The sequence below is a fragment of the Ranitomeya variabilis genome, chromosome 1, assembly GCF_051348905.1.
Source record: "Ranitomeya variabilis isolate aRanVar5 chromosome 1, aRanVar5.hap1, whole genome shotgun sequence".
Lineage (NCBI taxonomy): Eukaryota > Metazoa > Chordata > Amphibia > Anura > Dendrobatidae > Ranitomeya > Ranitomeya variabilis.
Genome location: NC_135232.1, coordinates 71,388,126 through 71,532,304, shown reverse-complemented (window position 1 = coordinate 71,532,304; position 144,179 = coordinate 71,388,126). Strand labels below are relative to the sequence as shown.

General features: G+C 45.9%; 1 protein-coding gene across 1 annotated transcript; it reads right to left on the bottom strand.

The window, feature by feature from the left end:
- Positions 1-37,049: 37,049 nt before the first annotated feature.
- On the bottom strand, positions 37,050-92,444 carry LOC143805628 (chondroitin sulfate proteoglycan 4-like). Its single transcript, XM_077285150.1, has 10 exons — positions 92,279-92,444; positions 74,155-74,318; positions 68,852-72,400; positions 65,307-65,777; positions 62,342-62,518; positions 48,661-48,859; positions 44,617-44,748; positions 43,058-43,230; positions 42,264-42,447; positions 37,050-42,178 (listed from the first exon to the last, which is right to left on the bottom strand). Exons 1-10 carry the CDS (start codon positions 92,352-92,354, stop codon positions 40,131-40,133), a joined length of 7,173 nt encoding a protein of 2,390 aa, XP_077141265.1. The 5' UTR covers positions 92,355-92,444; the 3' UTR covers positions 37,050-40,130.
- Between the last annotated feature and the right edge of the window lie 51,735 nt (positions 92,445-144,179).

Below are 144,179 nucleotides of genomic sequence, written 5' to 3'. Positions count from 1 at the left end.
ATCAAATCAGTGATGTGGGCGGGGTTATACAGAGCTCAACATTCAGATAACTGCTAGATCTGTAGCAGCTAAAAGTGAATTTATCAAAACTGAAACAAGAAACCCAAGAAGTAACGCATCAATGGAATCAGGGTCTCTGTCTGTTCATCATTCTGGTGAGTCACCCGCCAGGGCCGTGGGGTACTTGTACCGGGTCCTGCAGTTCACAGGGGGATGTCACGGTGGCTGCGACCTGGTCCATGGCCCTCGGCACTCATGTGAAAGGGGATGGTCTTTAAAGGGAATAAAGTTTATGTTCGTGACGCCACCTGTGGTATTCGGTCAGTGGGGACCGACGCTGCTTTAAGGGGTTCTCTGGGGTGATGTTATGGCAGCTAGATGGTATAACTTCCCACAGGTGAAGTGTATCCCCAGGGCTCCCGTGGTGTAGATGGAAGATGGTGAGGAGTGCAGTAAAGAATGAAGGCACAGGTTTGCAGTCTCTTTACCTGGTTTACTGAAGACTTCAGTATCCGCAGTCCAGAGCATCAGATCACAGGACAGACAGGGTCCGGCCAGCTTGAAGGCAAGTTAGGAGTCCCCTTACCCAGGTGGAAATCAAAAGCCTTCCTCTAGCGCCGTGGTGTTGTAGTTCCTTATGGCTTAAAACTCCACATAAGGTCCTCACAGTTGTTATCTCTATCTCTGTCCCCCGGGTAGGATAGGACATAACCTGTATGACTGGTGGCTTGAGGCTGTTTATAGGGACTCTAAAATGCCCCGGCCTCTGAGGGGTGCCACCGTGCCTCCTGGGTGTTAGGTCGGACAGGTAACGTAGAGTTCAGCTGTCCTGCCGGTCTCTGATGTAAGCAATAGAGGTCCTTACACCCTCGGTGTTCTGGCTACCGGTCTCTGCACCTCAGAAGGAGGCAGTCTGCTTGGGTCTGGTATTCTCTCCTGTGCTTAGCTCTCCTGCATGCTCTCTGCAATGTAATCGGCTTTCTTAATGTCTCTTTCCAGGAGCTGCTGCACTGTGGCGGCACAGCTCCGTAAAACTCTTCTACTGCCTCAGACTGATCCAGTCCGTCTCCTGACTAGACCTTCCTGGAACTGACTAACTTTCCCTACAGACTACCAGTTATATATATATGGGGAGTCACCTAGCAAGTAGGATCAAAAGCTCCCCCTGGTGGCCTGGAGTGTGAATGTGTTGCATGTTTGTGGTACCTGGTTGCAGTTATCCCTTCTTGCCTTCAAGCATAACATCACTCTCCCCGTGAGGAAAGCAATGCTACTGTGACGACCAGGACCCTGGGGCGCCACACTCGTCTTAGCAAAAACTTGGTGATTAATTCCTTTTAAAGAAGCACTCCCATACCCTTAATATATTGCAATCATCATATTATATAGCACTGTTTACTTACAATTGCTCTACCCAGCTAATTCTTCTGTTTTCCATTTGGTTTATGACATGACATCAGGGCCGGACTGGGACTAAAATTCAGCCCTGGCATTTGAAGTTACACAGGCCCACTTGTCACATGGTGACTGTATAATATCTTTGTACACTTGTAGGCAGGGCCTGTTTTAGGCAAAGTGGGGCCCTAGGTAAAGTTTAAAATGGGGCCCTGTCATGATCTCTGCAGGCAGAGATCATAGCAAGCCTATAGAGGGACAAGCTCTCGGAAGATGGAACTATACTGACCATGAACTAAGCCTGCCGCGCAACTAGAAATAGCCAGGTAGCATTTCCTATTTATTGCTAGATGCCCAGCTCTGGCCTAAGACCTAAATAGCTAGCAGAGGGAAATATAAGACCTGGCTCACCTCTAGAGAAATATTCCAAAGAAGACAGTAGCCCCCCACATATAATGACGGTGAGTTCAGATGAAACAACAAACGCAGCAGGAAAATAGTCTTAGCAAATTTGAGGTCCGCTTACTAGATAGCAGAAGACAGATAGTATACTTTCATGGTCAGCAGGAAAACACTAACAAAACACCATCCAGAGATTACCTTAAACTCTGGCATTAACTCATAACACCAGAGTAGCAATCCCTGATCAACGAGAGCTTTCCAGACACAGTAACAAAACTTCAGCTGTGAACTGGAACAAATAGGCAAAACGAAACATGGACAAAAGTCCAACTTATCTAGTAGTTGTCAGAAGCAGGAACAAGCACTGAGAGGCATCAGATAACATTGTTGACCGGCAAGAAACCACCAGAGAAATGAGCTTAAATAGCGACACCCACTACTGATGGAAACAGGTGAAACAGGAAAGAGGATGACAAGTCCAATTCCACAAGCGGCCACCGGGGGAGCCCAGAATCCAAATTCACAACAGTACCCCCCCCTCAAGGAGGGGGCACCGAACCCTCACCAGATCCACCAGGGCGACCAGGATGAGCCCTATGGAAGGCACGAACAAGATCAGAAGCATGAACATCAGATGCATTGACCCAAGAATTATCCTCCTGGCCGTAACCCTTCCAATTGACCAGATACTGGAGTCTCCGTCTGGAAACACGAGAGTCCAAAATTTTCTCCACAACGTACTCCAACTCACCCTCAACCAACACCGGAGCAGGAGGCTCAACTGAAGGTACAACAGGTACCTCATACCTGCGCAATAACGACCGATGAAAAACGTTATGAATGGAAAAGGACGCAGGGAGGTCCAAACGGAAAGAAACAGGATTAAGAATCTCCAATATTCTATAAGGGCCGATGAACCGAGGTTTAAACTTAGGAGAAGAGACCCTCATAGGGACAAAACGAGAAGACAACCACACCAAATCTCCAACACAAAGCCGAGAACCAACACGACGATGACGGTTGGCAAAACGCTGAGTCTTCTCCTGGGACAACTTCAAATTGTCCATAACCTGCCCCCAGATGTGATGCAATCTCTCCACCACCGCATCCACTCCAGGACAATCCGAGGATTCCACCTGACCGGAGGAAAATCGAGGGTGAAACCCCGAATTACAGAAAAACGGGGACACCAAGGTGGAAGAGCTGGCCCGATTATTGAGGGCGAACTCTGCCAATGGCAAAAAAGCAACCCAATCATCCTGGTCAGCAGAGACAAAACACCTCAGATATGTCTCCAGGGTCTGATTAGTCCGCTCGGTCTGGCCATTAGTCTGAGGGTGAAAAGCAGATGAAAAAGACAAATCTATGCCCATCCTAGCACAGAATGCCCGCCAAAATCTAGACACAAATTGGGTACCTCTGTCAGAAACAATATTCTCAGGAATACCGTGCAATCGGACAACATTCTGAAAAAACAGAGGAACCAACTCAGAAGAAGAAGGCAACTTGGGCAGAGGAACCAAATGGACCATTTTAGAGAAACGGTCACAGACCACCCAGATGACAGACATCTTCTGGGAAACAGGCAGATCTGAAATAAAATCCATCGAGATGTGTGTCCAAGGCCTCTTAGGAATAGGCAAGGGCAACAGCAGTCCGCTAGCCCGAGAACTACAAGACTTGGCCCGAGCACAAATGTCACATGACTGCACAAAGACTCGCACATCTCGTGACAGGGAAGGCCACCAGAAGGATCTTGCCACCAAATCCCTGGTACCAAAAATTCCGGGATGACCTGCCAATGCAGAAGAATGTACCTCAGAGATGACTCTACTGGTCCAATCATCCGGAACAAACAGTCTATCAGGCGGACAACGATCCGGTCTATCCGCCTGAAACTCTTGCAAGGACCGCCGCAGATCAGGAGAAACGGCCGACAAAATTACTCCCTCCCTAAGGATACCTGTGGGTTCAGCATTACCAGGAGAGTCCGGGTCAAAACTCCTAGAAAGGGCATCTGCCTTAACATTCTTAGAACCCGGTAGGTATGACACCACAAAATTAAAGCGAGAAAAAAATAAAGACCAGCGCGCCTGTCTAGGATTCAGGCGCCTGGCAGTCTCAAGATAAATCAAATTTTTGTGGTCAGTCAATACCACCACCCGATGCTTAGCCCCCTCTAGCCAATGGCGCCACTCCTCAAACGCCCACTTCATGGCCAAAAGCTCCCTATTCCCAACATCATAATTCCGCTCTGCGGGCGAAAATTTGCGAGAAAAGAAGGCACAAGGCCTAATGACGGAGCAGTCGGAACCTTTCTGCGACAACACTGCCCCAGCTCCGATCTCCGAAGCGTCAACCTCAACCTGAAAAGGCAGATTCACATCAGGCTGACGTAACACAGGGGCAGAGGCAAAACGGTGCTTAAGCTCCTGAAAGGCCTCTACAGCATGAGGGGACCAATTAGCAACATCAGCGCCATGTCTGGTCAAATCAGTCAGTGGTTTAACGACATCCGAAAAACCAGCAATAAATCGGCGGTAAAAGTTGGCAAAGCCCAAAAATCTCTGAAGACCCTTAAGAGAGGAGGGCTGAGTCCAGTCACAAATAGCTTGCACCTTGACGGGATCCATCTCAATGGAAGAGGGAGAAAAAATATACCCCAAAAAGGAAATTTTCTGGACCCCAAAAACGCACTTAGACCCCTTCACACATAAAGAATTAGACCGCAGAACCTGAAAAACTCTCCTGACCTGCTGGACATGAGAGTCCCAGTCATCAGAAAAAATCAGAATATCATCCAGATATATTATCATAAATTTATCCAGAAAATCGCGGAAAATATCATGCATAAAAGACTGGAAAACTGAAGGGGCATTAGAAAGACCAAAAGGCATGACCAAATACTCAAAGTGGCCCTCGGGCGTATTAAATGCGGTCTTCCACTCATCCCCCTGCCTGATCCGCACCAAATTATACGCCCCACGAAGATCAATTTTAGAGAACCACTTAGCACCCTCTATACGAGCAAACAAATCAGTAAGCAATGGCAATGGGTATTGGTACTTAACAGTGATCTTATTCAGAAGCCGATAATCAATACATGGTCTCAAAGAGCCGTCCTTTTTTGAGACAAAGAAAAACCCAGCTCCCAAGGGAGAAGAAGATGGACGAATATGTCCCTTTTCCAAAGACTCCTTTATATATTCCCGCATAGCAGCATGTTCCGGCACAGACAGATTAAACAAACGACCCTTTGGATATTTGCAACCCGGTATCAAATCTATGGCACAATCGCACTCACGGTGCGGAGGTAACGACCCAAGCTTGGGTTCGTCAAAGACGTCTTGATAATCTGAGAGGAACTCAGGGACTTCAGAGGGAATGGACGACGAAATAGAAACCAAAGGTAAGTCCCCATGAATACCCTTACATCCCCAGCTCAACACAGACATTGCTCTCCAGTCCAAGACTGGATTGTGAGACTGCAACCATGGCAATCCCAGCACCAAATCGTCATGTAAATTATACAGCACCAGGAAACGAATAATCTCCTGGTGATCCGGATTGATACGCATGGTTACTTGTGTCCAGTATTGTGGTTTATTATTAGCCAATGGGGTGGAGTCAATCCCCTTCAGAGGAATAAGAGTCTCCAAAGGCTCTAAATCAAAACCACAACGATTGGCAAAGGACCAATCCATAAGACTCAGAGCGGCGCCAGAGTCAACATAGGCGTCCGTGGCAATGGATGACAAAGAGCAAATCAGGGTTACAGACAAAATAAACCTAGACTGAATGGTGCCAATGGAAACAGACTTATCAAGCTTCTTTGTACGCCTAGAGCATGCTGATATAACATGAGTAGAATCCCCACAATAGAAGCACAATCCATTCTTCCGTCTAAAATTCTGTCGCTCGCTCCTGGACAGAATTCTATCACACTGCATACTTTCTGGCGTCTTTTCCATAGACACCGCCAGATGGTGCACCGGTTTGCGCTCCCGCAGACGCCTATCAATCTGAATAGCCATTGTCATGGACTCATTCAGACCTGCAGGCACAGGGAACCCCACCATAACATCCTTAACGGCATCAGAGAGACCTTCTCTGAAAGTTGCCGCCAAGGCGCACTCATTCCACTGAGTAAGCACAGACCATTTACGGAATTTTTGGCAGTAAACCTCAGCTTCGTCTTGCCCCTGAGATAGTGCCATCAAAGTTTTTTCTGCCTGAAGTTCCAAATGAGGTTCCTCATAAAGCAAGCCCAAGGCCAGAAAAAACGCATCCACATCGCGCAACGCAGGATCCCCTGCTGGCAATGAGAAGGCCCAATCTTGAGGGTCACCCCTGAGCAAGGAAATCACAATCCTAACCTGCTGAGCAGGGTCTCCAGCTGAACGAGACTTCAGGGACAAATAAAGCTTACAATTATTTCGGAAATTCTGGAAGCTAGCTCTATTCCCTGTGAAGAACTCCGGCAAAGGAATTCTCGGCTCAGATACTGGAGCATGTACCACAAAATCTTGTAAATTTTGTACTTTCGTGATGAGATTATTCAAACCCGCAGTTACACTCTGAAGATCCATTATTGTCAGGTGCACACAGAGCCATACAGAGATTAGGAGGAGAGAGAGAAAAAAGACTGCAGCAAGGCAAACTGGAGGAAAAAAAAAAAAAAACAATTCCAGCAGACTTCTTATAACTCTCCTTTCTCAACCTGGGTCTTTAACACTTTATGGGCCGGTCAAACTGTCATGATCTCTGCAGGCAGAGATCATAGCAAGCCTATAGAGGGACAAGCTCTCGGAAGATGGAACTATACTGACCATGAACTAAGCCTGCCGCGCAACTAGAAATAGCCAGGTAGCATTTCCTATTTATTGCTAGATGCCCAGCTCTGGCCTAAGACCTAAATAGCTAGCAGAGGGAAATATAAGACCTGGCTCACCTCTAGAGAAATATTCCAAAGAAGACAGTAGCCCCCCACATATAATGACGGTGAGTTCAGATGAAACAACAAACGCAGCAGGAAAATAGTCTTAGCAAATTTGAGGTCCGCTTACTAGATAGCAGAAGACAGATAGTATACTTTCATGGTCAGCAGGAAAACACTAACAAAACACCATCCAGAGATTACCTTAAACTCTGGCATTAACTCATAACACCAGAGTAGCAATCCCTGATCAACGAGAGCTTTCCAGACACAGTAACAAAACTTCAGCTGTGAACTGGAACAAATAGGCAAAACGAAACATGGACAAAAGTCCAACTTATCTAGTAGTTGTCAGAAGCAGGAACAAGCACTGAGAGGCATCAGATAACATTGTTGACCGGCAAGAAACCACCAGAGAAATGAGCTTAAATAGCGACACCCACTACTGATGGAAACAGGTGAAACAGGAAAGAGGATGACAAGTCCAATTCCACAAGCGGCCACCGGGGGAGCCCAGAATCCAAATTCACAACAGGGCCCCAAATGCTAACATATAGCACATCACACAAAAGCATTTCGGTTGTATTTACGTGCGCTGAGTTCAGGCCGCTAAATGAGTTTGATCGACAATACGGAAGTTGTTCAATGCTTGTTTCCCGGCCTCTTTCCACCAACTGAGGAATAATGATGGGACAGAACGATCACTAATAGATCACTAACAGATCACCATACAGTATCATGTTATAAGCAGCACATCTACAGTTTACACCGGCGATGTGCTGCTGAGAACAATGATTTTTGTTCCAGCAAAAACAATCTGAATATGCAGCAATTTACTTGTTTAGTAAAATACACCCCATAGTCCTCCATATATTATAATGTGCTCCACAGTCCTCCATATAGTATAATACACTTCCTATAGTCCTCCATATTAAAATACACTGCTCAGTCCTCCACATAGTATAATACACTCATCATAGTGCTCCATATAGTATAATGCACCGCCATAGTCATCCATGTACTACAATTCACTTCCCATAGTATAATGCACCCCATAGTTCTTCATATAGTATAACGTATTCCCCATAGTCCTCGATACCGTATAATGCAGCCCTCATATAGTATAATGCAGCCACCCCAGAGTATAATGCAGCCACCCCAGAGTATAATGTAACCCCCCATAGAATATAATACAGCCCACCTCCCCATAATATATAATGTAGCCCCCCATAGAATATAATGCAGCCCCCCATAGTACATAACACAGCCTCCCCCATAGTATATAATACAGCCTCCCCCATAGAATATAATATACCCCCACAATAGTATATAACACAGCCACATAGTACATAACATGGCCTCCCCCATAGAATATAATATACTCCCCATAGTATATAGCAAAGCCTGCATAGTAAATAGCACAAACCGTATAGTATATAGCACAGGCTGCATAATATAGCACAGCGCGTGTAGTAGATAACACAGCCCACACAGCAGTATACAGCACAGCCCACCCAGTAGTATACAGCACAGACCACGCAGTAGTATACAGCACAGACCACACAGTAGTATACAGCACAGCCCACGTAGAAGTATACAGCACAGACCAAACAGTAGTATACAGCACAGCCCACAGAGCACTATATACAGCACAGCCCACAGAGCACTATATACAGCACAGCCCTCAGAGCACTATATACAGCACAGCCCACAGAGCACTATATACAGCACAGCCCACAGAGCACTATATACAGCACAGCCCACAGAGCAATATATACAGCACAGCCCACAGAGTACTATATACAGCAAGGCCCACAGAGCAATATATACAGCACAGCCCACAGAGTACTATATATAGCACAGCCCACAGAGTACTATATACAGCACAGCCCACAGAGCACTATATACAGCACAGCCCACAGAGTACTATATACAGCACAGCCCACAGAGTACTATATACAGCACAGCCCACAGAGCACTATATACAGCACAGCCCACAGAGTACTATATACAGCACAGCCCACAGAGCACTATATACAGCACAGCCCACAGAGTAATATATACAGCACAGCCCACAGAGCACTATATACAGCACAGCCCACAGAGTACTATATATAGCACAGCCCACAGAGTACTATATACAGCACAGCCCACAGAGCACTATATACAGCACAGCCCACAGAGTACTATATACAGCACAGCCCACAGAGTACTATATACAGCACAGCCCACAGAGCACTATATACAGCACAGCCCACAGAGTACTATATACAGCACAGCCCACAGAGCACTATATACAGCACAGCCCACAGAGTAATATATACAGCACAGCCCACAGAGCACTATATACAGCACAGCCCACAGAGTACTATATACAGCACAGCCCACAGAGCACTATATATAGCACAGCCCACAGAGCAATATATACAGCACAGCCCACAGAGCAATATATACAGCACAGCCCACAGAGTACTATATATAGCACAGCCCACAGAGCAATATATACAGCACAGCCCAGAGTACTATATATAGCACAGCCCACAGAGTACTATCTACAGCACAGCCCACAGAGCAATATATACAGCACAGCCCACAGAGTACTATATACAGCACAGCCCACAGAGTACTATATATAGCACAGCCCACAGAGCAATATCTAAAGCACAGCCCACAGAGCAATATATACAGCACAGCCCACAGAGTAATATATACAGCACAGCCCAGAGTACTATATATAGAACAGCCCACAGAGTACTATATACAGCACAGCCCACAGAGCAATATATACAGCACAGCCCACAGAGTAATATATGTATATAGCACAGCCCACAGAGCAATATATACAGCACAGCCCACAGAGTAATATATACAGCACAGCAAACAGAGTAATATATACAGCACAGCCCACAGAGTACTATATACAGCACAGCCCACAGAGCAATATATACAGCACAGCGCACAGAGTACTATATACAGCACAGCCCACAGAGCAATATATACAGCACAGCCCACAGAGTAATATATACAGCACAGCAAACAGAGTAATATATACAGCACAGCCCACAGAGTAATATATACAGCACAACCCACAGAGTAATATATACAGCACAGCAGAGTAATATATACAGCACAGCCCACAGAGCAATATATACAGCACAGCCCACAGAGTACTATATACAGCACAGCCCACAGAGCAATATATACAGCACAGCACACAGAGTACTATATATAGCACAGCCCACAAATCAATATATACAGCACAGCCCACAGAGTAATATATACAGCACAGCCCACAGAGTACTATATACAGCACAGCCCACAGAGCAATATATACAGCACAGCCCACAGAGCAATATATACAGCACAGCCCACAGAGTAATATATACAGCACAGCCCACAGAGTAATATATACAGCACAGCCCACAGAGCACTTTATACAGCACAGCCCACAGAGTACTATATACAGCACAGCCCACAGAGTAATATATACAGCACAGCCCACAGAGCAATATATACAGCACAGCCCACAGAGTACTATATACAGCACAGAGCACAGCCCACATCTCTTCTCTTCCTCCACCCCCCCGAGAATGGCCCACAGTCCAGTAAAAAAAAACAAAAAACACTCTCCTCACCTCTCCTCTTGCCAGCGTTGCTTCCTGGTTTCTGCTCCTGTCTCAGCAGCTGCAGTATGCCCGGGACACAGCAGGTGTGCGATGATATGACGTCATCGCGCACCCGCAGTGTCAGAGGCAGAGCGGGGAATGATGAGAGAGGGAGCGTCTGTAGACGCTCTCTCCTCCATCATTGCAGTCAACTGTACCGGCGTCTATACGCCGGTATAGTTGAATGCGACGGCGAGGGGGGGAGGGAGGCGGATCTACTACTGGCACCGGCCCTTCTGGCATTTGCCAGAAGTGCCCGATGGCCAGTCCGGCCCTGCATGACATGATTAAAAACTGACTAGCTGAATGTTTCTAAGCTCTATGTAGTAACAAGAGGTCAATTTTCCTTGCATGACTCATCAATCACTGCAAAAGTCTCTTTCAGTGGATGAGGAGCAGAGCAGCTGGATCAGGAGGTGAAGAGGGGAACTAATTCTGCATGGACAAGAGATTTCCTATTACTACATAGACCTAATGGAAATGAGAAGAATTAGCTGGATAGCAGGGCAAAATGAACAATTGTGAGTACACAGTGCTATATAATATGATGAATGCAATACATTAAGAGTATAAAAACTTAGATGGGAGGAGGAAGAGGAGCTTCTTTAAATGCCAATGATTGGTTCAAAATAGAGCAGATTATGGCAGGACCATTGCTGTGTTAGCATGCAGAAAGAACTCTGCACTCTCATGTGATCCAATGTGATTATAAAGCGATCCACAGTACAGTGATGTTTTATCCTTCAACCTTCCTTAAACTCACGGATTATTTGATCTGTCGGGAAAGAACATAGTAGTTCTATAGACCATGCAGTTATCTACACTAAGGAGTTGCAATCAAGTTGCTGGTGATGAGAGTGAGCCTTGCTCTATGAGGGAGTCCATTACTCTGTCAGTGCCTAGGTGTACTGTGGGATCCTCCAGTACTCGGGTGGGCCTCTCTGCCTCTGCCGGGCCTCTCTGCCTCTGCCCTCACTAGTCCTAAAAAATAGAGAAGCCCACTAATGTAAGATTTATGGAGCTGTTATAAGATCACCTTACACTACTGCTTCATTATAGGAACATTCAGGGCAAAATGAATATACTGTGTAAGGCCAGTTACACTCATGCGTGCAACACGAACCATGTTGGATCAGGAGACCCGACCAGTCCGTCCGGTCTCCATACCTGAAATAATTGATTCATATATGCCCATGATGCAATTAGCTAAGGTCAGAAGACCAACGGGTTAGGTCAGGTTTTCCCTTTTGAGTACAGCCCATGTTTCACGGATCTACGAAAAAGGCCTTATACTGAGTCCAGACCATGCGGGAACTTACTCCTTGGTGTTTGTTGAATCCCTAAGTTGTGCCTTATTCACATTATACTCTGCAAGTAAAGCATAATGTATCAAATTTCAATTAAACTTTCTTTTAGGAACTAATGTGTACGAGAACTAATAGTTTTTCAAGTTTTTTTCCCCATTCTAGTCCTGCAATCCACCATTCTTTATAAATTAAATGTAACCTATATGTTGCCATTTATATAGTGTAGAGGTGAAGGAACTACAAAATGAACATGTATGAAAAAGAGATAGAAACATTTGAATGGGAAATATTAGGGTTTTTTTGGGTGGGGAGGAGATCATTTTTGCTTTTTTGTAAATTAAGTATTTAGATTTGTATATTGGCTGAACTACAGTCTAGATAGCTGTATGCATACCGTAAAAAGACAAAATTGAGACTGAATGCGTCAGGAAGCACTTGCCTTCCTGCTAGAACAATGTTGGGGTGGACGCGGGCCATCCTACTATTTTGGAAGTGGAGAGGCAAAGCATTACTCAGCAAAAAGAAGTTACAGAGAAGAGGTCTAAATTGTATGATTATTTTAAAAAGGCACAATTATAATTGAGTTAAAAACTACCATACAGTGCACAAATAGTATGGCAGTGAAAAATACCAACATGAAATACTAAAAAAACATATAATGTACAAAAAAAAGTACATAATAATAATAATAATACTAATAGTTCATGTAAATAATATGGGGTACTTAGTTGACACTATTTAGATAAAAAAAGGTTAAATCCATCCTACTGCAGAAAATTATACCCAATCAGGATGGACCTATCTCTTGTGTTAAGCCTTTCTATCTGCCAGCATGCCCCAATAGATGTGGGCAGAGCAGGGTCCAGGCCTGACTGTTTTGCACCTGCCCATGAAAATCTACAGTATAAAGACAAAATTCACTGCCCAGAAACGAGGAGCCATGCCCCTGTATATACAAAGTACAAAAAAAACTAACAGTAAAAACAAACAAATGAGCTGGAATAACTGTTGGTATAAGTGCACAATGTGGCGATTAATAAACACAACCTACAATAAAAACAAAAGCACACGGTTTCCTGCAAGGACTACATTGTGGTTGACATGGGCCATCCTACTGTTTTGGAAGTGGGGAGACAAAGCATCGCTCAGCAAAAATAAGAAAGAGAAGAATTAAAAATTGTATGATTATTTTATAAGGGCACAATTACAATTTTGTTAAAAACTATCACATAGTGCACAAATTGTACTGCAGAAATCTTTAACAGCGTTCAGCTTGGCCTTGAGCCATGGAGACTTGATGGATGATCGATCTGTAGGAAAACCGATCTTCTGCAAGCCCAAATTCATCCAACAGGGTCTTCTCTGCAATTATCTTGAGGGTATCAAGCCATCAGGTTGCTGGTCCTCCTCTTCGCCTTGGTCCTTCTATTCTGTCGACCATGATGTCCTTTTCCAGTGATTGCTCTCTTTGATGGATGTGTCCAAGGTTGGCAAGTGGTAGCTTGGTGATCCTTGCCTTGAGTGACATGTCTGGCTCAATTTGTTCTAAAATTGATTTGTTTGTTCTGCTATCCATGGTATTGATAATATCCTTCTTCAGCTCCACTTTCAAAGGCGTCGACTCTTCTTCAGTCTTGTTTCTTTATCGTCCAGGTTTCACATCCTTATGTTACCACAGAAAAGACCACACTTTGCTCGAGCCATGTCTTCGTCGCCAGTGAAATGTTCTTCGATTTGAAGACCTTGTCCAGTGACTTCTTTGTTGATTTGCACATAGATATTCTGTTGACTTCCAGTGTCGTCGCAGCATCTTGAGTGATCATTGATTTGAGTAGGTTGAAGTCCTTCACAACTTCCAGTGTGTTGCCCTCCATCTCAAATGTGCCCCTGTTGTACCTCACAGTAGTCAATATCTTTGTCTTCTTTGTGTTGAATAGCAGCCCCATGTTCGAGCTTTCCGTCTTGACACTCTGTAATAAGACCTTCATTCCATCTACACTTGTTGGTATCAATGCTGTATCGTCTGTGTATTTAAGATTGTTGAAGATCCATCAATTTTGATTCCTTGTTTTTCAGTAACATGGGCTGCACCAGGAGTAGTGGTAGAACCACTGGTCCGTGGTCCAGGGAGAGCCTGGAGTGGCATGACTAGGTGAGCACCTAACTCTTCACTGGAGCCTCTGATGGTGGGGTTAGACTTGGTTCCCGCTGGACACCAGGTGCTACTCCAGGATAGACCTTGGACGCACAGGAGCTGACCCCTAACATACAGGTAACTGGAATGGCCCAGTAGGAGAGTGCAGCATATACATGCAGACATGGCAGCAACACAAAAATCACAGATGCTGATGGGTACGACTGGTATACAGATAAGCACTGGCAGGTGCAGGCTGGTATGGTTGGTACACAGATAGACGCTAGCAGGTGCGGGCTGGTCCAGCTGGTATAGAGATAAGCACTGCCAGGTGTGACTGGTACAGCTGAAATGCAGGGAGATAAAGCAAGTATGGGCAGACAGTTACTGGACAGGTAGACTGACTGACGGGTACTGAGGACCTGATAACAAGCAAGCATGCAAGGGACTAACTTTACACATTACTCAGGCACATCCATTCAGGTGAAGGTGCCTTAAATAATAAGTGTCTCCCAGCCATTGGTTCGGGACACTTTAGGACGACGCGCATGGTCCATTTAAGAAGGAGGCAGCGCACACGTGCCCTAAGCACAGTGCCCTGTGATTTACGCACCAAGCGCAGACACCGGACAACAGCCGGAGCAGGAGAAGGAGGAAGTGTCGGACCGGAACCCCGACGGTGAGTCGGCGTCCCAGCCGGGGGAGGGGAGAAGCATGCAGAGATGCCAGTACTATACCAGCCTTCCTGAAAATAGCTTTTACATATGAATTGGAGAAATGGTGACAGCATGCAGCTTTGTCTAACTCCTCGCTCTACTTGAACAATCTGGTATCACCGTGTTCCGTTTGGACTGTTGCTTTTTGGTCGATGTAAAGGTTCCTATTGAGGCTGATCAGTTGGTTCGGCACAACCATATCATTCATGGTATTCTAAAGTTTCTGGTGACTAACACAGTCGAATGCTTTACTGTAGTCAATGAAGCAAAAATAGATCTCCTTGTTGTTGTTTTTTTGGCCTTTTCCATTATCCATCTAATGTTAGCAGTCAAAATACCAGCATGAAATACTAAAAATAAAAAAACACCATACAGCATTAAAAAAAATCCACTGATGATGAATAATACTACTACTAAATAGTGAGAAAATAATACTATATAAAAAGATAAGAAAACAAAAATAAAATCACGTGTAAATAAATAATATTGCTATATACAGCCTAAATTACAGCATTATACTGATATAAATATATAGAATATGCTGATGTGCTGGGACAGCGCTGGATATGGCATATACGGGTGATCAGGGGAATTTACGGGTGATCTGGGGCATTTACGGGTGATCATAAATCATTCCTGAGATCGCCTTTATATACATCACGTTCTGGAATATTCACGGAGCAGGAAGAGATTAACTTTGGCAGTGTAATTCTCTCCGGATGGCTCTGCCGCAGCTTTACTCTCCCGTTCCCTCTGTAAATGGATGGAATATGACACTACCCCGGGCCTTGCGCTAAATGGGGGAAAATTGTTGACATCATCATCTAAAAAGAAAAAAAAGCTGAATCATTAGAAGTGCAATGCAGAGCATATGTTAACTCTGGCTGCCACATCAACATTCAGGGCTGAGTAACACTGAGACGCTCCTGCAGCTCAGTCTCGGTTATTAACCCATTCGGCAACACTGAAGGCATCACATGCAGATCATTGGGCAACAGTCCCAGTAGGTCCCTCTGATTTTGATTATTTTTCCTTCTCACACTAACTTTTAAAATTTTTGGTCAATAGGGTTTTGTAGGGGCTATTTTATCTGGCACTGTTAGCCAAGTCGACGTGGTGATCAACTCTTCTCTGTGGGAGTGTATATGATGTCCATGACCCCTCGGCTAAAACCCCCCACATTCATATGAAAGGGGGATGGGGCCATACTTCGGGAACGGAGAGAAACAGGAGCAAAAGAATTCAGGGGAACAGACACATTTTCACCAGGTTATCAAAATTTACAAGTTTGTGGCAAGTGAAAAGTTCGGTTAAAACCAAAATTTGTCACATCCGGAAGGTGATTATTACCAAAGCAAATGTAAATCAGTGCAATAACCCGGATATTAGTGTGACTGCTGGCTCGTGTTCACATGGCATGGCCGCTTCTCTGACGCTGGTCGTGTGGGGCAGGAATCATGTTTTGAAAGCTCGAAATTCTTTCCCAAAACACCAGCGTTTTTCCCATATAAAGTCACTCTGTTCCTTGTACCAATGTACAAACAGCTTTATATGACCCAGATCCAGAAATAACCGCTGTGTATTCTCAAGTGACATTTCATACACTCACTCTGAATCCAGGGGTGACATCATTAAGAAGATGGAGACGCATGGATGACAGACTGGACTGGACTATGGCCTTCAGTCGTGCCATACAGGGAATGTATACACAGATGATAAGTAGTTCTTTTCTAAGATCACATTATGCTGCCAAGTTCTCTGACTACAGATATTGCATTGGCCATAGTCACAGTGTGAAGCAATATTCTAATAGGCTATACCAGTGACAGCGAAGCTTTTAGAGACCGATTGCCTAAGATGCAACCCAAAATCCACTTATTTATGGCAAAGTGCCAACATGGCAATTTAACCTGAATACTGAGGATTTAGTTCAGGAAAAAACAGCTCGTACAGAGAGCAGGCGGGGGCAGCAGAGAGAAGGCAGGGGCAGCGGAGAGGAGGTGGGGGCAGCAGAGAGGAGGCGGGGGCAGCAGAGAGGAGATGGGGGCAGCAGAGAGGAGATGGGGGCAGCAGAGAGGAGGCGGGGGCAGCAGAGAGGAGATGGCGGCAGCAGAGAGAAGGCAGGGGCAGCGGAGAGCAGGTGGGGCAGCAGAGAGGAGGTGGGGGCAGCAGAGAGGAGGTGGGGGCAGCGGAGAGCAGGCGGGGCAGCAGAGAGGAGGTGAGGGCAGCAGAGAGGAGGTGGGGCAGCAGAGAGCAGGCAGCGGGGCAGCAGAGAGCAGGCAGGGGGCAGCAGAGAGCAGGCGGGGCAGCAGAGAGCAGGCGGGGCAGCAGAGAGGTGGGGGTAGCAGAGAGGAGGTGGGGTAGCGGAGAGCAGGCGGGGGCAGCAGAGAGAAGGCAGGGGCAGCGGAGAGCAGGCGGGGCAGCAGAGAGGGCAGCAGAGAGCAGGTTGGGGCGGCAGAGAGCAGGCAGGGGCAGAAGAGAGCAGGCTGGGGCAGCAGAGAGAAGGCAGGGGCAGCAGAGAGTAGGCAGGGGGAGCAGAGAGAAGACAGGGGCAGCAGAAACCAGCCACAGACAGGAGCAGGGGTACCAGACTACAGATATAAAGGAATATGCTCCCTCACCTGGTATATGATATCCCCAGCCTGGTATACGCCCCTAATCCTTGTATATGCCACCCATCCTGGTATATGCCCCCCTCACCAATTCATGTATATGCTCCTCCAATCCATGTATATGCCCCCATCCTTGTATATGCTGTATATCCTTGTATATGTCCTCCATTCTGCCGGCGCCACTGTTGTTCAATGCATAGAAAAACACAATAAACACTCCTACTCCCTTTCCTTCTTCTCCCCCACTGTGCAACCTTCTGAAGCTGGCAGCTGATTTCAGCGTCCAAGCCACGAATGCACATGACGTCACTGCCATGCTCCCAGTAACGTGTATGCCGACGTCAGCTGCTGGCCTCTGATTGGTTCGTGCGCTGCAATACACTGCAGCTGGATGTGTTTCCAAAGATAGAGATCCAGCTGAAGTAGGGGCTGGCATCGTGTGCCCACAGGGAGGGCTCTGCGTGACACGCATGCTATGGGTTCGCCATCATTGGTCTATACTGTGCAGGTGACTAATCCTACATGTGAACAAAAAGTCCGCTAATTAGTGGGCGGTCACATGTAATGTAATTTAAATGGTTAACAAACTTTGCATAAGTTAGTAGTATAGGGGAATAAAAGAAACTTTCTAATATATTGTATCAGAGAAATATACTCCTTTCTACACTTATGAGCCATTTCTTCACCTCTCCTGCCTCCTCAATTCACCATACTGGCTGAAAAACAGCTCAAATCCATCTTGGCCAAAGAAAGACACATTGAACTGGTTAGTGATGTGTCACGTTATATTCTGTTGAGAGATGAGGAGCACTTGGCTCAACGAGACAGATTGTCCTGCAGTTTCATGCAACTGTCTTAATTAATTACAGTTATGGATTCACAGCCACACAGTTCAGTACTGCTGTATATTTTTTCCATACTCTGTGTACTGCAGAGACATGACAATATCCTACAAAAAACAAAGGAGAAATATGCCCTCAAAGAGTGAAGTGAGATGAGACAAGGTAGTATCAGTGAAATATAAAGTATTTTTTATTAACTCACTCACTTAAATAGTGCGGGTATAAATAACCCATAATACAATACAAGACGAGCATAAAAGGGGAAAGAACCAGACAACACATATGCTCAAAAAACTCTCATAGTAAAAAATGATAATGAATTGCACAGAGCACAAGAGAAGTAAGCAAATAAATCTCAAAAAGAGACAATTGCAAAGACCAACCAGGGATATAAACCAATCCTTGTGGAACAATGGCGTATGAACTAAAATGTAAAGTGCATTAAAGAAATAGTGCTTACCCATGTGGGAGAGAAAGGAGGTAATGAGCCGTGTATGCTGTAGCCCCGACGCGCGTTTTTGCATGATGGGCATCCTTGAGGGACACAGCCGTCCAGTGCATGTGGTCTACTAGACGGCAGAGCATCGCTCCATACATATCGTACATATTCTCTGGTCAAAAAACGACGAAGCCCCGCAGCTTACAGTGCACGCGCTGAGGAGATTCCTAAATCTCCAGTCACACAGAGTGACACAGAATGACAGTCTACAAATATCTGGAGGGATGTCACAGTGTAGAGGGATCATCCTGATTGTCATTTGCACATGGAAATATGAGATGTAATGGAATAAAACTGAAACGGAGAAGATACAGATTAGATATATAAAAAAAAACGTTTTGACAGTGAGGGTGATCAAGGAGTGGAACAGGCTGCCATGAGAGGTGGTGAGTTCTCCTTCAATGGAAATCTTCAACCAGAGGCTGGACAGACATCTGTCTGAGATGGTTTAGTGAATCCTGCATTGAGCAGGGGGTTGGACACAAAGACCCCGGAGGTCCCTTCCAACTCTAACATTCAATGATTCTTTGATTTGGATCGGAGATCCCCTTTATACATCATGCCCCCTATTCTAAGATGGGTGTTGATAGTATGGAAATGACAACATGAGGGCCTTTGTCTCTAGTATTGTGATGCCATCAGGGCGATTGTCAAGGAGATGCGCAGGTAGGCCGCCCTGTAAAATTATAGAGACGTCGTACCATAGTGATGATCAAAGGGTGGTGAACTGGTGATGTCACATGTGGCGGAGTGACAGGTGAACATTTCACCAGCTGTAAATCGCGTGCTGGCACCCACAGCTGCCTCCTCAGACCCCAGACTCCATTATATTAGTCCAGAGGAGTCGCAAAGAGGATTAGAAACTGAAAATAAAAACAGTCCAAATCAAACATGTGGAAGATAGACCTTATAATACTCCAGAGCGGTGATACACAGGGAAGCCCTCAGCTGCGCCACATGTGCATGTGACAGATTGATGCCACATTACCCCCATGACATCTGCTCCATATGTTATTCCCCTACAGACATTTACAAAATGAAAATCAGAGCAGTGATCCGGTACATGAGGACTGCAGTGCAATAGATTGGGCTCTACTAACATTGGCGCTATGCGCTTTCAGGGGTCTCAGTATTTTTTTGATGGCAGAAACAATGTAGACTGCAGTGATAGTCTTGCCATCAAAAACAGAATTGTTGACAGGACCTGCTCAAAGCTTATGTGGCCCTAGGGCGACAGAGTCTCAGTGTATCTCTCTTTGCTTTTGATTTTCCTATGCGCCTTCCAAGATCAAGAACAGTATTATTTTTTGGATGATGGACATGTAAGAGGAGGTGACGGTACTCCGAGTCCTGAAGAGCCACTGTGGGATGAATCATTAGTGCGGGAAGGCTGCCACCTGCTGGCTAGACTTAACCGTATGGAACCAACCGTCACAGGAAACGTTGCATGGGGGGACGAGTTCAAATGCCGCACCCGATCAGGTGCCTTTGATGATGAAATTCAAATATTATAGCCTTGCGCTTCAAACTGCAGAGTGATTTGGCACCATGAGAGAGAGGTGCAGATGTGGACCCGGGACGACGCTGAAGCAAGGTTGACCCCAAACATCGCCAAGTGAGATCCAAAGACCCGACTATGCCAGTCAAGAGCTCAGGACCAGATCCACGCTGGTCAAGATCCAGAGTCCAGAATACGCCAGTCAAGGTCCAAATGCCCAGTCCACAGCGGTTGTTCCAGAACTCAGACGTCAGCCAGAGCCCAGCCCTGTTTCCCCCGGGCCCAGGAGACACCTGCCATCGGTCAAGCACCGAAGATCTAAGAGGAAACGTCGACTGAAGGAGGATGCCTGCTGTGATAGAAGGGAGACACAAGTGAGCCAGACCATCGCTGGGCTAGGACAACAGGTGGGTTGGGGGTCGGCTGGGGCAATGTAGAAACATTGCTCCATTATAAACTTCGTTAGAACTTGCGGCCTAGCGGGAAAACCCGGTGACCCCAGCTACTAGGGCCATTGTGTCAAGAGGAGCCAGAGTAGTAGCTCACCCAGGAGTGAGTGTACCACCCATCAGAGAGACACCAGTATAATCCTTTAAGAGACTTGTTTGTTATTCTAATTGAACTTTAACATTTAGTGTATGTACTGTACTGTACAATCCACTTGTGTTTGTGCAGTTTTCTATTGTTTAACTGATTCCCATGTTCTGCAAGTCTTTGCCATACCAGAAGCAATAAAGTTTGCCAGTACAAAAAAAAAAGAGAGCATGGCCTGCACCTCCAAAAAAATCATACATTGATCTAATGCCGCTAGGCAAAACTGTATAAAAATGAACATGAGCTTCTTAGTTTAACATTCTGATCAGACTGTATGAAGCCCACTGCCACATCACGGCCAGACTCTCAGTGGGTCCTAACCTTTATTGCCTTAAAGGAGCGGCAGTGTGAGTTAACCACCATCACAGCAACAATGCACCAGCCGGACGGGGCGGCCCGATACCTCACAGCACCCATGCTTCAAGACTGAGTCCCCATGACTCCAGATCGCACCGCCTCACAAGCTCAAAATCACAGCAACAATGGCCCCACACACAGGGCCGGTTTTAGGCAAAGTGGGGCCCTAGGCAAAAGTTTAAAATGGGGCCCCAAATGCTAACATATTGCACCAACAGAAACATTTTGGTTGTAGCTACATGCGCTGATTTCAGGCCACTAAACGAGTGTGATCAACAATATTGAAGTCATTCGCCACTTGTTTCTAGCCTCTTTACACTGGCTGGGGAGAGAATGATCACTAGTAAATCAATCTGTCCCCATACAGTATCATCTTAGCAGAATATCTGCAGTTTTAACTGGGCGATGTGCTGATGAGAACAATGATTTTTGTTCCGGCATATACTGTACATACATACACCGTACATACACACAGATACACATACCGTACATACACAGACATACACCTTACATGCATACACACATACAGTTATATACACTGATAGTATACACATACCGTACATACATATACCATACATACACACAAATACACATACATACACCGTACGTACACACAGATACACATACATATACCATCATACATACACATACCGTACATGCACACAAATGCCGTACACATATACCGTACATACACACAGATACACACATATACCGTACATACACAGATACAGTTATATACATATAGTACACACATACCGTACATACATATAAAATACACCCAAATGCACATACCGTACATACATACATATACCGTACATGCATACACACACACATATACCGAACATATACACATACACGTACCGTACATACACACATACAGTATATACACATAGTATACACATACCGTACACACATATACATATACTGTATGTACATGCACATAAACATACATATATACCATATATCCATACAAATTTATTTCACATACACAGATACACACATACTGTACATGCATACACACACAGCCATACAACTATACCATATACATACACACATATACTGTACATACAGATACACACAGATAGAAACATACACATAGATACACACAGATGCGCACATACATATACAAGCATATACATACATACATACATACATACATACTAATCTTGTATAGGTGATCAGATGAGCCCTGCAGGTCAGTTCAGCTGGAGAAGGCTGCAGACCCCACTGTGGGGGATGGGGCACAGAGCAGACAGCACCTGATGATAAATTCCCAGTAAGGGAGGAAAAGACTCAAATTCAAAAAGTTCCATGACTAAAATTATAAAGAGATAAGTTATAAAGAGCACTATAACTGCACATTACGTTTCAGGTCACTTCACAGCATACATTTTGCTGCCGTGCTGCCCCTGCAGTGAGCTCCTCCCCCATCTCTTCTCTGTGAGGAGACGCTGCAGCCTGCTCTGAACAGAACAGTGGAGGGAGCAGAAGACCCCCTGTAATTCCTGCTCTTCCTCCACTGATGTCTCTATGTGCTGTGCAGCCGGGGCCCCTGACTGTAGGCGAGTACTCACGATTGGGACGCTCCATGCAGGGGGACAGACGGCAGCCAGTGAGCGCTCTCCTCAGTCTGGTCACTGTGAGGTAAGGAAAGCGTTCATTGGCCAGCGTCTTTCCCTGCATGACACGCCCCCTTTTTGATCTCCTGCACTTCGCGCCCCGCTCTCTCCCCGGCACTCGGTGTTCCATGATTACAGGAGGGGGTGAGAGGGGCCCGACCCTGCATGATACCGGGCCTGCCTGCAGGGGCCCCCCTCCACCTCTGGGCCCTGGAGAAGTGCCATCAACAGTATGTCTGCCCCTGGCTGGGGGCCCCTAGGGCAGCGGGGGCCCCAGGCAGCTGCCTAGTCTGCCTGCCCCTAACGCCGGCCCTGCCCACACAGCACCAACACCAAATGAAAAGAGCATTGAAAACTCACCTCCCTCAAGCTCTCAAATAAGAGCAAAAATAGGCTGGACCCCATTTTTGCAGTCTCCGGCTAATTTTAAATAACCTGTGCCAAATGGGAGGAGTGCTGTTCCAAGAAAGGGGTGCATTGTCCCTGAAGTGGTGGATAGATCACGACACCACTCCTTTAAGCAGACAAAAGTTAGGACCGAGTGAGAGGTTCCCTGTGACGTGACAGAGCGTTCATCCATCAAGTCGCCATGGCTCGAGATCGAGCTGAAGGCCATCTAATATATAAAGCTGAATATGAGTGTGTGTGTGTGTGAGTGTGTGTATGTACTGTATGTGTGTGTATGTCCGGGATTGGCATCTGCACCGTCGCAGCTACAGCCACAACATTTTGCACAGGTACACATCTGGACCCCGAGAGTGTCATAGGCTATGTTGTAAGGCAAAATTTTAACCCCACGTTTTCCAATTCACCAAACAATTTTGCCCCTATCTACATAATGGGGAAAAGGTGAAAGGAAAAGTGTTGGAGGCAAATTGACAGCTGCCTGATGTGAACAAGGGGGACCTAAAGACTGAGAGCGATGGCGCCAAAGAGTATATACCGTACAGATGCTAAGGTGGGGCCCCGACATGGGATACTCACCACACACGGGGATATGAACACACACACAAAACGCGCCACACACTACCACATGCTTGAACACATATACCACCCTCTGCACACATTTCATCACACATACACCAACCTTGCCACATAAGTCGAAACACAAAAGTCGCCACTCAAAACTCACCACGCGCAAAATTCGCCACATGCAAAACGAGGCTCACGCAAAACTCGCCACACGCAAAACTTGCACACGCAGAAAAATGTAATGCAAATGGCGTCCCCTCACCCTGACGCGCGTTTCGCCTCCTGCTTCTTCCGGAAGAAGCAGGAGGCGAAACGCGCTTCGGGGTGAGGGGACGCCATTAGCACAAGGTAATACCATCTCTTTATTTTTCTATGGATGTTATGGTCAGTTAGGTTGCTCCAGCGTGGTTGGTTTAGGATTTCCTATGACTATTGTTACTATATATTTAACCACTGTGTCAGTGATCTTGATACTGCCCCATGATGGGTATATGGGGACCTGTAACCGCCACACATTTTGGATAAATTAAGATATTGTGCGATTTACCGGTTACTATTATTCTGGAGTTGAATATACACTGATAATATCTAAGTATTACTGAGTATGGATCATTTATATTCTGCCTTGTCTTTTTTGGTGTCCCCCAACGGTAATTTTGGTTTTTTAATTGTGACATTTTAATAATATTAATAAACCATTTTTTTTTTTATATTGGGATCTCTTCGTTCTTCCCACAAAAACTTATGTGGGATTAGGTATATACTATATACAGGAGGAGATGACATACAGGTATATACTATATATAGGAGATGACATACAGGTATATACTATATACAGGAGGAGATGACACAGGTATATACTATATACAGGAGATGACATACATGTATATACTATATAAAAGAGGAGATGACACATAAGTATATACAGGAGGAGATGACATACAGCAGGTATATACTATATACAGGGGAGATGACATACAGGTATATACTATATACAGGAGATGACATACAGGTATATACTATATATAGGAGGAGATGACATACAGGTATTTACTATATACAGAAGAGAGGACTTACAAGTATATACTATATACAGGAGGAGATGACACATAGGTATATACAATATACAGGAGGAGATGACACACAGCAGATATATACTATTTACAGGGGAGATGACATACAGGTATATACTATATACAGGGGAGATGACATGCAGGTATATACTAAATACAGGAGATGACATACAGGTGTATAACCAAAAAAGACTTACATAGCAAATAGATCAATGGCTGCACTCAATTTTACTGTACTAAAGCAAGGAAATGTGCGATACATGAAATGTGAATAGCATAATGGCTTGTGAAATCTATGAAAAAACACGAGATGCTTAGCACAAGATTTGGCCAAAAATTGTGAGCCCATCCACTAAACGTCAAGGTAATCTCAGATCGGATGGGTACCTGACCTGTCTGCCTAGTGTCAACACTTACCTCTGGCTAATAACATGGTAAAGCCTGCATTTATAGGAAGGTCAGAACCAACTGTGCTTGGATATAATTAAAATCTAAGCATCTCATGTTTTTTTCATAGATTTCACAAGCCATTATGCTATTCACATTTCATGTATCGCACATTTCCTTGCGTTAGCACAGTAAAATTGAGTGCAGACATTTATCTATTTGCTATATGTCTTTTTTGGTTATGCACCTGTTCAGACTAGATTGCTGTTCACTCAGTTTTCCTATATTTACTATGTACTATTTTTTCTGACTTGAACGCCCCGCCCTTCACCATGCTGTGATTTTAATTACATCCAAACACAGTTGGTTCTGACCTTCCTATAAAAGCAGGCTTTACCATGTTATTAGCCAGAGTGTTCATACTAGGCGGACAGGTCAGGTACCCATCCGATCTGAGATTACCTTGACGTTTGGTGGATGGGCTCACAATTTTTGGCCAAATCTTGTGCTAAGCATCTCATGTGTTTTTTCACAGATTTCACAAGCCATTATGCTATTCACATTTCATGTATCGCACATTTCCTTGCTTTAGTACAGTAAAATTGAGTGCAGCCATTGATCTATTTGCTATACAGGTGTATACATATATAAGGGAGATGGCAAACATGTATACACTGAGGGGAAAATGAGAGGTGTGAGGTGAAAATGAAAAGGTGTGAGTGCAAAATGAGAGGAGTGAGGGAAAATAGTGGAGTGATCAGAAAATGACAGATGTGAGGTCGAAATGACAAGTGTTAGGGGGGAATGAGAGGAGTGAGGGGGGAATGAGAGAAGTGAGGTGCTATAACTAACCACAGATATTTACTATGCCCAGTCAACACCGGGCTCTTCAGCTAGTTAATAATAATAATGAGAGGTGTCAGAACTCGTTTTTTGTGGTAAGTTCTGAAGTTTTTATTGATACCATTTTGGAGTATGACTTTTTGATATCTGTTTTTATTCCAGTGACCACAAAACCTATTCAGCAATTTCAATTTTCTTTTCCTTTTGGTGTTTTATATGTGTTCCCATTTTTTTTTTTTATGTTTGTCATTGTGGGCGGTGTCTGGTGTTTACTAACTGTGACATTTTTGAGCAAATACGAGTATACTCGAGTCCTCCGCTGGAGTGATATTATGCAAGTCTGTACAAGATTGTGCAAATTTTGTGGCATTTTAGCCAAGTATACAATTTTTTTTTTGCTGGTTAAAGAGGCAAATAAGAGCAATTTTGATTTTACACAAAATTTATGAACCAGGTGCGCCAGTTTGAAGAATTTGGCAAAACAAAAAAAAAAAACAAACAGCACAAGACAAAAAAGGTGACAAGAAATGCAAATAATGAATCAGGCACATCGACTTTAACGTATTTATTAAATGAAACTAGATGGCAGCCCGATTCTAAAGAATCGGGAGTCTAGAATCCATATATACTTTATTTATTCAAATGTAAGAATAATTTGGTGGGCGGGGACCCTCGGCCTCCGATTTGGTTGGCGGGGCCCCACGGCCTCCGATTTGGTGGGCGGGGTCCCTCTGCCTCCGCTGTGGTGGGCGGGGCCGCTCGGCCTTCGATTTGGTGGGCGGGGCTCCTCGGCCTCCGATTTGGTTGGTGGGGCCCCTCGGCCTCCGATTTGGTAGGCGGGGCCCCTTATCCTCCGATTTGGTGGGCGGGGACCCTCGGCCTCCGATTTGGTGGGCGGGGCCCCTCGGCCTCCGATTTGGTGGGCGGGGCCCCTCGGCCTCCGATTTGGTTGGCGGGGCCCCTCGGCCTCCGATTTGGTGGGCAGGGACCCTCGGCCTCCGATTTGGTGGGCGGGGCCCATCGGCCTCCGATGTGGTGGGCGGGGCCCCTCGGCCTCCGATTTGGTGGGCGGGGACCCCCGGCCTCCGATTTGGTGGGCGGGGACCCTCGGCCTCCGATTTGGTGGGCGGGGACCCTCGGCCTCCGATTTGGTGGGCGGGGACCCTCGGCCTCCGACTTGGTTGGCGGGGACCCTCGGCCTCCGATTTGGTGGGCGGGGACCCTCGGCCTCCGATTTGGTAGGCGGGGCCCCTCAGCCTCCGATTTGGTGGGCGGGGACCCTCGGCCTCCGATTTGTTAGGCGGGGACCCTCGGCCTCCGATTTGGTGGGCGGGGACCCTCGGCCTCCGATTTGGTGGGCGGGGCCCCTCGGGCTCCGATTTGGTGGGCGGGGCCCCTCGGCCTCCGATGTGGTGGGCGGGGCCCCTCGGCCTCCGCTTTGGTGGGCGGGGCCAGGCCCCATGGCCTCCGCTTTGGTGGGCGGGGCCGCTCGGCTTTCGATTTGGTGGGCGGGGCTCCTCGGCCTCCGATTTGGTTGGCGAAGCCCCTCGGCCTCCGATTTGGTTGGTGGGGCCCCTCGGCCTCCAATTTGGTGGGCGGGGACCCTCGGCCTCCGATTTGGTGGGCGGGGACCCTCGGCCTCCGCTTTGGTGGGCGGGGCCCGTCGGCCTCCGCTTTGGTGGGCGGGGCCGGGCCCCTCGGCCTCCGATTTGGAGGGCGGGGACCCCCGGCCTCCGATTTGGTGGGCGGGGCCCCTCGGCCTCCGATTTGGTGGGCGGGGACCCTCGGCCTCCAATTTGGTGGGCGGGGACCCTCGGCCTCCGATTTGGTGGGCGGGGCCCCTCGGCCTCCGATTTGGTGGGCGGGGCCCCTCGGTCTCCGATTTGGTGGGCGGGGCCCCTCGGCCTACGATGTGGTGGTCGGGGCCCCTCGGCCTCCGCTTTGGTGGGCGGGGCCGGGCCCCTCGGCCTCCGCTTTGGTGGGCGGGGCCGCTCGGCCTTCGATTTGGTGGGCGGGGCTCCTCGGCCTCCGATTTGGTGGGCGGGGCCCCTCGGCCTCCGATTTGGTTGGCGGGGCCCCTCGGCCTCCGATTTGGTGTGTGCTCTGCCTGGGGCCACTGTGCTCTGCCTGGGGCCCCATATGCTGCCTGGGGCCCCTGTGCTCTGCCTGGGGCCCCATATGCTGCCTGGGGCCCCTGTGCTCTGCCTGGGGCCCCATATGCTGCCTGAGGCCCCTGTGCTCTGTTTGGGGCCCCTGTGCTCTGCCTGGGGCCCCTGTGCTCTGCCTGGAACCACTGTGCTCTGCCTGGGGCCCCATGTTCTGCCTGGGGCCACTGTGCTCTGCCTGGGGCCCCTGTGCTCTGCCTGGGACCACTGTGCTCTGCCTGGGGCCCCATATGCTGCCTGGGGCCCCTGTGCTCTGCCTGGGGCCACTGTGCTCTGCCTGGGGCCCCATATGCTGCCTGGGGCCACTGTGCTCTGCCTGGGGCCCCATATGCTGCCTGGGGCCCCTGTGCTCTGCCTGCGGCCCCATATGCTGCCTGGGGCCCCATGTTCTGCCTGGGGCCCCTGTGCTCTGCCTGGGGCCACTGTGCTCTGCCTGGGGCCCCATATGCTGCCTGGGGCCCCTGTGCTCTGCCTGGGGCCCCATATGCTGCCTGGGGCCCCTGTGCTCTGCCTGGGGCCCCATATGCTGCCTGGGGCCCCTGTGCTCTGCCTGGGGCCCCTGTGCTCTGCCTGGGGCCCCTGTGCTCTGCCTGGGGCCACTGTGCTCTGCCTGGGGCCCCATATGCTGCCTGGGGTCCCTGTGCTCTGCCTGGGGCCCCATATGCTGCCTGGGGCCCCTGTGCTCTGCCTGAGGCCACTGTGCTCTGCCTGGGGCCCCATAGGCTGCCTGGGGCCCCTGTGCTCTGCCTGGGACCACTGTGCTCTGCCTGGGGCCCCATATGCTGCCTGGGGCCCCTGTGCTCTGCCTGCGGCCCCATATGCTGCCTGGGGCCCCATGTTCTGCCTGGGGCCCCTGTGCTCTGCCTGGGGCCCCATATGCTGCCTGGGGCCCCTGTGCTCTGCCTGGGGCCCCATATGCTGCCTGGGGCCCCTGTGCTCTGCCTGGGGCCCCTGTGCTCTGCCTGGGGCCCCATATGCTGCCTGGGGCCCCTGTGCTCTGCCTGGGGCCCCTGTGCTCTGCCTGGGGCCCCTGTGCTCTGCCTGGGGCCACTGTGCTCTGCCTGGGGCCCCATATGCTGCCTGGGGTCCCTGTGCTCTGCCTGGGGCCCCATATGCTGCCTGGGGCCCCTGTGCTCTGCCTGAGGCCACTGTGCTCTGCCTGGGGCCCCATAGGCTGCCTGGGGCCCCTGTGCTCTGCCTGGGACCACTGTGCTCTGCCTGGGGCCCCATATGCTGCCTGGGGCCCCTGTGCTCTGCCTGGGGCCACTGTGCTCTGCCTGGGACCACTGTGCTCTGCCTGGGGCCCCATATGCTGCCTGGGGCCCCTGTGCTCTGCCTGGGGCCCCATATGCTGCCTGGGGCCACTGTGCTCTGCCTGGGGCCCCATATGCTGCCTGGGGCCCCTGTGCTCTGCCTGGGGCCCCATATGCTGCCTGGGGCCCCATGTTCTGCCTGGGGCCCCTGTGCTCTGCCTGGGGCCACTGTGCTCTGCCTGGGGCCCCATATGCTGCCTGGGGCCCCTGTGCTCTGCCTGGGGCCCCATATGCTGCCTGGGGCCCCTGTGCTCTGCCTGGGGCCCCTGTGCTCTGCCTGGGGCCCCATATGCTGCCTGGGGCCCCTGTGCTCTGCCTGGGGCCCCTGTGCTCTGCCTGGGGCCCCTGTGCTCTGCCTGGGGCCCCTGTGCTCTGCCTGGGGCCACTGTGCTCTGCCTGGGGCCCCATATGCTGCCTGGGGTCCCTGTGCTCTGCCTGGGGCCCCATATGCTGCCTGGGGCCCCTGTGCTCTGCCTGAGGCCACTGTGCTCTGCCTGGGGCCCCATAGGCTGCCTGGGGCCCCTGTGCTCTGCCTGGGACCATTGTGCTCTGCCTGGGGCCCCATATGCTGCCTGGGGCCCCTGTGCTCTGCCTGGGGCCACTGTGCTCTGCCTGGGGCCCCATATGCTGCCTGGGGCCCCTGTGCTCTGCCTGGGTGTAGGACACTGGTGACGTCACTTATCTCAGGACATTAGCTCCGGACATTAGCTCCGGACATTAGCTCCGGACAAAGCCACGGAAGTTGGCACAAATTGCAGGAAGTAGTATTCTAGGCAATTATATATTAGATTATACAAAATATTCAATGTATAATGAGTATTGTGCAACAGTAAAATCGTGAATCCAGCATATGTTCTTGGTTAATAAAGCGCTTTTTTCTTATGGAATAAATTCATTTTTTTATTTCCAGGAGGAACTTTGGGGTTAATTCTTGGCGGGTTTACCAAGGATCTGCAAATAGGGTCATTTTTCTGCCAGCACCACGACATGACAGGACGACATTCCTCCTGTAATTATACTTTACTCCGCTCACAATGAACTGATTCATAGAAGGCAGGATAGAAGAAAGTGTAAGTATTTGTTCCAGTTTTTCAGATTACAATAAATAATACCGCTACAATGCAACTTTTTAATATATTTTTTTTGTGTTGCCAGTGTTACATCCTCTGCTGGCTAAACACCTGTACAGACTTGAGGAGCGCTCAAAGCCGAGAGGTGAATACTCTTGTATCCAGTCTATACGGAGCCAAATCGTCCAGGCTCCAAACTAATACAATACAGTAATGTTCAAAATAATAGCAGTCCAATACGACTAACCAGAATAATCATGGTTTTTGGTATAAAGTATATCACAACTTGTCAATCAATTTACCAGTTGGTGCAGTAGATTCTAAAAAAACCACCAGACTCAGTATTAATGATCTGCAGTTTTTTGAGTCTGTGTATTAGAATAATTAATTGCAGTGGGGTGTGTTCAATATAATAGCAGTGTGGAGGTCAATTGGTAAGGTCAATCATTCTGTGACGAAAGAGGTGTGAATCAGGTGGCCATTATGAACCTGTCAGCAGTCTTGGTAGATATAAGCTACGGCCATCACCTTTCAGGGCTGGTATACAGTATTCTATAATGCTGTATATCTGCCCCCAACCCGACCTGCAGGAGAAGAAAAATAACTTATTACACTCAACTGCGGGGCGGTCTGGTCCGATGGGCTTCGCTCTTCTTGGTCGGGCGCCTCCCATCTTCTTACGATCCTTGCCCTCCTGCTTGCTTCGTGTGGATGACGCGTCCCTTCATCATCCACACAGTCTCCTCGGCACAGCGCTCCTGTGTAGGCGTACGTCTTTGTCGTGTCGAGGGCAGAGCAAAGTCCTGCAGTGCGCATGCGCCGGGGCTCTTTGACCTTTCCCGGCACTTGTGCAATGCAGTACTTTGCTCTGCTCTCGTCAGGGCAGAGACGTACTCCTGAGCAGGAGCGCGGTGCCGAGGAGACGTGTCATCCACACAAAGCAAGCAGGAGGACAGCATTGCAAGAAGAAGGGAGGCACCGGACCAAGAAGAGTGACACTTCTCGGACCGGACCGCCCCACTGCCCCGTGAGTATAATAAAAGTTATTTTTCTTATCTTGCAGGTCGGAATCGGGGCAGATATACAGCTTTATAGAATACTGTATATCAGCTCTGAAAGGTGATGGCCATATATCATATCGGCCAAACCTGGTGACAGGTTCCTATTGAGAGTGAAGCCAGGACTTGTTGCATTTCTCAGAGAAATATGGGTCGTTTTAGATATTGTTCAGAAGAACAGCGTACTTTGATTAAAAAGTTGATTGGACAGGGTAAAACTTATAAAGAAGTGTAGACAATAATAGGCTGTTCAGCTAAAATGATCTCCAATGCTTTAAAATGGAAAGCCAAACCAGAGAGATGTGGAGGAAAACCTAAGACTACCATTCGAATGGATGGAAGAATCACCAGAATGGCAAAGGCTCAGCCAATGATCAGCTCCAGGACGATCACAGACAGTCTCAGGTTACCTGTGAGGACTGTGACAGTTAGAAGACGCCTGTGTGATGCTAATCCACTGGTTTCTGGAGCAGTGAAAAAGTGTTCTGTGCATTGATGGATCACACTTCTCTGTCTGGCATCTGATGGACAAGTTTGGGTTTGGTGAACACCAGGAAAACATTACCCGCCTAACGGCATTGTGCCAGTTGTAAAGTTTGGTGGAACATAACGCTATGGGGTTGTTTTTCAGAGGTCAGCCTAGGCCCCTTAGCTCCAGTCAGTGGCATAATCGATAATAGTGGCAAACCAAGCTGCTGTTAAGGGGTCCAGCGTACAAGGTCCAGAAACACATAGTTGGTGGTGTTTGGTGTGGAAATACATGACACAGCCCTGAGCTTAGTCCCGTCCAACACCCTCTGGAACTAGAACCGAGATTGTGAGCCCAGCCATAGTAAGATGGGGCAGTGCATTACAGACACCAGTAATCGGAGGTGTGCTTGGATACCTAGGTGTTCACAGAGCATTTATTCTGGGCACTTAAAGGAGTTATCACAGCAGAATTACAATTTTACCAGTGTCTTGGTATAATAAATAATATCATACTAAACTATACTCACCTACCGACACATACCTGTACCTAACACAGGCCGCTCTGCAGTCTTAATTACACGCAAAGACGTCACCATTCAAGTAGCAGGACTGCGAGGGCCTGTGATTGGCTGCTGTGATCAGGTGACACATGGCTAACGACACTTGACCACGGCCGCGATCCTGGTGCTTAAATGGTGACCTCTCCCATCCCATGTCAATCTGGACTACTTGGAGGCCTGTGATTGGCCAAGGTAAGTGTCAATATTTTTTTTAATCTACCAAGCCACTGGTAAAATTTTGCCAGAACAAGGCCTTTAACATTGGGATTTGTTGCTGGAAATTTCGCTGCGCATCACAGCAGCAACGTAGATGAGATTTTAACATATTTCATCCATCCGATATCAAAATTCACAGTAGATTTTATATTTTGCTATTCATAGAGTGGAATCTGTAATAAAATCCACAAAAATATTTTGTTTTGTCTCACGTGTTTGTGTGCACTCCGGATGTTTTTGTTTATTTGTGACATTATCATTTTGGCATTTAAAGTTGTATATTTTGTGTTTTTTTTTACTTTATTTTCTTTTGAATATATATTAGTTTTAATTATCAGAATAAAATTTACTTTTTTTTTTTTTGCCAATAATGAAGTAGCATACTCATTTTCTTAATGATTTTGGATATAACAAATACATGTTTCTGTTTTAGGACTTTTGACTTATTTGTTGTTTTTAAATAACCATTATTTTTCTCTGACTGAAGTGGCGCTTGCTGTGATAATTGAATACCGGGCCTGATAGTTCTTAAAGGGGTTTTCCTGGAAAATAATATTGATTACTTATCCTCAGGAAAAGTGATCATCAATATCATGAGTGGGTGCTAACCAATCCACCAATCAGCTGTTCGATGGTCACATGGTGATCAGAACTAAACCACATACACTGTCTAGTGGCCGTTTTGGGTACTGCAGTTCAGCTCCTATTGGCCCATTAACAGGCGGTCATCATATGGGCCACTGGTATACAATGTTTGGGAAATGGCGCTTGATAATTCCTATAAGGTGGGACTTATATAAGTTTCAGTGACCAGTTCCTTTGATTAGTTATGATGGTTGCTGAATTATCATATATTCTTTAATATTGGACATAAGTAATTTATTTGTAAGGGTTAAGTCTTAAGAAAAGTAACCGAAATATAACCTGTCAGCACCGCCAGAATTTTTTTTTTTAAACTAGAGAAAACTTGGCAGTGTCCTTATTCAATTTTTTTTTTACTATCATGTGGTGTTGGTAACAGGAATATTAGTCTAGGATTTTGCTGCATCATGTGAGATCATAAAGGACAAACACTCTTTAGCGCCCTGGTGAACTTCCTTTCCTCGCAGCGGAGGTAGTTTATGCTGAGAGCAGCAATGATGGCAGACAGTGCGTGATTCACACACAAGTTACTAATAGGCGACAACTAAAAATGTCAAAAAGCTTAATATGAGCGCCACCTTGTGTTCACTGTTGGTAATGAAATACGTAGGAAACATTTTGCAGAAAAGGTGAAGCACCCCTCCACTTTCAAAAGTCAGTCAGCAGCATTCAAACTGTGATTAACAAATGGAAAATCAGGAACTCTGCAAAAACAAAACCATGGTCAGGTAGACCAACAAAAATTTTGTCCACAACTGCCAGGGAAATTGATCGGGATGCAAAGAAAAACCCAGAAATAACATCAGGTGAAATACTGGACTCTGAAAACTTTCGGTGTGGCTGTTTCAAGATGCACAATAAGGAGGCACTTAAAGAAAAATGGGCTGCATGGTCTAGTCGCCAGAAGAAAGGCATTACTGTCCAAATGCCACAAAGTATCTCGTCTACAATAATCAAAACAGAACAGAGACCAGCCTCAAAACTTCTGGAACAAGGTAATTTGGAGTGATGAGACCAAAATTGAAGTTTTTGGCCACAACCATAAATGTTACATTTGGAGAGAGGTCAACAAGGCCTATGATGAAAGGAATACCATTCCTACTGTAAAGCACGAAGGTGGATCGCTGATGTTTTGGGGATGTGTGAGCTACAAAGCCACATGAAACGTGGTCACAGTTGAAGGAAAGATGAATGCATCACGCTATCAGCAAATACTGGAGGCAAATTTGCACTCATCAGCCCGGAAGCTGCGCATGGGACGCACTTGGATGTTCCAACATGACAACGATCCAAAACACAAGGCCAAGTCGACCTGTCATTGGCTACAGCAGAACAAAGTGAGGGTTCTGGAGTGGCCATCTCAGTCTCCTGACCTCAATATCATTGAGCCACACTGGGGAGATCTCAAGTGCACAGTTCATGCTAAACAGCCCAGGAATTTACAGGAACTGGGGGCTTTTTGCCAAGAGAAGTGGGCAGCTTTACCATCTGAGAAAATACAGAACCTCATCCACAAATATCACAAAATATTTCAAGCTGTCATTGATGTTAGAGGGGGCAATACACAGTATTAAGAAATGGGGTATGTGAACTTTTGATCTGGGTCATTTGGATGTTTTGGGTTGTCATTATGATTTAAAAAGAGAAAACACAGTAGTTTGACAATAAATGGCTTCACACAACCACTAACCATGAGTGGAGAGAAAGTTTTGGTGTTATCATTCATATTCTCTGAAAAAAGGCCAAGAAAGCAAAAATTCTGCTGGGTTATGTAAATTTTTAAGCACAACTGTAACTATAGGATTAGTAATGGATAGGTGTCTCATAGATGCTTCTCCATTACTAATCCGTAGGCTTGATGTCACCTGACAATACAAAGGTGACATCAACCCCACAAATATGAACCCCACTTGCCACCGCTACAGGGCACATGAGAAGAGCCAGGCAAAGCGCCAGAATTGGCATATCTAATAGATGTTCTTTTTCTGGGCAGCTGCGGGCTGTTATTTTTAGGCTGGGGGGAGCAAATATCCATGGCCCCTTGCCAGCCTGAGAATTCCAGCCCCCAGCTGTCTGATTTAGCAAGGCTGGTTCTCAAAAATGGGGGAGGACCCTACGCCATTTTTTAAAGATTATTTATTTAAATAAATAAACAGCGTGGGGACCACTCTACTCTTGAGAACCAACCTTGCTGAGGCTGACAGCTGAGGGTTGCAGCCCTCAGCTGTGAGTTTTGCCTGGCTATCAAAAATATGGGGGAACCCATATTTTATTTACAGCGCAGGTGCCGGCTGATAAATACTCCCAACGACCGCCACCTGCTCTCGCTGTTATTAGTGGTAGCAGGCATTGGCTAATGGGAGCAGTAGTCCCATCAGCTGACACCAGTGATCACAGGTGAACTTTATACCTCCGATCACAGCTACGGGCTCACACTGCCTTTTGACATTGTGGAAACCATGGCTATCTGACCGGCGGTGATGATTTACTGCCAATCAGAAGTGGTGTTTGCCGAGCTGTCAGGCACACGACAGCATGGCAAACACTCGATGTTCGGGCCCCCCATTCAAGTGAATGGGGTCCGGGTTCAGACACTGTTCTCGTACCCAAATCTGAACTTTTTGTAACCGTTCGGCTGAACCCGAACATCCAGGTGTCCACCCATCTCTACTGGTATGTCTATTTTGTTGGAAAAATAAAACATTTATGGCTGTTAATAGAAGGTGAGGAAAAAAATTAAAAAGCAAAAATTAAAAACTGCTCATTCCTTACACAAACTGCATGAATAATTACATAGAACTTTTCAGGCCTGATGAGGCAAATGTATGTACTTTGAAAACCCAAATCAGAATGGCTGAATAACCCTAATACTAAAATCATGAGTGTACGAGTCCAGCTAAAGGAAGGGAGAGCTCATGAGTCTAAGTATATTCAGTGTCTGCTGCAGCTTGTACTAAGCAGTGTGAGATCTCAGTAAAAGCAGGGAGTAGAGATAGTGAGGAGCTGTCAATCAGGGTAAAGGTACAGAAATTCAGCAGCAGGAAGGAGTGACATTGAGTAGCTTTCAATCAGGCTGGGTGGCAGAGATTTATAGCATATGACAGTTTGACATCTATTTTCAAAGTCAGTACACTAGCCTCATCAGGTTTTTTAGATCTACAGTGTGTAATAACGCATGTCGCTTGTATTTTAAAGTCTGTTTTAAAGGGTTTTTCAACGTATACTTACGGAATTAGTTTAGTAACTAACCCCAAGCCGGATGTATCGATGTTACATGTGGTGACATCCGGCCCATTTTTGGGGTTTTATATGAAATTATATCCAATTTGCTTTTTTTTCCTGTTTGTTTGTGTAGTTTCCAATACACACAAAGGAAATAACATGTGTATAACAAAACATGTATAACTGCAAACATTTTCTGGGAGAAATACTTCCTTTTCTGGAACTAATTCAAGGGTGCCAACACTTTTGGCCATGACTGTATTTCTCATGACTGGCACATCGGATCTCTACAAAAAAATTGATAATTTTTATTGAAAGCCAAGGGAACATACTTCCTTATGTAAAAGTATACTGACTGGTTTAACTTCTACAGATAGACATATCTAGTCTATGTCTTGTTTTGTTCTCAGGAAAAGGCAACCACGTCTTGAATTAAAGTAAAACTTTAAGGCTGAAAGATCTGGAATGAGAGGAAACTGAATCAGAAAAAAAGGATTATAATTCAATGTATAAGAGATATAACCCGATACTGAATAAATACATATAATACAGACAAATAGACAGTAATACAAAAGAAACATTTCACGTGTAGTTTCAATACATTTCAAAACACAAAGACTGTGGCAAAAAATGATATTCAAAAAAGACAAAAACCATATAAATGGCACAATTATTCAGAGGACAACAAGAGAAAAAAACCATAAAAATCATACAATCAAGACTTTTGAGCACCGAAGTCTGCGGCTTTCCCCATAGCGATGGATAGCGATGTAATGAAATGTAACGCCATAAACCAGTGTTCTAGAAGAAAATTTTGGTAAAAAAACTTCTATATATAAAAAAGAAAATCAGTATTCTGCACATAAAACACAAAGGCTAAAGACAACTTTACACTGTGAATTTTAAATTGTTCTTTTGCTTCTCAGATGCAAAAATCAGGCATTTTTCCAAATATTAATTGTATATTTCATATTGATGCTGCTGTAGAGTCTATGTAACACCAGTACATAGCTGGCTGTCGGATTGCTCATGACAACTGACAGCAGAGTGTTCCTACCTGTGGTTGTCAATAGCAGCTCAATATGTGGAGAGGAAGATGGAAGAAAGAACGCAAGTGGTTACTGGGGGCAGAATACACAGCCTTTACTGTACCACAGGAAAAACATCTTGGGGATTTGGGGATCCTCTGCCATTCTTCCTTGCAGATCCTCTCCAGTTCCGTCAGGCTGGATGGTGAACGTTGGTGGACAGCCATTTTCAGGTCTCTCCAGAGACAGGGCAGCACGGTGGCTCAGTGGATAGCACTGCAGCCTTGCAGCACTGGGGTCCTGGGTTTCTTCCGGGTTCTCCGGTTTCCTCCCACATTCCGAAAAAACATACCGATAGAGATTCTAGATTGTGAGCCCTATCGGGGACAGAGATGATGATGTGTGCAAACTGTAAAGCGCTGCGGAATGTTAGCGCTATATAAAAATAAAGATTATTATTATTAGATGCTCAATTGGGTTTAGGTCAGGGCCAAGTCTGAGGTCCAGAGCACTCTGGAAGAGGTTTTCATCCAGGATATCTCTGTACTTGGCCGCATTCATGTTTCCTTCAATGACAAGTTGTTTCACTGTTGGGATTGTATTGGGCCGGTGATGAGCAGTGCCTGGTTTTCTCCACACATACCACTTAGAATTATCACCAAAAAGTTCTATCTACATCTTATCAGACCAGAGAATCTTCTTTCTCATAGTCTGGGAGTCCTTCATGTGTTTTTTAGCAAACTCTGTGCAGGCTTTCATATGTCTTGCACTGAGGAGAGGCTTCCATTGGGCAACTCTGCCATAAGGGCCTGACTGACGGAGGGCTGCAGTGATAGTTGACTTTGTGGAAATTTTTCCCATCTCTCTACTGCATCTCTGGAGCTCAGCCACAGTGATCTTGGGGTTCTTCTTTACCTCTCTCACCAAGGCTCTTCTCCCACGATTGCTCAGTTTGGCTGGACGGCCAGGTCTAGGAAGACATCTGGTGGCCCCAAACATATTCCATTTAAGGATTATAAAGGTCACTGTGTACTTAGGAACCTTGAGTACTGCAGAAATTCTGTTGTAACCTTGGCCAGATGTGTGCCTTGCCACAATTCTGTCTCTGAGCTCCTTGGCCAGTTCCTTTGACCTCATGATTCTCATTTGGTCTGACATGCACTGTGAGCTGTGAGGTCTTATATAGACAGGTGTGTGCCTTTCCAAATCAAGTCCTATCAGTTTAATTTAACACAGCTGGACTCCAATGAAGGAGTAGAACCATCTCAAGGAGGATCACAAGGAAATGGACAGCATGTGACTTAAATATGAGTGTCTGAGCACAGGGTCTGAATACTTATGACCATGTGATATTTCAGTTTTTCTTTTTTTTTAAATTTGCAAACATTTCTACATTTCTGTTTTTTTCAGTAAAGATAGGGTGCAGAGTGTACATTAATGAAAAAAAAAAAAGAACTTTTTTTTAAATTTACCAAATGGCTGCAATGAAACAAAGAGTGAAACATTTAAAGGGGTGTGAATACTTTCTGTAACCACTGTATGTACTAAGTGTGCATGTTTGCCTTTATTTTTCTTATTTTCAATGTAGCAAGGTCATATTTCTTTCCAGCCGCTACACCACTGCCTCCACTTTGTGTCAGTCATTGCTACAGAGTACAAAAATAATCTGATCACTCTAACCTACAAAGCCCTCCACAGTTCTGCACCACCCTACATATCCATCTACCACCCCCTACCTGTGCTCTCATCTGCTAGTCATCTAACATTCTCTATCATCCAAACCTCCCACTTTCATCTCCAGGACTTCTCTTGTGCTGCGCCAGTTCTCTAGATTGCACTACCCCAGACAATCAGGTTAAAATTTACAGTATCCAGCATTCTAAGCTTGGTCTAAAAACAAATCTCTTTTAGACTGGCTTATAATCTCACCTCATTAATCTAATTATTCCGTTTTCGCTTCCTAAATTCTCCTCGGAATCTGTTCTCATCTATCATCTGTTTCCACATCCCCCGTACACTCAGTAACACTATATAATTGGACATATACAGATACTGCCTAATGACTGGTTGATGCTGCTTCACTTGAATACCCCTACTTATTTTAAAGATGGCTGGACCATACTCTACAAGCACTTTTTACCTGTTGTGTCTTCTCCGTTTCCTCGTAGATTGTAAGCTTGTGAGTTGGGTCCTCACTCCTTTTTAATTGTTGAATATTGTGTTACTATGTAATACATGATATCGTCTGTATATGTCCCCTCTGGTTTTGTAAAGTGCTGCGGAATGTGTTGACTTTGCAATTGTACTTATTTTCAAAGGTTAGACAACCCCTTTATCTCCAAGGCATGCACTAATATATTTTTTCACTTCAAATGCTGTTTATAGCCTTTAAGAAATCACTATAACACTAAGTCTTCATAGTATAACAGAAGGCAAAATAAATAAATCGGTCATTACTTCGGAGGAAAACCAAAAATATACATATTTATAAAATATGTTTCCTACATAATAAACGTAGACCTAGGCACAGGTCTCTATACCCAGTACTGATTAGTTTTAAGGGTTGGATTAGTCTTCCGACAATGCTCAGTCATTTCAGGATCCATTTGTAGCCAAGAGTTCTGTTGAGTATTGACTCCCAAGGAGGGAGCGGAGTTTGTACGTAAGTGGTCATGTCTTGATGGCAGTAATGGGCTTACAGAGCAGTAGTCATTGCTTTTTTGCAGAAGGGTTACTGTCACTGTTGGTACAGTGACACTTCGCTCTGTATATGGGGAGGGCACCTGGGGCACCATGCTATAGGAATGACTTCTAACGTGTGGTGGAACCTTCTTCTTTGCCTTCCGTTTTCTAAGAAGGAACAAGACAATGAGGATGACGGCTAGTAGAATGAAGGCAAGTACAACCAGTGGAATAATAATAGAGAGAAGACTGGTTTGATTTAGTTCAGCTTTTGGAGTAATTGCCGTCAGCTTAAAGGTAGTATTATCTCTAACAGAAGGGGTGGTGAATCTTACTTCTGCAGATGGGATGGGTTCCTCAATTTTTTGGTTGCCCCAGCGATTGCGGTTACCAAATTTTTTGATAGGAACTTCTGTAAGGTTTTTATTTAGCCAATGATTTGTGGTCCGTCTTTCGTAACCCAAAGTGGTATAAAATGGACTGTAGGAAATGCCTGAAGAAGCTCCTGAAGCGGTGGTAGATTCGACCACCAGTGGTTCATAAGGGACAACAGAATATGTGAAATAACCCAAAGCAGATGGCACACCATGAGCTTTGAGCATGAAAACAAACGAATCATTCAACATTTCCTGGTCTGTGACGTTGGCGTCAATATATATTGATATACGTCCTGTATCAATGTCACTTTGACTGAACATCTCAGTATCTGCAGATAAAATTTTTGTGAGTGTTTTTATTTTTATTTTTCCATACATGGGTGGATTAAGTATTAGATATTCTGGATCACTGTTGGTAAGGTTTCCTAGTTCAGTTGCATCCAAATCCATGGTCTTTATAGTGTACACAAGGCCAGTGGGGATTTTCAGATCAGATCTAATAGTTACTAGCGGCTCCACTGTGATGTTGACTTCATGTCCGGTGAGGTTGGTTTCTGAAGTAAATATCGACACCTCAAACCTATCTTCAAACACTGTGAAATTGTCGATGTGGTAAGTCACTTTCCCCAAGTCTATATCGGCTTGGTCAAATGTCGTCACAGGTCTCCTGTCAAGCATGATGTTGCCAAATCTAGGAGGCTCTGATACTTGATAAGTAAAGCTCGTACTCTTTCCATCTGTTGATGCTGCCAGATTTCTATTAGAGAGGGTCAAAAAGGTTTTCCCTTGCAAAAGGATCAGATTGGTTTTATTAACCATTGTAATGGAGACTGGTATGATATCCAGGTTAAAGAGTTTATAAAGTGGTTTATGTTTCCCATCAGACACGCTGAAATAAAATACTCCTGAATGTGAACTTCCATCTTGTATAAACCACAAGTCACCATTATTGATATCTGCCTGTGTAAAAGCCTGGACGGAAGCATTGAGATTGTCAGATTTTGCCAAGTAGCCATTGTTTGGCAAACTGATAATGGTGTATTTTATATCTTCAGGAGGATTGTCCAGATCTTCAACGTTTAGGTTTTCGGGACCCAAGGCCATCATTTGTCCTTGCAGCACTATTAAATTTGGCCTCTTTGTCTTAAGCTCAGGCACTTGGTCGTTAACAGGAATAACAGTAATATTGAACCTCTCTTCTATCACGTCCATGTCCGGTTTCACTGCCGATTTGCTTTTTAAATTTAACCAGGTGGCAAAAGTGAAGTCATCGGTGGACGACTCTGCTCCATTGTGTACATATGTGACACCAAATTTACTGATGATGTATTGGGAGAAGTTTGGCTTCTCTTTTGTAATGTTCCTGTCTCCTACTACGATGACACCATGTTTTGGCAAAGAGGTCACCTGAAACCAGACTTCATAGAAGGGACGCTGGGATTCTGGCAATCTGGCTAAAAGATTTGAGCCATCTAACTTTGACTTGTCTAATTTCACGTTTCCTCCTTCCACAACAGAGGCACCTGGTAATAAAGGAAAATTCAATATATCAGTGATATCACATGAAAATTGTGCAAGTACAAGCCATTGTTCTTAAGGCCTGCTGACCTGTATTGGCAATAAGGCGAGTGGATCTACTGGGATCACTGATCTCATAGGAAACTCTGATAAGGAACACTTGCATTTCGAGAACAGCTGGAGGAGAGGACACGGAGAAGGTAAAGGTATCCTGCACACTCCACACCAAGGCTTCAGTGTCTGTGTGCTCATATACAATTTCTCCATCATTGATCTGCAAAAGGCAAAACCACACAGTGTCAAAATGTCAGCAACATATAGAGGCTTTAGATTCTATAGAAATGAAGCACTTTTCCTGGAGCAGATTTCCATTGAGAAACATCAAAGTGACATCCTGCAACAACATACACAGAGAAACCAGACTGATATAGCAGATGGATCCGACCGCAAGCCTCACTCATGGAGCTTCATTTCTGATGACACTAGCATACACGTTATCTATCATTTGAATATGGGATAACTTATTGATCGCTGGTGGTCTGATTGCTAGGACCCCCACGGCAGAGGTCAAGCATGCATACATTCTTTACGGAACTGTCCAAGATAGCCAAGTACTGCGCTCCTATAGAGAATGAAGGCAGCAGAGGAGCACATGCTCAACCTCTGCACCATTCAGACAGGACTGTCCAGATGGGATCGGAGGAGATTAGACCCCCAGTCATCAATAACCCCTGTACGATCAGTTTGTACTTCGCGTGATCTCAAACCTGTCTACACTGCACGCTAATGATGAGGGGTAAATGCCCAGCTAGCCTGCCAACAAATCATATGTACACAGTGTTGAAAATGACAGGGTGAAGGACGATACCATGCGCATTTCTCACCATCTGTTGTGTGAAGCTGGAGGCCTCTTCTGTAGTATTTTCTTGAACAATTCTTAAGATCTTCCCGTGCTTGGGAGAAGCAGTGATGTAAAAAATGATTGAACGGTTATGTAGATTATTCTTATCGTTGGTTGCAGCTTTTAATACATCAGAAGAAATTGTTCTTCTCATTCCTGGAAGATAAAACAAACTGTACCACCTTAGTAATGGCAATATCGAACAGGAAAAGCCCCATATTTCACCTATAGAGGTCATACTGTTGAATCAGAACTTAGCTTGTTTTTACAACAATTAGTAGTGACAGCTACAAAATATTTCAGAGAATGGTTTTGGGAAGAAAATGGGGCAGATGAATGGAACTGGTTTCCAGTCAGAATTTTCTGAAAAAAAATTGGCAATGTGTGTGCTTTTCACCGCTTCCTCCCACACGCTGTCAATCACAGCTCGGCAGGTGATCTAGCAGTCTTAGATGCTGACAAGCTGTGATTGGCAGTGCATGGGAGGGAGGGGTGAAAGGCCACACCCTCAAAGACTCTGTAGAAATGCACAATTGCACTACAAGCAGAGATTTCACATACTGAGCGCCAAAAGCTATAATTGTGAATATCTATGCAATGGAGCGACACAGTGCAAAGCGGAAAAGAACAACGGAAGCAAGGGGAGATCTGGGATTTTTTCAATGCATTTATCTTTTTTCGAGAAATTGACAGGTCTTCTTAAAAACATATCTCTGAGAGAGAAGGGTTAATTGGAGATGGAGTACCGCTTTCTGACTAATATACATGACCAGCTCAGCCAGTTCATTTTCTCCCATTACTGACCAGGAATATTGTCAGCATTTTTTGTACATGAATTTTTAGGAACTCTAAAAATGTTCTCGTTCTGACATTCCAAAAATGTTTGCCTCTTAAATTTGTCATAGGTAAGGACTAATTTTTTCAATAGAGAAAATATAAAGAAAAGGAAAAAAAAAAAAAGAAAAAAGTGATTGCTTTTACTTTTATGACCACAAAAGTCCACTAAAATAATTTTTACACTTCATTTTGTAACTCTCTGCATAGAAATTGTTTTTTTTTTTTTAATCTTCAGGCTTCTTACCCTGTACAGGGTTTAAAGCCTTTATGGCACCCGGGATGGTTCTGCGCAGGCGAGCAGGAAGTTCGCAGCACATTTAGTGATGTCATGACACCATTGACCTCCCAGGATACCCCGAGAGCCATGACCATGAGTAGCGGATGGACCGGAGAGATGAGAGAAGGGCGAGTATAAGTACTTTTTACATATTAAGTGTGTTGTGCTACTGGGTTTGGAGAGATCGCAGAGCATAAGGAACATTGTATAACTTCTCTGGGAATCAAAATTCCCTAGAAAAAAAAAACATAAATAGGTGGATTCGAATTTTGTTTGATCCGCTCTTCTTTACACAGGACTCGTTCATAATAATGGGTTGTCTTCTGCTTTTGATACATAGTACATTAAAATGCAGGCTCCCTTTACTAAAAATTTTCTTTTTTTTTGTTAGTACCATCCACTCCAGGCTTCTCCAGCCCAACACATACCTGGAAACACACCCAATCCTTTATTCAGTTCCATGTTGATGACAAGGGTCCTTGCGGTGATACTGAAAATTTGCCTAGGTGCAAAGTTCACACCGTCTGTAACCTGGAAGTTGAGACCTCCAGACATGGAGCCTGAATTAAAAAAAAGAGTAAATATGAAGTACTGGTTGCCCGTCTCTAATAGTGGTCAACCATAAAACTCATTTTCAAATTGAGGTCAATTTAACTGAAATCAAAACATTGGGGCCGATTCTCAAAGCTATAAGCACCAGAAAAGAAACCACCAGAGACTAGACGGAGGTGGACATGACTTGGGGATGGGTGGACCGTGAACTCCTGCAGCTGTTTGTATTGCGGTGTAGATTTTAAACAAGAGTGATGTTGCTTTAAGAGGAAGGAGTTTAGATGTTTGTGCCTGGTGTATTACTGTGAGGAGGGTGGGGCTTATATAGGGGAGGCAACTCTGGCTCTCCCTCTTTCTCTCACATGATAGACAGGAGGAAACATTACCCGCCCTCCCGCCCTGTTTATAATCTCTATCCTAAAACTTTTTAAATTATTGCTGATATAATGATAAATGCTTTATTGTATTTTTGAATTTGTCATTGTATATCTTGTACAAGGTTCAATTGTGTATTGGCTATAAAGAGTTATCATTTGCAGTAACCTTTTAAGCCCAAGGGAAGGGCAATCCTTCAACCATGGTTCCCTGGAGGTTTCCTCCACAGGGGTTTTTCCTCTCCTGAGCGCTGTAGGATGACTCTTTGTGAGTCGGAGGTTTGCCAAGTTTAGTCCCATTTAAGGTACCGTTACCAACGATCACGACCAGCGATGCGATCGTTGGTAAGTCGTTGTGTGGTCGCTGGGGAGCTGTCACACAGACAGCTCTCTCCAGCGACCAACGATCAGGGGAACGACTTCGGCATCGTTGAAACTGTCTTCAACGATGCCGAAGTCCCCCTGCAGCACCCGGGTAAACATCGGGTTACTAAGTGCAGGGCCGCGCTTAGTAACCCGATATTTACCCTGGTTACCATTGTAAAAGTAAAAAAAAAAACACCTCATACTCACCTTCTGATGTCTGTCACGTCCCCCGCCGGCGGCTACCCTGCACTGAATGTGTGTGACACCGATCCAGCGATGTGTTCACTTGTAACCAGGGTAAATATCGGGTTACTAAGCGCGGCCCTGCGCTTAGTAACCCGATATTTACCCTGGTTACAAGTGAACACATCGCTGGATCGGTGTCACACACACCGATCCAGCGATGACAGCGGGTGATCAGCGACGAAATAAAGTTCTGGACTTCTAGCTCCGACCAGCGATATCACAGCGGGATCCAGATCGCTGCTGCGTGTCAAACACAACGATATCGCTATCCAGGACGCTGCAATGTCACGGATCGTCGTCGTTCTCGCTGCAAAGTCGCTTAGTGTGAAGGTACCTTAATGCTTTTGCAGGGACTTCTAGTTTTTAAGTTTACAAAAATGATTTAAATTATGAAAAAAAAAAAAAGTGTCAAATGAGACTTGGAATTTATAACCCGTCACAGCTTTGCGGTTTAGGAGTCAGGTGGAAGTTGCAGACAAGTTAAGGTGGACTCATTTTAACTAATAGAGGATGTAAAACCTCATGGTGGTGAGCAGGCTCGGCTTTGGTGGCCAGCCTCAAGGACGTTGTAATGGTAACATCAATCAGGGGCGGGCACAGTGGTTAAGCACAGGAGTGAGGATAATAGGGTCATTGGTGCCTTGAAAGTTTTCCTGCTCTGCTTGAATGGCAAGCCAGTGCGTGCCGCCCCTTTATGGCTGTCTGTCCTGGAGCTGTATGTCAGACAGCTGGGGATATCGCAGTACTTGTGAATCCCAATGTACTAGCACTTCACCTGACTCCTACTGTGATTATTTAATCCTGTGATTTGAATAAAAGCTGTGGCCATTTTGACAACCAAAATAATGTGTTTTGTGTATTTATTTTAGTGCCTAGGTTTACAGTAGTTATGGTGGTTTTAAGATGGAGTGGGGTCCATCCCATATCCAAAAGTCATGCAGCTTAAATCTGTGGTAACAAACAGTCTTTGGTGTGTTACATTTATTTAAGTTTATTAGGTGCTCTAGATACAATACAGACAAGGTGGGCAATTTGCTGTTTTTAAGTTACTTTTCTTTTTTGGCTCTTGCCATTCACTGATTTTTTTTTTTTTTGCACCAAATTTTTCAAAATAGTGCACTTCAATTTATGCAAAGTCAAAAATGATCAATATTTTTGTCCTCAACCATAATTGCGACTGTTGGGAGGGGACTGGAATACATTTGTGCAAAAAAAGTACGACTTTTGGAAAAGTCTCGAAAGATGAATTAGGGGAATATATCTGGGAGCCTCAAACCTACCGCAGTGGTGATGTAAAACAGACACAAAAAAAAACACCAAAACATAAAATTAAAATGATGAATACGGCAGAAACAAAAAACAGGCCTAAAAAAGTGCAAAAGCAATGATGAATTGGCCTTCGAGAATCTGCAGCTGCATCCCCCTCCTCCATTTTTTGTGTATGCCATTTTCCACTAGATGGTTACAGACCATTTACAGACAAGAAGAAGATTCTGTTTTCCCTTAATAACATATAGTACAAAGTTTCATAGGGTTGCATAATAATACTGATTTATGTAGAAGACCGTAATGATGTCTCCATCCCTGCTGTTATGTTCGGTCAAAAATGACCGTTTTTGAACTTTGATATTTTTAAAAAAATTCATTATGCGTTCTGAAACTTGTGGTTACTTCTATTTTCCTAATTTGAGGGGTTCTTTCTAAGGGTACTATTTTTTTGGGGGGGTTATTTTTTGTGCCACATTTTTTTTTTTACACTTGTACTGTTCCCGGTCAAAAATGACCGAATAGCATTTTATGCTAATTTCAGCCATTTTTTGAGTAAAACAAATGAGTTATAATTTCTTTTTAGACTACTTATTGCATCTACTATTGTTTATGAAGTAAACAGTTGCTTTAGGTGCAGATTTTCACATGCTTTCAGTACAAACCATACGCATTGGCTTTCAGTACAGTTCTGTGCAATTTTTTTTCTCTGTATGTTATTTACCCTGCTTTTCCTCTAAAAATAAATAAATTCAGTTGTCAAGATTGCATATTGAGAGATTTCATGAAATTTCTCGTGTACTACGGTTTGATGATAAAACTGATAGAATTGAAAGAAGAGCTAAGGATAAACTATCAGAAAGGTTTGGGATACATGGGTAGATATTCTACCAAAATTGTTTAATATTGGTACAAATATAACGGTTGACGAACAACTCGCTGCATTAAGAGGAAGGTGCCCATTCCGCCAATATATCCCAAGTAAGCCAGCAAAGTATGTGCAAGAGACATGTGTATTATTATTGTCCTGAATGTAAACAATAGAATTATGTGAAGATTTTCTGAAAAAACTTTTTATTTTTTTTTACTATTTTTTTCAAAATGTTTGCACACAGTTAAATGTTATACTATAGTTAATTTTAGTTATAGTTAGTTATAGTAGTAGTAGTTGTTTTAGTTAGTTAGTTAAGCTCAAATTTGTAATTTCTATGCAGAATTCAATAAGCCCTTGTAACACAAAATAAATAAAAAAATTGAGTTTTTTACGTATTTTTTTTTTATAATGTCCAACCATGTTCACATACAGTATAATAATGCAACAGGTATTCCAAAAATATTTTTTAAGTAGCTAAAACAGCATTTTAATAGGTCCGGTCAAAAATTACAGGAGCAGTACAAGTGTATAGTGGAAACGAACAGAACAGCAGGGTTGCTGAGGATGAGTTGAACTATTTTTATATGTGATACTTGATGTATTTTTTTTTTTTTTTTTTTAAATGGTCATTCATGGTAACGGTCTCAAATTAATATCTCGATATGCACTTGCTCTGTTGACAGACGGGGACCAATTACATTGTGCTAAAATAAAACTTAGCAGACTACCTGGTGAAAATTCTTTGCTAAAAAAAGAAAGAGTGATATGGACATCTAAACATTATGATGGCTTACCACTGTGCACAAACACCAAGTGACCATCACTTATGTGTTGCTGAGTAAAATTCAGAATGCTTTTATCCGGATGAGATTTGAGGGCTAGATGACCATTGCTTGGTGGTGTAATGGAGAAGACAAGATCCTCAGGGGAGGAGTCCTTATCTTCAGCTGATAGATCATTGTTTGTCACTTCAGTCACTGAGCCAACCCACACCTAGAAGACAAAATAAGCAAGTCTAACTTCTTACTCGATATTTATATGAAAGTAATCAACTTTTATACACAAATGCTAACGTAAAAAACAGGTTAAATGTGATTGGCACACTGCTAAAATGTGCATTAGTTTAACCCCTTTCTGCCATTGGACGTACTATTCTGTCCATGTGGGGTGAGCCCTACTTCCCAAGGACGGAATAGTACGTCCAGCGCGATCAGCCGCGCTCATGGGGGGAGCGCGGCAGATCGGGGCCGGGTGTCAGCTGACTATCGCAGCTGACATCCGGCACTATGTGCCAGGAGCGGTCACGGACCGCCCCCGGCACATTAACCCCGGCACACTGCGATCAAACATGATCGCAGTGTTCCGGCGGTATAGGGAAGCATCGCGCAGGGAGGGGGCTCCCTGCGTGCTTCCCTGAGACGATCAGTACAAGGCGATGTGCTCACCTTGTACCGAGCGTCTCCTCCCAGCAAGCCCCGGATCCAAAATGGCCGCGGGGCTGCATCCGGGTCCTGCAGGGAGGTGGCTTCACAGTGCCTGCTCAGAGCAGGCGCTGGGAAGCCTCCAGCAGTGCACGTCAGATCGCTGATCTGACACCGTGAACAGCAAAGTGTCAGATCAGCGATCTGTCACTTTACTGTGATGCCCCATCCTGGGGCAAAGTAAAAAAAAAAATTTACATGCGTAAAAAAAAAAAAAAAACACAATTCCTAAATAAATAATAATAAAAAAAAAATATTGTTCCAATAAATGCATTCCTTTATCTAAATTAAAAAAAAACAATTTAAGTACACATATTTAGTATCGCCGCTTCCGTACCCACCCGACCTATAAAACTGTCCCACTAGTTAACCCCCTTCAGTGAACACCGTAAAAAAAAAAAAAAAAAAACGAGGCAAAAAACAACGCTTTATTATCATACCGCCGAACAAATAGTGGAATAACACCCGATCAAAAAGATGGAAATAAATAACCATGGTACGGCTGAAAACATCATCTTGTCCCACAAAAACCGAGCTGCCATACAGCATTATCAGCGAAAAAATAAAAAAGTTATAGTCCTCAGAATAAAGCGATGCAAAAATAATTATTTTTTCTATAAAATAGTTTTTATCGTATAAAAGCGCCAAAACATAAAAAATGATATAAATGAGGTATCGCTGTAATCGTACTGACCCGAAGAATAAAACTGCTTTATTAATTTTACCAAACGCGGAACGGTATAAACGCCCCCCCAAAAGAAATTCATGAATAGCTGTTTTTTTTTGTCATTCTGCCTCACAAAAATCGGAATAAAAAGCGATCAAAAAATGTCACGTGCCTGAAAATGTTACCAATAAAAACGTCAACTTGTCCTGCAAAAAACAAGACCTCACATGACTCTGTGGACCAAAATATGGAAAAATTATAGCTCTCAAAATGTGGTAACGCAAAAAACATTTTTTGCAATAAAAAGTGTCTTTTAGTGTGTAACAGCTGACAATCAAAAACCCGCTAGAAAACCCGCTATAAATAGTAAATAAAACCCCCCTTCATTACCCCCTTAGTTAGGGAAAAATTAAAAAATTTAAAAAATTTATATATTTCCATTTTCCCATTAGGGTTAGGGCTAGGGTTAGGGCTAGGGTTAGGGTTAGGGTTGGGGCTAGGGTTAGGGCTACAGTTAGGGTTGGGGCTAAAGTTAGGGTTTGGATTACATTTACGGTTGGGAATAAAGTTAGGGGTGTGTCAGGGTTAGGGGTGTGGTTAGGGTTACCGTTAAGATTTGGGTTAGGGGTGTGTTTGGATTAGGGTTTCAGTTATAATTGGGGGGTTTCCACTGTTTAGGCACATCAGGGGCTCTCCAAACGCGACATGGCGTTAGATCTCAATTCCAGCCAATTCTGCCTTGAAAAAGTAAAACAGCGCTCCTTCCCTTCCGAGCTCTCCCGTGCACCCAAACAGGGGTTTACCCCAACAAATGGGGTATCAGCGCACTCAGGACACATTGGACAACAACTTTTGGGGTCCAATTTCTCCTGTTACCCACGGGAAAATACAAAACTGGGGGCTAAAAAATAATTTTTGTGGAAAAAAAAAGTTTTTTTTTATTTTCACGGCTCTGCGTTATAAACTGTAGTGAAACACTTGGGGGTTCAAAGTTTTCACAACACATCTAAATAATTTCCTTGGGGTGTCTAGTTTCCAATATGGGGTCACTTATGGGGGGTTTATACTGTTTGGGTACATCAGGGGCTCTGCAAACGCAATGTGACGCCTGCAGACCATTGCATCTAAGTATGCATTCCAAATGGCGCTCCTTCCCTTCCGAGCTCTCCCATGCGCCCAAACGGTGGTCCCCCCCCACATATGGGGTATCAGCGTATTCAGGACAAATTGGACAACAACTTTTGGAGTCCAAATTCTTCTCTTACCCTTGGGAAAATAAAAAACTGGGGGCTAAAAAATAATTTTTGTGGGAAAAAAAAGAATTTTTATTTTCACGGCTCTGCATTATAAACTGTAGTGAAACACTTGGGGGTTCAAAGCTCTCACAACACATCTAGATGAGTTCCTTAGGGGGTCTACTCTCCAAAATGGTGTCACTTGTGGGGGGTTTCAATGTTTAGGCACCTCAGTGGCTCTCCAAACGCAACATGGCGTCCCATCTCAATTCCAGTCAATTTTGCATTGAAAAGTCAAATGGCGCTCCTTCCCTTCCGAGCTCTGCCATGCGCCCAAACAGTGGTTTACCCCCACATATGAGGGTCACTTGTGGGGGGTTTCTACGGTTTAGGTACATTAGGGGCTCTGCAAACGCAATGTGATGCGTGCAGACCATTGCATCCAAGTATGCATTCCAAATGGCGCTCCTTCCCTTCCGAGCTCTCCCATGCGCCCAAACGGTGGTTCCCCCCCACATATGGGGTATCAGCGTATTCAGGACAAATTGGACAACAAGTTTTGGGGTCCAATTTCTTCTCTTACCCTTGTGTTGTGAACTCTGTTTTTGGGCTCCCTCTAGTGGTCACAAGCGATACTGTGTAGTGTTGTCTTTCTGCAGGTTGGCAGCATCTGCTGGTTCATTATCCTTGGTTGGTTTCTTATTTAGCTCACCTGGATACTCAGTTCCTTGCCTGCTCTCAATGTATTCAGTGCTCTTCAGATTCCTTGTGACTACCTTGCTCCCAGTCTCTCCAAGACAAGCTAAGTTTTTGTTTGATCATTTTTTGATTATCAGCATTTATTATGTTTTTAGTCCAGCTCGCTAAAATGTTATTTCCTCGCTTGCTGGTTGCTCTAGGGGACTGAGTTTCTCCCCCAAACCGTTAGTTGGTGCGGGGGTTCTTGAAATCTCAGTGTGGATATTTTGTAAGGGTTTTTTACTGACCGCACAGACCCCTTTACTATTTTCTGCTGTCTAGTATTAGTGGGCCTCATTTGCTAAATCTGTTTTCACCCCTGTGTATGTGCCTTCCTCTTACCTCACCGTTATTATATGTTGGGGGCTTCTATATCGTTGGGGATTATTTCTCTGGAGGCAAGAGAGGTCTTTCTTTCTCTCTAGGGGTAGTTAGTTCCTCAGGCTGGCTCGAGACGTCTAGGATTTTTAGACACGTTCACCGGCTACTTCTAGTGTATTTGGATAGGTTCAGATTTGCGGTCAGTCCAGTTTGCCACCTCCCTAGAGCTTGTCCTATGTATGTTACTTAGCTGGAGTAATTTGTGATCCTCAACCACTAAGGATCATAACAGTAGAGCAGGCCTCAAAAGTGTTTAATGCATCGCAGAAGTGGGATAAAAAGAAGACCTGAGTACATTTTTTTTTTCTCCTCCCGCTTTTCCTTTGCTGCAGTCTGTTTAGCTTCTTTCATCCCCTTGAACTCTGGGTGGTTTTGAGCTCAGCTGCAGACATGAATGTTCAGACTCTGACTTCTAGTGTGGATCATCTGACTGCACGGGTGCAAAGTATTCAGGATTTTGTTATTCATAGCTCTATGTCAGAACCAAAGATACCCATTCCGGAGTTGTTTTCTGGTGATAGATCTAGGTTTCTAAACTTTAAGAATAATTGTAAGTTATTTCTATCTCTGAGACCTCGTTCCTCTGGTGATTCCGCTCAGCAAGTTAAAATTGTTATCTCCTTGTTGCGTGGCGACCCTCAAGATTGGGCTTTCTCTTTGGCGCCAGGAGATCCTGCATTGCTTAATGTAGATGCATTTTTTCTGGCTCTTGGATTGCTTTATGAGGAGCCTAATCTTGAGAATCAGGCAGAAAAAGCGTTGCTGGCTATCTCTCAAGGTCAGGATGAAGCAGAGGTGTATTGTCAAAAATTTCGGAAATGGTCAGTGCTTACTCAATGGAATGAGTGTGCCCTGGCTGCAAATTTCAGAGAAGGTCTTTCTGAGGCTGTTAAGAATGTTATGGTGGGGTTTCCCACCCCTACAAGTCTGAGTGATTCTATGGCTTTAGCCATTCAGGTTGATCGGCGATTGCGGGAGCGCAAATCTGCTCATCCTTTGGCGGTGTTTTCTGAACAGAGACCTGAGTCTATGCAATGTGACCGAACTCTGACCAGAATTGAGCGACAAAGTCATAGACGTCAAAATGGGTTGTGCTTTTACTGTGGTGATTCTACTCATGTTATCTCAGCATGCTCTAAACGTTTAAAAAAATCGCTAAACCTGTCACCATTGGTACTATGCAGCCTAAATTTATTTTGTCTGTTACTTTGATTTGTTCTTTGTCGTCCTACCCGGTTATGGCTTTTGTGGATTCGGGTGCTGCCCTGAATCTGATGGATTTGTCGTTTGTCAGGCGCTGTGGTTTTGTCCTGGAGCCTTTGGAATTTCCTATTCCTCTGAGGGGAATTGATGCTACGCCATTGGCTGAGAATAAGCCTCAGTATTGGACGCAAATGACCATGTGCATGACTCCCGTACATCAGGAGGTGATTCGCTTTCTTGTTCTGCATAATTTGCATGATGTTGTCGTTTTGGGTCTGCCATGGCTGCAGGCTCATAATCCAGTTTTAGATTGGAAAGCTAAGTCTGTGTCAAGTTGGGGTTGTCAGGGAATTCATGGTGATGCTCCGTTGGTGTCTATTGCTTCTTCCACTCCTTCTGAGGTCCCTGAGTTTTTGTCTGACTACCAGGATGTATTTGATGAACCCAGGTCCAGTGCCCTGCCTCCTCATAGGGATTGTGACTGTGCTATAAATTTAATTCCTGGTAGTAAATTCCCTAAGGGATGACTTTTTAATCTGTCTATACCAGAGCATGCCGCGATGCGGAGTTATATAAAGGAGTCTTTGGAGAAGGGACACATTCACCCATCCTCTTCCCCTCTTGGTGCAGGATTTTTTTTTGTGGCCAAGAAGGACGGTTCTTTGAGACCTTGTATAGATTATCGTCTTCTGAATAAAATCACAGTCAAATTTCAGTATCCTTTACCACTATTGTCTGATTTGTTTGCTCGGATTAAGGGTGCCAGTTGGTTCACCAAGATAGATCTCCGTGGTGCGTATAACCTTGTGCGCATTAAGCAGGGAGATGAATGGAAAACAGCATTTAATACGCCTGAAGGCCATTTTGAGTACTTGGTGATGCCTTTTGGACTCTCTAATGCTCCTTCTGTGTTTCAGTCTTTCATGCATGACATCTTCCGAGAATATCTGGATACATTTATGATTGTTTATCTGGATGACATTTTGGTCTTTTCTGATGATTGGGAGTCCCATGTGAAGCAGGTCAGGATGGTGTTTCAGGTCCTGCGTGCTAATGCTTTATTTGTGAAGGGCTCAAAATGCCTCTTCGGAGTACAGAAGGTCTCCTTTTTGGGTTTTATTTTTTCTCCTTCTACTGTGGAGATGGACCCAGTCAAGGTCCAGGCTATTCATGACTGGACTCAGCCCACGTCTGTTAAGAGTCTTCAGAAGTTCTTGGGTTTTGCTAATTTTTACCGTCGTTTCATCGCTAATTTTTCTAGCGTGGTTAAACCTTTGACGGATTTGACCAAGAAGGGTTCTGATGTGACTAATTGGTCTCCTGCGGCCGTGGAGGCCTTTCGGGAGCTGAAGCACCGGTTTTCTTCAGCTCCAGTCTTATGTCAGCCAGATGTCTCTCTCCCCTTCCAGGTCGAGGTTGATGCTTCTGAGATTGGAGCAGGGGCTGTTTTGTCGCAGAGAAGCTCTGATGGCTCTGTGATGAAACCATGTGCTTTCTTTTCAAGAAAGTTTTCGCCTGCCGAGCGGAATTATGATGTTGGTAATCGGGAGTTGTTGGCTATGAAGTGGGCATTTGAGGAGTGGCGACATTGGCTTGAAGGAGCTAAACATCGTGTGGTGGTCTTGACTGATCACAGAAATCTGATTTACCTTGAATCTGCCAAGCGCCTGAATCCTAGACAGGCTCGTTGGTCGTTGTTTTTCTCCCGTTTCAACTTCGTGGTCTCATAACTGCCTGGTTCGAAGAACGTGAAAGCTGATGCACTTTCTAGGAGTTTTGTGCCTGACTCTCCGGGAGTTTCTGAGCTGGCTGGTATTCTCAGAGAGGGAGTGATTTTGTCTGCCATTTCCCCAGATTTGCGACGAGTGCTGCAGAAATTTCAGGTGGATAGACCTGACCGTTGTCCACCAGAGAGACTGTTTGTCCCGGATAGATGGACCAGCAGAGTTATTTCCGAGGTTCATTCTTCGGTGTTGGCGGGTCATCCTGGGATTTTTGGTACCAGAGATTTGGTGGCTAAGTCCTTCTGGTGGCCTTCCTTGTCGCGGGATGTGCGTTCCTTTGTGCAGTCTTGTGGGATTTGTGCTCGGGCTAAGCCTTGCTGTTCTCGTGCCAGCGGTTTGCTTTTGCCTTTGCCTATTCCGAAAAGGCCTTGGACGCACATTTCCATGGATTTTATTTCGGATCTTCCGGTATCTCAGAAAATGTCTGTCATCTGGGTGGTGTGTGATCGTTTTTCCAAGATGGTCCATTTGGTGCCCTTGCCTAAGTTGCCTTCTTCCTCCGATTTGGTTCCTCTATTTTTTCAGAATGTGGTTCGCTTGCACGGCATTCCTGAAAATATTGTGTCTGATAGAGGATCCCAGTTTGTGTCCAGGTTTTGGCAGACTTTTTGTGCTAAGATGGGCATTGATTTGTCTTTTTCGTCGGCCTTCCATCCTCGGACTAATGGCCAAACCGAGCGAACTAATCAGACGTTGGAAACTTATTTGAGATGTTTTGTTTCTGCTGATCAGGATGATTGGGTGACTTTTTTGCCATTGGCTGAGTTTGCCCTTAATAATCGGGCTAGTTCTGCTACTTTGGTTTCGCCTTTTTTCTGCAATTCTGGTTTCCATCCTCGTTTTTCCTTGGGTCAGGTTGAGCCTTCTGACTGTCCTGGGGTGGATTCTGTGGTGGATAGGTTGCAGCAGATTTGGAACCATGTGGTGAACAATTTGAGGTTGTCACAGGAGAAGGCTCAGCGCTTTGCCAACCGCCGCCGCGGTGTGGGTTCCCGACTTCGTGTTGGGGATTTGGTGTGGCTGTCTTCTCGGTATGTTCCTATGAAGGTCTCCTCTCCTAAATTCAAGCCTCGCTTCATCGGTCCTTATAAGATCTTGGAAATCCTTAACCCGGTGTCTTTTCGTTTGGATCTCCCAGCATCGTTTGCCATTCATAATGTGTTCCATAGGTCTTTGTTGCGGAGGTATGTGGTACCTGTGGTTCCTTCTGTTGAGCCTCCTGCTCCGGTGCTAGTCGAGGGCGAATTGGAGTACGTGGTGGAGAAGATTTTGGATTCTCGTATCTCTAGACGGAGGCTTCAGTATTTGGTGAAGTGGAAGGGCTATGGTCAGGAGGATAATTCCTGGGTTGTCGCCTCTGATGTTCATGCGGCCGATTTGGTTCGTGCCTTCCACGCGGCTCGTCCTGATCACCCTGGGGGTCCTGATGAGGGTTCGGTGACCCCTCCTCAAGGGGGGTACTGTTGTGAACTCTGTTTTTGGGCTCCCTCTAGTGGTCACAAGCGATACTGTGTAGTGTTGTCTTTCTGCAGGTTGGCAGCATCTGCTGGTTCGTTATCCTTGGTTGGTTTCTTATTTAGCTCACCTGGATACTCAGTTCCTTGCCTGCTCTCAATGTATTCAGTGCTCTTCAGATTCCTTGTGACTACCTTGCTCCCAGTCTCTCCAAGACAAGCTAAGTTTTTGTTTGATCATTTTTTGATTATCAGCATTTATTATGTTTTTAGTCCAGCTCGCTAAAATGTTATTTCCTCGCTTGCTGGTTGCTCTAGGGGACTGAGTTTCTCCCCCCACACTGTTAGTTGGTGCGGGGGTTCTTGAAATCTCAGTGTGGATATTTTGTAAGGGTTTTTTACTGACCACACAGACCCCTTTACTATTTTCTGCTGTCTAGTATTAGTGGGCCTCATTTGCTAAATCTGTTTTCACCCTTGTGTATGTGCCTTCCTCTTACCTCACCGTTATTATATGTTGGGGGCTTCTATATCGTTGGGGATTATTTCTCTGGAGGCAAGAGAGGTCTTTCTTTCTCTCTAGGGGTAGTTAGTTCCTCAGGCTGGCTCGAGACGTCTAGGATTTTTAGACACGTTCACCGGCTACTTCTAGTGTGTTTGGATAGGTTCAGATTTGCGGTCAGTCCAGTTTGCCACCTCCCTAGAGCTTGTCCTATGTATGTTACTTAGCTGGAGTAATTTGTGATCCTTTTTACCCTTGGTAAAATAAAACAAATTGGAGCTGAAGTAAATTTTTTCTGTATTAATTAGTTAAATGTTCATTTTTATTTAAACATTCCAAAAATTCCTGTGAAACACCTGAAGGGTTAATAAACTTCTTGAATGTGGTTTATAATTAATATGTTTGAGGTTATCCTGATATTCCCCCCAAAAAAATCCATTTGAAAATGGCACCCGCTGTGCTTGCGCAGCAGGAGAAATCAGTGATAGTGGCGCCATCATGCTAGAGAAAAGAAAATTCCTCCTCCAAGATGGCGCCGCCATTTTTCAAAAACCGCACTCCCAAAAAATGCTTATTATTTATTATAATAAAATAATTTTATTGCATAATAGATACATAGATGAGACATACAACGATGATATCAATAAAAATGTCAGCTCTCTCTACAAAAAAACAGGCTTCCATTCAGCTCCGTCAATGGAAACATTAATAAACCTATTGGTTTTGGAAGATGGTGACAAAAATCAATTTTATTTGTATCCACTATCACATTAAAAAAACTACAAATTTGGAATTGCTGTAAGGTTAGGTGCACACAAGAGGCTGTTTGAGGTGTTTTAAGGTTTGATGATTTGAGTTTCTGCTCCAAGAACTCTTCAAAAACTATACGCACATAGCCCAATTGTACTAACCTAAAGAATAATGTTGCCAGGTCATTTTTACTGCACTATGAATATCGTAACATCATAACCCCCAAAAAAACAATGGCGGAATAGTTTTTTCCCCTTTTTTATGCTAAAATGAATGGTGTCATTCAAAACTACAACTCGCTTATCCTGCAAAAAACAAGTCCTGAAAATAACTATGTCATCAAAAAAGTAAAGGTATGACTCTTGGAAGAAGAGGTGGAAACATTTAAAATTTGAAAACGAAGTTCTCCTGTTATCACAAAAGCATAAACATGGGTTAACCCATTTACCCCCAAGGGAGGTTTGCACGTTAATGACCGGGCCAATTTTTACAATTCTGACCACTGTCCCTTTATGAGGTTATAACTCTGGAAAGCTTCAACGGATCCCGGTGATTCTGACACTGTTTTCTAGTGACATATTGTACTTCATGATAGTGGTAAAATTTCTTTGATATTACCTGCGTTTATTTGTGAAAAAAACGGAAATTTGGAGAAGATTTTGAAAATTTCGCAATTTTCCAACTTTGAATTTTTATACAATTAAATCACAGAGCTATGTCACACAAAATACTTAATAAGTAGCATTTTCCACATGTCTACTTTACATCAGCACAATTTTGGAACCAGTTATAAGGGTTAAAAGTTGACCAGCAATTTCTCATTTTTACAACACCATTTTTTTTAGGGACCACATCTCATTTGAAGTCATTTTGAGGGGTCTATATGATAGAAAATACCCAAGTGTGACACCATTCTAAAAACTGCACCCCTCAAGGTGCTCAAAACCACATTCAAGAAGTTTATTAACTCTTTAGGTGTGTCACAGGAATTTTTGGAATGTCTAACAAAAAATGAACATTTAACTTTTTTTCACAAAAAATTTACTTCAGCTCCAATTTGTTTTATTTTCCCATGGGTAACAGGAGAAATTGGACACCAAAAGTTGTTGTGCAATTTTTCCCGAGTACGCTGATATCCCATATGTGGGGGTAAACCACTGTTTGGGTGCATGGCAGAGCTCGGAAGGGAAGGAGCGCCGTTTGACTTTTCAATGCAAAATTGGCTGGAATTGAGATTGGATGCCATGTCGCGTTTGGAGAGCCCCTGATGTGCCGAAACAGTGGAAACCCCCCAATTCTAACTGAAACGCTAACACAAACACACCCCTAACCCTAACCATAACACGCCCCTAACCCTAATCCCAACCATACCCCTAAACTCAACAAACCCCTAACCCTAATCCCAACCATAACCCTAACCACACCCCTAACCCTGACACACCCTTAACCCTAATCCCAACCGTAAATGTAATCCAAACCCTATCCCTAAAGGTATCTTCACACTGAACAACTTAATAACGATAACGATAGCGATCCGTGACGTTGCAGCGTCCTGGATAGCGATATCATTGTGTTTGACAAGCAGCAGCGATCAGGATCCTGCTGTGACATCGTTGGTCGGAGCTAGAAGGCCAGCACCTTATTTCGTCGCTGGATCACCCACTGACATCGCTGGATCAGTGTGTGTGACACCTTCACCTTCTGATGTCTGTCGCGTCCCCCGGCGTCCGCTTCCCTGCACTGTGTCAGTGCCGGCCGGCCGTAAAGCAGAGCACAGCGGTGACGTCACCGCTCTGCTTTAGGGCCGGCGCTTACACAGTGCAGGGAAGCGGACGCCGGGGGACGCAACACACACCGGAATGTAAGTATGTAGTGTTTGTTTTTTTTACATTTACACTGGTAACCAGGGTAAACATCGGGTTACTAAGCGCGGCCCTGCGCTTAGTAACCCGATGTTTACCCTGGTTACCCAGGGACTTCGGCATAGTTGGTCGCTGGAGAGCTGTCTGTGTGACAGCTCTTCAGCGACCACACGACGAAACAGCGACGCTGCAGCGATCGGCATCGTTGTCTATATCGCTGCAGCGTCGCTTAATGTGACGGTACCTTAACTTTAGCCCCAACCCTAACCCTAACTTTAGCCCTAACCCTAGCTTTAGCCCCAACCCTAACCCTATCTTTAGCCCCAACTCTAACCCTAATGGGAAAATGGAAATAAATACATTTTTTTATTTTATTATTTTTCCCTAACTAAGGGGGTGATGAAGGGGGGTTTGATTTACTATTTATAGCAGGTTTTTTAGCGGATTTTTATGATTGGCAGTTGTCACACACTAAAAGACGCTTTATATTGCAAAATATTGTTTTTGTGTCTCCACATTTTTTGAGAGCTATAACTTTTCCATACTTTGGTCCACAGAGTCATGTGAGGTCTTGTTTTTTGCGGGATGAGTTGACGTTTTTATTGGTACCATTTTTGGGCACGTGACCTTTTTTTGATCGCTTTTTATTCAGATTTTTGTGACCAAAAACCAGCAATTCACAAATTTCTTTTTTGGGGGGGCGTTTATACCGTTCCACTTTTGGTAAAATTGATAAAGCAGTTATATTCTTCGGGTCAGTACGATTACAGCGATACCTCATTTATATCATTTGTTTTATGTTTTGGCGCTTTTATACGATAAAAACTATTTTATAGAAAAAATAATTATTTTTGCTTCGCTTTATTCTGACGATAACTTTTTTATTTTTTCGCTGATGATGCTGTATGGCGGCTCGTTTTTTGCGGGACAAGATGACGTTTTCAGCAGTACCACTTTTTTTATATCCCTCTTTTTGATCGCGTGTTATTCCACATTTTGTTCGGCGGTATGATAATAAAGCGTTTTTTGCCATGTTTTTTTTTTTTTTACGGTGTTCACTGAAGGGGTTAACTAGTGGGACAGTTTTATAGGTCGGATCGTTACGGACGCGGCGATACTAAATATGTGTACTTTTTAATTTTTTTTATTATTTAGATAAAGAAATGTATTTATTGGAACAATATATTTTTTTTTTCTTTACACATGTAAATATTATTTTTTTTTACTTTATAACATTGCCCCAGCGGGGGACATCACAGTATAGTGTCAGATCAGTGATCTGACAGGCACTGAATGGAGGCTTGCTGGCACCTGCTCTGAGTAGGCGCTCACAAGCCACCTCCCTGCAGGACCCGGAAGGAGCCCCGCGGCCATTTTGGATCCGGGGCCTGCAGGGAGGAGGAGGTAGGAGACTCTCAGGGCAACACGATCACATTGCGTTGCTCCGAGGGTCTCAAGGAAGCACGCAGGGAGCCCCTCCCTTATCGATGCTTCCCTATGCCGCCAGAACACTGCGATCATGTTTGATCGCAGTGTTCCGGGGGTTAATGTGCCAGGAGCGGTCTGTGACTGCTCCTGGCACATAGTGCCGGATGTCAGCTGACACCCGGTCCCGATCGGCCACGCTCCCCCCTTAAGCGCGGCTGATCGGTAATGATGTACTATCCCGTCGGTGGTCATACGGGCCCACCCCACCTCGACGGGATAGTACGTCATATGTCAGAAAGGAGTTAAGCAGCGTCGGTCCCCACTGACCGAATACCACAGGTGGCGTCACGAATACAAACTTGATTCACCAAATCCCTTTAAAGACTTTTCCTTTAACATGGGCGCCCAGGGCCACGGACTGAGTCGCCGCCACGAGACATCCCCCTTTAAGTACCAGACCCGGTACCGAGTACCCCACGGCCCTCGCGGGTGACTCACATACCCAAGTCTGTTGCTTAGTTATATTCCTCCTATTCTGTAGATGTAATTTTCATTTTTCTTGCCCAGATGAACAAGCCTTCAATGTCTGATCACCTTCTATAAGCCAAGCGATCACTAAAACGAATTGTCAGCTATGCTAGGAAACTACCCTGCCACTGTGATGTAACTTGGTTCGGCTTTGCACATCTTTTTACTATTTGCTTCATAGACAGCCACTAACTAATAGGACGAGCATGCCCCCTCCAAAAAAGGAAAATAGTACTTTAAGTGGACCCCCATGATCAGACATTGATGGCATATACAGGTGAAACGTCACTGAGCTCTATACTGAGATGATAACTTTAATTTAATAAGCAAAAATTCCTGTAGAGACCAGAGTATAGAAATAAAAGCCACAAATTGATTGATATATTTTATCTTATCAATCCCTCATCACAGGTTATCCATATGATTAAGCTGGCAAAAAACAAAAACAAAAAATATCCTTACCCGAAAAATCTTATTAACCGTAATAACTGGGAATTCATCATTCACAGGAGTGATGGTGACAAATATTGTCTGCGGAAGACTTTGCTTGGAAAGTTCTGTACTGTTCGCAATGATGGTAAAGTTGTCCTGCGAGGTCTCACCGTCATCGTGGACGTAATAAATCAGTTCTTGCTCCATCTTGAAAAATTAAACATAATCAGTTTTACATATTATTGGTAGGATTTGCTGTGACATCAGAAATAAACAAGCGGCTTTATGTATGAATAATTGTGAGGCATTTCTGCTCATATTAGATAAAAAAAATAAAGAGATGAAGTGATGAAGGAGCACAGTGACAACCTGAATAGCTATAGTCATTGTCCCGAAATCAAGGAATTATGTGCCAAACAAATAAGATGAGAGAGCAACATAAAATGTATATCAATGTATTAATTCTGATATAACACAACTTGAAGACTATTTTTTTTAAAGTGTCTCCACCAATATTCTGTCACCAGATTTCACAATACAAACTACAGAAATTATGAAATACTTCTGGCACCGATGAGACTTTTACTAATTTTGATATTCTTTGTCAGAATGGCTGTATAATCCTTTCTGAAAGTCTCAACCCACCTTGCCTGATTGACAGCTCCTCATTGTCCCTCCTCCCTGTTGAGATCTCACACAGCTCAGTACAAGCCGCAGTAGTCAGTCAGGTTGGACAGGTAGGGGCGGAATATATCTGGACTTGAGCGGAATTATTATTTAGTTGAAATCAAAAATGCTCATTTTAATATCAGGATTATAAAATTCAGCCATTGTGATGTGGATTTTCGCAGTAAATATACCAGTCCCATATTGTCTACGTGCTTTATTTAGTAATGTATGCGGCTTAGGCTACTTTCACACATCAGGTTTTTTGCATCAGGCACAATCCGGCAAATTTTCAAAAAAAAGGATCCATTTTTTTTTCCTACCGGATCCGTTTTTTCCCCATAGAGTTGCATTAGCGCCGGATTGTGCCTGATGTCCCAACGTTTCATCCGTTTTTTGCCGGATCCGTCAAAGGTAAAAAAACTGATGTGTGAAAGTAGCCTAATACTGTGAAATCTGGTGACAGAACCCCTTTAGAGCTTAAAGGGAAATTGTCACCCCCAAAATGGAAGGTGAGCTAAGCCCACCGACATCAGGGGCTTATCTACAGCATTCTGTAATGCTGTAGATAAGCCCCTAATGTATCCTGAAAGATAAGAAAAAGAGGTTACTATATACTCACCTGGGCGGGTGGTTTGATCCCATGGGTGTTGCGGTCTGGTCCCTCCCATCTTCTTACGATCATGTCCTCTTCTTGTCTTCACGCCGCAGGTCCGGCGCAGGCGTACTTTGCCTGCCCTGTTGAGGGCAGAGCAAAGTACTGCAGTGCGCTGGCGCCGGGAAAGGTCAGACAGGCCCAGCGCCTGCGCACTGCAGTACTTTGCTCTGCCTGCAACAGGGCAGGCAAAGTACGCCTGCGCCGGAGCTGTGGCTTGAAGACAAGAAGAGGACGTCATCGTAAGAAGATGGGAGGGACCGGACCGGACCGCGACACCCATCGGACCTGCCCGCAGGGGGGAAAGCCCCTGGGTGAGTATAATCTAACCTCTTTTTTCCATCTTTCAGGATACATCGGGGGCTTACCTACAGCATTCCGGAATGCTGTGGAATGCTGTAGATAAGCCCCTGATGCTGGTGAGCTTAGCTCACCATCGATTTTGGGGGTGACAGGTTCCCTTTAAAGGGAATCTGTCAGGTGCCCATGTCCTCCAACCCAGCAGCATTCACATTTGTGCTACGAAATTCCCTGCCTAACAAGTCCCTTATAATGTCGCATAAATCCATGTTTAAAAAAGTATTTATGAGCTCCGTTTATGCAAATTAGTTCTTTGTCTAGTCGATGGGGTGTTATTTTCCACAGACTAGTTGGCCATCTCCACATCTTATCGCGCCCCTGAGGGCGTGATAACATGATTTGCAAGAGCTGGTCTGCGTGCGGCGTGTACGCATCCCAATTTCAGAGACGCACTGCGCAAGACCGAAAGAGCAGAAGATGTTCACGGTCCATCTGGTGAACATCCGGTCATACGCAGTGCGAATCTGAAGCCGCAATGCATTGTTGTGTAGACAGTAAAGGTGGATCTTTGAATTACAAAGTGTGGCACCTCAGGGTTTGAATGGGTATAGTCACTGGATTTTATAGACAGAGATAGATATATAGGAGTGTTTATGAGAGGTTTATGACGCTGCGCTGACCAGCGTCGAACGCAACACGTTGCATTTTGTTGTGGTCGGTGCACCGTCAAAAAGACGCATGCGGAGGCATCCACATACATCCGCATGGCCTGCGTACCCAATGTTAAAGATAGGGGACGCATGCAGATGTAGGCGGAGCTGAAGGAAGAGGCGCTGCAGTGGGCTGGGCTTAACGGAGGAAGAAGGCTGCCATCCACAGCCCTGCCGAACGGTAGTGCGAAACTAGCCTAAGTGAATATTATTATACAGAGCTGGTTAGGCAGGGAATTTAGTAATACATATACAACTGGTGCTGGGTTGGAGTGCATGGGGGACCTGACACGTTCCCTTTAAGAGTATGTAAAAATTATTATAAAATTCAGCTCGGGGTAAAACATGGTCAAAATAAAGGCCATCCGCTACAGAAAGTCATAGGCGATGGTGGTCAAGTGTCCCAGATTTGAAGACACTTGACCATTACAGCAGGATGGATGGGAGTGATTTGCTCAGTGGGTTTGTGAATTAAAAATGCTTATTAGAAGGTCAATGCTAGATTTTGGCCCCATAAATTGGTGCAATTTTTCAGTAGGCCCTCGGATGAACAAAAAAATACCCCCCTTTTTTTTAAATTAACTAATAATCCTCCAGACATTTCTTGGAATAAGTATATCCCATCTCCCTCACCAAAAAAAACTGCAAACTAAAAATATTTTACCTGTTTTTTGGAAAATCTTGATAACTTTACCCCAGGAAATCTAGTATTTTCCAAATAACCATTTTGGGGTCTATCCAAAAGAACAAACTCAAAATTGAGATCTTGAAAGTGTTTATTCACAACACGTAGATAATCCGGGGTCACGGCTTTGGATGCTCCTTCCCTCACAGTAATATTCTGGATTTCCAGTGGAATAAGGATTGGAATTATATCAACAGACACTGTAATCCCACTAATTTCTCGTACGCCGTTCGTGACGGCCAACGTAAAGTTGTCCTGTACTTGGCCAGATGCAGTCTGAACATACTGAACGTTTCCTTGGTTAATATCTTGCTGGGTGAAGGTTGTAATGGATTTTGGATCATCGGGAAAAAGTCCTTCGGTGGATTCAAATCGACGGATGTAACCACGTGACGGACCTGTCACTACAGTGAACACAATCTCGCTGGGCACGTTATCTTCGTGGATGACCTAAAATAGGAGTCATGCAAAATGAGAAAAATCCCACCTAGGCTAGGACATACTGTGAAAAAACAAAATACAGCCAAAATACAAACATAAAAGAAGATACAAAAAAAAATCTAAACAAATGAACAAAACTAATAATAATTCTTTAATCAGAACCAACATGGCCAAAATGATAACTTTTAAAAGAAACTTTCAAATGAAAAGGGGGTTTAATATACTGAGTACAGTAGGATTCACCATTACTCAGAAATTAATTGAAAGGGATTGTTATCAATGTCAACCATCCTTCCGAGCTAGTCACATTTTTATATTCAATTCTGTCTAAGAGAGGTCTCGAAATATAGTTTATGTTCAAAACTCAGTTTCATATACTAATTAAGGGGAGATACATTTTAACCAAATAGTGCCCTGTTGTGATCCGGTGGTAGGATCACCAAACTGACCTGATAGGTAAACCAGAATATTAGGACGAGCTCTGGGGATGTGGAAACTATACTGACCGCAACACTGAACCTATCTAAAACACACTAAAGGCAGCCGTGGAGCGTTACCTAAAAAACCTAGACGCCTCGTCACAGCCTGAGGAACTAACTACCCCTAGAGAGAAAGCCAAGCCTCACTTGCCTCAGAGAAATTACCCCAAAGTTTAGACAGCCCCCACAAATAATAACGGTGAGTTAAGGGGAAAATACAAACGTAGTAATGAAAAACAGGTTTAAGCAAATGAGGCCCGCTAACGCTAAATAGACTGAATATAGCAAGGGATCTGTGCGGTCAGTACAAAAACTATCAAAAACTATCCACGCAGAAAATACAAGAACCCCCACACCGACTCACGATGTGAGGGGCGCACTCTGCACCCCAGAACTTCCAGCAAGCAAAAAATCACATATAAGCAAGCTGGACTGAACTCATCATATAATGAAACATATTTTCAAGAGAAAAATGAGCAAACATGAACTAGCAAAACTTAGCTTCTACAGGTGGAGACAGGTCACAAGGAAGTCCAGAGAGATCAGAACCAGTACTGAATACAACGACAGCAGGCAACAAACAAAGGTGCAGGTGGAGTTAAATAGGAACCAGCATAGCAGGAAATGAGGCAGCTGAGCCCAGCTCCAGACCCGCAGTATCGCTAAAGGCCACCAGAGGGAGCCCAGACGGAATTCACAACAGTGCCCCAGAAGAAGCAAAACAGATGGGGTGAAACTTTCTATAAACTCTGTTGTCCCTAAAGTCATATACAGTCATGGCCGAAAAGAGTTGGCACCCTTGAAATTGTTACAGAAAATTTAATATTTCTCCCACAAAATTATTGCAATTAAATGTTTTGTTATATACATGTTTATTTCCTTTGCGTGTATTGGAACAATATAAAAAAGAAAAAAAAAAGCAAATTGGACAAAATTTCACACAAAACCTCAAAAATGGCCTAGACAAAATTTTTGCCCTCTCAACTTAATATTTGGTTGCACACCCTTTGTAATAAATAACTGCAATCAACAAGCTTCTTACAGCTTTCAACTGGAATTTTGGACCATTTTTGTAAACTGTTCCAGGTTTCTCACATTTGAAGGCGCCTTCTCCCAACAGCAATTTTAAGATCTCCCCACAGGTGTTGACAGGGGTTTAGTTCCGGTTTTATTGCTGGCCACTTCAGAGCTCTCCAGCGATTTGTTTCCAGCCATTTCTGGGTGCTTCTTGAAGTATGTTTGGGATCATGGTCCTGCTGGAAGACCCATGACCTAGGAGGCAAACCCAGCGTTATGACACGATCCAAAAGCGATTTCATGATGCTTTGCACCAAGTCAAAGCACCCTTCATCAATTTTTCTCTGCCGTCCACGTACAGAAAGATTAGCTACAGTGCCATGGGTTGTAAACTTCTTGATTATGTTGCTCACTGTAATGGGCTGGGTGGTGGAACCACTGTGCCGTGTCCCAAGGAAACCCTAGAGGGGAGTAACTAGGTGCCTTACCAAGTACAACCTGGGATACACAGTGGATGACGACACCATGATCCGAGTGGAGATGAAGGAGTTGGAACCAGGTGCTACACTAGGATAGACCTTGGGTGGATGGCAGCTGAACCCCAAAGGACTGGAGGCAGGGATGATGGACTGGGCAAGTGCAGACAGGCTCTGCTGGAACAGTAGCTGGCACAATTGACACATGGACTGGTACTGGTGGACACAGCAATGCAAAGTCAACTTCTCCCTTTTTTATCTGGTTTTAGGTGTGATTTTTATATTGCCCTCACCTGTTACTTGCCACAGGTGAGTTTAAATGAGCATCACATTCTTAAAACAAAGTTGTTAACCCTTAAATTTGGAAAGGTGCAAACAATTTTGTCGGGCCCATTTTGTGGTTATGTGAAATTATGTTCAATTTGCCTTTTTCCTGTTTTTTTTTTTTTTTTTTTAAGTGTTTTTCCAATACACACAAAAAGATATAAAACGTGTATAAAAAAATCATGTGTAGTTGCAATAATTTTCTGGGAGAAATACTTTATTTTCTGAACAATTTCAAAAGGTGCAAATACTTTTGATCATGACTGTATGTGTAGAACTACCTATTGCATAACAAATAGAAATATTTATTGGAATGTTACAGTAACTTTTTTTTATTAAAGGGAATCTGTCACCAAGTTTTTGTTCCCCCATCTGAGGGCAGCATATTGTAGGGGCAGAGACCCTCATTTCAGCAACATGCCACCTATTTTACTGGGTGCTGCAATTTTGATTAAAAACAATTTTATATGCTGCAGATCTAGCAGTGATCTGAATGCTGAGCTCTGTATACCACCATTCACACCACTGATTGGCAGCTTTGTGTAAACTGTGCATAGGCAGAAAGATGCCAATGAGTGGTGGAGGCATGTTTGGACTACCTGGCAGCAGGCCAAAATGTCCTCTAGTGATAATCTCCCTGTAAAAGTGATTTAATACAAATTATACTAAGCAGCCTTGTATGTGATACTTTCCTGGAATTGGAATATCTCCCCCCCGCATCATGATGCTCTCATATTATGTAGCAAAAACTTCCCTTTAGCTTTGATAAAAGGCCTGATATACTCACTTGCAGTCTGTCTTTCCCGATTTTGACCGGCTTTCCTTCTTCTACTAGAAGGCTTTCATGACTCTGCACAGTTGGAAGTTTTTGATGACTTTCCAAATGGACACGAACTTTAAAGTCGACATCCAGAGTGATTGCATCGATTTTTACTGCAACGGTAACCACGTCTACAAGATGATTGCCATCATTGTGCCTATAAACCACATGACCATTTTTTAGGTCTTGGTTTGTAAAAGAGTCTTTCAGCAAATTCTGTATGTAAATCTTTCCATGTTTTGGTGGGGATGTAATATAATACAGAACATTATGGTCACTTTCAACGTACATATTAGTGGCAATGCTAAAATTGGTGGAGGATAATATGCTCTCTTTGCCTTTTTGCACCAACAATCCCGTGTTGTGGACTATCTTAATGTAGGGCTCGGAAGCACTAACTTCTAGAAGTGAAGACGTGTAATGTTTTCCATCTGTAACAAACAAGACAAAGCGACCGTAATCCGCTCCATGATGTATATAGAGGACACGGTTATTTTCTAAGTCCTCCTGGGTAAACTGATAAAGCTTTTTCGAAGTATCATTAGATGAAACAAGATCTCCATTGGGAATACCACGTCTGGTGTAGAGTAACTGGCCATCATCGAAATCTGTGTCAGGATCATGGTAGCACAAGTCCTCCAACGTTACCAATTTCTTGCCATTCCTAACTACATGGAATAGCTTGTCGACAACACGGACAGGCTTCTCGTCATTCCTCAATTCTAAGGATACATTAAAAGCAAATTCTGTCTCCAATGGTGTTGCATCGGAATCAACTTTTTCTTGATCTGAAAGTAAGGAGGATGCAAGAACGACAAAGGCATCGGACACAGTCTCGGAATTATCGTGAACGTACATAAGACGTTCACTCAAAATATCTTGGCTAGAGAATGTGGTGATGTTATCATTGCTTACAAAAGAACCTGAAAAATTGATTAGCTTTAGCTTTCCATGGAGAGGACTTCTCATAACCTTAAAGGAAAAAGTTCTGTTACTTAAGGTTTGTACAAAGAGTTCATCTTTTGTAATGAGTCTTGTTTCACCTTCGGCTAAGGACAAGCCTTTGTTTGTCACAAGGATGCTGTTCAAGTCTGCTTTAATATTAATTATGAAAGTAAATGGCTTTGATTCTGCATATTTTGTGAACAGTGTAAATCCAAAGGAATCCTGGGAATCTTCATGTGGCTGCCCACTTAAGAAATACTCAATGTTTCCTTCCATTATATCTGTCTGGCTGAACATGTCGTCTTTGCGTAAATTGTTGTTTCTGTACATAATCGTTCCTTTAGTAGGCAAAGATTGCATCTTATAATATATTAATATGTCGTCCATGAGGTCTCCTTCCACGGCAGCTTCAAGGTTATTATAACCAAATTTAGCCTTTTTTGAATTCTCGATGGTCAAAGGAAAATGTTTACTCAATGCATATTTAAGCCACTGGACCTTAATTGTAAAGAAAAATTCTTCAGTGGAACGGTTCGCTATGGTAACTCTAAATTTAAAGCCATCCATTAAATCAGTTTCTTGAATTTCTTTAAAGGTATTAAGGTATCGGATTCGATCTCGCTCAAGAGAACGTTGAGTAAATGAGGCTACTGGTTTCCACTCATTTCCAGAACTCTTTCTTTGGATGTGACCAAACGTTGGTGTCTCCGTAATATCATATCGTATTTCCAGCTCCTGATTTACAGCATTGGTTTCAACTGCTAAATTACTGATCTTAAGGAAAGCACTTGATCCTTGTATTACTTCAATCCTGGTATTGTTCACAATTTTATATTCTAAAGGAATAGCCAAAATTCTCAACACAGCAGTGTTACTCACTTTATCAGCATCGCTAACCCTCAACACAAGCCTTGCATTCTTCAACCCATGGTGAACGTAAAAAATATTCCCTTCAAGGAGCTCAGAATAAGGAAAGCTGGTAAGAGCTTTCCCTGGATTTTTCTTATTTTCTAGATATCCAGCATCTATGTTGAGGTTGCCAAGCACTACCAGATTTAGATGTTGTGGTTCTGAATCCACATCGGATATTTTTATCAGATTACCAGTTAGGCATTTCTTGGAAGTTTCAAGTAATGTGAATAAATTTCCTTCTGGTAGAGACAGTTCCGGAGCATCGTTAGATGGTGTCACAGTGATGTTAAACACGTGGACCTCTTCTCCTTTCAGATATGAGGGCATCTCATTCTTGCTAGTTGCAATAACAGAAAAACTAAAGTGATCACTTGTTCCCTCCGAGCCATCGTGGACATAACTAATTCTTCCATGCCACAGGTCAAGCATAGTAAAGGTTCCCTTGTCTTGTTGTGGAGAAACATCTAGTTTTAATTGTCCTTGTGAAGGATGCTCAACAACTTTGAATGAAACTTGCGACTGTCGAAGACCTAGCCTTTTATAATCCAAATTCAGTTTGATATGTTTTGATTGTATGGCCGCTTTGCTTCCTTCTTCTACCACCAAATTATTAAGAATGAGGAAGTTATCTTTTTGATTATTCTTGGGTACCATAGTAGTAACCAGTGAAATTGGAGGAGCCATGGATATTAATTGTAAGATTCTGGGTTGTGATGGTGGAACAGTGCTCAACGCAACCTCCGATTTGCAGCCAGGTGATACATCTTTCGTAGCCAAGGCGTTCTTTAATCCAAATTTAATAGAGTTCACTTTTATATTTTTAATACACCCTTTAAACGATCCTCCTTTGGCATTTTTCCCAGAAAGTGTTGTTAAACCAAACCTCTTCACATGGTCTCGAGAAACATCATCAATGCCACCTATGTACAAAGAGCCGTGTGTTTTAATGCGGAAGTTGAGTAAAGTTTTTTCAGTTTTGTCATTTACAGTCAGATGAACATGCCTTGAGGTTATTGTAAATTTAATATAATTCCATGTATTTTCCTTAAGAGCACTGGAAGAATCCACATGCACAACATTTTTCCCTTTGCCAATACTGGCTTTTAACACCCAGTCTACTATTTCTAGGGAAATGAATTCGTCAGCTTTTCCTGAGTGATAGAGTAACAAGCCTCTTCCATCTGTTGCTTGTATCACACACTCCCAGACGGCATCGTCCACAATGGTCCAACGATGAAAAGCTAAGAAGGACTTGGAACTGAACAAACTGATGGGGTCATCTTCGCTTATGAAGAACTCATCACTGCATCCAAGGGAAACCTCATGAACACTTGTCTGACCAGGGTATGGTCGAAGTGAAGAAAGTAATTCATACTCGTTGAAGACAACATCATCTAGACAACCTCTGAAATATTCATGAATGTCTTTTAGATATGAAGCTTTAAGGCTTCCGAGTCCACCAACATAGTAGCCATGCTCAACGTGAAGCTCTTTGGCCCCAACAGCATTTATAATACTAGATTTAATATTTGTATCGACTGTAAGCATCACTTCTGTGTTTTCATAGTTCAATTTGACCATGTGCCATTCCATGTCATCTAACTGAGGTCCTTGGTCGAGGAAAAGTATCACTTCATCATTTCCAAGACTCAATTTTGCCTAAAGGTAAAAAAAAAAAAAAAAATTACAGTAGTACTATAAAATGAAATATAATAATACAAAATACAAGAAGGAAATTTTTTAAAGCGTTATAGCCACATGAAATATCTGCTAAAGAACAATATGGAGCCAAGCATAAAAATTTGGTCAGCTATCCCTCAAGCCTCCCATTGCCCAATGGCCAAAGCGTGCATTTGTGGGGAGAAGCTAAATCGGACAGCAGGTTATATCAGTAACATCAGCACAATCGGGTATTAAAATTCAATATACCAGATCCACCACTCACCTATCAGGGAACAGCTGGGAAACCCCAAATGCATTAGATGTTTGACCGGTTCTGACAAAATTAGCATGTCTGACTGATTTTGCTCTAAAGTGGGTCCCTTTAGTCTTTCTAATACTGCTCATCCTTCAAAGTGGCTCACAAGTGTAGCTCAACCACATAAGTTATAGGACATATGCGATGTCATGGTGGATATCAAGGCACACATCTATTTACCAGATAAGCCTATTGACTCCTAATCTAAGCATAGGCTTACACTGGCGTATATACGGTATCACTTTTAACCCTTATGATTAATTATGGTTTTCCAATGTGTCCATGAAAAACTTTTTGTCTGCTGCGATTTTCTAATAAACTGGCTAAAGTCAAGTTGGAAATCGTGGGCATGGCGTTAGATTAGCTCTGTCCAGACATCTAATATTGATAACTTATTCCTAAGATAGGTCAATATTAGATCAGTTAGGTCCAAAACCTGACATCGCCATTGATCAGCTGTTTTTAGCTCTGGCAGGGCCTGGAAGTAAACTAAATGGAGATCAACAGCGCATCTCCATTCAATATTTAGAGGCCGCTGCCGAGAACTTCACATCAGTTCCTATTCTCTTGAAGCCAAGTAGAACTGGGCAGGCAGAGACAAACCGATAAGGATCTGCCACCATTACTAGTCATCTCAGTCACCTTGTTCCCAGCTCCCTGTTCAAAGTATATTTTTTTTCAAAATCTTGCATGGTTTCAGAGTGAAACATAGGGATTTGTGATGATGATGTCTGTTTCCGATTCACGCCACTTGTGATTCGTGGCACCATGAATCAACCCTTTAAACTTTTTCAACTGAGTTCTCATCAACTGCCTGCTCAATAAGCAGGGAGCCAGGAACGAAGGGACCTCACTACTGCATTACTTATGGTTAAGTGGCGGGAAAAAAGGGGAGATAAAACTTATTGGATCAAAAAAAAAGAGCAAGCGATTTCTATTTAAATTTTTAACATAACGGTTAAAAAAAAATAAGATGAGTGGATACAGGATTCTATGATACGAAGAACAAGGAGATGGCATAACTAAGGCTAGGTTCACATTGCGTTAGGGCAATCCGTTTAGCGCTAGCGCTAGCGGATTGCGCTAACGCAATGTTTATTTAGGGGCCGTGTTAGGGGTCGCGTTAACGTCCCCACTCTCGCAGATCCCCGATCTGCGAGAGCGGGGAACGGACCTCGGGCGCGCCGCGGAGGATGCAAGCAGCGTCCGAGGCGCGTCACAGAAGAACGGCACATCACTAGCGCGAGCCGAAAAAGGCACGCGCTAGTGATGCGCTGCATGAGAAATTTACATTGCTGTCAATGGGCACACTAACGGACCCGTTGCACGGCGTTAATTGCGACATTTTCGCCGTGCAACGCTGTCCGTTAGCGTGCACACATTAACGCAATGTGAACCCAGCCTAAGCTGCTGTGATTTCCTGCACATATGTCACCTGTACATGTCCAGAGCGCAGCTCCACCAAGCAATAATCATGTTTCCCGGCTGCCAAGAAGAGTAATCCATTCGATTTACTGGTTCGAAAACGTAACTGAAGTGATGACTTAGAGAACGATTCTGCTTTCTTTAGTTCTACATAACTTTCACCAAAAAAAGAAGCTGCAAAACAAAACCAAAAAACTCAGTATTATCAAACAACATTGGAATAAAGAATTGTATGATTATAGTTATGTACAGTACTATAGATTATAGATGGAGTAAATGCATCGGTAATATAATATAATTTATAATGGACAGAGGGCTGAACTATCAGATATACAGTGGGGAAAATAAGTATTTGATGCATTGCCGATTTTGCAAGTTTTCCGACCTATAAAGAATGGAGAGGGACAGAATCTAAAAATAAAACCCAGAAAATTATTAGTGATTTTTGCATAATTAATTAGCATCTTATTGCATGAAATAAATATTTGATACAATAGAAAAACAAAACATCATCCCTTCAAGATGGTTCAGTCGTCCTGTCCCCTTTGCAGAAAAGCACCCCCAAAGTAGGATGTTTCCGCCACCATGCTTCACGGTTGGGACGGTGTTTTTGAGGTTGTACTAATCCTTATTCCCCCAAACATGGCAATTGGAGTTGATAAATTTAATTTTGGTCTCATGTGACCACATGACCTTCTCCCATGCCTCCATTCTAGAGGGTCATTGGCGAACTTCAAACAGACCTGGACATGTGCTGGCGTGAGCAGGGGAACCTTGTGTGCCCTGCAGGATTTTTAATCCATGACAGTGTTCTGTGTTAGGCTACTTTCACACTAGCATCGTGCACTGCACGTCGCAATGCGTCGTTGTGGATAAAAAACGCATCCTGCAAAGTTGCCCGCAGGATGCGTTTTTTTTCCATAGACTTTTATTAGCAACGCATTGCGACGCAGTGCCACACGTCGCAACCATCGTGCGACGGTTGTGCCGTGTTTTGGCGGACCACCGGCACAAAAAAAGTTACATGTAACTTTTTTTGTGCGTCGAGACCGCCATTTTCGACTGAAACTCCGCCCCTCCTCCCCGGACCATGCAATGGGGCAGCGGAAGCATCCTAAGACTGCTTCCGCTGCCCACGTCGGGCATTTTTTTCACAGTATGCGTCGGTACGTCGGGCCGACGCAGCGCGACGGCCCCGTACCGACGCTAGTGTGAAAGTAGCCTTACTAACATTAATGTTTGAGACTGTGGTCCCAGCTCTCTTCAGGCCATTGATCAGATCCTCCCGTGTAGTTCTGGGCTGACCTTTCTCAAGATCATCTTTGCCCAACGAGGATAGACCTTGCATGGAGCTCCAGATCAAGGAAGATTGAGTCATCTTGTGTTTCTTCCATTTTCTAATAACAGTGCCAAAAGTTGTTGCCTTCTCACCAAGCTGATTGCCTATTGTCCTTTAGCCCTTCCCAGCCTTATGCAGGTCTACAATTATGCCCCTGGTGTCCTTAGACAGCTCTTTGGTCTTGGCCATGGTGGAGAGGTTGGAGTGCGATTGATTGTGTGGACAGGTGTAACAAATTCAAACAGGTGCAATTAGTACAGGTAATGAGTGCAGAGTAGGAGGGCTTCTTAAAGAATACTAACAGGTCTGTGAGAGACAGAATTCTTGCTGGTTAGTAGGTTATCAAATACTTATTTCATGCAATAAAATGCAAATTGATTATGTAAAAATCATACCATGTGATTTTCTGTTTTTCATTTTTAGATTCTGTCTCTCATAGTTGAAGTGTGTCCACGATAAGGATTACAGACCTCTACATTCTTTGTAGGTGAAAAAACTCGCAAAATCAGCAGTGTATCAAATACTTATTTGCCCCACTGTATAGCTCCAAATCCACTGGACAGACACAGGTTTAAAGGCGTTTACAAATTTAAAGGGGTATTCCCATCTGCAATATCCTAGCCCAAAATGTAGTAGATGTAATAATAATTATATTAGCAAATACTGTATTTCCAATTAGAAACGTAGTATAGTTCTTCAGATATGCATGTTCCTTAACCCAAGTGTAGGGCATTGCAGTAACTTAGGTATCCATGGTTACGACCACTAACAACTAACTGCCTGTGACTATATGAGTAGTTATAACTGTTGGTACCAATGTTTGTAATGATACCTTCATCACAACTTAACTCTATGAGTATCTTGAGAACACCGATTCTGTTAACAACACAGCAGAAAAGGTGGCCCATGACCAGAAAGGCCCTTCTGGCATTTGCTTGCCAGTCCGGTCCTGCCTGCTGCTCCTGTAGGCCACATCACAAAGCAGAAATCGATTCTCTTCTTCATGGGAATGGGACTAGCCTATTTTTTTATTATTTGCCAGTGGAGGGACACTATATTCAGGGGAAGGGAGCACTGCAAGGCCATCATACTGTGTGAGGGGGCAGTGTGGGGCATCATTGTGTGGGGGGAACTGGAAGAATCACTGTGGGGAGCACTGCGGTGGCACCTGATGACTACGAGAGGCAAGATGGAGGTATTGAGTGTGGTGTACTGGCGGGAGGGGGTGCATCATCACTTGTGGGAGTCATTGTACCGCAGAAGGTATATATTGTGGGGTGGATGGTCATCCTATTTGGGTGAAGGGCGGACTGTGATGACATCATACGACGTGTGGGCATCATGTGTGCTGTGTATGGGTACGTTCCCACGTTCAGGATTTGCTGTCGGTTTGACGCTGCATATTTATGCAGCTTCAAAAACGCAGCAGCCAGATGTTACAGCATAGTGGATGGGATTTCTAGAAATCCCATGTCCACTGTGCGTCTGTGTGCACCTGCGGATAACCTGTGGAGATTGACATGTGGCGCGTTGTTCAGATCTGCAGCATGTCAATTTTTGCTTGTGTGGATTTTCCTCGTAGACTCGCATTAATGAGGAAAATCCGTACATGTAAAAAACGTAAATGCGAGGCGGCAAATTTGCATAATAGGTGTGAACATTCTGCAGCATCAAAACCGCATCAAATCCTAAACGTGGGAACGTACCCTAAAAGCATCATACTGCATGGGGGCATAAATGGGGTGAACTGTGTGGGAACACTAGGGCTTCAATTGGGGCACAATTTCTGAATAGGAACAGAAAAATTACTTGGCATGTTCTCTTCACTGGGAGGTTTGGTGATAATCTACCAAAACCAAAAACACAACAAAAATGAAGCGTCAATCATAGTATAAAAAGTAATTTTCTCTGCAATCATGAACGAAGTTGTGATAAAAACAACAACCGGCAGAAATATGTAGAACTTCACTCAGAAATTCCTGTGCTAAGTGAAGACAGTAATAAAGGAAGCAGTATCCACAGTATTCCTGCATTCCAGGCGCGGCCTGCTCAGGCCTGTAAGTACTTGTAGCAATTTCCATCTTTAAGACATTTTTACGAGTGCAGTCAAAGGGCCTCTCATTAGATAAAGGTGCTGTGTAAACAATGTCGCCAACCTGAAGAAATGTGGAGGGCTGTATACGGCCTGTGGCCTCCCACTGAAAAATGGCAACAGGACAGAGCGGTCAGCTGTTCTGGGCAAACCAGCGTGCCCATGTGTTCTACTAGCACCCAGGTCTTCCAATTGAAGAGGTTTTCCCTTTCCCCCTACACCAGTCATGCGTGATGGGCCGCGGCAGCGAAGTCACGACTACAGCATCCGTGTCCGCTGCAGCCAATCACTGGGCTTAGTGGCACTGCGAATGTGGATGGTACAAGCCAATTTGGAATATTTCGTAACGATGCAGTTGCCCAAAGAAACCAATAAACATCACTACTTTTAATTTTCAAAAGGTTCTCTAAAAATAAAAGGTGAAAAAAATCATTAAAAAAGTGCTTAAAGCAATCGAAAGACTCTTCCTATTCATTGCTATTGTTGTTCATATGTTCAGTGCTTTGAGCGTTTTTGTTTTTTTTTCCCCGCTTTCCACTTGGAAAAAAAAACACCTGGTGGAAGACAAGAAAGTGTGTGTCATTTTTGTCAACAAGCTTCTGATGGAATCCACTCCAAAACTAGACACTGTCCAATCAAAAGGCTGCACTGAAAGATTCAGGAAAAGAAAACTTTCCAAAACGCATAGAAGACTTTTTGAAAAAGTTTCCTGAAACAAAAAACTCCTTCAAAAACTCCTCAAAGAAGGAGCATTTCCGAAAGAGGTTAACACTAGAAAAATCTTGTCGTTTATGACCGCCTCAAAAAACCTTAGTCTGCACACAGCCTAAGGGATCTTTCACACGTCAGTGTTTCTCACTGCATGTGGTGACGGTGGATGTGTGTCCGTAGGCAAAACAAGCTGACATGTCCGGTTTTTAACAGCAGCACTGATTGAAAAATGTCCCGTACATGTGCACACTGATGACACACGGATAACATCCGTGTGTCATCAATGCAACACATACTGACACCGCCTGCGCTATAAAGAAAATACAAAAATGACATGGGGTTCCTTTGCATTTTTGATAACCAGCCAGTCAAAACTGACAGCTGTGGGCTGCAACCCTCAGCTGTCAGCTGTAGCAAGGCTAGTTATCAAGAATAGAGAAATTCCCAAGCTGTATTTTTAATTATTTAAATAAATAATAAAATAAAACAGCGTGGGGGTCCCCCTCATTTTTTTTTTGTAAATTCTGTATTTATAACAGGCACTGAAAACATTACAAACAATTTATAGCTGCAAAGCTAAATCATAGCTGTTTCAGTGAGAGCAATAAGAAAACATAAACTAGTAACATTAGGGAAGGATAAAAGGGGTGAAGAGGGAGGGAAATGGTAGGTCAGGGCGGGAAGTCAGAAGGGTAAAGTGTGGGGAAGAGGAGAGGTAGGGGAAGTAACAAAAATGTAAAGAACATTTCAAATACACATGTGAGCACCTTTCTAAAGTAGACAATACGGTAGCAGGTAATTCGCGAGAGGGCGAGGATATATAAGGAGCATTGCTAGGGCATATATCAAGTCTTAATGTTGTCCAAGGGAGCCAGGTAGTCAGAAAACGGTCGTGGGCATGCATTTCCCAACTTGAAAGTTCCTCCAATCTATAAATGGGTTCTATTTTGGTAAACCATTCTCCTAACATTGGGGGGGGTCTCGCTCTTCCAGTGAATGGTTATTAAGTGTTTTGCAGCACTTAGCGATAAAGGGAGAAGACCATGTTTAGATGGTCTACAGTTGTTTGTCGGGCATGAGAGGATGGCCTCGAAGGCCATCAAGTTAGTTTTAATTAGTTTTAACCTTTTAAGGATAAGGTTTATTTCCTCCCAGAAATTTCTAATCAGTGAACATTCCCAAAAAATGTGTGCATGGTTACCTTGGTGGTCATGGCACCTCCAGCATGAATCAGAATCCGATAAGCCTAAATGATGGGAGTTTTACCGGGGTCATGTGCCATCTGGTTAATATCTTGTATGAGTTTTCTTGTAATAGGATACAGCGGGAAAAATCTCGGGCATACTTCAATATTTTGGAGATCTGATCGTCTGAAAATTTAATATTAAGTTCGGATTCCCAAGAATAAATGAAAGAGGGTTTAGAGTTCTGAGGAGGAATAATGAGTCGGGAGTATATTCGTGATATGACTCTAAATCTAGCTAAACCTGTTTTAAACATAAGGTCTAACCATGACCGGGGTCCCCCTCATTTTTGATACCCAGTCAATGTAAAGCAGATAGCTGGGGGCTGGTATTCCCAGGCTGATAAGTGGCCATGGATATGACCCATAGAGGTTACCACAGGTCACTGAGGCCGTGTTCCCAGAAGGACCAATGAACTGCGGTGACCTCAGTGAGATTACCACTCGCACCGTGAGAAAAAGTCTCATGGTGCAGCACTGAGTTCAGTGTGTTCACCTCAATTCACCATGAGACGAAGCTTAAAATTCACCATCTCCTTTTTCTCAAGGTGCGAGCAGCGATTTTAGTGAGCTAATCACTGAGGCTGTTATCGGTGTCATCAGCCGCAAGTACTCACTTGCAGAGCACTTCGGCAAGTGAGTGCCTCAGGCTGGCGGCTCCCGCCGAAGTCACTGATAACCACTGATCGGCGGGGGTGCTGGGCGTCAGAACCCAGCCAGTCAGACATTGATGACATTTCCCAAGGATTAGGTTATCAATGTAAAAGTGGTGGACAACCTATTTAATTTTACGATGTGTTTTTTTTTACAGGAGTTCAAAAGAGGCTACAGGAAACTGCATTTCTGGGGAAAGATTTTGGAGACGTTTTTCTTTTTCTGAAGAGCATTCTGGAGGAGTTTGGAAGAGTTTTGGAAAAGTTTTTTCCCTGCCTCTTGATTGGATGGTGCCTGGTTTGGTTACTTGCAGGAGCCGCTTCTAAAAAGTGATATGCACTTTCTTTTTTTCCCCACAGATTTTCAAAACCTCTTCAGGAACAAAAAGTATTAAAAACTCCTCATATGAGCAGTTAAGTGGATCAGCCAAATAAATGAATTGGAAAAGTTTTTAAAGCAGTATCTGTGGAGGATTTTGGAAAATTTCCACTAAAAGACACCTCCTATATACTCCTTTGCTACAACCCCTGGCAAAAATTATGTAATCACTGGCCTCGGAGGATGTTTATTCAGTTGTTTAATTTTATAGAAAAAAAGCAGATCACAGACATGGCACACAACTAAAGTCATTTCAAATGGCAACTTTCTGGCTTTAAGAAACAGTAAAAGAAATCAAGAACAAAAAATGTGGTAGTCAGTAATGGTTACTTTTTTAACCAAGCATAGGGGAAATATTATGGAATCACTCAATTCTGAGGAAAAAAATATGGAATCATGAAAAACAAACAAAACAAACACTCCAAAATAGCACTAGTATTTTGCTGCACCACCTCTGGCTTTTATAACAGCTTGCAGTCTCTGAGGCATGGACTTAATGAGTGTCAAACAGTACTCTTCATCAATCTGGCTCCAACTTAAAAAAAAAAAAAAAAAAATTATATATAAAAGTTTAACTGGAAAAAAGAAAAGCACTCACCGATCTGAAAAATCCTTAGCTTTATTGAGTCTTCATTAAAAGGAGTCCATGGCCGGGAGAGTGAGGAAAGAAGTTCGTACGAGCAGGTCAGAATGACGGCCGTTTCGCGCTATGCCAGCGCTTCTATGACTCTTTCCAGAGCCATAACTTTTTTATTTTTCCGTCAATATGGCCATGTGGGGGGCTTATTTTTTGCGGGACGAGTTGTACTTTTGAACTATACCATTGGTTTTACCATGTCGTGTAACAGAAAACGAGAAAAAAATTCCAAGTGTGATGAAATTGCAAAAAAAGTGCAATCCCACACTTGTTTTTTGTTTGTTTTTTTTGCTACGTTCACTAAATGCTAAAACTGACCTGCCATTATGATTCTCCAGGTCATTACAAGTTCAGAGACACCAAACATATCTAGGTTCTTTTTTATCTAAGTATTTTACCAGGTAGCAGTAGGCCCCCGGGAGAAGCCCACGTGAAACGCGCGTCGGGGCGGAGCGTGTGGCACCCTTTAGAGTCATGGGTAAGAGGATTTACTTGTAATTATTGATTGTGGTCTAATGTTCAGCTATTGCCTATATTTATAAAAAATACTCACTGGAGGTTTTTACTACATTTCCGCTGACATGACCGCATTGGTTGTTTTTTAATCCAATTTTGCACTGTCACTTTATTGCACATGTATTGGATTTATTATCGCACTGTCACTTTAGTTTGACTTGGATGGACATAGAAAAATATTTATATATATATTTTCCTCTTACTCTTGCTTAGTGGTCCTGCACTTTTGCTGCACCTGTTTTTCCCTTCATCAAATTCTGTCATTGGGCAAACTTGCCAGTAATATATTGTGCATTTTTTGTAATTGATGTATTATATTTAAAATATTTGTGATAAATTCAATTTGGATGCACTATTCTATTTTTTGAGAATGTCTACAGACTTGTACCCCAAGCCCGAACAAGCCCTTTAAATGTATTTCATTAGCCTTGTATACTCAATAAATACCATATATATTTTTAGATATTTTATAAAACTATCCTATATTATTTCAAAACACTCTTTTTCGGTGATTACTTTGTATCTCCGTTCATACTGCACCCACACACACAAATGATACACCATTTGAAAGGTAAACTTGCCCCCTTATGCAAGAAAATAGCCAAACAAGCCACACATCCACGATGTGATCATAAAATACACTTTAAACATTAATTTTCATAAACCTGCAGTAAGGAAAAATGACCTGCAGGTGGCACCACACTACCCCAAAGCACAATACCACAAAGCTGAAACAAATCCTAACATTTGCCTTGGGGGCGTTCCAGGTTGCCAAACTCCTTGCCCAGCCAATTTCAGGCAGGTACATATAAAATATTTGCTACATATGTGGAAGTAGACTAAAAGTAAAACTTTACCTGTTTAAGACTTCAGCTATATAACTGAAGATATAAATGAATGCAGCCTAAAAGGGACTGGACAGGTTCTGAACCATCAGATTTTCAGTATTATTGGACAGTCATTGGAAAATCTATCTTCCGTCTAAGACTGCAGCTTATTGGTGACCTGGAGTCACTTCTGGTTCCAAGTAATAAACTGCAGCGTTGTCATAACTCAGACTGTACATTGTTTCCCGATGGGAGAGCTTGGTGGAAACAACCTTGCAAAAATTAAAAAAAAAATAAATCCAACCATAGGGAAAAAAAGGTAAAATAATCTGCAGATATTACTTTTTTTTTTTTTTTTTTTTTAAAGGGATATTCCCAATTATTATACAATGGTGTAAATACACTCAGTTATGGGTCAATTCTCCATCGTCATTTTTACTGTCAAAGTGGCACTGCTGTACAGGGAGCTGCTCCGTTCACATACACAGGGCTGTGTTGCACTTCCCTACACTGCAGATAGATGGCAGTGTTGCTGTGGAGGGGAAAAAAATGCTGCTTCCCCTGTTCTTTTGCAAGGTCCTCACAATCAGAACCCTTCTGATCAGTAAGTAAAATACCTTTGCTTTTTTTTAATTTAATTGTATATTTTCATAGATAGGACTCTCCTATGATAGGTCATAACTTGTAAAGTGGGGATAACTCTTTTTGAGGGATATTCCATTTTAAAACAAATTATCACCTATCCACTGAGCATGTGCCATTTGCTAGGAGACAATATCTCCCTACGTGCCACGTCTGACTGAGCGATCTGTAATATTAGAGGCATATGGAGGTACAGTAGACGACTCATGCGCCTCCACATACAATATGCGCCCGTACCACGGTGGTGGGCACGAGCCTTTAACACATTATCGTACTCCAAGCTGCTGCACAATCTGGTGCTGAATGGGTTACAGATCCCTAGGGTATTTTCGGAGGGCGAAACGGTCTCAGCTGTTGGACTTGAAAGTGGCACATGACATCTGCTTTCTAATCCCTGTAACTGACAGATTACAAGCCGGAGAAATGGAGATGATAGAGGAGAGACCATCGCTGCAGGCTGAGACTCAACCAGCAGTGAGACAGGAGACAAGACACGTGGACAAATATAGGGGCGAAACGTAGAAAAGGGGCTATCTGGCTCCACTGACTCAGGTGAGCGTTGATGTTATGCCCCCATACACTCATCGAGACACATGCACACGGCTCGGTTGGTGTCATAACGTCTACATAACGCTCACCTCCAATACAGGAGTGCAGCCGGATAAACCCTTTAAGAGACCTTTAATGGTGGGGGAGAAGACTTCATATTGTGTTTGGAAAACTCTCTAGGCCTCTCCTGTTCACAACTGCCTACAATGGGACACCCAGTTCAACTGACTGCCGATGAATCCAGCGGTGTAGAGATTAATTTTTACGCATGACTTAAAGGGATGTTCCCATCTCCAATATGTAGTGGGTGTAATACTAAAAATATAAGCAAATACCTCCATTTAGAAATGTAGTATAGTTCTTCTGATTCGCTATGTCAACCCATGTGCAGGGCATTGCAGTAGCTTAGGCATCCATGGTTACGACCACTCATAATTAATGACAGTTAGTTGTTATTGGTTGCTACCATGGATACCTAAGCTACTGCAATGCCCTGCACACGTGGGAAAGCGACATAGAGAATTAGAAGAACTATACTACATTTCTATTTGGAGGTATTTGCTAATAATAGTTATACCTAATACATATTTAGAATGGAATCTTAGAGATGGGAATGCCCATTTAATATTTATAGCTTTTTTTTATACTCATTCATATAAATAAGAACCGTCACTAGATTTCAGAAGAGAAACATTACATTTCTTAGATGGGATGAGGCTGGTGTACTTGCGCTGAAAATCCAAGTCAGAATGGCTGTATGATTCTGAAATTAAAATGAGAATTAGGAAGCCAGCTAACACTAGTCTCCAATTCCTCATTTTGTTACAAGCTGAAAAAAAATTATTCTGCAGCCATTCTGACACGAATTTTCACGGTGAGTACACCAGCCTCATCAGGTATGGGAGATAGATTTAAAAATCTATGCAGCTCGTATTCTGAAACCTAGTGACAGATCCACTTCAGGAAGTTAAAAAAGGACTTAGAAATCAATAAATTTGGGCTTAACATTAACAAAATGGATTCCTTCTTGGTCTCCGAAGCAGGTATTGGGAATCTCCTGGGGTGCTCGTTGTGTCATAACATCAGTGGGACATCAGGTAGCCGGAGAGGCCAATTATGAGCAGTAATAATAATGTTTTGTGAGATCTGGCCCGATGTCACTATAAGTATGCAGCGAGGTACAAAAGTGGTGAGACACGCATGAGACCGGAGGCTGGGAATGACGCTGATAAACAAGGTGGACAAGATTACTTTTCTTGTTGAGCTTTATAGATGAAGCGTGAGATCACCAAGGGCGAGATGTCACCCAGGGAGCGATTGCTCTTTGGGGCGCTTGGATTTTATGATTCAGTTTATATCATCGAGGTTTGCAAAGAGTAGAGGAAAATTTAGGAAACTCTCCCAGTGGAGCAAATTAACCTATGGTTGATTTAACCTGTTCCTGACCATGGGAATTTTTGTGTTTGCGCTTTCCGTTTTTTCCCCTCCCCCTTTCTGTAAGAAGATTTGTAGTTTTAACCAGTTCCCAACCGCCGACAGTGAATAAACGTCGGCACTTGCTATGCTGTGCCAAAGTTTGATTACGGTTGACAGTCATGCAGCGCTCGAGACCCCCACACACCCCCAAGCGCAGGAATTCCGATACAGAACGCTAGATCTGAACTGGTAACATAAAAAAACTGACCGTCACATCCAAACATAAATCAGGTCTGGACAGGCGCTTACTTACCTAGAGTCGCCAACTCATATACAATGAAACAGATAAGGCAGCACTCTGTAGCGCCATAGCATGCAAACATAAAATATGAAAATTTAATTGCATTACTGCACTAGAAATATGAAAAATTGAGGGCATAAATTCATGTGTACCTGGCAGCCACGTTAAGGCGTTTCTCCTTGCCAGGACCTAATGCCAATCCTCTCTTAGACAGCCTACATCTCTCTGGGAACCTAGCAGGATCCCACACCCCTTCACAGAGATATAGACTTTAGTCCAAGAGAGGATTCACATTAGGTTCCAAGAGAGATGTAGATTGTCTAAGAGAGGATTGGCATTAGGTCCTGGCATCGAGAATCGCCTTAAAGGGAACCTGTCACCCCCCAGAGCGTTTTAAGTAAAAGAGCCACCTTCAGAAGCACTAAGGCTGCATTTTGTGAAGGTGGCTCTTATGTTTAGCATCCCTAGGAATGCTGAAATAATCACTTTTATAAATTTTGCGCCATACCTCTATTGTGTCCTAGAGGTATGTCTTCTCCCCCGGTCTCAACCGCCTCCGAGACATCAATCATCCCCCTGTGTCCTCCGGGCGCCGCCTCCTCTCTGTCATGAAGTCGCCGGCACCTTCGTGTAGCGGAGGCCTCAGATCCCGTCCTGCAGTGTGTTATGATGTATATTCACACTGCGGGACTGGGAATCTGGCGCCTGCGCAGTGGAGCGGGTCACCATGCTCCACTGAAGATAGTGCCGAAGTCTCGCGAGAACACAAGCAAAATGACAAACCCCACCCCAAAAAAAAAAAATCCTGATTTGCTGGTTTTTGATCATTCTGCCTCCCAAAAATCAGAATAGAAAGCGATCAAAAAATGTCATGTGACCAAAAATAATACCAATAAAAACATCTATTCATCCCGCAAAATACAAGCCTTCACATGACTGTCAGCAGAAATATGGAAAAATTATAGATCTCAAAATATCACGATGCAAAAACTTTGTTTTTGTATAAAAGGCGTCTTTTAGTGTGTGACAGCAGCCAAACATGAAAACCTGATATAAATCTGGTATCACTGTAATCGGACCGACCTGAAGAATAAAGTCGCCTAATCACTTATACCGCACAAGGAACAGCGTAAAAAATAAACAACACTTATTATTCAGTTGCTGTTGATTTGTTCATTTTACCTCCCAAATATCGCAGTAGGGATCGGCTCACATTTATTCTGCGCCTTGAGCTTACACCAGGGTTTCAGTGTTAATCTTTGAAATACGTGAATCAGAAGAAATCCCCCCAGGGGAAGATTCCCTATAATGAGGTAGAAAGAGGCACTGTGGACACCGCCTGACCTATGAGCCGGCAATATCTGTTTTAGGATTGCATAAAAGTGCAGACAACCACAGTTTTGTGCACTTATAAAAAGAAGGACAACGCTGAACAGAGGCTGGAAGGAGTCCAGAGTAACTCTGCTGCCTCATTATAGTAAATGGATCGCTCAGGGTTTCATCTGAATCACGTCACTCGAAAATTTAGATGTAAACCCCAAAATAAGTGCTCAGCGTAGAGCGCCGGATAAATGTGATCATAAATGTTATGTAAAATGTTCCCAAAGAAAGCTTCAACTCAATCCACAAAAAAAAATCAAGTCCCCACTCAGGTCCTTCATCTGTTAACGGAAATATAGCAGGCTTCCATGTTACTAGTAGTACAAAGGCTCTGGAAAGTGAAATGGCTCCAAGTCCCCCAAAAGAAATTCAGCAAATTCTGCGATGCCAGAACCAAATGTCCTCCTCCCTTCTAAGCCCCACAGTGTACTTAAACCACATTTAGCATCCACATTTGGCATTTCTGTAGCACTGAGTGCTTGCTGTAACAACCTGGCTAGCATCACTGCATGACCTCCCATCCCCACCCACTTTTCACTCAAACTCACTCAGTTCTCTGGTCCATGCTCGGAGTTCTCTCTGCTGCCAGCTCCATGCTGTGTGCCTCATGTCTGCTGCTTGCTCTGTGCATGTCTTCTGTGTGCATATGGGGGCGGCGCCGGCAGTTCCTGTGTTTTATTGAAACAGTGTGCACCCTGCTAAGGTGTCCCCGGCCAATTGCCATGAGGCTTCCTGCACTTAAGAATTCCCCACCCACTGGTGGGGGCCTGTGCAACCTACTCCCTCAGTCAGTTCTTTGCTGCTGAGGTGCCAGGCCCTGTCTGTTACTCTTATGTCCGCCACCCAGTGGGGCGTTGTACCCTGGTCTGTGTCCTGTGTTTGCCACCCAGTGGGGCTTCGTACCCTGGCCTATGTCCGCCACCCAGTGGGGCATCGTACCCTGGTCTGTGTCCTGTGTTTGCCACCCAGTGGGGCTTCGTACCCTGGCCTGTGTCCGCCACCCAGTGGGGCGTCGTACCTTGGCTTGTGTCCGTGTCTCTGTGCCTGGTCCCATTCCTGACTCTGTCTTAGTCTAGTCCTGTTCCTGTGTTCGTTTATATCCCTGTCTTGGTTTGCTTTATATGGTGTGCGTACTTTGTGGTGTCAATTTGATCACTGCACCCCTAGATAAATTCATTGAGAACTTTAGTTTGTATAATGGGGTCACTTACGGGGGTTCTGCTGCCCTGGCACCTCAGGGGCTCTGCCAACGTGACATGGCACTCGCAAACCATAACAGCCAAATCTTCACTCCAATATGGCGCTTTTTCCCTTCCGAGCTTTGCCCTGGGCCTCATAAGTAGTTTTCGACCACATATGGAGTATCGGTGTATTGCGTATTAAATTGTACTGTTAGTTTTCTACTATTATCCACTTTGAAAACTACAAACTAGGGGTCAAAACAACATTTTATTTTAAAAAAATTGTAATTTTTCATTTACTCAGCCCAATGTTATACAATTCTATGAATCACCTGAGGGTTAAAATTGCTCACTACACCACTAAAAGAATTCCTCGAGAGCTATAGTTTCTAACCTGGAGTCACTTGTGGGGGTTTCTGCTGTTTCGGCATGTCAAGAGCTCTTCAAATGTGACATAGCATTCACAATCTGTTCCAGTCAAAATGGCAATCTTTCCCTTCTGAGTCCTGCCGTGCACCCAAACCGTAGTTTTTCAGAAGATATATTGGGTATCTGCGTGCTCAGGAGAAATAGCACAACAAATTGTATGGTCCATTATCTCCTGTTACCCTTGTGAAAATTAAAAATTTGAGACTAAAGCAACATTAATGTGGGAAAAATGAGACTTTATTTTCACAGCTCAACGTTATAAAATTCATTTAAGCATCTGGGGGTTGAAGGCGCTCACCACACATATAAATTCCGGAGTCTCCAAAATTGGGTCATTTGTGTGGTGGTTGCAACTGTTTAGACACATCAGGGGCTCTGTAAACACAACATTGTCTGTTAGCTATTCCAGCCAATTTTGCGTTTTAGTCAAATGGCGCTCCTTGCCTTCCGAGCCCTGCTTGGGGCTAAAGGAACATCTTTGCGGGGAAAAAGGTAAATTTTCAGTTTTTCCTTCCACACTGCTTTAATTCCTGATAAGCACCTGAAGGGTTAATCAACTTCTCGGTGTGGTTTTGAGCACTTTGAAGGGGTGCAGTTTTTAGAATGGTGTCATTTTTTACTATTTTCTGACATTTTAGAATTTTTTACTATTAGTTTACTATTATCTGACATAACCCTTTTAACCCTTCTAACTTCCTAACAAAAAAAAATGATGCTGATGTTTTAAAGTACACATGTGGGAAATGTTAATTATTAACTATTTTGCTTGACATATCTCTCTGGTTTAAATGGGTTGTCCACCATGATGACAACCCCTTGTTGACCAAAATGGCCCCGATAAAATAATACGTAAAGCTCTTCTCCCGTGTCGTCACCGTTCGAATAGTCTGAATTCGGAGACAGAGATGCCAGCGCTCAATCAGCGCTGGTGTGACTGTGTCCGCCTTCAGACAAATCGAACGTGTGACAATAGCATTGGAGCCCTGGGAGAACTAGTGCCGGCACCGACACGGGAGTATAGGCTTTAGCATTGTATTGGGGCTAAGCAAGGGGTATGACCAGAAGTTGTCCAGGTAGTGGACAACTTCTTTAAGGTTACATAAATAAATAGTTTGTAAATTCAAATATTTTCACCAACAAATGCGAAAAAATATTAACCCAAATTTACCACTAACATGAAGTACAATGTGTCATGAAAAAACATCTGCTGTCTTCTCTCATGACATCTCTTCTTTGACCTGTGTACCCCATGTGCTCTCGTACACGGTCAGACACAGACAATTTTTAAAATGAACTTTCGCTCATGGGAAAACCCCTTTAATGTGACCGGCTACCTCTGCCTGTAGACACGTCGCGCCTTCTGCTGCCGGGATCACCCAAATGATTCAATGCGTAGGCGCAGTAAATCAGACCGCCGCCATCTCTGTGCAGACAGATAGCGGCGGTCACATTAAAACTGTGCATGCACTCCTCCTGTACAAAGATGGCGGCAGTCAGTGAATCATTCAGCTGATCCCGGCGGAGGCGTGTTCGCGAAGGGGGTCTGCTGGTGGTACGGCGCCAGAGGCTGCGTACGGCGCATACAGTGTGTGTGGTGCGTACAGAGTATACAGAGTGTGTGTGTGTGTGTGGTGCAACGGTGTTCCGCTGGTGGTACTGCGCAAGAGGCTGCGTAAGGTGTATACAATGTGTCTGTGGTACGTACAGCGTATACAGTGTGTGTGTTGCGTACGGCGTATACAGTGTGTGTGTGTGGTGCCAACGGCATATACAGTGTGTGTGTAGTGCGACGGTGTTCCGCTGGTGGTACTACGCAAGAGGCTGCGCGCACAGTGTATACATCGTGTGTGTGGTGTGTACGGCGTATAAAGTGTGTGTGTGGTGTGTACGGCGTATACAGTGAGTGTGTGTGTGGTGTGTACGGCATATACAGTGTGTGCGTGTGGTGTGTACGACATATACAGTGTGTGTGTGATGCGTACGGCGTATACAGTGTGTGTGGTGCGTACGGCATATACAGTGTGTGTGTGTGGTGCGTACGGCATATACAGTGTGTGTGTGGGGTGTACGGCATATACAGTGTGTGTGTGGTGTGTACGGCATATACAGAGTGTGTGTGTGTGTGTGTGTGTGTGTGTGTGTGTTGCGACGGTGTTCCGCCAGTGGTACCACCAGCAGTTTCCATATTGAGACACCCATTACTTGGGTGTCCCAATATGGAGGTCGGTGAACTTCTGCTGCTTGGAATTCTGGGATCCGGACACATCTGGATGGAACAGAATGTGAAGACATTACAAGGTAAGTATATATTAAGATGCTACAAATTTTGTAGCATTTTGTGAAATATGCATTTTTTTTAGTTTAAAAAAAAGGCACAAAAATGTGAAAAAAAAACAACAAACATTCTGACTGTGCAAAATCTGCGCGTCAAATGATAAATCGCGACTGTGAAAGGCAATAGTTGTCCCGTTCACAACTTGTCTTGGGCTTTTTTTTTTACAGACATTTTTCTTTTTCCAAAAGAAAAAAAAAAAAAAAAAGAAAAAAAAGAAAAAAAAGAGCATGAACCGCACATCCCAAAATCATACGTTGATCTAAAGCCGCTAGGCAAAAATTAAAATACTGAACATGAGGTTTTCAGTTTAACATTCTGATCAGACTGTATGAAGCCCACTGCCCCTTCACGGCAAACCTCGTATTTAAATTTTTGCCTAGCGGCTTTAGATCAACGTATGATTTTGGGATATGCGGTTCATGCTCTTTTTTTTTCCTTTTGCACATAGCATGTACTTGTCTCTTTTTTTGGACCAGCACTCCTCCCATTTGGCTCAGGTGATTTTAATTAGCAGGAGACTGCAAAGTAAGGGGTCTAGCCCATTTTGGCTCTCACTGAAGAGCTGGAGGAAGGTGAGTATATTAATTCTCCCTTCATTTTGGTGCTGGTGCTGTGTGGCGGCCATTGTTGCCGTGGCTTTGTGCTGGTGGGGCGGCGCGGTCTGGAGTCAGGGGGGCTCAGTCTCGCAGCATGGGTGCTGTGGGGCAACAGGCCGTCCGCCCTGCTGGTGCATGGCCTCTGCGGCGGTGGTCGCCGCACGGCTCCGCTCCGTTAGGGCGTTAGGACCCACTACGAGGTTTGCCGTGAAGGGGCAGTGGGCTTCATACAGTCTGATCAGAATGTTAAACTGAAAACCTCATGTTCAGTATATAAATTTTTGCCTAGCGGCTTTAGATCAACGTATGATTTTGGGATGTGCGGTTCATGCTCCTTTTTTTTTCTTTTTGCACAAAGCATTTTTCTTTTTCCGTCTTGTGCTATTCCTTGACTTTTTTTTTTCCTTTCTCAAATTTAATCAGAATTTATTTTCACCTCTCTCCTGTTTGGCGACATGATAGCACACAAATCTGCACATTCCACTAAACAGATCATGAAAAAAAAGGAACTTTAAAAAAAGGTGCAAATAGAAGGATAAATATGGAGAAAAAAATAATAAAATCACAAAAACTGAACAAAACAAATGCACAAAGGTAATAATGAGCGGCGCCCTAAGACTTTAATTGACACCGCAAAATGAATTGATGTGCAAATGACCACTTTATCAGAGTTTTGTGCCCCCCTTTCAGAAAGAAATGCCAGTCACACGGCCCTATAAACACAAGGGGAGCAATGACCCAGTGAGTGACAGCAAGCAGAGCTCCTGAACATGGCGGACACAAGGCAGCGCACCTTCTCACTGAGCCACAAGGTGCAGAAAGCAAAACTTCAGTGACCTCCCAGTTAACCCCTCTGAGCCGGGATCCCAGGCTCCATGCCAGGCGGCGGGGGCGCAGCTGCCTCTTACCTGGGGAGGCGCGGACACCGGAGCTCCAGCACAGCGCGGCGCCCAGGAGCAGCAGCACAGCCCGGGGCACGCTCATGCTTCCTGCCGGAGTTCATGGACTCCTCTGCCCCGGGTGCCCCTCCGTCCCCTCTGCCGGAGCACGCACGGCGGCGGCGGCCTGACGTCAGGGGCCGGGAGGAGGCTCCGAGCGGTCTGTCTGCAGCCGAGGAGGAGGGGACACAGGTCTGCTGGGGAACTACAACTCCCAACACGGCCACCATCACGGACACACACACCTCTCGGAATTAAAGACTTTTTAACTTACTTTTTCCCCCACTTTTTCAAAGAAACGTGTATTTTTTTTTTTGTAGATTTGAATTACTTCATTTTACCTTGTAATTTAATGAAAAATGATGTTCAGGATCAGGATGCAGCAGAAGTGACTGTATTCTGTGAGTGGCGATGGTTTTGGGGATAGCAATGCTGGAGAATCATGGCGGTGTGCGGTGCCGCGCTGTGGGGGGTTACAAGTCTGCAGTCACACAGAGGGCCTGCAGACTTTCAGCAAAAGACCGGACAACCCCATTAAATGGTTAAGTTCAGGGCCGACTGCAGGTTTTCATGGGCCCCAGCCGAAAGACTCTCAGTGGCCCCTTTTAACACATACCACAATTCGTTGTGCACCGATACGGCAGAGAAATATACGTATAGCACAATGCCAAAGATTTCACTTCTTAAATTACTGATATCTATTGTAAATTCTACAATAGCTCAGCATAGTCCTCCATACAGTATTATGGTCACCACATAGTCCGTCATACGGAATAATGAGCCCCATATAATGCTCCATACAGAATAATGGGCACCCCATAGTCCGCCATACAGAATAATGAGCCCCATATAATGCTCCATACAGAATAATGGGCACCCCATAGTGCTCCATACAGAATAATGGGCACCACATAGACCGCCATACAGAATAATGAGCCCCATATAATGCTCCATACAGAGTAATGGGCACCACATAGTGCTCCATACAGGATAATGGGCACCACATAGTCCTCCATACAGAATAATGAGCCTCATTAAATGCTCCATACTGAATAATGTTAGCCCCCCCGCGTAAGCACAGAAAGAAATACAGCGGGGGTCTCATGGCCTCACAGGCCCTATTGGAATTATATGGCTTCTGTACTGAGAGGTCAGATAAAGGTCAAGCCAGTCAGCTGTGAATCTTAGATTCTGGTTTTAACCAGTTTTGGCTAGTTATTGGCGCCCATTTTTTAGCCGTTTTTATTGGCTGTTGGGATTTTGGGCGCCTGATTTTAGATTATATAAACCCTGGTTTCAGGGGTTTTTGTCATTCAGTGAAGAAGGAAGAAAAGAAGAAGAAGTACCTTGAAGATGGAGAGCCTACTTCAACAGATCCTGACCAGAGCCGGCGCAGAGGGTGGAGTGGACTGGCTTCAGCGCTGCCTGGCCATAGAACCTCTGGCGGCGGCAGCTGAGTCGGTCCCTCCTCCTGCAGAAGTCTCCTTCCAGCCGCCGGGTGAAGCTCCGTTCCAGCCGCCGGATCAAGCCCCCCTCCAGCCGCCAGGGCAAGCTCCCCTCCAGCCGCCGGGTCATCCTTCCGCAGTGCCGCCACCATCCCCTGCTTCGGTGCGGCTTAGGAGGCAGAGGATTCCATATTCACCTTCAGCGTCGCCGCCTGCCTCTAGCCGCACCAGACAGGAAGTGAGGGGAAAGTCTCAGCGCCGCCCTCCTCGGAAGTCACGCAGCCCAGCGCGAGACTTCCGCAGCCGTCAGGATGACAGAGCTCCATTCTCAGCAAGTGCTCCAGACAGGAGGCCCGCACCTCACCGCGGCCGTAAAAGCGCTGCGGTGTCAGCGGCTCCTGCAGCGGCATCTACTTCAGCTGCCTGCCATGCAATCCAGGAAGATCTGGTGACGTCCCAATCTGAGGAAGAAGAGGAATCGCCGCTCGCAGCAGCTTCCAATGTGAGCTTGCCTAACTTGGAGGGCTTGAGCTCCTGCTGCTGCCGAGATCCCAAGACCGGTCTTCAAGCATCGAGGGGTGAGACTATTAATGTACCTATGTCTGTCCCTCATTCTCAACTCTCAAACTTAATAAGGAAAGTGTTAGCTGATACCTTGAAGGAAATTATTCCTTCTACTCCAAGCACAGCAGATGTGCCTATTGCTGCGGGTTCTAGTACATTACCCGCTAACACTTTCCCTATTAATACTTTTAAAGAAGCTCTGACTTGTGAGTTATCCCCTTTAGGATTCCACTTGAGCTCTGCTGTTAAAGAGCTCATTTGGAATAATCAATATGTGGATATTTTTTCCTTACTACCTAAGAAAGATCAGCTTGTTAGATCTGATAAAAAGGAGGACAAAAACGAGTCAGATGAATTTAAACGCACAAATTCTAAATCCTTTAACAATTGGGTGCAAGCATTCGCCATTTTTGCTGCAGTCCTGGGGGAAAAGTCCCCCCATCTCTGCAGCAAATTATTTCAACATTTAGACATCATACTGGAAGCTTATCGGAACTTCGGCGGGTTCGCCTGGCTGAGTTACGATGAAGCTTTCAGGCACAAATTATCAGTTCATCCTGAGCTCCATTGGGGAGTGAAGGATATTGGATTGTGGATTAATTTGATGCTTCCACAAAGGCACAATAATACTAGGCAGATCCCCTCTAACTCTTTGAAACGGGGCGTTTGTTTTGCCTTCAATGATTCCTTTTGCAAATGGAATAACAATTGCAGATTCCGCCACGAATGTTCATTCTGTGGCAACTCACACCCAGTGGCCAAATGTTTCAAGAAACAAGCAGCTCAGCAGCCCTCTTCCAGGGAGCACATTTCAAAAAGCACAGACACCAGTGATTCTAGCAAACATGTCCCCATGGCTAAGCAGATTTCCAGATCAGGGGATCAGTAATTTGTTGTTTTCTGGTTTTTCTGAAGGATTTTTTGTACCGAAGTTTAAAGGGGAAGGCTGTTTGATTGCTTCTAATCTACCTTCTTTGAATGCCAACCCAGAAGTAGCTAGGGAAAAAATTTTGAGTGAAATCCAGTTGGGCAGGGTCGCAGGCCCTTTTGAAACGCCTCCGTTCTCTAATTTTCGTACATCCCCTTTGGGTATAGTTCCTAAAAAGGAGGGCTCATTTAGATTAATTCATCACTTATCGCACCCACCGGGTTCATCTCTGAACGATGAGGTGGATAAGTCTTTAATTTCAGTATCTTACTCGTCATTTGATTCTGCATTGGAGATCCTTAGGAAATTCGGCTGCAATGCTTTGATGTCCAAATCGGACATCAAATCTGCGTTCAGGCTTCTCCCCGTCCATCCATCCGGTTTTAATTCTCTAGGTTTTTATTTTGATGATTGTTTCTTTTTTGATAAGTGCTTACCCATGGGTTTTTCGTTGTCCTGCTTTTATTTTGAAAGCTTTTCCTCTTTTCTTCATTGGGTCCTGCAAACTACTTGTAAGGAGGCGGGTATCCTCCATTACTTGGACGATTTCTTATTTGTTGGTCCTTTTGGCTCCTCTACATGTGAGGACGCCCTTAATAAATTTATTCATATGTGCGAATACTTCGGCATCCCTATTGCCCATGAAAAGACAGTTGGTCCTTCTCGTTCCATTGAGTTTTTGGGAATTACTCTGGATTCTGAAAAAATGGAATCTCGACTTCCAGTGGATAAAATCTTGAAACTTCATGCTGCTTTATCTAATTTTTTGTCAAAAGAGAAGGTTACTCTTAAAGAAATACAATCCTTGTTAGGTTTGTTGAATTTTGCAGTTCGGGTGATTCCGATTGGTCGGGCGTTTTGTAGGAGTTTATATGATGCCACCAAAGGTGTATCTTCACCCCACTCGCATATTAGGATTCATTCTGCTTTGAGGGAGGATGCCAGAATATGGCTTTCCTTTTTATCAGAGCATAATGGTAGATCCTTGTGGCAGTCATCATTTGTGAAAGCGGATTCTTTTCCGTTTCTTGTTTCGGTTGACAAGCATCTCGGCGGTAGCATCATTTTTGCTTCGCATTGGAGTTATTTTCATTGGCCAGCGAATTGGGTTTCTGAGCGTTTTGTTTCTAATTATACAGCACTGGAAATTTTTTCTATTTTTGCCGGAGTTTACACCTGGGGGTCTCTAATGCAGAATTCCAGACTTTTATTTCTTTCCCCCAACCAGTCGGTGGTTTTTGCCATTAATACTTTATCTTCGAAAAATACACTCGTAGCCAAAATTTTGAGACAATTGGTTTTTTTATGCCTAAAAAATAATATATGGCTGAAGGCTAAGCTGGGGCAGAGTAAGCTTATAAATTTAACGGACTCTTTACTTAATCGTCAGTGGTCGAATTTTTTTCTACAGGTTCCCAGTGCGGATTCGGAAGCAACCCTCTTATCCCCTTCAATCTGGGACACGATTGCCTTTTAATACCGCATTTTATTAAAAATTCATTATCCGAAAGATCATGGGCTGATTATTCAGCCGCATGGCGTAATTGGAATAATTTTTGCGAGTTAAACTACTTTGACCCTTTGGTTTCGAACCCTATGGCAGCGCTCAAATTTGCTGCTGACATGGCCCAGAGGGGTCTGTCATACTCCGCTATAGCGAAATGCCTTGCGGGAGTTTCTTTTTTCCTGAAACTTTCAGGTAACATTCCTTTAACGAATCTATTTCCAGTGAAACAATTTTTGAAGGGTCTGAGAAAGTCTAATTTTATGCCTGATACTAGAAGACCTATATCTTTACCGTTACTCAAAGATTTATGCTCTAGTCTCATCCATGTTTGTTTGAATTCTGAGGAGGCGCTATTATTTAGCGCCATTTTTTCTTTATCATTTTTTGGGGCATTGCGGATTGGCGAAGTAGTGTCTACTAAGAAATCTAAACCTTCAGGACTCATGTTATCTGATATTCAAATTCACGAAATCTTTTTAATCCTTTTTATTAGGAGATCAAAGACGGATCAGTTAGGTAGAGGTACGAGGTTAAAAATTAACGCAGTTTCTGATCCAGCCATTTGCCCTGTTAATAATCTGTCTATTTGGTTTCAGACTAGACCTGTGAGTCAAGGCCCACTGTTCATTCATAGGGACGTATCACCGGTCACTGTATTCCAATTTAATTTTATCCTGAAGAAGTGTTTGACTTTCTTGAACTTGAAACATTTGAACATTACTTCCCATTCTTTTAGAATCGGAGCGGCTACTGAGGCCTCTAGGGCTGGGCTTTCTGAGTCTGGAATAAAAGAATTGGGTAGATGGAACTCCAAGAGATTCAAACTGTATATTAGACATGATCTTTATGATTATTAATTATCGATTTTGTTTTAGGTCCATTAGTTATCTGGATAGTCGGACATTCTTTTGTCTTCTGGGCCCAGAAGAGGGCTAGTCAGCGAGTTTACACAGAGAACTTATCTTTTAATCCATCAGTTTTTCAGGTTTGGTGGCTTGCTGTTCGAGGTTTGAGCTGGTTTTCCTTGGTTACTCAAGTTAGAAAATGGCTGGAAGAATACCCTTCTCCCGATTTAATTATTTTTCATGTCTCTGGTAACGATCTCGGAAAAATCAGGACCATGGACTTGTTAGCTACTATGAGATCAGATATGATTGGTTTTAAACAATTATTGCCGCATTCGTTTTTTGTTTTTTCCGAGATCGTTCCCAGACTTCTGTGGTATAATAACAGTTTTTCTTTCTTGGAAAAAATACGCAAAAGAGTAAACAAAGCGATGGAGAAATTTTTTCCTTTGGTTTCAGGTTTCTCTTTCAGGCATTCCGACCTAGAAGGTTTCTTACCGGGTCTTTATAGACGCGATCTGGTTCATTTATCGGATATCGGATTGGACATTTTCAACCTTGACCTACAGTCGATTATTGAAAAATGGCTGTGTGGTGGTGGGGGGGCCACGTCTCGTTGAGACCTGGCCTGGTGGGAAAATCACCCATGTATGGGTGGATTGGTGTTATGGAGAAGTATGGAACTTTGGTTTTAAGATATGAGTATATTTATTGGTATTTATTTAACTTATGTAACCCTAATAAACTACACGGCCATTTTTATCCACATTAAAAGTGTTTGGTTTTTTCTTGTATGAATGGGTTTTGTGAGGCCATGTTAGCCCCCCCGCGTAAGCACAGAAAGAAATACAGCGGGGGTCTCATGGCCTCACAGGCCCTATTGGAATTATATGGCTTCTGTACTGAGAGGTCAGATAAAGGTCAAGCCAGTCAGCTGTGAATCTTAGATTCTGGTTTTAACCAGTTTTGGCTAGTTATTGGCGCCCATTTTTTAGCCGTTTTTATTGGCTGTTGGGATTTTGGGCGCCTGATTTTAGATTATATAAACCCTGGTTTCAGGGGTTTTTGTCATTCAGTGAAGAAGGAAGAAAAGAAGAAGCCCACCCTCCCTCCCCTTTTTGTAAATGCTTGTATTTCTTGTCGTGTAGTTAATTGTGGGAAAATCACCCATGTATGGGTGGATTGGTGTTATGGAGAAGTATGGAACTTTGGTTTTAAGATATGAGTATATTTATTGGTATTTATTTAACTTATGTAACCCTAATAAACTACACGGCCATTTTTATCCACATTAAAAGTGTTTGGTTTTTTCTTGTATGAATGGGTTTTGTGAGGCCATGAGCACCACATAGTCCGCCATACAGAATAATAAGCCCCATATAATGGGCTCCATACAGAATAATGGGCACCACATAGTCCACCATACAGAATAATGAGCCCCAAATAATGCTCCATACAGAATAATGGGCACCACATAGTCCGCCATACAAAATAATGAGCCCCATAGATTGCTCCATACAGAATAATGAGCCCCATATAATGCTCCATACAGAATAATGAGCCCCATATAATGCTCCATACAGAATAATGGGCACCACATAGTACTCCATACAGAATAATGGATACCATATAATGCTCCAAAACAGTATATGCTGATCTCCACATAATGCTCCAGTATATGCTGGGTCCCATATAATGCTCCAGTATATGCTGGGCCCCATATAATGCTCCTGTATATGTATATGTTGGGCCCCAATGCCCATATAATGCACCAAATATTAAAAAAATAAAAATGAAATACTCACCTCTCCTCCTGGCCGTTGCTCTGTTCTGGACCTCCGCGTCGGCGTCTTCCGGCTTTCTGATCTGTGACTGTACAGGCAGGGGGCGCACACTAGTTGCATCTTCACGCCCTCTGACCTGAAACGTCACAGAGTCAGAAGACGCAGCAGCGGAGGAACAGGCAGAGGTAAGTATTGCAAGTACCAGGGCCCTGAGCAACCGGGGGGGCCCCTTTATGGGTGCTGGCAGCGGGCTCCCATAGCATGCCGGTGTCCCCGGCGGCGAGTGGTCCTTCCACCTTCTCAGGGCCCCAGCACTTGCCCAGGTGCGCCGGGTCCTGATGTCGGCCCTGGTTAAATCTCAGCAAGCTCAGGTCACTGCCGTTAAGGCAGATGATGAGGGCCCATACATCGGCGCCCACCATAGGTTTTACTGTCCATAAAACAAGTTCTTGGAAGGGGGAATAAGAAATTGCAAAAATAAGAATTAGCTTTGGGGAAAAAAGGGTTAAAAAATGTGTCTTCAGTTACTAGGTTCTGAGAGCCATAATTTTTTTTTTTTTTTAGCGATTGCTTGACTGCTTATACCATGGATGGAATTTCAGTGTATTGTGAAATTGATGATCTGCTTCATAGGTATGACCTGACAGATGCGGGAGGTTTTCAGCCGGTCTCTGGTCACCATACCTTTCCATTACCATTCACAGCGGTATCTAATTGTGATCGGATCTAGCTCTAATGACTGCTGTGGGGGCTGTATACCGCAGCTGGTATCGGTGCTGTACACTGCACCTGGCATCGGCACTGTATGACGCTACTGGTATCGGCGCTGTATCCCACGGCTGGCACCGGTGCTGTATGATGCAATCTCAGCTAATGTAGTAAGTTCACATGTCCCTGAATGGCAGATTGTGCAATTTCTCCTGTTACCCTTGGTAAAATGAAAAAAAATGAATCTGAAATTTTTTGTGAAAAAAAGTTAAATGTGAATTTTTTTTTAATCATTCCAAAAAATCCTGTGAAGCACCTGAAGGGTTAAAAAAATGGTGTTGTAAAAATGAGAAATCGATGGTCACCTTTTAGCCCTTATATCTTACTAACAAAAAAAAAAATTGGTTCCAAAATTGCACTGATGTAAAGTAAAACATGTGGGAAATGTTACTTATGAAGTATTTTGTGAGACATATCTCTGTGATTTAAAGGGAACCTGTCACCCCCCCCCCCCCCAGTATTTTTTTGTAAAAGAGCCTCCTTCAGCAGCACTAAGGCTGCATTCTGTGAAGGTGGCTCTTATGCTTAGTATCCCTAGGAACTGTGAAATAATCACTTTTATAAATTTCGCGCCATACCTCTATTGAGTCAGGGAGGTATGAGGTATGATTTCTCCCTGACTCAAGCGCCTCGCAGCCGTCCATCATCCCACCGGGCGCCGCCTCCTCTCTGTCTCGTGCCATCACAGGCGCCTGCCTGCGCTCTGCAATTATTTCTCGGGCATGCTCCATGAGCTCTGCCCTGGAACTTACATGAAGTGATGTAAGTAGATCGCTCCTGCGCCTAGCGGAGGCTCCAGAACTTGCAGTGTGTTATGATGTATTCACACTGTGGGGATGGGAATCTGGCACCTGCACAGTGGAGCGGGTCGCCGTGCTCCATTGAAGATGGCGCCCCCTCTTTTTCAAGCCTGCTAGTATGATCTGCAGAAGAAGTATAGGACCACACACAGTCCAGCCCACCACGACATCCTTAGGGTAGAAAGAGGCAGGCGTGACATCAGGAATCTCTGAATGTCAAGTCACTATGTGCCTGACGAAGTCATCACTGAAGATACAATGACAATGACCTGGACCTCTTCTTCCAGGTTGATGGAACGCAGGGACTTGGAAGCCTCCGTTTCTACATCAACCAGCCACCTGGAAACTGAAGACACCCTTACTGGGTCCAACTTCTGCCCGTTATCCTGAGAAAACTGGATCTCTTCCTCCAGATTGATGGAAAACCGAAACACACAAGCTTCTGTTCCAACATCTTCATCCGCCTGCCACATAGAATCTGAAGGCGTCCTCTCGGGATCCATCTTCAGCCCGTTGTCCGAAGGAAAACATTCAAGCGGCAGGGATGTTCTTGAGAACAGATCACAGTTACTTCCATTAGAGATGTGTGGAGAGAACGCCTCTGCTTCCTTTCTTCAGTGACGTCAGCACACCATGGCTCAACGACCAGCAGAATAGGTGGAGAAGGTGAGAACACTGTTGACTGACTTCGACGTATTGGAACTAGACTCCTCTTAGGCAAGGTTCACATTGCGTTAGTGGGTGATCGCTAACGGACAGCGTTGCATGGCGAAAATGTCGCAATTAACGCCGTGCAACGGGTCCGTTAGCGCACCCATTGACAGCAATGTAAATTTCGCCTGTAGCGCATCGCTAGCGCGTGCCTTTTTCGGCTCGCGCTAGCGATGTGCCGTTCTTTTGTAGCGCGCCTCGGACGCTGCTTGCCGCGCGACCCCTAAACGCGGCCCCTACAAAAACATTGCGTTAGCGCAATCCGCTATCGCTAGCGCTAAACGGATTGCCCTAACGCAATGTGAACCTAGCCTTATGATTTGGTAGTTCCTAACGCAGCACTACACTGGGTCTACAGACCGGAATGGGCAGTAGAGTTCCCAGCTCTGAAAGACCGATAGGCATACTGGACAGCACGTGGAAGACAGGGGCGGACCTATTGCCGGTTCAACCGGTGCAGCTGCATCGGGGCGCGGAGGTGGAAGGGGGTCCTTGCAGGCAGGGGCGTACTCCCAGGGGCCCGGCTTTCTCCTGCTACAGTAGATCGGTGCCGGTACTGTATAAGAAGTGTACAATAGCCGGCCCGCATCCCCGTATTGCAGACGCAGCAAGCTGTGTGTCTGCTGATCTGACATCACCTGCGCGCCTGTTCACTCTGCTGGAGAGGAGAGATGAGGTCAGCAGAGCCATGGGGCCAGGGCAGGAGGTATGTGACTGGGCTTCATCTGATTCCTGCTTTCTTATCTGCTTTCTGTGGAGGCTCTATCTGCACTGTGAGATTTATTGCACCATAAACTTACACACAGATCGGGTCACTCTGTCAGTGAGGTCATCGGCTCCAGCGTCACCGAGCTGTATGTAAGCTGAAGCTGCAGCAATTACAGTGATCCTCACCCTGCACTGTCTGACCCTGAGCCCGGCTCAAGGACGTCCTACTTTATATATCAGATATGCATTATAATGTGAGGTCCTGCAGCCTGGTCAGTGCTCAGTGCATGTAACACTATACAGTTAGGTCCATGTATATTTGGACAGAGACAACATTTTTCTAATTTTGGTTATAGACATTACCACAATGAATTTTAAACAAAACAATTCAGATGCAGTTGAAGTTCAGATTTTCAGCTTTCAGTTGAGGGTATCCACATTAAAATTGGATGAAGGGTTTAGGAGTTTCAGCTCCTGAAAGGGAACCTGTCACCCCCCAGTCGTTTCAAACTAAAAGAGCCACCTTGTGCAGCAGTAATGCTGCATTCTGACAAGGTGGCTCTTTTAGTTCTGGATGCTGTAACTTCAGAAATAATTAGTTTTATAATTTGTCTGAAATACCTGCTCCTCAGTCAAGTGGGCCGGCGTTTCCCCCCTGCTTCAGACAGCACACAGCTGTCACTCACATCTTCTTGGCGCCGGGCGCCGCCTCCTCCTCACCGCTGTTTTCAAAAGTAGCCGGCGCCTGCGCTCTTATCCCCTGCCTGGTGCAGGCACAGTGAGCGCTGCCCGTCTTTCCTCATATGCAGTCCAGCTGACTGCGCCTGCGTGGCCGCCCTGCCTGTGATTCCCAGCCCCGCAATGTGAATAAATCATAAGTCACTGGGAATCACAAGCAGGGCGGCCACGCAGGCGCAGTCAGCTGGACTGCATATGAGGAAAGACGGCCAGCGTTCACTGCGCCTGCACCAGGCAGGGGATAAGAGCGCAGGCGCCGGCTACTTTTGAAAACAGCGGTGAGGAGGCGGCACCCGGTGCCAAGAAGATGTGAGTGACAGCTGTGTGCTGTCTGAAGCAGGGGGGAAACGCCGGCCTACTTGACTGAGGAGCAGGTATTTCAGACAAATTATAAAACTGATTATTTCTCAAGTTACAGCACCCAGAACTAAAAGAGCCACCTTGTCAGAATGCAGCATTACTGCTGCACAAGGTGGCTCTTTTAGCATGAAACGACTGGGGGGGGGGGGGGGTGACAGGTTCCCTTTAACATGTGCCACCCTGTTTTTAAAGGGACCAAAAATAATTGGACAGTAGTGTTGAGCAATACCTTCCGATATCGGGAAATATCGGATCGGATTGGATCGGATCGGACCGATACCCAAAAAATATCGGGTATTGCCGATTCCGATACTGAAAGCCAATGCAAGTCAATGGGACACAAATATCGGAATTAAAATAAACCCTTTCTTTCCTTGTAGGTTAATTCTACATGAAGGAAAACAACGAAGAATAATCTAGAATGTATTGGGGAGGTGGAGGAGACATTAAAGGCATAGAGGTTTAGCCCAATCAAATGAAATAGCAGGAATTAATTTTTTTTAAGACGTTCGGAGTTACAAAGATATTGACTATGTTAATCTTTTTTATATTTTGTCAGATATTTATGTTTCACTACTTCCATGCTCTTCACCTTCTTTTTTACTTCTCCCACACTTTCTCCTTCATCATCCTCAGCAGCAGCATGTTTTTCATCAACTTCTTCTTTACCTTATTCACCTTCTTCTTCTTCACCTTCTTCCTAGTATTCTTTTTTTACATTCTTCATATTCTTCTTATTCAACTATTATTCTTCTTCATATTCTACTTCTTCATCTTGTTCATATTCTTCTTCTTCATCATATTCTTATTTGTGACAGGCATTCCTGTAGTTGTTATCTATAAAAGTTTGAAGATTACACCTTCCGTTCTGCCTGTCACAAAAGATTTACAACAGGATTTGTCCGCGTTCAGTTTTGCCTGCAGCAGCAGGTTTTTTCCAGGGGCACCACGAGGAGGAACGGACTCACCCCCATACACTGCTTAGTCTTCTTCTGCTTATAATTTAGATAATATCTTTTGCTCAGATTTGTAGTCATATGCTTAATGTTCTTCTGCTTTTTGTTCTGCAGCTTCTTGTTATTATGCTTCTTGGTCTTCTGTCTCTTGTTCTTCTGTATCTTGGTGGCTGTCTTCTTGTTCTTTGTCCTTTTGGTCATCTTCTTCAGGGTCATCTTCTTGGTCTTCTTCAGGTTGGTCTTCAGGGTCGTCGTCTCCAGGGTTGTCATCTCCGGGGTTGTCGTCTTCTTCAGGGTGATCTTCAGGGTCGTTGTCTCCAGGGTCATCGTCTCCTTGGTTGTCGTCTCCGGGGTTGTTGTCTCCGGGGTCGTCGTCTTCTTCGGGGTGGTCTTCAGGGTCATCGTCTCCAGGGTCGTCCTCTCTGGGGTCTTCGTCTCCGGGGTCGTCGTCTCATTCGGGGTGGTCTTCAGGGTCATCGTCTTTAGGGTCGTCGTCAGGGAGATCCAGAATGATTACCAAAAACCTTTTCAAAAAGCTTGATCTTGGAAATGTAGTAGAAGGTACAAGAAGGCTGAGGAACTGTCGAGAACCAGCTGATAGTACTGGAACCTGGATGGGTAGCCGAAGGTACAAGAGCCAATGAAACTACCGAGGACCAGCTGACGGTACTGGAACCTGGTTACTAAGCAGGAGGTACCCGTGCCAGAAAGCACTACCAAGGACCACCAGATGTTGGTGGAACTCGGATACCGAGAAGGAGGCACCTAAGCCAAAGGCTCTGCCAGGAACCAGCTGACAGTACTGGAACCCGGTTACTAAGCAGGAGGTACCCGTGCCAGAGAGCACTACCAAGGACCACCAGACGTTGGTGGAACTCGGATACCAAGAAGGAGGCACCTAAGCCAAAGGCTCTGCCTGGAACCAGCTGATGGTACTGGAACCAGGATGGGTAGCGGAAGGTACAAGAGCCAAAGACACTGCCGAGAACCAGCTGGCGGTACTGGAACCCGGATGGGTAGCAGAAGGTACAAGAGCCAATGGAACTACCGAGGACCAGCTGACGGTACTGGAACCCAGTTACTAAGCAGGAGGTACCCGTGCCAGAAAGCACTACCAAGGACCACCAGACGCTGGTGGAATTTGGATATCGAGAAGGAGGCACCTAAGCCAAAGGCTCTGCCGAGAACCAGCTGACAGTACTGGAACTCAGATAGGCAGCAGAAGGTACACATGAAAAAAAATTGCAAGGCCGCGAGCCGGCCGCAGTTACTGAAACCCACAGTCCTACAGGGGGTGCTTGTCCTATTGGCACTACGGAACCAGCCTTGATTGCCAGATCCCCCAGCCCACATAGGAAACACCTAAACTGCAGGCACCATAGAGTCGGCTAACCCGACCGCAACACGACAGGACAACGTATTGGAGGTAAAGTGTCATTGACATTACCCAGAAACAGCTGGCGTGCTGGAACCAGGCTGGGCAGGAGGGAGTACCCGTGCCAAAGACACTGCTGGGAAACAGCTGGCGGTGCTGGAACCCAGTGTAAAAACTAGAAACAGAGTGTAGCCAGAGGGCTAATTGGAGCAAGTTTAAAATCTGTAGTAGTGTGAATGTGGACAGAGCAGACGAAATTGCCGGATACACAGCAGGGATCAGCTGACGTTACTGAACCCCAATAACACAGGAGCAGGTGTTGACTGTGCAAACGGCACTTCTGAACAGCAACTGGCAGTGTTGGAGCCCAGGGATTACAGGAGAAACAGAGTGTAGGCCGAGGCCTAATTGGAGCAAGTTTACTATCTGTTGTAGTGTGAGTGTGGATGTAGCAGGAGCAATTGCCGGATACACAGCATGGGATCAGCTGACGTTACTGAACCCCAATAACACGGCAGCAAGTGTTGACTGTGCAAACGGCACTTCTGAGCAGCAACTTGCAGTGTTGGAGCCCAGGGACTACTGTATATACTCGAGTAAAAAGCCGACCCCCCTAATTTTGCCACAGAAAACTGGGAAAACTTATTGACTCGAGTATAAGCCTAGGGTAGAAAATACAGCAGCTACCGGTAAATAAAAATAGATACCAATAAAAGTAAAATTAATTGAGACATCAGTAGATTAAGTGTTTTTGAATATCTGTATTGAATCAGGAGCCCCATATAATGCTCCATACAGTTCATGATGGGCCCCATAAGATGCTCCATACAAAATACGCCCCATATAATGCTCCATGTTAAAATATGCCCCATATAATGCTGCACAAAGGTTAATAATGGCCCCGTAAGATGCTCCATAGAAACATTTGCCCCATACAATGCTGCATAAAGGTTGATGGCCCCATAAGATGCTCCACACATTATGCCCCATAAGATGCTCCATACATTATGCCCCATAAGATGCTCCACACATTATGGCCCTATAAGATGCTCCGTACATTATTCCCCATAAGATGCTCAATACATTATTCCCCATAAGATGCTCCATACATTTTGGCCCCATACGATGCTCCATACATTGCGGCCCCATAAGATGCTCCATATATTGTGGCCCCATAAGATGCTCCATACATTGTGGCCCCATACAATGCTCCATACATTGTGGCCCCATAAGATGCTCCACACATTATGCCCCCATAAGATGCTCCACACATTTGCCCCATATGCTGTTGCTGCGATTAAAATAAAAAATAAAATCACATACTCACCTCTCTTCGCTCAGGCCCCCGGCACTTGCGATAGTCACCTTCCTCGTTCCATGTGCCGCTCTGTCTTCCATCCTCTGCACTGACTGTTCAGGCAGAGGGCGGCGCGCACACTAATCGCATCATCGCGCCCTCTGACCTGAACAGTAAGTGCAGAGTATGGAAGACAGAGCAGCGCGCAGCGATGGAACGAGGAAGGTGACTATCGCTCAATGCTCACCTCCCCGTTATACTCGCCTGCTGCCGGCGCGGTCCATGGCAGCGTCTAACTTTCAGATGGTCTCCGCTGCATCTTCCTGTGTTCAGTGGTCACATACCGCTCATTACAGTAATGAATATGCATCCAAATTCATTACTTTAATGAGCGGTACCACGTGACCACTGAACAAAGGAAGATGCCGCCGGCTCCCAGAGACCATGGGACTTGCAGGGATCACGCCAGGAGCAGGTGAGTATGTCACTGCGCCGCTCCCCCTAGCTGAAAATGGCTCGAGTATAAGCCGAGAGGGTCACTTTCAGCCCAAAAAAGTGGGCTGAAAATCTCGGCTTATACTCGAGTATATACGGTACAGCAGGAGAAACAGAGTGTAGGCAGAGGCCTAATTGGAGCAAGTTTAATATCTGTAGTAGTGTGAGTGTGGACGGAGCAGGAGAAATTGCCGGATACACAGCAGGGGATCAGCTGATGTTACTGAACCCCAATAACACTGGAGCATGTGTTGACTGTGCAGATGGCACTTCTGAGCAGCAACTGGCAGTGTTGGAGCCCAGGGATTACAGTTCAGGTGGTAGAAACATGAATACAACAGGAGACCTGGATACTGTTGCCAACCAATTATTTAATCTGGAAGAGGACTGGCAAATTCCTGCGAGATCCAGGCCTTGTTCATTTTCAGAAAAGTAAGCCAGTCAACGTATCGGAGGATAGTCGCATGCGACGGTCTGTTAGTACACCACCTGCTGCACTAAAGACGCTTTCCGATAATACACTAGCAGCAGGGCAAGCCAGCACCTCCAGTGCATACTGGCTAAGCTCTGGCCATGTATCCAGCTTAGAGACCCAAAACTTGAAGGGGGAAGAGCCGTGTGGGAGAACACTGAGAGGGCAAGATATGTAGTCTGTCACCATCTGACGGAAACGTTGCCTCCTGCTGACTGGAGCCGTCTGTAATGGTGTAGGTATTTGTGGCGGGGACACAAAACTTTGCCACATTTGGGCCATACTGGTCTTGCCTTGTGCTGAGGCACTGCTTCTGCTCCCTCTTTGTGCAGAGCTTCCTCCACTGCCTCGACGCACTGAGCTGCTTTGTAAAGCACTAGCAGCACTGCTCTCGGTTGGAATGGAGAACATGATGGAATGCACCAGTGTCTCTTGGTACTCCCGCATTTTACGCTCCCGGTTCAACGGTGTTATGAGGCTTTGTAAGTTGTCCCGGTAGCGAGGATCTAGGAGCGTGTACACCCAATAATCAGCCGTGTTGAGAATGTGGGCGATGCGGCGGTCGTTTCTCAGGCACTGCAGCATGAAATCAACCATGTGCCGCAGACTGCCAACTGGCCAAGAAACGCTGTCCCCTGCTTGAGACGTCATCTCTGCCTGCTCTGCATCACCCCACCCTTGCTCTAGATACTGACTACTAGAGCATTGTGTACCTCCCTCCTCTGGACAGATGTCTTCCTCCTCCATTGACTCCTCCTCATCCTCCTCCTCACAAAGTGTCCCCTGCCTAGGCCTTTGTGAGGAACTACGTTGTGCAGACTGTCCAGAAGCAGATGGCATTTGTGACTCCTCATCCTTCACCTCTTCCACAACCTCCTCCCTTAGTGATTGCAGTGTTTTTTCAAGCAGGCAGATAAGGGGGACAGTCATGCTGACTAGTGCATCATCTGCACTCACCATCCGCGTGGAATCATCGAAGGCACGCAAAACGTGGCAGATGTCCTTCATAGAGGCCCACTCAGTGGTGGTGAATTGTGAACGCGTCGCAGTGCGATTTGTTTGCGCCTGATGCAGCTGGTACTCCATTACTGCTGCCTGCTGCTCACACAACCGCTCCAACATATGTAAGGTTGAATTCCACCTGGTGTCTAGGTCACATATGATGCGATTTTCCGGAAGGCGGAATCGGCGCTGCAGAGCTGCAATGCGCGATCTTGCCATGCTGGAACGCCGCAAGTGAGCGCACTCTAGGCGGACCTTGTGCAGCAGTGCATCAAGATCCGGATAGTCCCTCAAAAAACTCTGCATGACCAAGTTGAGCACATGTGCCAGACATGGGATGTGAGTGAGGTTGCCTAGGCCCAGAGCTGCCACCAGATTTCGGACATTGTCACACACTGCCATGCCTGGCTGGAGATTCGCTGGCACAAACCACACGTCGCTCTCCCGCTTGATGGCATTCCAGAGCTCCTGCGCTGTGTGGCTTCGATTTCCCAAAGAAATTAATTTCAATACGGCCTGTTGACATTTGGCCACGGCTGTGCTCATATCGGTCGTAACAGGTAAACGTTCACGGGTCCATGTGGAGGTAGACTGTGACGGCTCCTGCAGCTCTGATTCAGAGTAACTGGAGTATGAGGAGAAGTCAATGTGTACAGACTGGATTCCTGCAATCCTTGGAGTTGGCAGAACACGTACAGCGCTACTCTCAAGATCTGTACCCGGCTCCACAACATTTACCCAATGGGCAGTGAGGGAAAGGTATCGTCCCTGTCCATGGTTACTGGTCCACGCATCGGTGGTCAGGTGGACCTTGCTACTGACGGCGTTTAGTAACGCATGTTTAATTTTTCCCTCCACATGCTTTTGCAGGGCAGAGACGGCTTGCCTGCTGAAATAAAAGCGGCTGGGCACGTTGTATTGTGGGACTGCCAATGCCATGAAGTTACGGAAGGTGTCAGTCTCCACCAGCCTGAATGAGAGCATTTCAAGGGACAGTAGTTTTGCAATGCCAGCATTCAGAGCCTGTGCTCGGGGGTGGTTTGCCGAGTATGGGCGCCTTTTTTCCCTTGCCTGTGCTACCAATGGCTATAGACTGGCCTGGGAGAGTGAGGGTGACAGGGAACATGGTGCTGTGGGTGGAATTACACTGTGCTTCTGTCCAACAGTGCCAGAGGTTCTTCCATGGCGATCCTGTGAGGAAGCCGAACCAGCTGTGTGTGAGCTGGAGGAAGAGGCTACAACACAAGCTGAAGAGGTGGTAGGTGGCGCTGTAGGTTGGCCTAGGTCTTCAGTGTGTCTTTGTAACTCCACCACGTGCTTGGTCCGCACATGTTTCCACATATTTGTGGTATTGAGGTTGCTGACACTTTTCCCTCTTTGACTTTCTGATTACACAGCTTGCATTTGACAAAGCAAATGTCATCTGCAGCTGTGTCAAAAAAGGACCAGGCACTGCAAGTCTTTGGAGCGCCCGTTTTGGGTTTTGGAAGAGGCATGCTCCTAATGGGTGCCGAAGTGGAGGCTACAGGCAACCCAGTCTGCCCCCTCCCTCTCCCTCCTTTTTGGGCCGTTCGGGGAATCTCTTCCTCAGAGCTGCTCCCACCACCTTCCTGTACCTCACACCATGATGGGTCAAGGACCTCATCATCTACACTACCCTCTTCAAACGACTGCTTCTCCTGGGGAGTCTCGGCAGCACAGTACGCGCCAGAATGTGGCACCTGAGTCTCATCATCAGATTTGTACTGAGGTGTGCTGACCGTAGGCACTTTCCCACCCGCCTCTTCAGATTCAGAGAGACAAAGCAGTTGCGCATCACTGCATACTGCCTCTTCTTCAATTTCTCGAATGCTGCTTGGCAGGCCCCCTCTTTCCAAGCCAAAAGATTCAGAGAAAAGAAGTAGAGATGGCTCCTGTCCTGGGCTCTCTGACTGCCTGGGCAATTTGGCAGGTGGTGAAGAGACAGATGGGTGCTCTTCAGTGCCCTGGACCTGAGAGGATGTGGCACTAATTGAAGTCGATGCGTTAGCTGCCATCCATCTGATAACAGCTTCAATTTGTTTGTCCCGCAGCAGTGGGGTACGCCGAGCTCCTACAAAGCTGCACATAAAGGACTGTTCCCTGGCAAAACTGGGGGATGCTGAGTCACTGGTGCCCGCAGCAGGCACAGAATCCCCACGTCCTCTCCCTGCAGAAACTCCACACCCACGACCACGTGCCTTACTCCCTGCCTTCTTCATCTTGGTAGACTGATAAAGATAAGCAGAAAAGTACTAAGGGCTTAGTGTGCTTATTCCTGAACAGCTGCTAACAGGTATAAGAAACACTAATTTTATAAAGTGTGGACTAGACTTTAATATGAGCTAATGTGGCCTACACAACTGTAAAGTGGAGTGTTTAGTGAACTTTATTTAGGTTTTTTTTAACAAAAAGACACTGGATGTGCCCAAAGATGTCAAACCGATAGTATCACAAACTTTTTGAAGCTATTACAATGCAGGAAGGTAACCTACAATGCAATAGATGAGGCTCCAAAAAATAGGCTAATACTAATCTGGCTGGGGCTGCAGGGCACAAGGCTGCATAAAGGCTCCTCGATCTACTCCTATATAGTGTTTGTGCAGCGCCCCAGAGTCCTGGTCGTTGCAGTACTGTGGCTCCGCCGCTAAGGGGGGCTATGGTACGTCTGATGGCACTGAAGGAGTTCATCTGACCAGGTATCACAGACACCAATACATTTCACAGTCTGGCCTCCAGGGGGAGCTAAGGGTACTATTCATTAGGCCACTCCTCACAGTCTGGTAAAACTGGGGGTTAGGCAGGAAGTTAGAGAGAATGCTGACTGGGTTGGAACCAGGCAACACCTTGTGGCAGAGGGTGTTGTAGGGGAAGATTCGGTAGGGTCCCTGTCAGGGGTGGGATCCTGACAGAGGCCTGGCAAACAGAGAGAAAGCTACGGGACCGCGCCTGCACTTGATAGCGGCGGTGCCCTAAGAAAGGACAAGAAGCGAGATTTATTGTGCTGAGTGAGAAACGAGATCAAAGCAAGAAGGAGAATACCAGTAGGAGTCGTGCTGTAAGATCGAGGCAACATCCTACTGAGGTGCAAACAACCGGCGGCCGGAACGCCGAGGAGGTACAGAGCTCTAAGCCATACTTCAAACCAACGGCAGGACAGTCAGTCACAGGCGGGCTGTCTCACCTAAATCACCTACGCAGACATAGGGGGCAACCTTTGGAGAGGGGCGACTCTAGGGTCCCGGAAGAGCTCCGAGCCTACCCGTCATACGGGTGCGTCCCAACCATAACACCAGGGAGGGACGGAGGATTAGCAGAAGATCATCTAATCGAGTTGTGAGGGAACACGAGAAACAGACACAACAGTTGTGGGGACTATCCCGTAAGCTCAGCAGGGGAGGACCACAACACATAGCGCTAGTAGGAAGGCACAGATTTCCACCTGCAAAGGGAACTCTGGAGGTGCCATCTGACCGGCCGGACTTGCGCAGCCTGGTTAACCGTATTCCGGATTGAGGACTTTGAGACCTTCAGTAAAGAGGTAAAGAGACTGCAACCTGGTGTCCTCGTTATTAACTGCGACCGGCACTACACCGCACCACTACCACCATCTACATCTATCACTGTACGCCCCTCAGCAGGGTCACGGACCGGGTCTAGCCACCGTGACAACCCCAGAGCAGAGACTCACAGGCCCGGTACCGGGTACCCCTCGGCCCTGTGGCAGTGGGGGCGCTACATTTGCACGCAATCTAGCTGGATACTTATGGAACCACACTAATAGGAGAATTCAGGAAAAATGTGCAGCAGCACTAATGCAAAAAAAGGACAATGGAACAGTATGAGGGAGTGACGCACGCTGAGCAGACTACAACCATATGTGGCTGCAGAACAGACTACAGCTTGAGCTGCACTCACACACAGAGACCTTGCAGACAGCCATGAACAGCGATGCAAGGCAAAAAAAAGCTTCTCACGCAGTGGTTGCTAAAGTAGCCTGGGTAAAGCACAATAAAGCAAATCGCTATCTCAAACTGTCCCTCAGTCAGAACAGCAGCATCCTGTTCCTAACTGAATTCACAGCAGAGTGAACCCAAAATGGCGGCGGCGGCTTTTATAGTGCATCATGACATCATTTCAGCAGCCAATCACAGCCATGCCATTAGTTACATGCCTAACATTCATAACAGGATGTGCCCACATTTCTTAGGATTCCTCATTGGCTGAATCAAATCAAACTGGGTCATTGCATTATGGGAACTTCCGATTCCATTATTCGACATACTGAAAGTATCGGAACTCAGTATCGGAACTCCGATACCGCGAATATCAGCCGATACCCGATATTGCAGTATCGGAATGCTCAACACTACTCTTAACCTGACTTGCCAAGGGGATTCCGCTTGTTTCCGGGCTGCCTGGACTCCTAAGTCCCTGTTGCCGGTGCCCTGGACTGTGGCCTGCCAACTACAGTAAACCAGGTAAAGACATACAACTTGTGTCCTTTACTCATTTACCGGCAACCGTCATCATGACCATACACCTTAGGACCCCTGGGGACCCCGCTTCACCTGTGGGAAGTGTACCATCAGTGCTGCAATAACATCCCCCAGAGAACCCCTTTAACGTAGCGCCGATCCCACTATTGACCGAACACCACAGGTGGCGTCACGACAGACTTATAAACATTTTTCCCTTAAAAGCCCGTCCTCTATAGTTGAATCCCAGGGCCATGGACCGGGTCGCAGCCACCGTGACTTCCCCTTTAATACCGGACCTGGTACCGAGTACCCCGCTGCCCTGGTGTGCGACTCATACTACGACAGGAGTACCTCAATAAACTGCTCCTTTAATAGCTTGTCCCCATCCTGCACGCTGTCAGGGTCAACCTGTTTAATGGCCTGCAGTGCCTCCTGGAGATTAAGGGCATAGTCCTGTATGCTATCCTGTGCTCTTTCTTTGCACCCGAAAAACCTCATTTTGATTTCTGCAGCGGTGCGGGTGTGGTTTTGAGTTTGGCAAATATCTGCTTAACAGTTCCTTTTTCCATATCAGGGTAGGATTTCACTTCTCTTTGGGCTGCGCCAATGAATTGACCAGTTAGAATTTTGACTTTTTGATGTTCTTTCTTTAAAGTCACTCAGCGTGTGGGACTCCCCTGAATATTGTGGCAGCTAGGCCGCTCCCAGTGTATAGGGAATGGATAGCGGCATTATAGGAGCTGTTACTGCGGCGAGGTCCGGACGGTTTGCAGGAGATGCGGGCACTGCGGGGCCTCGTGGCATCGTGGGGCCTGCGGCTGCAACCGCCGTGGGACTTGGGGGCATCATAGGCCCTGCGGCTGCGACTGCCGTGGGGCCTGGGGGCATCATGGGGCCTGCTGCTGCATCCGTCGCCAGGTTTCCTCCCGGGTCAGACATGTCCCTTCCCCCATGCTAACCTTGCAGAGGCCTGACGTCTCTCCTCCGGAGTCTGCAGTGGTTCCTCTTGTGTGCGGTCAGTCGTTTCTCACAGTCCTTCTTCTGGGGTTTTCGGCGTCCTCACTTGTGGCTCTCCTGTCAGTGCAGCACCCGCTTCCTTTTTGCGCTCTTTTGCAGGCTCCGCCAATGAAGGTATGCCTCCTTCTTCCCTTCACGCTCCATGCAGCGCGGCAATGGCGGCTTACAGGCAAATTGTCACAGTCCTTGCACACAGTACTTGGCAATGCCAGAGCACGAAATCCTGTTCGGGACGCCAAGTTAAGTCGCCCGCCAGTGCAATGGGGCACTGGGTACGGGGTCCGATCGCAGTTAAAGGGGTGGTCACGGTGGCAGCGACCCAGTCCGTGGCCCTGGGCACTCAAGTAAAAGGGGAAAGTCTTAAAAAGAATTATAGTAATAAAGCTTGTGTTCATGACGCCACCTGTGGTTCTCGGTCAGAAGGGACCGACGCTGCTTAAAGGGGTCCTCTGGGGCGATTTTACTGCAGCAAGATGAAAACGCTTCCCACAGGTGAAGCGGGGTCCCCAGAGCTCCCAGTGTAGTGGGCAAGGATGGTGGGTTGCCGGTAAACAAATGGAGGACACAGGGTTGCAGTTTTTACCTGGTTTAATGTTGTTGCAGTCAGCCTCAGTCCAGGGTATCGACAACAGGTGTAGATGGAGTCCAGGCAGCCTGAACACCCCTTTGACAGGTCAGTTTGGGAGCCTTCCTCTTTGTGCTGACTATTAGTCCCTTGCTGCCTGTAGTGTCCTGACAAGGTCCTCTTTCTATCCTGTCCTGGGACAGTACCTGCTCGGTAGGCAACTTGAGCTGTCCCTTTGGGGGTCTCGGTACACGGTGACTCCGGGCTCTAACTGCTTCTGTAGCTCAGGTGTTATGTGGGCAGATTACTTTCAGCTTTTTGCCCTCCGGTTCTGCTGTGGGACTTGCAGTTCCCCACAGCCTCGTGCTCCCGGTGCCCGATTTCTGCGCTCTAGCTAGAGGGACCCCAGTAGCAGCCCTCCTCTAGCTCTTAAGTCCTTCTCTGCTCCTTCACTGTCTCTATCTGAGTCTTGGGGCACTCGGCACCGGCTCCTGCGGTTTACAGGGGGATGTCACGGTGGTGACCCGGTCCGTGGCCCTGGGCGCCCATGCAAAAGGGAAAGGTCTTTAAAGGGATAAAGTTTATGTTCGTGATACCACCTATGTTATTCGGTCAGTGGGGACCGACGCTGCTTTAAGGGGTCCACTGTGGTGATGTTATGGCAGCTAGATGGTATACCATCCCACAGGTGAAGTGTATCCACAGGGCTCCCGGTGTGTAGATGGTGGTTGGTGAATGGCGCAGAGAAGAATGAGGACACAAGGTTGCAGTCTCTTTACCTTTACTGAAGACTTCAGTGTCCACAGTACAGAGCACCAGATCACAGGGCAGGCAGAGTCCGGCCGGTTTGGAGGCAATTCCAGAGTCCCCTTATCCAGGTGGAGAATAGAAGCCTTCCTTTGTGCTGTAGTGGTGTAGTCCCTTACTACTAAGCTTCACATAAGGTCCTCACGGATGTTATATCTCTCTCTCTGTCCCCCGGATAGGATAGGACAAAACCCGTATGACTGGTGACTTGAGCCTAGGGTCTCTTAAATGACCCGGCTCTGCGGGGTGTCACCGTGCCTCCTGGGTGTGAGTGAGAACAGGTAACGTGCAATTAGCTGTCCTGCCGGTCTCTGATCTGGTCCTCACAACCTCGGTGTTCTGGCTACTGGTGTTTCTGCGCCTCAGAAGGAGGCTGCCTGCTCGGAGCTGGTCCCCTTCTAGTATCCTCCCCTTTGCTTCCTCTCCTGCACGCTCGCTGCAAACAATTCTGCCTTCAAAATGTCTCTTTGCGGGAGCTGCAGCTCTGGGGGCATGCACAGCTCCCTCTGTCCTCCTCAGACTACTGTCTGGAACTTTCTAACTTTCCCTACAGACTACCAGTTATATATATATATGGGGAGTCACCTAGTAAATAGGATCAAAAGCTCCCCCTGGTGGCCTGGAGTGTGAATGTGTTGCATGTTTGTGGTACCTGGATGCAGTTATCCTTTCTTGCCTCCAAACATAGCATCACTCTCCCCGGGAGGAAACCAATACCACTGTGACAACCAGGACCCTGGGGCACCACATATCCACTCTCTACTGAATTAACTTCTCCTCCAGACCAGGATGTATTTTGGGAAGGTCCCCTTAAACCGGGTATAGAGCTCCCCCTTCTGGCCTGGTGTCAGAAAGTGTTGCATGTAAGATTACCTGCCAAAGGGATTCCTCCTGTCTCCTGGCATGGCATTACCCTCCCCGAGAGGAAGGCAGCACCACTGTGGTACATGAGCTCCTAGGGTGCCACATCCTCTGTACCATCACCGCTACCGCCATCTCCTGTCATTTGATGGAAATTTGGAATTTCAGATAGCTAAGATCATTGATTCTCGCTTAGTTCGTTGGTCGCTTCAGTATCTGGAACAATGGCAGGGATACGTTCCTGAAGAGAGGATGCGAGTACCAGCATCTGACGTTCATGCGGCCAGGCTGATCTGGTCTTTTCACGTGGCAGACCCTGATAAACCCGGATCTAAGGTTCCTGAGGTCCCTTGTAGAGGGTGAGTACTGTTATTGGTCCCCCTAGCGTTAGGGACAGAGAAGGAGCCCCTGGTCCCGGGACACTCGACAACAGAGTCATGCAAAGATTTTGCTGGAATGAGGGTGCCATGTCACATTGGCAGAGCATGGGAGGTCTCAGAACAGAAAAAATTCACCCATAAGTGAAGTCATTTTACAAACTACACCTCTCAATGAATTCACCTAGGGGTGCAGTGAGCATGTTGACACCACATGTGCTTCATAGAAATTTATACTATTGGGCGGTGAAGAACAAATAATTAAATTTTTACCACTAAAATGTTGTTTTAGTCCCAATTTTTTTTATTTTTATAAGGGCTAATAGAAAAAATGGACCTAACAATATGTTGATCAATTTCTCCAATTTCACCAATACTCCACATGTAATCGGGAACTACTTTTCAGGCACAGTGCAAATCTCAGAAGGGAAGGAGCGCCATATTATAGTGCAGATTTTGCTGTTAAGTTTTGCTGGTGCCAAGACCCACTGGGAGAAACCCTGAAGTGCCAAAACAGCAGAAACCCCCATAAGTGACCCCATTTTACAAACTACACCTCTCAATGAATTCATCTAGGGGTGCAGTGATCATATTGACCCCACAGGTGTCACAGAATTTTATACCATTGGACAGTGAAGAAAAAATAATTGTATTTTCACAACAAAAATTTGGTTTTAGCCCCAGATTTTACATTTTCCCCGGATCACCATGGCAATGATCTGAAGGGAGAGGGAGCCTCTCCCTGCCTCCTAAATGTTGCATTTGTAGTATTTAAGGGGCTAAACAGCCAGGGGCGCTGCTGGCACAGTGCCTGACTGTCACAGCAGGGGCTCGGCCATTTGCTGCGCTGAGCTCCTGCTGTGGTCAGGCAGGAGGTGCTGAGATGCGATCATGCTGTGATTGTTCAGTCAGATTGACTGACCGATCATAGACTAATGGCATGGGTCCCCATACCTCTTCCAAGCCACTCAGCTGTCAGTGACAGCTGTCAGCACAGAACTGTCACTGTGTTTACATGCCGTAACAGTTTACAGTCATGACAAGCATAGCATGTTATGCTGCAGAACCTAACACCCACTCATGATGTGCTGTAGTTGTCATTTGTTGTTAAGGGGTTAAAAGACACTGTGTGCACATACCCTAAATTCCCCATCAGAGTAATGTCATCGGGAATTGCCTGTTGCTACAAAAATATGGCAGTCAGTAGTTGGAGAAAGAAGTGCAGCTCTGGAGCCGGTGAGGTAGGAATGTCATTTACACACTTGGATATAATGTTTTCAGGAGCTTCTGAATATACTGTATAGATAGAAAAAATGGGTTGGGCTAAGATCACATGATCATATAAAAAAAATAGTTTTCACATTTCTATCGTCATCCATATGGGATCCGTTTTTATACATCAGTAGTTAATAAAATTATCAAGAACAAATAGTTTCCTATTTTAATAATTGTCCTATATTAGTAAAAATCAGATTCTATATTAACAATCCTTATGTTATCTGATTTATTTTGCAGACCCGTAGAATTGAATAGTCCATTCTCACCCAAAATATGGATAAACTAGTGCATGCTGCAATTTTTTTTTCATATCCAGCCAATGTGAAGAAATGGTCATCTGAGCAGCCCAGTTGAGTTACACTGGTCCCAGTGCCGTCCTTGTAATGTCAGTCTTTACAACAAGAGCACTTGGACTGAACACCGTGTGAATATAGTGTTAATTTAAGTGAGGACTTGTGTTCTAATCCAGCTGTCACATCCTAGAAAGTGATGGCTTATCATTGAAATCATTGGGGTCTGACTCGGCATTTAGAGAATAAAGTGGCCACAACAATTAGTTTATCACTGAGTCACCTTTCACCATTTTTCCCTGCACACGATATAATGCAATCACTTTCTATGATGGCAGAGCCCCACTGACTGGTCCTTCAGTCACAACTTTAAAAGTTTTGGAACTTTATATAATGTATTAACAAGGCTTGACCACTAGAGGGAGACATTTCTTCAAAATTCACAGCACAATAAAAATGTAGGGCTGAAAGTCTATAGGAGGGAGAAGAAAAGAGGTAGGTGAGCTGGGAAACAGAAATGTGATTGATAGAATGGTGTGAAGCATAACAAAAGCATATTCTCTTAACCATTGAAGTCAGATTTTGCAGTCCATCACTTGCACCAGTGTTTGCTTACTTGACTACTATGGTGATGTTATTATTATTATTATTATTATTATTATTGCCGCCTCATCACCCCCAGAGCTGCCGCCTCACCACCACCAGAGCTGCTGCCTCTCCACCACCAGAGCTGCTGCCTCACCACCACCAGAGCTGCCGCCTCATCACCCCCAGAGCTGCCGCCTCACCACCAATAGAGCTGCTGCCTCTCCACCACCAGAGCTGCTGTCTCACCACCACCAGAGCTGCTGCCTCATCACCCCCAGAGCTGCCGCCTCACCACCACCAGAGCTGCCGCCTCATCACCACCAGAGCTGCTGGCTCACCACCACCAGAGCTGCCGCCTCTCCACCACCAGAGCTGCTGCCTCATCACCCCCAGAGCTGCCGCCTCACCACCACCAAAGCTGCTGCCTCACCACCACCAGAGCTGCTGCCTCACCACCACCAAAGCTGCCGCCTCTCCACCACCAGAGCTGCTGCCTCATCACCCCCAGAGCTGCCGCCTCACCACCACGAAAGCTGCTGCCTCACCACCACCAGAGCTGCTGCCTCTCCACCACCAGAGCTGCCGCCTCATCACCCCCAGAGTTGCCGCCTCTCCACCACCAGAGCTGCTGCCTCATCACCCCCAGAGCTGCCGCCTCACCACCACCAAAGCTGCTGCCTCACCACCACCAGAGCTGCTGCCTCACCACCACCAGAGCTGCCGCCTCTCCACCACCAGAGCTGCTGCCTCATCACCCCCAGAGCTGTCGCCTCACCACCACCAAAGCTGCTGCCTCACCACCACCAGAGCTGCTGCCTCTCCACCACCAGAGCTGCTGCCTCATCACCCCCAAAGCTGCCGCCTCTCCACTACCAGAGCTGCCGCCTCATCACCCCCAGAGCTGCCGCCTCACCACCAGAGCTGCTGCCTCTCCACCACCAGAGCTGCCGCCTCACCACCCCCAGAGCAGCGGTTTACACCTGCTCCATAATAGAAAACCGCAGGTGTAAAACCGCAGTGGAATCTGCACAAAAACCGCAGTAAATCCGTGGTAAATCCGCAGGAAAAAAGCAGTACTTTTGCCCTGCGGATTTATCAAATTCGCTGCGGAAAAATCCGCAGTGGACCATTCTACGTGTGCACATACCCTCAGGATAGGAATGTATCTAGCATTACTTGAAATGCAGAGCACTGCTGTATTCTTGTGTTTGTACAGTTTGCAGTGATAACAGCTTACACGTGTTCACATTTGTTTTTTCTCTGCTAGGAGGTTCTGGTTATGGACTTGAAGCTCAATCGTTCATCTCTAAAATCTTTTATTAAAAAGCAAAAAATTGACCAGTATCTTCTACCATAATAATGGAAGTGTGAACAGGTGCATCCATTGAGGTGTGCGGGGACTTTATTCACTCATCTCTAACAGACTTTATAAAAAGATGTGGTTTCATTACAAGAGAGCAGTATGGATCCTATAGTTCCTGACACTCATAAAATCATGGGTGCTCCACTAGGGGGAGCAAGAGAACCCATATGTAGTTGTGTTCTGACATATACATAGTGCTGCAACGTTTGGGAATCATTTGGAATTTCCATATTTCCGCAGAAATTTGACTTAAAACGACATCAGATTTTCACACAAGAATTGAAAATAGATAAAGAAAACTAAAACTACCAAACTAATAAGAAATATTAGACATTTTGAGGGGACACTCACACTAGTTCATAAAAAAAAAAAAATTGGTCCTGTTCTCATCCAGGAGAGCGGATGATTTTTTTTTCTTTCTTTTCATCAGTATGATGTCCATATACAATCCAATTTTTACTCAGTTCTACCCTATGTTTATGGGTTTTCTCCCATGAACTGATTGCTTTTGGTCCTTCCACAAGAAATAAAGTCAGGTCGTTGACTTGGCAATTACAAAACTTTAAATAACTTTATTTTTCTTTAATCTTTTTTGTAGAACAACTTTTGTAGAATTCAGAATTCATTATTCCATCGATGATGACAAGATGGCGTGAAGCAGGACCAAACCATGATGCTACCACCATGTTTCACAGATGACTTGGGGTTTTTATGTTGTAATGTAGTGTTTTTCTTTATCCAATCATAAAGCCATATTCCCAAGATGAGTTTTTGGGGAGTTTTTGATATTGTGTGCTTTTGCTGTGTGAAAAAATGCAGCGTCTTACAGCAGCAGCAGAGTGTATGGGATTTATAGCAATTTCATGCCCACCATGCTTCTTTTTTGTACTTGGCGTAAATTGACCTGCGGTGCATGTTTCAAATCTGCAACATGTCAATTTCCTTTTTAGGTACGCAGATTTTCCCCATAGACTTGCAATATATGCAGAAAATTTGCAGGTGAAAAATGTACGTGTTTCCGAGGCATAAACGCATCAAAAACGCATGTAACTTGTACCTAAGTATACTGTATCAATAAAGTTTTGGCAAAGTCAAACATCAGGAAGTAAGATAAATAAAGCAGCTTTATTTAAAACATGATATACCAAAGAGACAAAAACTGCAGCCGCAAAAACATGTACACATGTAAAAAATGCACACAAAATGCAATGAAAAAGCACATGTAACCAAATTTAAACAATAGGTGCAGGTACATCATGTGAAAGGAGCCTGATGCTTCTCATTTGAATCAGAAATCCCTATTTTGGTCTCATCCATCCACAAAACATTGTTGCAGTAGCCTTGTGCAGGTGATCTTTAGCAGACTGCAGACAGTGCTCCTTTGTAGAGCATTTTCTTTCCGCCATGCACATCATTGTTGCTCAGTGTCCTCCAGATGGTAGACTCATGGACATTAGTGTAACGCTCGCGCCCAGTCTGGTTGGCGCGGGCGTGCGGGGGTGTGGCCCCACTGGACCACAGACCAGACTTCCCTGGAAGGGGTGCAACTAAGTATTTTCCTAGGTGTTCGCTGGAGCCTCTGATGGTGAGGTCAGACTTGTGCGGCAGGTAGCTACCAGGTACCACTCCAGGGTGGAGTCTGGCTGTGGATGCTGAACCGACCAGGGGACAGGACACAGGCAGGCAGGCTCGACTGTGACACTGGCTGATGGACGGGTACGGCAGAGGCCCTGATGGGCAGACTGGCTTGACGGAGACACAGGCAGGCAGACCGGCATGGCTGGCACTCTGGCAGACAGGAGAGCACGGCTGGCACTCTGGCAGACAGGCGGGCACGGCTGGCACTCTGGCGGGCATGGCTGGCAGACAGGCAGGCACGGCTGGCACTCTGGCAGACACGGCTGGCAGACAGGCGGGCACGGCTGGCACTCTGGCAGACAGGCGGGCACTCTGGCAGACAGGCTGGCACGCCTGGCACTCTGGCAGACAGGCGGGCACGGCTGGCACTCTGGCAGACAGGCGGGCACGGCTGGCACTCTGGCAGACAGGCGGGCACGGCTGGAACTCTGGCGGGCACGGCTGGCAGACAGGCGGGCACGGCTGGCACTCTGGCAGACACGGCTGGCAGACAGGCGGGCACGGCTGGCACTCTGGCAGACAGGTGGGCACTCTGGCAGACAGGCTGGCACGCCTGGCACTCTGGCACACAGGCGGACACGGCTGGCACTCTGGCACACAGGCGGGCACGGCTAGCACTCTGGCACATAGGCGGGCATGGCTGGCACCCTGGCAGACAGGCGGGCATGGCTGGCACTCTGGCAGACATGCGGGCACGGCTGGCAGACAGGCGGGCACGGCTGGCAGACAGGCGGGCACGGCTGGCACTCTGGCAGACAGGCAGGCACTCTGGCAGACACGGCTGGCACTCTGGCAGATAGGCGGGCACTCTGGCAGACACGGCTGGCACTCTGGCAGACAGGCGGGCACGGCTGGCACTCTGGCAGACAGGCGGGCACGGCTGGCACTCTGGCAGACAGGCGGGCACGGCTGGAACTCTGGCGGGCACGGCTGGCAGACAGGCGGGCACGGCTGGCACTCTGGCAGACACAGCTGGCAGACAGGCGGACACGGCTGGCACTCTGGCAGACAGGCGGGCACTCTGGCAGACAGGCTGGCACGCCTGGCACTCTGGCACACAGGCGGGCACGGCTGCCACTCTGGCACACAGGCGGACACGGCTGGCACTCTGGCACACAGGCGGGCACGGCTGGCACTCTGGCAGACATGCGGGCACGGCTGGCAGACAGGCGGGCACGGCTGTCAGACAGGCGGGCGTGGCTGGCAGACAGGCGGGCACGGCTGGCACTCTGGCAGACAGGCAGGCACTCTGGCAGACAGGCGGGCACTCTGGCAGACACGGCTGGCACTCTGGCAGACAGGCGGGCACGGCTGGCACTCTGGCAGACACGGCTGGCACTTCTGGTAGGTAGGACAGACATGGCTGATACTCTGGTAGGAATTGATATACAGGCGGGAGTATGGAGACAGGTAAGAACCTGTTCAGACTGGTGAATATAAAGAAACAGGTAGAGACCTGTACGGCTAGTTGCAGAACAGAGGTAGAGCAAGAGCAGATGCAAAGCAGAACCACAGAAGGAAGAGTTAAGAGCCGGAGGCGGAGCCAAGAACAGAAACACAGGAAGCGGAGCCAAGAGCAAGAGGCGGAGCCAAGAACAGAAATGCAGGAGGCGGAGCCAAGAGCAGAGGCGGATCTAAGAGCAGAGAAGGAGAAGACAGAGCTAAGAGCAGAGAAGTGGAAGGTGGAGCTAAGAGCAGAGAAGAGGAAGGTGGAGCTAAGGACAGAGCCACTGGAGGCGGAGCTAAGAGCGGAGCCAGGAGCAGAGATGCTGGATGCGGAGCCAGGAGCGAAGACACTGGAGGCAGAGCCAAGAGCGGAGACGCTGGAGGCGGAGCCAAGAGCCAGAACCGCAGGAGGCAAAGCCAAGAGCCAGAAGGCACAGTGCCACAGGCAGGGGTGGGATTCAAATTTTTAACAACAGGTCCTCTAAGTCGCGGCGGCCGGAATTTTGGCCACGCCCATTTTCAATAACCCCGCCCATACTAATAAGCCACGCCCAGTGGCACGATTCACATGATGCTCCATACTGTACAATGGCCACACATGATGCTCCATACTGTATAAAGGCCACATATGATGCTCCATACAGTATAATGGCCACACATAGTGCTCTATACTGTACAATGGCCACACATGATGCTCCATATTGTATAAAGGCCACATATGATGCTCCATGCATACTGTATAATGGCCCCCCCTCCCATCATGTATGCATGGCTCATCTCCCCCTCCCTATATGCATAGGTAACTCATCCCCCCCGTATGCGTGGCTCATTTCCCCCTCCCTGTATGCATGGGTGGCTCAGGCACTGGCTCATCTCCCATCCCCCCTGTATGCGTGGCTCATCTCCCCCTCCCTGTATGCATGGGTGGCTCAGGCACTGGCTCATCTCCCATCCCCCCCCCCCGTATGCGTGGGCCACGCATACAGGGGGGGGGGATGGGAGATGAGCCAGTGCCTGACCCACCTATGCATACAGGAGGGGGAGATGAGCCACGCATACAGGGGGGGGGGATGAGCCACGCACTGGCTCATCCCCCCCCCCCCGGCGTATGCGTGGCTCATCGCCGGCTCCCCAGTCCCATCTTGTATCATGGCTCCCCGTCCACCGCGGACCTCCTACATGCTCGCCGCCGGCTCCCTTCATCCTCCCTGGCTGCCTGGAATGATTCATGATTCATCCCGCCGCCCCCCCCCCCCATGCGTGGCTCATCGCCGGGTCCCCGACGCTCCCAGTCCCATCTTGTATCATTCATGGGCATGGCTCCCCGTCCTGGCCGTCCACCGCGGACCTCCTCCTCCCCGCCGGCTCCCCCGTCCTCCATGGCTGGAATGATTCATACTCACCTGAGTCACCTCACAGGCTCACACACCGCGTAGCAGAGGAACGGAATCCTCCACCTCGCTCTGTCCCTGCGCAGCACTGCACCGTCCTCCTCGTCCTGTGTGAGCGCCGCGGTCAGGTGGTAACGGTCATTTAAGATGATGAATATTCATGAATATTCATCACCTTAATGAGGCGGCACCATGTGACCGCTCACACAGGGCGAGCTGCAGTCGTGCAGTCGCTGAGAGCAGACCAGCCGGCACCGCTGGAGCAGGTGAGGTGAGTATGAGACAGGGAGCAGGAGGCATAAGCGGCGACGGGGGTGGGGGGGGGCATTTTCAATTACCGGAACGCTGGCAGATAGAAATTTTAGTAAACGGCTGCCCCGTACCGGGTCGTACCGGCTGAATCCCACCCCTGGCCACAGGTTGTGACGAGCAAAGCAAAGAGGCTCAGAGCCACAGGTAGTGGCAAGCAAAGCAGAGAAGCACAGAGCCATGGGTAGTGGTGACCAGAGCAGAGAGATGCAGAGCCACTGATAGTGGCAAGCAAAGCAGAGAGATAATGCAAAGATACACACAGCAGAGTGGGAATGGCAAACAAGCAAAGCAGGAACAGACATAAACCAGAGTTCACACAGGAACGGACATAGACCAGAGTACAGACAGGAACAGACATAGACCAGAGTTCTGACAGAAAAAGACACAGATACACGAACTAGATACAGATATAGGCCTGAGCTTTGTAGCCCTCAGAGACAGGAAACAAAAACGACCTGGCAGCTCAGTAACAAATGCTAACTGAGGGAAATAGTTTACTCAGGCATCCTCCAATGGGTGAGCATGCCTTAAGAATCATTATTATAATAATATTGGCCAGGAACACCTTAGGGAGGTGCACACAGTCTCAATAAGAATCCGGATTTGCCAGCGCCGCGCCCCTATGCACACAGACAGGAAGTGTACACAGAGCGAGCGGCCATGAAGCACATGGCATGGAGCAGGCAGCACACAGATCTCACAGCATGGCACAGGGTGAGTGAGTTAAAGGGGTTGTCCACTACTTTCAGTTAACCCCCCGATGTATCCCCCCGGGGCCCCTGATGAATTGTGTAAATACCTTCCGTTGCCGTTTTCGCCTGTGAGCGGCGCTATGCTGGCGGCTGAGTCCGGGTCACGTGACCCCCAGGCTGCAGCCACCGCTTATTTCCGCCGATGTCACGTCAATTTCCAGACTCTGGAAATTGACGTGACGTCATGAGCAGGCGTGACCAGCCTCACAGTCAGCAGTCACTCATCAAGAGTGACTGGGCTGTGGGCGGGGCTGTGCTGGGGGGCGGGCGGGGCTAGGCAGGGATGTGCGGGCAGGGCTAGGCATGGATTATTGTGCGGGCCGGCGCCGGTATGTGCGGGGGTGTGCAGGCCGGTATGTGCGGGGGTGTGCGGGCCGGCCTGGTATGTGCGGCCAGCGCCGGTATGTGCGGGCGGTGCTGGTGTCTGCTGGCCCTGCTGGGGTCTGCTGCAGGGCTGTGGGGTGGTGGCATAGCTCCCAACCGTCCCTCATTCTGCGGGATTGCCCCGGATTTGATGCTTTGTCCTGCTGTCCAGCGCAGGACGCGCTGATCCCGCATACAACACAGGAGAAGCTGCCGTCACGCCCCCTTGCGTTAGGCCACGCCCCTTCCCCATGTTTCTGAGTCTTACTCTTAGGGCTTCCTGCCTGTGGCATGAAGGAGGTGCTGCCAGCGCTGGGCACGGGGTCATGATCTGCAGGAGGAGGAAGACGAGGAGCTTTGCTGGATGTTGTGCAGGACGAGCAGGCACACCGACCCTCCTGCCCCTGTGTGCGTTGCCAGGTAGGTGCCAGCAGCATAATGAGCTGGAGTGGGCGTGCTCAGTAGCCATGTGCTGCAGCAGGCTGCTTGTTGCTCTGCTTGTAAGGAAACTAGTTCTCACCGTGCAGAGAAATGTGTCCAGATTTACTGATCTGCACCTAATGAGGCTTTGTGCTGTCGCTGCCCCTCCATCACTGCCAGGGAAGCAACACATGCCCTGGTGAGGGCACCCGCAGGTGAGCGCCATGCAGCACTGGCACAGGGCTCACACAGCCCCTTCTCTGGTGAGAAGCACGTGCCCTGGTGATGTGCTGCCTGTTATGTGTGGGGTCAGGAGGTGTTTACAGTGTGGATGTAGCCGAGCCATGTGTGTATGAAGTGTATGGAGCGGAGCCGTGTGTGTATGAGGTGTACGGAGCGGAGCCGTGTGTGTACGAGGTGTACGGAGCGGAGCTGAATGTGTGCGGAGCTGAGTGTGTACGAGTTGTACGGAGTGGAGCCGTGTCTGTACGAGATGTACGGAGCGGAGCTGAATGTGTACGGAGCGAAGCTGAGTGTGTACGAGTTGTACGGAGCGGAGCCGTGTGTGTACGAGGTGTACGGAGCGGAGCCGTGTGTGTACGAGGTGTATGGAGCGGAGCCGTGTGTGTACGAGGTGTATGGAGCGGAGCCATGTGTGTACGAGGTGTACGGAGCGGAGCTGAATGTGTACAGAGCGGAGCTGAGTGTGTACGAGTTGTACGGAGCGGAGCCGTGTGTGTACGAGGTGTACGGAGCGGAGCCGTGTGTGTACGAGGTGTATGGAGCGGAGCCGTGTGTGTGTGTGGTGCATGGAGCGGAGCCATGTGTGTACGAGGTGTACGGAGCGGAGCCGTGTGTGTGTACGAGGTGTACGGAGCGGAGCTGAATGTGTACGGAGCGGAGTGTGTATGAGTTGTACGGAGCGGAGCCGTGTGTATGAGGTGTACGGAGCGGAGTCATGTGTATGAGGTGTACGGAGTGGAGTCGTGTGTGTATGAGGTGTACGGAGCGGAGCTGAATGTGTACGAGGTGTACAGAGCAGAGCTGAATGTGTACGAGGTGTACAGAGCAGAGCTGAATGTGTACAAGGTGTACGGAGCGGAGCTGAGTGTATGAGGTGAGCGGAGCCGTGTGTATGAGGTGTACGGAGCGGAGTCATGTGTATGAGGTGTACGGAGTGGAGTCGTGTGTGTATGAGGTGTACAGTATAGAAGAATAGGAGACAAAAAAGCGCATATAGGGTCTTATCCTCAGGACTGCTCTTAGAGAATTATGAGAGAACTGCTCACCTGATGGTGCAAAGTAAAGGCGTGTAATTTGTCAGCTGCTGCAGATCCACAGGTCGGCGCTGCGACCTCTTAGAGACGTTATAATAGATGAATGTGGATAAAATCTGCGCTGCTGTGACAAATAATGAATCCAGATATAGTTGTAAGGTGTTCAGGTGGTTTATTCAACGCGTTTCGAAGCTCATGGCTTCTTCTTCAGGAAGTTTCCACACAAAGCTTTGTGTGGAAACTTCCTGAAGAAGAAGCCATGAGCTTCGAAACGCGTTGAATAAACCACCTGAACACCTTACAACTATATCTGGATTCATTATTTGTCACAGCAGCGCAGATTTTATCCACATTCATCTATTATAACGTATGAGGTGTACAGAGCAGAGCTGAATGTGTACAAGTGTACGGAGCGGAGCCGTGTGTATGAGGTGAGCGGAGCCGTGTGTATGAGGTGAGCGGAGCCGTGTGTATGAGGTGAGCGGAGCCGTGTGTATGAGGTGAGCGGAGCCGTGTGTATGAGGTGAGCGGAGCCGTGTGTATGAGGTGAGCGGAGCCGTGTGTATGAGGTGTACAGAGCGGAGCCGTGTGTATGAGGTGTACGGAGTGGAGTCGTGTGTATGGAGTGTATGGAGCGGAGCTAAATGTGTACGAGGTGTACGAAGCGGAGCCGCGTGTGTACGAGGTGTATGGAGGAGAGCGTGTGTGTACGGAGCGCAGCCGCGTGTGTAGGAGTAGCTATGTGTGGCCATTATACGGTGCGAAGTGTCATGTGTGGCCATTATACAGTATGGAGCATCATGTGCGGTCATTATACAGTATGGAGCATCATGTGCAGTCATTATACAGTATGGCCAAATCCAAATTGACAAAGGTCTTTGGACCGAAACGTTGCCGCAGGAGGCAGAATAAATATGTGAGCTGCTTTTCACTATCCGGTGTGGCGCTGTCCTTTTCTCTAGTAGCCTTCCACGACAGCCACCAGGAGGTTGTCTCCATACCCTAATGGGGGACAGGAAGCACGAGAGGTTAAAAGCCCCTCCCACCTCCCATTAACCAGTGTCTTTCCTGTCCCCCATGGGGCATGGAGAGGTTTTTCTGGTGCGCTGCAGCGGCGGCTCTGAGCAGTGTACCTGGTTATTATGATGCCGGGCACTAATGGTCGGGTCCCTCGGGGCTTCCTCCTACGCTGTGCCTCCCGTCTCCTCCGGATTCTGGGACCACGTTCCCGGTCCTCCTGCGTCCTCTTGCGGGGACAAAGCTGGCCGGTGTGTGCCCCCAGGAGGCCTCCCTGAGCTCTCCGGCGTCTCCCCCTCCTGATGCACGCTGTTCGGCGACCCGGAAGTCAGGTGAGCCTCCACTTCCGGGTCGGCGCTCCTGCACAGGAGCGATACAGACCAGATCTGTGGATTACCGAACGGCGTGCGAGGCACGCTGCATCCTCGCACGCCTGCCTGGGACTACGGAGGGGGAGGGGCGGCGAAATGCCTCACGCTGGTGCAGGCTTATTTTCTATATAAACTGCGAAGACGTCTCAGGTAAGCTGCTGTAAGCATGGATTCATCTTGCCCTGCAGCTGCAGAGCCCAGCGCTCCTCAAGCCCTAGTAAGTGTGGCAGAGATGGGTCCCATTCAAAGGTAGTACCTTATACACCTTCTTATACTGCTCCCTCTCTCTTTTCAGGCAGTGAAGTCTGGCCCTAAAAACATTTCCAAGCGCAAGTGTGCTACTTGTAATGTAAAAATGCCGCTAGATTGGGAGAAAAAGCTGTGCCAGCCGTGTACAGACAAAATTGTCCGGGCGGAACACCCTTCATTAATTGAGGAGATCCGCTCCCTGGTTAGGCAGGAGGTTCAGACCTCTCTGGCCACGCTCGCCCCACCTCCACCTCCACCGCCACCACCATCCTCACCTGGTCCATCACTTCCCAAAAAGAGGAAAATCCAGGAGTATTCTGAGTCAGAGTCTGAGGGATCTTATACGTCCTCTTCTGTCAAATGGGAGGATGTGTTACCCCACAAATCTGCGGAAATTAGAAAATATCTTTTTTCCTCTCAATACATTGAGGAATTGGTATCTGCAGTGAGGAACACAATGGGGCTAAAAGAGGAATCAGTTCCTCAGTCTATACAGGACAAACTTTTTGGTATACCTACTGAAAAACATCCTGGGTTTCCCGTCCATAAAAGCATAATAGACATGATCAATAGTGAATGGGAATTGCCGGAGAAACGTCTAACAACTCCTCCAGACTTCAAACATCGGTTTCCTCTTGATGAGGACGCAATAAAATGGAACATTCCAAAAATTGATGTTCAGGTGGCTAGAGTGGCTAAAAAAACGGCTTTGCCGTTCGAGGATTCCTCCCAGTTGAAAGACCCCTTAGATAGAAAGATTGAGAGTCTTCTCAAAAAATCCTGGGAGACGTCTACCTCAGCCCTCAGATTCAACATCGCATCCACCTGTGTGGCCCGCTCCCTCTTCCGCTGGATAGAAGAGCTAGAAAATCACATCTCTCAGGGTACCCCGAGAGAAGAGGTTCTGGACTCCCTGCCTATTTTGCACAGAGCGACCAGTTTCCTCGCGGACACCTCACTAGAAACTATCCGGGTAGCGGCCAGGTCCTTGGTCCAGACAAACTCAGCCAGAAGAGCTCTCTGGTTAAAAATGTGGAGCGGAGATGTCACTTCCAAAATAAAACTGTGTTCCATTCCCTTTAAGGGTGACTATGTGTTTGGGCCCTCATTAGATGACATCTTAGAGAAAGCCACAGACAGAAAGAAAACTCTTCCTGAACAGAGGCCTCCCAGGAAGCGTTTTTTTCGAACCTCTCAGTCCCAGCCCTCCCAGGGTAGAGGAAAAGGGAAAACCGGGAGGTGGAGTTATGCTAAGGGGAAGCCTAAAAACATCCTTATTCCCCAGCAAGCTCAACAAGAAAAGCAATGACTCCGATCCGGTGGGGGGGAGGCTTTCGAACTTTGTTCACAGTTGGCAGAATATCTCCAACAGCCCCTGGGTGGTCAGTGTTATACAACAGGGGCTTCTGATAGAGTTCGATGCACCTCCCCCCAGGATCGTAAGAGTCACCTCCCCGTCATCTCGGGAGACTCAGAAACTGATGATGGCTGGAATTCAGGACTTGCTAGACTCGAGAGCTATCTCCCCGGTCCTGGTGAACGAGCAAGGGAAAGGGCACTATTCCCGTATCTTCATAATAAAAAAGCCTTCCGGGCAATCTCGGATTATAATAAATCTGAAAGCTCTCAACAAAGTTATAACCTACCACAAGTTCAAGATGGAGTCCGTAAAAACAGCCATCCCTCTAATAGCTCCTCAATCATATATGGCAACAATAGACCTCAAATATGCCTATTTCCATATTCCAATGCATCCTCATCACAGAAAATATTTAAGATTTGCGGTCCAATTCAATCAAAAAATCTTACATTTCCAATACAATGTTCTCCCCTTCGGGATCTCCTCAGCCCCAAGGGTGTTTTCCAGAGTTATGGCGGAAGCAGTAGCCCATATCAGGAGCCAAGACATCGCTATAGTGCCATACTTGGACGACCTTCTAATAATTGGTCCTTCCGCCGAAATTCTCAATCAGAGAATTTCCAAAACTCTAAACATTTTACAAAATTTGGGTTGGATACCAAATCTAAAAAAGTCTCAGCTGTCGCCATCAAAGGTGAGGAAATTCCTCGGGGTCCTCTTGGATTCGGAGAATCAGAAATCTTTCCTACCAGAGGAACACCGAATGAACCTGGTTTCCAAAGTCTCAGACTTCAGAAAACAACGTTCTCCGACTCTACGGACCGCAATGTCTCTCCTGGGGTCGATGACGGCCTGTATACAATCAGTCCGGTGGGCTCAGAGCCACTCAAGAGTACTGCAGGCACACATCTTAGGAAACTGGAACGGGAATCCAAATTCCCTGAACAGGAGAGTGTACACTCCTGGGAAGGTAAAGGTCTCGTTAACCTGGTGGGCGACACAATCAAACCTGCTAAAAGGAGTAGACTGGGTACAGGATCCTCTAATCACGGTGACAACGGATGCCAGTCAGAAAGGTTGGGGAGCAGTGGTGTCGCAGATCCCATTCCAGGGTCGCTGGAACCAAAGAGAAAGTTCCACTTCTTCCAACTCCAGAGAATTGATGGCAGTGGAGAAGGCCCTCCTGGCGGCCAGCAGTCTCATTATAGGTCAACATGTCAGAATTTATTCAGACAATATGACGACTGTTGCGCATCTAAAACACCAGGGAAGTCCAAAGTTCAACCAGCTGAGAGCAATATCAAACAGAATATTTTGCTGGGCAGAGAAACATCTCCTCTCACTATCGGCGATACACCTCAGAGGGTCAGTGAACATTCATGCAGATCTCCTAAGTCGTCACGACTTACATCCAGGAGAGTGGAGCCTGAAGGCGGACATTTTCAGAATGTTGACAGACAGATGGGGACTTCCCGATATAGACCTTCTAGCATCAAGTCACAATGCACAGGTCGAGAACTACTTCTCCCTGAACCCCAAAGACAGGTCTCAAGGAGTAGACGCCTTCGCTCACACATGGAGGTTTCATCTAGCGTACGCATTCCCTCCAATACCGTTACTGGCGAAGACCCTCCGGAAGATCCGGGACGATCAAGTCCAAACTATCTTAGTAGCGCCGACATGGCCGAAAAGAAGCTGGTACCACCTCATAAAGGAACTGAAGGTGGATGGTCCAGTTTTTCTTCAAGCAGAAGATCTTCTCCGCCAGGGCCCCTTTTATCATCCGGAACCACAAAAGTTCAATCTGGCAGCTTGGCTATTGAAGCCCAGGTTCTAAGGGCTAAAGGCCTTTCGCAGTCGGTAATTTCTACCCTACAGAAATCTAGAAAACCTATCACCAATGCCATATATGGAAGAATTTGGAATAAATTCTCATCGTGGTGTCACCCTCATAATCCTGACCCTTTCCATCCTAATATCTCCCAGATATTAGATTTTTTACAAAAAGGTTTGGAGTTAGGGCTGAAGCCAAGTACCTTGAAAGTCCAAGTGTCAGCCTTGAGCTCTGTCTTCGATCAAGACCTTGCAAATCATCGGTGGATAAAGAGGTTTATGGTCGCAGCATCAAGGCATTGTCCAAGAAAACAAATTTTTGTACCACCATGGGACTTAAACACAGTTCTAAAGGGCCTTATGGCTCCTCTGTTTGAGCCATTGTCATCTTGTTCCTCGCAACTTCTGTCCTGCAAAGCGGCCTTCTTGGTTGCAATTTCTACTGCAAGACGAGTGGGAGAAATACAAGCCCTTTCAGTTAGAGAGCCTTATCTTACCATAAGAGATGTGTTATGGTTCTCAATGGCAAGAGAACATAGCCCCAGCAAACATAAGAACTAGCTCTTGGAAGGATGGAAACTAAACTGACCATGAACTAAACCTGCCGCACAACTAACAGTAGCCGGGTAGCGTAGCCTGCGTTTTATCCCTAGACGCCCAGCGCCGGCCGGAGGACTAACTAATCCTGGCAGAGGAAAATATAGTCCTGGCTCACCTCTAGAGAAATTTCCCCGAAAGGCAGACAGAGGCCCCCACAAATATTGGCGGTGATTATAGATGAAATGACAAACGTAGTATGAAAATAGGTTTAGCAAAATTGAGGTCCGCTTACTAGATAGCAGGAAGACAGAAAGGGCACTTTCATGGTCAGCTGAAAACCCTATCAAGACACCATCCTGAAATTACTTTAAGACTCTAGTATTAACTCATAACATCAGAGTGGCAATTTCAGATCACAAGAGCTTTCCAGACACAGAAACAAAACTACAGCTGTGAACTGGAACAAAATGCAAAAACAAACAAGGACTAAAGTCCAACTTAGCTGGGAGTTGTCTAGCAGCAGGAACATGCACAGAAAGGCTTCTGATTACAATGTTGACCGGCATGGAAGTGACAGAGGAGCAAGGCTAAATAGCGACTCCCACATCCTGATGGAAACAGGTGAACAGAGAGGATGATGCACACCAGTTCAATTCCACCAGTGGCCACAGGGGGAGCCCAAAATCCAATTTCACAACAGTACCCCCCCCTCAAGGAGGGGTCACCGAACCCTCACCAGAACCACCAGGGCGATCAGGATGAGCCCTATGAAAGGCACGGACCAAATTGGAGGCATGAACATCAGAGGCAGTCACCCAAGAATTATCCTCCTGACCGTATCCCTTCCATTTGACCAGATACTGGAGTTTCCGTCTGGAAACACGGGAGTCCAAGATTTTTTCCACAACGTACTCCAACTCGCCCTCAACCAACACCGGAGCAGGAGGCTCAACGGAAGGCACAACCGGTACCTCATACCTGCGCAATAATGACCGATGAAAAACATTATGAATAGAAAAAGATGCAGGGAGGTCCAAACGGAAGGACACAGGGTTAAGAATCTCCAATATCTTGTACGGGCCGATGAACCGAGGCTTAAACTTGGGAGAAGAAACCCTCATAGGGACAAAACGAGAAGACAACCACACCAAGTCCCCAACACAAAGCCGAGGACCAACCCGACGCCGGCGGTTGGCAAAAAGCTGAGTCTTCTCCTGGGACAACTTCAAATTGTCCACTACCTGCCCCCAAATCTGATGCAACCTCTCCACCACAGCATCCACTCCAGGACAATCCGAAGATTCCACCTGACCAGAAGAAAATCGAGGATGAAACCCCGAATTACAGAAAAAGGGAGAAACCAAGGTGGCAGAGCTGGCCCGATTATTGAGGGCAAACTCCGCTAAAGGCAAAAAAGCAACCCAATCATCCTGATCTGCAGACACAAAACACCTCAAATATGTCTCCAAGGTCTGATTCGTCCGCTCGGTCTGGCCATTAGTCTGAGGATGGAAAGCAGACGAGAAAGACAAATCTATGCCCATCCTAGCACAGAATGCTCGCCAAAATCTAGACACGAATTGGGTACCTCTGTCAGAAACGATATTCTCCGGAATACCATGCAAACGGACCACATTTTGAAAAAACAGAGGAACCAACTCGGAAGAAGAAGGCAACTTAGGCAGGGGAACCAAATGGACCATCTTAGAGAAACGATCACACACCACCCAGATGACAGACATCTTCTGAGAAACAGGAAGATCCGAAATAAAATCCATCGAGATGTGCGTCCAGGGCCTCTTCGGGATAGGCAAGGGCAACAACAATCCACTAGCCCGAGAACAACAAGGCTTGGCCCGAGCGCAAACGTCACAAGACTGCACGAAGCCTCGCACATCTCGAGACAGGGAAGGCCACCAGAAGGACCTTGCCACCAAATCCCTGGTACCAAAGATTCCAGGATGACCTGCCAACGCAGAAGAATGAACCTCAGAAATGACTTTACTGGTCCAATCATCAGGAACAAACAGTCTACCAGGTGGGCAACGATCAGGTCTATCCGCCTGAAACTCCTGCAAGGCCCGCCGCAGGTCTGGAGAAACGGCAGACAATATCACTCCATCCTTAAGGATACCTGTAGGTTCAGAATTACCAGGGGAGTCAGGCTCAAAACTCCTAGAAAGGGCATCCGCCTTAACATTCTTAGAACCCGGCAGGTAGGACACCACAAAATTAAACCGAGAGAAAAACAACGACCAGCGCGCCTGTCTAGGATTCAGGCGTCTGGCGGACTCAAGATAAATTAGATTTTTGTGGTCAGTCAATACCACCACCTGATGTCTAGCCCCCTCAAGCCAATGACGCCACTCCTCAAAAGCCCACTTCATGGCCAAAAGCTCCCGATTCCCAACATCATAATTCCGCTCGGCGGGCGAAAATTTACGCGAGAAAAAAGCACAAGGTCTCATCACGGAGCAATCGGAACTTCTCTGCGACAAAACCGCCCCAGCTCCGATTTCAGAAGCGTCGACCTCAACCTGAAAAGGAAGAGCAACATCAGGCTGACGCAACACAGGGGCGGAAGAAAAGCGGCGCTTAAGCTCCCGAAAGGCCTCCACAGCAGCAGGGGACCAATCAGCAACATCAGCACCCTTCTTAGTCAAATCAGTCAATGGCTTAACAACATCAGAAAAACCAGCAATAAATCGACGATAAAAGTTAGCAAAGCCCAAAAATTTCTGAAGACTCTTAAGAGAAGAGGGTTGCGTCCAATCACAAATAGCCTGAACCTTGACAGGATCCATCTCGATGGAAGAGGGGGAAAAAATATATCCCAAAAAGGAAATCTTTTGAACCCCAAAAACACACTTAGAACCCTTCACACACAAGGAATTAGACCGCAAAACCTGAAAAACCCTCCTGACCTGCTGGACATGAGAGTCCCAGTCATCCGAAAAAATCAAAATATCATCCAGATACACAATCATAAATTTATCCAAATAATCACAGAAAATGTCATGCATAAAGGACTGAAAGACTGAAGGGGCATTTGAAAGACCAAAAGGCATCACCAAATACTCAAAGTGGCCCTCGTGCGTATTAAATGCGGTTTTCCACTCATCCCCCTGCTTAATTCGCACCAAATTATACGCCCCACGGAGATCTATCTTAGAGAACCACTTGGCCCCCTTTATGCGAGCAAACAAATCAGTCAGCAGTGGCAACGGATATTGATATTTAACCGTGATTTTATTCAAAAGCCGATAATCAATGCACGGCCTCAAAGAGCCATCTTTCTTAGCCACAAAGAAAAAACCGGCTCCTAAGGGAGATGACGAAGGACGAATATGTCCCTTTTCCAAGGACTCCTTTATATATTCCCGCATAGCAGCATGCTCAGGCACAGACAGATTAAATAAACGACCCTTAGGGTATTTACTACCCGGAATCAAATCTATGGCACAATCGCACTCCCGGTGCGGAGGTAATGAACCAAGCTTAGGTTCTTCAAAAACGTCACGATATTCAGTCAAGAATTCAGGAATCTCAGAGGGAATAGATGATGAAATGGAAACCACAGGTACGTCCCCATGCGTCCCATTACATCCCCAGCTTAACACAGACATAGCTTTCCAGTCAAGGACTGGGTTATGAGATTGCAGCCATGGCAATCCAAGCACCAACACATCATGTAGGTTATACAGCACAAGAAAGCGAATAATCTCCTGATGATCCGGATTAATCCGCATAGTTACTTGTGTCCAGTATTGTGGTTTATTGCTAGCCAATGGGGTGGAGTCAATCCCCTTCAGGGGTATAGGAGTTTCAAGAGGCTCCAAATCATACCCACAGCGTTTGGCAAAGGACCAATCCATAAGACTCAAAGCGGCGCCAGAGTCGACATAGGCGTCCGCGATAATAGATGATAAAGAACAAATCAGGGTCACAGAAAGAATAAACTTAGACTGTAAAGTGCCAATTGAAACAGACTTATCAAGCTTCTTAGTACGCTTAGAGCATGCTGATATAACATGAGTTGAATCACCGCAATAGAAGCACAACCCATTTTTTCGTCTAAAATTCTGCCGTTCACTTCTGGACTGAATTCTATCACATTGCATATTCTCTGGCGTCTTCTCAGTAGATACCGCCAAATGGTGCACAGGTTTGCGCTCCCGCAGACGCCTATCGATCTGGATAGCCATTGTCATGGACTCATTCAGACCCGCAGGCACAGGGAACCCCACCATAACATCCTTAATGGCCTCAGAGAGACCCTCTCTGAAATTCGCCGCCAGGGCGCACTCATTCCACTGAGTAAGCACAGCCCATTTACGGAATTTCTGGCAGTATACTTCAGCTTCGTCTTGCCCCTGAGATAGGGACATCAAGGCCTTTTCCGCCTGAAGTTCTAACTGAGGTTCCTCATAAAGCAACCCCAAGGCCAGAAAAAACGCATCCACATTGAGCAACGCAGGATCCCCTGGAGCCAATGCAAAAGCCCAATCCTGAGGGTCGCCCCGGAGCAAGGAAATCACAATCCTGACCTGCTGAGCAGGATCTCCAGCAGAGCGAGATTTCAGGGACAAAAACAACTTGCAATTATTTTTGAAATTTTGAAAGCAAGATCTATTCCCCGAGAAAAATTCAGGCAAAGGAATTCTAGGTTCAGATATAGGAACATGAACAACAAAATCTTGTAAATTTTGAACTTTCGTGGTGAGATTATTCAAACCTGCAGCTAAACTCTGAATATCCATTTTAAACAGGTGAACACAGAGCCATTCCAGGATTAGAAGGAGAGAGAGAGAAAGGCTGCAATATAGGCAGACTTGCAAGAGATTCAATTACAAGCACACTCAGAACTGAGGAAAAAAAAAAAAAAAAAAATCTTCAGCAGACTTCTCTTTTCTCTCCTTTCTCTGTTAATTAATTTAACCCTTTTAGGGCCGGTCAAACTGTTATGGTTCTCAATGGCAAGAGAACATAGCCCCAGCAAACATAAGAACTAGCTCTTGGAAGGATGGAAACTAAACTGACCATGAACTAAACCTGCCGCACAACTAACAGTAGCCGGGTAGCGTAGCCTGCGTTTTATCCCTAGACGCCCAGCGCCGGCCGGAGGACTAACTAATCCTGGCAGAGGAAAATATAGTCCTGGCTCACCTCTAGAGAAATTTCCCCGAAAGGCAGACAGAGGCCCCCACAAATATTGGCGGTGATTATAGATGAAATGACAAACGTAGTATGAAAATAGGTTTAGCAAAATTGAGGTCCGCTTACTAGATAGCAGGAAGACAGAAAGGGCACTTTCATGGTCAGCTGAAAACCCTATCAAGACACCATCCTGAAATTACTTTAAGACTCTAGTATTAACTCATAACATCAGAGTGGCAATTTCAGATCACAAGAGCTTTCCAGACACAGAAACAAAACTACAGCTGTGAACTGGAACAAAATGCAAAAACAAACAAGGACTAAAGTCCAACTTAGCTGGGAGTTGTCTAGCAGCAGGAACATGCACAGAAAGGCTTCTGATTACAATGTTGACCGGCATGGAAGTGACAGAGGAGCAAGGCTAAATAGCGACTCCCACATCCTGATGGAAACAGGTGAACAGAGAGGATGATGCACACCAGTTCAATTCCACCAGTGGCCACAGGGGGAGCCCAAAATCCAATTTCACAACAGAGATGACTCCATCGTGTTCCGGTCTGATCCATGCTTTCTCCCGAAGGTGGTGTCAGAATTTCATCGATCACAGGATATAGTCCTCCCATCGTTCTGTCACAATCCTTCAAATCCGGAGGAACACAGATTTCATACTTTGGATGTACGACGTATAGTGTTGTACTATTTGGAACATACTAAATCGTTCAGGATTGACAAAAATCTCTTCGTTCATCTTTCTGGCAAAAACAAGGACAAGAAGGTAGCGAAGAGTACCATCGCCAACTGGATAAAGAAAGCCATTGCTGAAGCATACCTAACTCAGAACATTGCTATTCCTGCGGGCCTAAAAGCTCATTCCACCAGATCTACGTCTGTCTCTTGGGCTGAAAGGGCTGGTGCTTCAACAGAGCAGATTTGCAGGGCAGCAACATGGTCTTCCTTGCACACTTTTACTAAGCATTACAGATTGGACTTCTGGTCCAACCGGGATCTTGCCTTTGGCCGAAAGGTTCTTCAGGCTGTAGTCCCCCCCTAAAATACAGAATTGGTTGGCATTCCTCCTGGTGGCTGTCGTGGAAGGCTACTAGAGAAAATAGAATTATTCTTACTGTTAATTCGGTTTCTAGGAGCCTTCCACGACAGCATTAATTCCCTCCCGATGTTCTTGGATACATTTTTTCTGAGAACCTAAAAGGTAACCGGTGCTATGGGTTCAGTTGTAAGTCACTGGTTAATGGGAGGTGGGAGGGGCTTTTAACCTCTCGTGCTTCCTGTCCCCCATTAGGGTATGGAGACAACCTCCTGGTGGCTGTCGTGGAAGGCTCCTAGAAACCGAATTAACGGTAAGAATAATTCTATTTTCTTCAATTTGAATTTGGTTTTGCTGTCTGGGATGGACCCCCTGGTGAGGACGTGCGCCCCGATGTCCATAGAGAGAATAATTATAGGGTGCGGCTTTACTGCTTTTTTTGAAATTATACAGTATGGAGCATCATGTGCAGTCATTATACAGTATGGAGCATCATGTGCGGTCATTATACAGTATGGAGCATCATGTGGGGCCATTATATAGTATGGAGCATCATGTGTGGCCATTATACAGTATGGAGCATCATGTGTGGCCATTATATAGTATGGAGCATCATGTGTGGCCATTATACAGTATGGAGCATCATGTGGGGCTATTATACAGTATGGAGCATCATGTGTGGCCATTATACAGTATGGAGCACTGTGTGGCCATAGTTTTTTGTTTATAATTATTCTTTATGAAAGTGTGATCAGCAGTGCTAAATGGGTGTGATTGGGACGTGGATATGGGTGTGGCTAGTTATGAATGGGTGTGGTCAGAGGCGTGGCCTAAAATTTGTTTCGCGCGCCGCAAGCTTTATCCCTCTTTCCCATCTTCAAAAGTTGGGAGGTATGGTGGTGGTGGCGGCGGGGGTGTCTCTGTGTGCAGGCTTCGTCCGATGGGACTACAAGTCCCATCGGGCTCTGCCTGCTACAGTGACAGTAAGTGACACATTAGCCAATGATGGGACAGTAGTAGTCCCATCATCTGGCTAATGTGTTGAATGTAAAAAAAAACCACACACACATATACACTACATACATACATACAACACACACCATGTGACATGTAGCATGTGACAACATGCGACAACATACGACATGCAATGACATGCGATATGCGACATGTGACAACATGCGACGACATGCACCATGCGATATGCACCATGCGACAACATGCACCATGCGATGACATGTGACAACATGCGCCATGCGACGACATGCACCATGCGACGACGTGCGACTTGTGACGACATGCACCATGCGACGACATGCACCATGCGACAACATGCACCATGCGGCGACATGCACCATGCGGCCACATGCACCATGCGGCGACATGCACCATGCGATGACATGCAACATATGACATGCAACATGTGATGACATGCAGCATGCGATGACATGCAGCATGCAATGACATGCAACATGCGACGACATGCACCATGCGAAAACATGCAACATGCACCATGCGACGACATGCACCATGCGGCAACATGCAACATATGACATGCAACATGCGATGACATGCAACATGTGACATGCACCATGCACCATGCGATGACATACAACATGCGATGACAAGCAACATGCGACGGCATGCAACATGTGACATGCACCATGCGACGACATGCACCTTGCGATTACATGCACCATGTGACATGCACCATGCGACAACATGCGATGACATGCAGCATGCAATGACATGCGACGACATGTGACATGCGGTGACATGCAACATGCGATGACATGCAGCATGCGACATGCAATGACATGCGACGACATGCGACATGTGACATGCAACATGCCACATACAGTACGTACATACATACAACATACATACAGACATACAGTACATATAACATAGAGTACATACTCACCATCACTTGTCACTTTGATCCCCGAAGCCAGTGTCATCTGTAAAAAATATTAAAATAATAAACAAACACTATACTCCCTGATCCGCAGAAATCCAATTAAAACGAGTGTCCCTCGATGATCTCCCGTGGAGAGAAGGAGCATCAACTGATATGACCGCTCTCCAGGGGCTCCAGGAATACAATGATGGAACGTATCCTTCCACAATGTATTCGTCACAATGTATTCCTACGCCCCTGTGAGAAAATAGTCCCTAGTCTCACTTTATGCCATTGCTGTTTGAGAAATTTTCCCAGGCAGCAATTGCCATAAAGTGAGACTTTGTCCTAAGGTACAGTGGGGCAAAACAGTATTTAGTCAGTCAGCAATAGTGCAAGTTCCACCACTTAAAAAGATGAGAGGCGTCTGTAATTTACATCATAGGTAGACCTCAACTATGGGAGACAAACTGAGAAAAAAAAATCCAGAAAATCACATTGTTTGTTTTTTTATCATTTTATTTGCATATTCTGGTGGAAAATAAGTATTTGGTCAGAAACAAAATTTGATCTCAATACTTTGTAATACATCCTTTGTTGGCAATGACAGAGGTCAAACGTTTTCTGTAAGTCTTCACAAGGTTGCCACACACTGTTGTTGGTATGTTGGCCCATTCCTCCATGCAGATCTCCTCTAGAGCAGTGATGTTTTCGGCTTTTCGCTTGGCAACACGGACTTTCAACTCCCTCCAAAGGTTTTCTATAGGGTTGAGATCTGGAGACTGGCTAGGCCACTCCAGGACCTTGAAATGCTTCTTACGAAGCCACTCCTTCGTTGCCCTGGCGGTGTGCTTTGGATCATTGTCATGATGAAAGACCCAGCCACGTTTCATCTTCAATGCCCTTGCTGATGGAAGGAGGTTTGCACTCAAAATCTCACGATACATGGCCCCATTCATTCTTTCATGTACCCGGATCAGTCGTCCTGGCCCCTTTGCAGAAAAACAGCCCCAAAGCATGATGTTTCCACCACCATGCTTTACAGTAGGTATGGTGTTTGATGGATGCAACTCAGTATTCTTTTTCCTCCAAACACGACAAGTTGTGTTTCTACCAAACAGTTCCAGTTTGGTTTCATCAGACCATAGGACATTCTCCCAAAACTCCTCTGGATCATCCAAATGCTCTCTAGCAAACTTCAGACGGGCCAGGACATGTACTGGCTTAAGCAGTGGGACACGTCTGGCACTGCAGGATCTGAGTCCATGGTGGCGTAGTGTGTTACTTATGGTAGGCCTTGTTACATTGGTCCCAGCTCTCTGCAGTTCATTCACTAGGTCCCCCCGCATGGTTCTGGGATTTTTGCTCACTGTTCTTGTGATCATTCTGACCCCACGGGGTGGGATTTTGCGTGGAGCCCCAGATCGAGGGAGATTATCAGTGGTCTTGAATGTCTTCCATTTTCTAATTATTGCTCCCACTGTTGATTTCTTCACTCCAAGCTGGTTGGCTATTGCAGATTCAGTCTTCCCAGCCTGGTGCAGGGCTACAATTTTGTTTCTGGTGTCCTTTGACAGCTCTTTGGTCTTCACCATAGTGGAGTTTGGAGTCAGACTGTTTGAGGGTGTGCACAGGTGTCTTTTTATACTGATAACAAGTTTAAACAGGTGCCATTACTACAGGTAATGAGTGGAGGAAAGAGGAGACTCTTAAAGAAGAAGTTACAGGTCTGTGAGAGCCAGAAATCTTGATTGTTTGTTTCTGACCAAATACTTATTTTCCACCAGAATATGCAAATAAAATGATAAAAAAACAAACAATGTGATTTTCTGGATTTTTTTTTCTCAGTTTGTCTCCCATAGTTGAGGTCTACCTATGATGTAAATTACAGATGCCTCTCATCTTTTTAAGTGGTGGAACTTGCACTATTGCTGACTGACTAAATACTTTTTTGCCCCACTGTAACCTCTCAGTGATGCACTGCAGGAGCCATTGTCTCCTGTCAGTGTGTCACTGAGGGTCCTATAGAGCAGTGACATCACCCAATGTCACTGTTCTATAGGGGAGATCGTCGTGGGACACTCGTTATTAATTGGACTATGGCGGACAGGTAGTATACGGTTTATTATTTTACGTTTTTTGCAGGCGCTGACGTATGTAAGTATGGTGAAATGAAGAATATTAAAATACTTTTTCCTAATGTGTGTGTGTTTTATTAACCCTTTATTAGTATTGGATTAATAATGGATAGGCGTCTTATTGACGCCTCTCCGTTATTAACCCGGCTTAATGTCACCTTACAATAGCAAGGTGACATTAACCCCTTATTACCCCATATCCCACCGCTACGCGGGAGTGGGAATAGAGGGGCTAAGTGCTGGATTTGGCGCATCTTACAGATGC

Excerpts from the sequence above, each read along its gene's own strand:
- LOC143805628 (XM_077285150.1), bottom strand. The coding sequence starts at position 92,354 with ATGAGCGTGCCCCGGGCTGTGCTGCTGCTCCTGGGCGCCGCGCTGTGC. Across the intron at positions 42,448-43,057 it reads CCAGCTTCACACAACAGATG|ATCAATGATGGAGAAATTGT; the intron begins GTGAGAAATGCG and ends TGCCTTTTGCAG. Across the intron at positions 42,179-42,263 it reads TCGCCTTATTGCCAATACAG|GTGCCTCTGTTGTGGAAGGA; the intron begins GTCAGCAGGCCT and ends CTTTATTACCAG.